The sequence below is a fragment of the Mauremys mutica genome, chromosome 1, assembly GCF_020497125.1.
Source record: "Mauremys mutica isolate MM-2020 ecotype Southern chromosome 1, ASM2049712v1, whole genome shotgun sequence".
NCBI lineage: Eukaryota > Metazoa > Chordata > Testudines > Geoemydidae > Mauremys > Mauremys mutica.
Window position 1 is genome coordinate 88,394,244 of NC_059072.1, and position 110,492 is coordinate 88,504,735.

Genomic DNA, 110,492 nt, shown 5'->3' on the forward strand with positions numbered 1-110,492 from the left:
CACCAGAACTAAACATATAATTCCAGTAATGGTCATACTAATATCTGGTCTGGGGTCCTGGACAGTAGTGAACAGCTAAACACATCACAAAAACACATCTGGCAGTCTCATCAGAGAGGTAAAGGACTCAATGGGCCATGGAGATTGACCTCCCTTTCTCTTCTCTAGATGAGGTCAAGGTTAAGACACATCAGTGAGGGGGCAGTATGTTGATGTTTGCACTGTAATCACTAGTTGCTGTATCAGTTTGGTAGAAAAATAGAAGATTTCATTCTCTAGAAACTGTCTGAAACGTTTCACCAGTGCTCAGTTCGTTCACACTTCTTTGAAAGAAGGAAAAAATATTATGAAAATAAACTTCTGTGTCTGGCAGCAACACAAACAAAATTGTCTGTGCTATTAATTACACTTCAGCTCCATTATATACAGGTGTACAATGTTAGAAGTCTTATTTTTAATCAGTGACTGTGAGATAAGGTTCTTCATGAACCAGCTCCAAGAAGAACTTAAACACTCATGTTGGACCAGCACCTTAGTCAATGGGCGGCATAATATCACAAGGAAATCATTGCTTGTTGCAAAGGTAAGTTAGACAATGTTGGGGTTTAATGCAGCCAGAGTTATTCAAGCTAAACACTGCATGAAATAGCTCTAAATGTTTTTGAATATATAGGAACAGCAGACAAAGTCTATGTCAGACGGATGTAACGTCAAAGCACCTCATTCTTCAGGAAGTTCAGAACTTCAGGGCAGAAAGGAGCAAGAGGAAATAAATCAAGGTAAATAAAAGAAAGGATGGCTTTGAGAAGGCCTTTTGGGTGTGCCTGTTAGTAATCTAAGGACAAGGGTATCTCGAATTTGAAAGCAGATCATTTAAAGTGGATAAAAGGAAGTAGTTCTTATGCAGCATGGACCTGTTCCAAAGCCTACCAGTAAAAGGAAGGGTTCCCATGAACTTCAGCTGATGTTGGATCAGGTCCCTTATAATTGAACTGTAGACCTTGGCTGACACATCATATTATTGACCTAAATTGCTCAGCAAGATTAAAAATGGGATTAGACTTTAGTATGAATGAATGTTTCAGGCATAAATTGATCACAGGCTGGAGGTGAGGAAGAAATTGCCTCTCATAGCATAGCATTGCACAATCAGGTGGAGTATGTATTTCTCTGAAGCTGAAAAATCTGGCACTGGCTCTCATTGGAGAGAGGACACTGGACTAGAAGGATCATTAATTTACTCCAATTCTTATGTTGCTAAGAAAATGTTCTTATTGGTCAGAAAATTGGAAATATTTCACCTTTCCCAGGACTGTTTCCTTTGAAGCTTGTTTTGGTAGAAATTTTGGTCCTGATTGTCCACTGTCTTGTGTAGTTACTTATACCTGTGGAAAATGAGTGGAAAACACTCTGGGAAAGGAGAGAGAGGAAAAGTGGTGGGTAGATGGGGTGTGCCAGGACTAGGACAGTTGTCAGTGCAAGGAGGAAGCAGAAATGAGTTGAAAATGGGGAGATGGTAAGAAAAAAAGAAGAAGAAGAAACAAAAAGCAGAACTTAGATGGGAGGATAGAAAGAGGTAGATTGTCCCTAGCCTCTGTTTGCCAGAAGCTGGGAATGGGTGACAGGAGATGGATAACTTAAGGATTACCTGTTCTGTTCATTCCCTCTGAAGCATCTGGCACCGGAAGACAGGATATTGGGCTAGATGGACCTTTGGTTTGACCCAGTGTGATGTTATCTGAATAAAATATGGCTATATAGATCATTGTTGCAACCACTGTTATATATTTGCAACAAATCTTGTACAAAGATTATCAAGTAAGGTGTCTATGGAAAGTTTATGACTTGCTGAATATAATTCTGCTATTTGTATGCATGTATCATTTTTGTAATTGAAGTTATGAGTATTGGCTCTATAACTGGATTTCAATTGTTTGCTTCTGGGGTAACGCCCACAAGGTAGCTAGCCAGCACATCTTGGAGGGACTATTAAATTGAGTGGCCCATCAAAAGAACATTTAACTCACAATGGAAGACGCCTACCTATCCTGAAGGGACTTTCCTGTAAACATGCTGTTTGAGGTATAGGTAATGATTTCCTACTATGTCTAAGTGGAATCATGCATGGACATGTGACTCGCCCATGTGACTCCAAACATGATCTTGTCACCTGTGATTTTCCACTAGCTGTGCTGAGGGCTTTGTTTGAAACAATGGTTTTCCCTCCACATGGCAGAAGCTATAAAAGGCGCTGAAAACACCTCCATTTTGCCTCTTTCCTGCTCCAGCCTCTGGACTATGGATTTATACTAATGGGAGCATTCTAACCAAGAGACTGAGGTCCTTCCAATTATTTGGAAGCAGCCAGAGACTTATCCAGCCAGCAGTTTATTCCATCACTGCTACAAGCCTGAACCAAGAACTTTGCAATTACTGTATGTATTTGATCCCTTTAACCAGTTTTAATTCTCACCTTTCTTTCTTTCTTTCTTTCTTTTTATGAATAAACCTTTAGATTTTAGATACTAAAGGATTGGCAACAGTGTGATTTTTGGGTAAGATCTGAGTTGTATATTGACCTGGGTGTGTGGCTGGTCCTTTGGGATCAGAAGAACCTTTTATTTGAGGAGATTGGTTTTAAAGAACCACCCATCTCTAAGTCTAGAGTTTCTGGTGGCGATACAAGGACTGGAATGCCTAAGGAAACTGCTGTCCTGACTTCTTGTTAGCCAGTGTGGTGAAACAGACATTTATTTTTGTTGCTGGTTTGGTATATCTCATGGGAGAATAACCTCCAATTTTGGGGTGTATCTGCCTTATTTCTCAGCAGTTTGTCCTGAATTTGGTATTCTCATTTGTGACCCACAGAGGCATGGTTACACCCAGTATGGCCGTTCTCATGTTCTGATGTACAGAACAGATGATGGAAAGGGGAGAAAGGGAGGGCAAAAAGGAGGAAGAGAGTGGGAGTGAGAATGGAGGGAACAAGGGAGCTGGCTGAGAAAGTGTAAGTGATGCAGCTGCCTACTTGCCCCCCACCTCCAAAAAACTCCATGGGAACTAACTGGCTTCCTGTTATTTCCACCTCTTTGACTTTAGGTTCTTTCATTTCCGCTATTATTCTTTCCTTTCTATAACATGGTTGCTGTATTGCTTGACTCTCTGAAGCATTTTGGGGTACAGTTTAAAAGAAAGAGTCTATAAAAGTAAAGTGGTGGTGTGCTGAACTTTTCACTTGTTTGGGTACCTACCAGCAGCCTTTTCTGTGTCCCTTCTCATAATATTCCTCCCGCAGGTAATCCAAGAGCCTTCTCCTCTGCAGCCGCTGCCAATGAAGCAGCCTTCGGGTATCTTTTGCCTTTGTTCACTTTCCACTCCTTTTTAAATCTTGTCTGAAAATATCTTTGCCTATACATCTCTTAATCTCTACTTCCTTTTACTACCGTATATAGAGCCTGCCTATCTTTAGTAACATTTCCCATTCTTTCTGAAAGAAGAGATCCTTTCACACAACAAGGGGAGAATTGGTTATGGAATGAGGGTTAATTTCCAAGTTACTGAATGTATTCTTAAAGGACAGGGGCCAAATCCCTGGCTGGTGTAATGTAAATCAGCACAGGTTAGCTGACTTCAAGGGAGCTATGTCTGTTTACACCAACTGGGGATCTGGCCTCTAGTTAGAGGTACATTTGAATGTAGTATTTAATTAGTTAAAAGAAAATTCTTCAAGAGCAGACTGTTTAAGATTCTTAGCCCTGGGTACTTTGAAGAGGACATCAGCAAAGCCAGATGTGTCACTGGATTGAGAATTAGGAGACCAGGATTCTAAGCTTGCCTCTGCCACTGATTTTCTATGTGACTTCAGGCAAGTAGTTTCATTTCTCTGTGCTTCTGTTTCCCCTCCTACCTTTTGTCTGTTTCACTATGTGTTTGTACAGCACCTAGCAATTCAATAGACACCCATCTCGGTTGGGACCACTAGCTGCTATTCAGTGGTGCAGTCCTACTATTTAAATTATAGGTACTCTACCCTTGCCAGTATGGCCACGCATGTACAGGGTGTGCGAGCTCACGCTGTGTGGAGGATGCTGTTTTGTTCTTTACAATGGACACCTCCATGCAGCTGCATGAGGACACCATTTTGTTTCTGTGTAAAATAGTGTCCTCCATGTGGTGTGACCTCACCCACGTACAGTGCATGCGAGGTCATGCGATGCAGAGACGCCATTTTGAGAACAAAATGGCATCCCTCCATTCAGCAAAAGTGCTGGTATGCTGTTCAGGCGTGATCCAGCCCAACTACAGCACAGCTGCTACCATAATAAAATAACACTAAAAAGGCTATACAATTGGGTATTTTTAACCGAGGGAGTAATGCTTCAGACTTATCATTAAATCCTCTCACTTCATTTTCTATATTTCTTCTAATTGTTTCCTGTCAACACACCTTTGCTATTGAGAGAGATTATAGTGAGATGTGTATGACCCTTTGAGATATAACTTAATTGATTTATTCTGGTTTACCTGGGATTCACTGTAGGCCTTATCGTATAACCTACACAAAGAACCAAACACCTAATTTACCCTGAAGGGGAAAGCTTGGCAATAAGTACCTCAACTCTGTGATCAGAACCATTAGAAAGGAAAGCTTCTATTACTGCTTAGAGCAGGAGCACAGTGAGGAGAGGAGAGCTTGTTCTGAGAGGGTGGTGCAGTGTATCAGGAACCTAGCTGCAGGTATGAAGCTGGGAAAGGAGGCAGTCTTCAGAAAGAGGGTATTACATTTCATATTTTCTAAACCTTTTTTTTTTTACTGTTACATAAAATGAACGATTGAAAGTTTGTCAGTGTTGCCAACTCTTGTGACATTTAGTTATTTTCTTAAAGCCCCAGCTGCTGGAGTCAGGTGATTACTAGAGAATCTCAGTTTCATTTAATGTGTGTTTGTGTGGCGTGTGTGTGTAAAAGTTTCCAGCCTTGAAGGTTGGGGAGAAAAAGTGTAAAGTGTTTTAGCAAAGGCACCCTAAAGGCTCAGAAATCAAAAGGCAAAGAAAAAGAGCCCAACATTTATTATTTTTAAAAATATTTGGATTTTTAAGCCCATTTCATGATTGGGAGTGGGGGGTCTGGCTCATGATTTATGAATACTTGTGTTGGTAATATGGAAATCTGCTCATTTATTCAACATGTTCTCCCCCATCACATGTATGTACCCTAGTGTATTATTATAGGGGTGATTCATGAGAGATGGCCTATCCAGACTGGGTTGTTCTGGTAGGGTGACTCTTATGCACTAGGTTGTTCACACATTGATTTGTTATCATGGGGCTGCTTAGTGTTGAGCTTCTAGAGTTCTTGAATTTAGAAGTAAAAGGGCTATTTAAATACATTTTGGGTTAGTGAGTTGGGAAACATATGAAGAGTTTGTGAACAGCTTCAAGGCTGTATCCATGGAGCTATGCTGAAGCTACGCCACCTGAGGGCCTGGCCCATAATTTACAGAAAATGTAGGCTATGAAGTTCCAGAAAATGTGGGCTAAATCCCACCCCTGCTTGTTATCCATTCCACTGACAGTGGCCTGTCACAAGAAATGGTGATTAAGTATTATCTCCCTGGTAGCAGCACAAACAGAGGAGAATATAGATTTGCTTCTCAAATGATGTCATAACTGAATTCTGTCTCTTATTGGCCACATGGCAGCAATGGCTCAGAAAATATCTAACTTTCTTTCAAGGTGGGGCGGTGATGGAGTGGTTCTAAAAGGCTCCCTCTGTCCCAGTCCGATCTGGCCAGAGGTGAAGGAAATAGTGTGAGATGCTTTGAGTGAAAACATTATGTGTCTATTGTTAAAAGTAATTTCAGATCATCTCTTTGGGATTTTAAAAACAATTTTTAATAGTAAAAGACCAAAGAATAACCTGTTACAATGTGAACATGCTGCAGTATTTCATAAGTTTTTTTAAAATATAATTTTTTCCTTGCAACATTGCCAATTCTCACAGCTTCTTCTGAAAATAAGGTTTCCAGGGGCTCTCTCATTCTCTCTTTTTTTAAAGACCAGAAGAGAAGTTGTTTTAAAATTCTTTTTATAAATCTTAAAACTCCTTAAAATGAAAGGAATAACTATAAACTTAAAAGAATCCCCCAAACCTAAGACCAACAGCAGCTGCCTCCAAACCCCTGCAAAACAGGTCTTCAGCCAGATATGGGAGCTGGCAGGGAACGTATTGATTTTGGACACCTTTGAAGGGGAAACCTAGCAATACTCTTGTGGTGGAAGGGAATGTACTAACACAAGGTTCAGAGGAGAAACTTTATCAATACCTTGATGTTCACTAGAATGTCTCTGGATGCCTTTAGAAAGAGGGAACTTTGTGGCAGAGAACAGTCCCAATGCCACAAAGCCATGTCTCAACCTGGGACAAAAATGGGAGCTCAAGGGCTACTCTAATGCTCAGTCCTCATGTTATGTTCCTAATTAAGCACACTAATGAGAGAGGCAATGACCACACTTCTTTGTGTGATCCAGAAACTGGAACCAATCAGCCTTTTTCCAGACAAATTATAAGAGATGGTCAGAATCGGAGAGATAAGGGTCATATAAATAGAGCAATTTAAGGTGAGAGAAAGCACAAGAAAACTGACATCCTTATTTAATCAAAAAAACAGAGGCTATTAATAAATGAAATACGTCAATCATATTTAAAACCTAAATAAAAATCATACCTGCACTGAGAAGATTTTGAGAAAGAGGAAGAGCTGCAAAAGGAGAGAAGGATGCAAGAAACGAGAAGCAACAGTGCATGAAAAACAAAGGTTATAGATGATATCTGCCTAACAAGTAGTCCTGTGATTGGTGGAGGGGGTTTCCTGTGACTGTGGGGCCTACTTCTGATCTTCCATCCATTCACACAACCGAGCAGAGTTCCTCTGGGCGGCGTCCACTGGCTCCCTTGACGCCTTCGAGGAGCAGTAGGCGCTGTCCGGGGTTCTCTGCTCGGTGTCCCCGTCAGGTTTCCTCCTTTTGACCCTCACACTTATCCCTGTTATTTTTCCATTGTCCCATGCAATTATTTGAGTCCCCGGCCCAGTGGATCTTCCCCAAAGATTGCGGGATGGTGCGTTAGCAGTGGGCAGGCTTGCATATGAAGTAGTCCTGTGATGTAGTTCGCCAGTTGACACACAATTTGTACTTGTAATGTGTATATATATATATATATAGTTTGACACATGCAGTGTAAACCAGGGAAAGGTAAATTTGAATGAAGCTCACCACAATGTTTAGAAAAATGACATCCTCTTTTATGAGTATCAGATAATAAAAACCATTTGCCCCTTGACTCTGAACAAAATTAAAATCCTTTCTTAATGCAAGAGAGGAAGGGAATATTCTTGCCCCGTCTCTGCACAGTTTCGAGTGTGGCTAAATGAATCACCATTCCCAGCCCAACAAGGACTAAGGCTTCCAGAGACCAAGAGATAGATCCATAAGGTTAAGTGGAACTACTCTCCTTCTGCCTACTCCCAGTTGTTCTCTTGCACCAACTTCTGAGGTCAGGTGTTCAACGTCAACACATGCATCTGCAAAGCTTGAACTGGGGAGGGGCATGAAAGGAAAATCCTTCACATTCCATGGTTGATAGGGATGGGGAGTGATGTGGGCAGGGGGAGGGCTACTGTATGCTAAATGTGAGGAAGAAGAAAGTAGGTAGGACTCCAACTTGTGCTAAACCCACAGAGTGCTAGAAGCACTCAGCTAAATCTGGCTGGTACACAGCCCATGCCTTAGGGTATGTCTACACTGCAATGTAAGCCCAGCGTTAGTGGGACTTGAGTCAGTTGCCTGTGCTAGGGAACCCTGGGCTTGAGCGGCTACATTGTATCTTTACCTTATATTAAGACTTTTCTAACCCAGGCTTGAGCATAGGGCTCTGGTGTCCACACTGCAGTGTGCAGACCGAAGTCTTAGTAACCATATCCCAGAATCCCTAGCACCTCCACCCTCTGAAATGTGGCTGCTCTAGCCCTAGGACCATGATGCACTTTGGGAGAACTTTATTGCCTACCCTGCGTGTTACCAAGAAGCAAGTCACTTTGCAAAAGGCTTGATCAGTTTGTTTTCCATTGCAAGCCCAGGAGGCTCTCTGACAGTGTGCTTGCAGATCAGTGATCAGAAGAGAATGGGTTAACACTAACCTGAGCTGCTGCTGTTTGCTATTTTTACTAGAGTGGATTGCAAATTGTTGGGATAGAGAGGATCAAGGAAGTTGTCCCATGGAATTGTGGGATACTTCCAGCTGACTCCCAGGACCGAGTCAAGCGGGGCTCCGTCTACATTGCAAAGCAATAGGGCTCGCACCTTGGGTGCCAGCTTAACTCCTCCAGCGCTGCAGGGTCCTGGAACCCTGGGTCTGAGCCCTAGGTTAGAGCAATTGCAGTGTACATGCAAGGGAGGGGGGGGGTTAGGCTTGAGCCAAGGCTCACGCACAGACCTACGTTCCAGTAGACATACCCTTAATGGGTATATGTCACTGTCAGATGACAATTGCAATGCTTCTCCATTTTCTTAACCAACAGCTGGCAGATACAAGCTATTCCTCATGTAAATATGGTACTAGGAACAGGAAGGGATTTCTACTTATAGGATATGAAAGTTTATATCACCCTGAGAGTCACTTGATTAGAATGGCAAACCCTCAGGATAGCAAAGGGGTGAGTGCTATGATAGATTTAGTTAGTGATCTCAAACATTCAGGCTGTCAGCTGTCCTTATTGGAGCAACAGAAATCTAATAACTACTCCACTAACCTGTGGATAATATAGGAAAGATGTAGTATTCCCAAGCCCTTCTGTTCTATGGCTTAGAGGTGAATTTTAGTGGCAGATTCCCTATGGAGAGCTCATGTGAGAGACTCAAGGTTCTCCTTCCTAATGAAAGGTGGATAGGTGACTCTCAGGACTCTGTTCCCTATGAATATACACAGAGCAATTGATTGCTGGCTCAGATATCATGGGACTATCATCCACATCTGTTGGACTTCACATACACATGGAAAGCTTGAGAGTATCCTGAGAGTGGGCGATGGGTTTAATTCAGAGTTAGATTTTATAGGGTCAAGGGTGGGAATACAGGATAAGACTTCAAATAGGCACATACAGACAGTATCTCAAGTGACTCAGAGCGGGGCATATGGGGTGAAAATTCATACATACAGCATCCCAGGAGTCAGGGGATACAGGTGAGACTTCACACACATGAATACTCCAGGGGGAAGACAGGATATTGTACAGAGATATTTAAACATTTCCAATAGTTTCATCAGATGAGACCTGGTGAATATTCAGGGTCCCTGATAACTTCTTGCCAAGTTAATCTGAGAAGGAATTGTTTAGAACTAGGTGAATCTCATGAAGCCACCCTGCACGTGCTCAACAGAATGTCAGCAGGTGGACGGAAGGGCCAAAAATAAGTGTCAATGGTGAAGAAGACCATTCTGGAACCTTGGAAGACACCAGTAGTGATTCTGGTGACTTAGATGATACCAAACTGTGCCAGCTCATGCAGTTCCAGATGGCTGAAAGCCTCCCATGGACAGATCACTGTAATATCTGCAAGATAGAGAGAGAGAAACTGGATAAGTTCAGTACAAGCTCAGTATACCCCATTGTTTCTTCTATCCTAGAGAGATGGGCAGGATGATTATTAAAGAAATAGTGCTAGGTGAAGGAGAAAGGAAAATGGGCCTCTATTCAAAGACTAGACAGAGGTGAGAGACAATATTTTCCCACCACATCAGTGTAAGAGTGGGCAGCCTCCTGCCACACTGAACTAGATCAATGGTTCTCATGCGGCATCTCACCACTTGCTGCACCAGAAAAAAAACCCCAACATAGTCCATGTAGTCTTGTATCTCATCACCAGCAACTGATAACTAGAGCTATGTGAACAGCTCACTTAAAAACTTTTGATTAATTTTGCTTCCCTGTTAGTTTGTTTTTATAACCAGATTGTGATTTTCTTGAATACTTTTGTTATCTAACATTATTTGCTGAATAATCTTGGCACAAAGTTCTTGGTGTGTAGATTATTGGCGTGTGTCTGATATTTGAAATCTGAGCTCTTTTGATTGGACACAGATCACATGACACATTTCTGGTCCCTGGTTGGACGAGTATAACTCTTGGAATCAGGATTCTGGTGAGAATGCTAACAATTAGCAATTTAAAATTCACTTTCTGTGATTTTCTTGCATTATTGGTGTTAAAGTAACCATTTCTGTGAACTTTCCTGCTGATGAAGTCACTTGCTAGAATATTTGCAGAAAGCAAACACAAGTGAGCCCATTCACAACCAAGTGAATCCAGACACGAATTTTTCATAGTATTTGCCTAATTCCACATCTGATAGAAGATTACAAGGAAGGGAGATTAGAACACCCACAAGGCACCTTGGCCATTTGTGCAGTGCTACATTATGGAGGGGCAGAAATGAAATGTATACCTCACTGCACTGCTATTACACTGACAGACCAGTGAGAGTTAATTTCCATCCACACACCAGCAAAGATGTCTTTGTTCTTGCAGTAGAGACCAATTCTCATCAACACGAATGCTGCATCAATTTATACCTGACCATAGCAGGCAATCATCTTAAGCCCTGAAGCATGAAGGCTGATTGTCCATCTGTCTCATATGGTTTAGACACAACAAATCCTGCATCTTGGCAGGTGGTTAGACTGGATGACCCTTGCTGTTCCTTCTAGCCCCATGATTCTATATTTTTGTAACAGAAATACTTTAAAGGCATCTGAAGAGCAATATTACATACAACTTACCTGTTCCAAGTCCCTCCATACCTGGAATGTCATCTCCAAACCTGTGAGAAAGGACAACAGAGGAAGGTGAGACTGGAACAGAACCAAAAGAGAAGGATTACCTCACACAGGGTCTTTCCTAACTGAAGGGAGATTGGATCAGCACCCGAGAAAAGGGAATAGTTTGAGGATTTTGCTAAATTACAGGGACAAAGGACATAAGATCAGCAGCAGAGGAGGGGGACAGCTCACAAGAAGTTCCACACTGCCAAGGGGACGTAGGGTTGCCAGTTTTGGTTGGATGAATTCCTGGAGATTTCATCACATGACAGAATCTTTAATTAAAGATTAATCTTTAATTACTGGATTGGCAACCCTAAAAGGGAGTGACACAAGAGTATAATACAAGTGTTTCCTGGTTTGGCCTAATGGGTTCCATGGAGAATTTGGTGCAACTCTCTTGTTGGACGCATAAGGGGGAAGTGTCACTTCTGGCATGATTTCCCCCCCTATGAGAACGTATCCTGCCTTCTCATGTTCTATTCATGCAGAGATCATCTGAAAGATCCCAGACATGAGAAGGTGTATCAGAGCACCTCACTGCCTCACCTAATGTATGTGAAGGGACATACCACTCCCTGGAGCTCTCATTAGTGCTCTTACCCTTTTACTCCTTTCTTTGGGGGCTTGCTTTTGAATTGTCTTGTCTGCCTTTGCTTGAACTTGGGAGGTCCCTTGCGTGGTGTGGTGGGACCAGCTGCTACTTCTGTGGTGTTGAGGGTATTGGCGTCGCTCATTCTTGGGTTGTTGTATACACAAGGTACTCCTCTTTCAAATCTTCCTGTCTGTAAGACAAACACAGATAATGAAATGGAAGGAGGGTGCTGAACTTATGACTTCTAGATGCCATCAGCCAGAGGAGGGAGAAAGGACTATAACTTTGACCAGAGCCTAGGGATGGGGATTCAACAGCCAGGATGGGCAGGGATGGTGTCCCCACGCCCCCTGTTTACCAGAAGCTGGGAATGGGCAACAAGGGATGAATCACTTGCTGATTACCTGTTCTGTTCATTCCCTCTGGGGCACCTGGCATTGGCCACTGTCAGAAGACAGGATACTGGGCTAGATGGACCTTTAGACTGAGCCAGTGTGAACATTCTTATGTTCTTATGTACAGTTTAAGAATCAGAACAGCATCTGCAATCACAATTGCTAGGATAAAAATGGCAAGTTCTCAGTCTACAAGTCATGGGGACACCAGCTAGGGGCAGGGAGACTTTTATTTTCTTAGCAGGATATTGCACAGTGAGCTGCAGAGAGATGGTTACACCTGCTTCTGAAGGTTAATGTTGGAGACAGGTTGCTAGACCAGATGGCCCAGTAATCTGTTCTGGTGGAGCAGGAGGACTAGTACCAATGGAGCTAGACAACTGGTTTGTCCTAGTCTGGTAAGGCCTATATTTTTATTTGCAGATTTAGTATATACCTACTGGGTGCCACATCACCATAAGAAAATGTTTATAATCATTACAGAATATCTGGGCAATATGGAATATTAGCCTCCTATGGAAATAGTTTCCCCCAAGATGCTTTAAACTGGACCAAGGCAAAGCAGTGGAGAATATATTTTAGGAAACAATTCTTCATTGACTAGGATGTGGGAGAGTGTGAATGGGTGAGAGATGACCCAATAGACAATGTCCATCTCCATTTTTGACGATTTTAAGTGTCATGAACAATGGCTTTGCATACTCCGTTGCTGCATATGGATCAGGCCACAATTCCCTATTGTAAAAAGGAAATCTAGGAACAGGGCTAACTAATTAATACTGTGTGGTTCCCAAATCTGTACATCTGCTCAGCAGATTGTAAAAGTGGCCAAGGAACCATTTGGTCACTGTCATCCCCTAGTGGATGGAAGTCTGGAAAGGATATAAATTCAATTGCTGGCACATAGAGGACATACATTTTCTTTTGTCTCAGGTGGTAGAGCTGCTGCATTGGTATCTGAGGGTCCTGCGGTTCTACACCCTACAGGACATGGATCCCTGACACCTGTGTCCCGGGGGTCACCCATCCCTTCATTAAGTCTAATGCAGCTCAGTGCACACTGGTCAAGAGCACCCACTGGTATAATGGTAAAAAAAAAAGTGGGTAAACTAGCCTACAATACATTCCATATTCTCCAAAGGAGAAGAGAGTAAAGCTTGTTTACTCATTTTACCCTCAACTCCACTCCTGTGTGCACCCATGGAAAGGGGGGGGGGGCTTCCATCTTTCTCCCTTCCTGAAGTCACATGCTTCGCTTCTCTGCATTCATCATGTAACTCCTGTCCTAAACATTTCTGTTGGTTCACTTACTGAATGTTCATGCTAACAAGTGTTGGAATTAGCTTCACAATCTCAGTACTGACGTCAAATCCCTTTATGTTACCACAGGAACTTTAGTATAATCCTCCAAATATCCTCTTTCCCTCCTCCGCCCTCTGTGACGCTGCTACAGACTGCAGAGATGAGATCTTTCTAATCACCAGCCTATAAAAGCCACCAAAGAGCTGGGAGTATTTTTAGATCATTGACAACCACGGAATGAGAGGGCTTCTTGCCCCCCATCAGTGCCTGCAATTGCTGTAATTCTTTCCTTTAAACAAAATCTAGAAAGGTCAGGGGGACAGCCTGAGGAGCAAAGAATATATTCTTAGCAATTCCATTTTAATGTGTGCATGCATGTCGATATGCCACATGCTTTGAAATAAGGGTGTTCCATACCAGGTGCTCAGATACCAAAGTGATCAACACACTATAAATACCTCAATAGCTGTATCTTTCCATATCTAATACACTAGAGACTGAACGATTAAAGCCATCCTAGGTGAAATAACAGACAGTACAGTTTGCAGTGACAGCCAGGAATAGTTTGAAATATATATACACTAGCCCTGCTGCTCACAATATATCCACAATCTTCCAAGGCACACTTGCTATACACTCAGTTTGATCACAAACCTAGTCATAGTAAATCTAGTTATGTATCTGTCTTGTTACCTATATGATCCCTGTCACCATAATATCTGAGCATCTCCCTGGAATTTATGGATTTATCCTCACAACAACCCTGCAGAGTAGGGAAACTACATTTTATAGAAGAGAAGCTGCGATATAGAGATTAAGTGATTTGTCCAAGGTCACAGAGTAAATCTGTGTCAGAACCAAGAATTATACCTAGATCTCCTGAATCTCAGTTTAGGGTCAAATTCTCTGATGAAGTAAATGGAATTGTGCTAATTTACACTAGCTGGGAGTTTGGTCCCTATTTTCTTAGCCACAAGACCATCTTTCCTTCCTGAGGATGTGTTATTTAAAGACTTGAGAAAATTTTTTAAAACCCTGCTGCTTTGCTCTAAGAAATGTAGATCATTAAGCATTGTGGTGTGCGTGGGCTATACATCCCTACACTTGTGGTTAAAGCATTGTGCACTAGTCTCAAGAATGATAATCAATGGGGTACACAGTCACAGTGATGTAGACACCCTCCTGGAGTACTAGAGGCACAGGGCAATAGAAATGTGTAATCAGTATCCAAAGAACATCTCTAACCAGCTTTGATCCACTTTGACAGACCCAGATACGGTGCTGGCTGCCTCCTATCCTGGCAACCCATGAGAGAATTAAATGTGACATGATAATAAAAATGGCTGACTGAGATTTTTAACCCTGGATACTGACATCAAGAAACCCCAGAGGCAGCTGGGCTAACATCGGTCAGTGAGATTGCTCCCTGTTTTAGCAGACACCAGGCTGGTGCTAGCACAACACTCCATCCAGATCATAACACCTTTGAGAGGCAGCTCCCTCCCCTCCCTCAAAGTCCCCTTGGCCCCAAGCTTTACTCAGGAAAAGAAGCAGATAATAGGAGGGCTCCGTCTGTGGGATTCAGAGCCTTTCCTCCACCCCACCACTATGTGAGGTTTCAGCCACCTCTACCTGGTATATGGTGGGAGAAAGCTTCAGACCAAACCATACTACATCCTATTTCTCATCTGCACTAATGTAATAGAGAGGGAGAGGAAATGGGATTCAACAGGGTTAAGGAATTACAGTTCTCTCTTCCCCACAGCACCTTCATCACTCCTGTTCTCCCTACCCATCTCCACAGCTGGATGGCACCTTGGGAAAGAGCACAGAGCTCTTGGGTAGGAAGCGCTGGGAGAGTTCATACTTCCTTCATCTCAAGCTCGGCACCAGACAGCACAAAGTCACTGTGCTGTTATTACACTGACAGGCCAGTGAGAGTTAATTTCTATCCACACACAGGCAAAGATGTCTTTGTTCTTGCAGTGGAGACCAGTTCTCATTGACACAGGAGCTGCACCAATTCTTGTGTCTCTGTGATCAGTTCCTCCGGAACCATGCAGGACTCACAGAAGTAGGAGAAACACACAGCACAGCCTTCCATTAGTGTTTTGCAACCCTGTCTATCCATTTATATAGACTTTTATGGTCCCTGTCACCCCAATACTTAGGTGCCTGACAATCTCCTACTTCACCTAGATTTGATCTTTTTCTATGGCACCTCTTTGAGTTCTCTGGCGCCTTACCTCTGAATACGTTCCAGAGTCTTTGTCACAGCTCCCCTGCCACTAATGTCACTGGCAGACAGTGAAAGATAGTCTCAGGGTGAGAGAACTGACGGAGCCAGTAGCTGTGGATTCCTGTCCTTTCCCAGTGAAGGTTGCTGGACAACTGAATGTTCCTTCACATCCTCTGCTCTCACTCACACAGTGTTATCTAATTGGCTCTGACAGGATCTTTACTTGGCCCCGGATTTAATCCATTTGCGTAATGGCCTTGCTTGCGTCTGAACACTAATTTTACCTAATACAATCTGTCCACAGTGATGTTCTTATCCCAGTGCTGGCAGATGACATCCCACTTCTGGGTTGGCTTCCAGGTTAATCTCCTTCCCCGCTACCTTCTGATTCCAATGCACTTAAGGAGGCTTGAGTACTAGTGACAAATAGCTGCTCTTTAATCCACCCCCTTCACAGCTTTAGTCTCTGATCCTCTATGGAAAATTTCCCTGACAAGCAAAATAGACATCTGACATGATCTTCTTTATAGCAGCATCAAATAGATTCCCCACGTGGGCTGTGACTTTCCTTGGGTCCGTGCCCTGAGAAGGTCAGACATGCACTACTGCATGTGTGCTGCAATCTGCAGTGCATCCACAAAAATCTGAGACACAAGGCCCAGGTGGGTTGTGATCTTCCTCGCAATGATGCTCTGGAAATACATATCGTCTCCAGGTAGAAATGCTCTCACTATTTTATTCCACGTGGTGATGTCCTCATCATCTCAGCTATGGGCCTCGTGTGCTGAAGCAGTGATCTTCCTTGCAGCAGTGCTCTAGCTAGAGAACTTTGTATCCAGTATTAGACATAACTGTGGCTGAATGGAAAGAAGTCCCATAGCTCCAGGGCCAGCTGTTTGACTTGGGGATGTAATGAATATTTCCAGCCTTGGCCACTGCTGATGCCTGTATCCTACTGCTCTGAGCTCTCAGACTCTTTTCTCTAGCAATGGTTTCAAGACCAAACAGAAACAAAAAAGGATACACTTAAAAAGAGAGTCAGCTTTTAAGCTGGTTCTAAGTAGAACTGAAGTCCTGCAGCCCACTCCTTGATGGGAATCCTAGGAAATCCCATCCCATCCTGCTAATGTGAAATGGTGAGCTTGGAAGACAGACTGTTACAGAGAGAAAAGGTTTATCATCAGACTGGGGAAGGGGGTATCTAGCTGTGTGAGCAGAACTCTTCAAATACCTCCTGGGGTTTCAGCAGTACCTTGTAAACAGCAGCTGAGTCCTGAACTCCAGTAGTGTCTTTACCACAGTGCCTTGTACACATTTTACATCAATGCCCTGCCAGTGCCAGCCATACAAAGACTCAGATGAATTCCACAACAGCCAAGCAATGGTCCAAATCAAACAGCTACCAAGAAAAACATTGAGGAAGAAGCTGCTTCCAAACTAACCAGCCTCTTATAGGTCGGCTGACTATTCATGAAAGATTTCCATTTACTTCAGTCAATGGATCCCTACACTAAGGTAAGAGACAGAGCAAAACATTACCTAAGAAATGAAAATCTGTCCCTTCCAGATACAAACTCCAAACAATTCTCCAGGGGTTTCATTAGACTTTTCTCAGCTCAATTTCTCTCTTTCTTCCCACTCTCCCTCCCCACCATCAGTCTGAGATACACAGAAGTTGTAGAGAATACTTACAGTGCTGAGAGCTCCTCTTGGAAATCATTAAATTACCTTCCTCCAGCCTGATTAGAAAAATCTCTCAAAGACGCAACTCATTCTCCAGAAATAGTCTGCCCGCAGGTGATGTCACAGACTCAAGGCACCAATCATGAGGCATTCGTTCTTGGAGGAGGGCAACCATGTCTCCAAGACCTCTAATCCTGGCTTTACTGAGGGTGCATCTAGGGGAAGGTTTAAAGAAATGTCATAAGCATGACATGCTCCTAAGGGAAGGCCCCTTTTTCTGAGTTGGGAAGGGTAGATGGGGAAAAGGAATCCTCCCTCATCTCCAACAATGTAGCAGCTTGGGGCAAAGTAGTTGAGTAGCCCAGTGCCACTACAACAGCCAATGGGCTAAGGTAACAGCTAGGTCTTCTGGGTGCCCCTGCATTGGAGTAGAGAGGTTAGGCCTGTGGATGAATGGAGTGACAGAAGAGGCAGGTAGGGGTGTGATAGAGAAGACAAGGGGAATACAACATTTTGTGAGGACATTTTACAAGGGAAGCAGATCATACATGTAGATAAATCTCTGCATTAAGCATCTTCACATAACTTTCATCTGACTTTGTATTATGCCTCTATTTTCATACAACTTTGTATCAGATCCTTATATAGAAAATTTTGTATTGAGCCTTGGTATAATGTTAAAAAAAATGTCTTTTTGCTAGAAGTAGCATAAGATCTCCTCCCCCGCCTTCCCTCGCCTTTTAATCAATTGCCCTGTTGAAGGAACCAGGTGTGAATGAGTAAGGCGTGGAAGGCAGCATCTCCAGACAGCTGCATCAGTTGGAGAGGGGATGGAAGCCAGACGGAAGAACAATGAAACTTGTCAAGTGGGCTCTCTAAAGAAGAGCAGATGTATTGACGGCCTTGGGGGTTAGCCATTATGGGCATGTCTACACCGCAATTAAAAAGCCTGCAACAGCTGACTTGGGCTTGTGGGGCTCGGGCTAAGGGGCTGCTTAATTGCAGGGTAGATGTCTGGGATTGGGCGGCAGCCTGGGCTCTAGGACCCTGCAAGTTGGGAGGGTCCCAGAGCTCAAGCTGCAGCCCAAGCTGGAATGTTTATACTGCAATTAAACTGCCCCTTGGCCTAGGGTGACCAGATGTCCCGATTTTATAGGGACTGTCCCAATTTTTGTGTCTTTTTCTTATTTAGGCTCCTATTAACCCCCACCCCCATCCCGATTTTTCACACTTGTGGTCTGGTCACCCTACCTTGGCCTGAGCCCTGTGAACCTGTGTCAATTGGCACAGGCCAGCTGCAGGTGTCTAATTGCAGTGTAGACATACCCTATGTGAGAATCTCAGCTTTCTTTAAAAAATGTCAATAAGTCCCATCTCTCATGGTTGTGGGGAAAAGCTTGAAAATGTGACCTGGGTGTAACCTAAAGGGTCTGAAACCAGAAGACAAAGAAAAAGAAGCTGAATTATATTTTTCTAATATCTTCATGATTTTTAAGCCAATCTCATGATTTTTTGAGGCTGGACTAATGATTTTGAATATTTGGGTTGGCATCTCCCCTCTCTGCAGGGACTGGCTCCTGCACACAAGCGCTCTGAGGTTAAACATGGTCAGCAGCTTCCTGCAGGCTGGAGCAGGCTTGGGGGGATATAAGCAGCTGCAGTATGTTGGCACCAGATTCTCCTCCCACACCCACTGCTCATTCCCTGTTCTCTGTCTGCCTCCAACTGGCCCAGACTTCTGTTTTCTCTCCTTGTTCCTTTCTCTTATGTTGAGAGCGTGCTGGGAAACAACTGTTTTGTTTTCCCCTGTAAAAAATGCTGATGAAAATGAAACTTTTTTTTTATTTTGTCAAAATTTTTCTTTGAAACTTTTTCAGGCTTTTGTTCTAAAAGAAAAACTAAATTATATAGGTTTTCAGCAACCAAAATTCCCAATTTTGCAGTTTAAAAAAGTCAACTTTTTTCCTGAGAAAAACCTGAAAATGTTTGACAAAATTTGATATTTTTTATGAACATTTCCATTTTGTTCAAAAAGCCCTTTCCCAGTGAAAAAGACATTTTGACAGAAAATACTCAATCACCTCCATTTATGTTCTTCTCTTGTCTCTTTCATCCCTTTCTCACCCTTTCCCACTGTTGCCTTCCCTTTTTCCACCTCTCTCACTCCATCTAGTCTCTTACCCTGCCCTTTCACTTCTCTTTCCCTCCTGAAGGTGCTGGACTCTGCTGTGTGTGTGTGTGTGTGTGCGCGTGCACGCTTAGATGCTCCCTTTTCATGGCATTAACAGACATGCAGGAGTGACTCTGTTGTAATTTTAAGGTGCATCCCGGCTGGATGAGGGAATTTGCTGGGCATGATGGCTTGACCAGGAGTCAAGTTCGATCAGTTCCCCCTGTATGTCCATGGCTATGGCCTCCCACATTGCTGCTTCATGCTCTGGCTTCCATCCCCTCTCGTGATTGACTAACACAGTGAGAAACTGAGTTTACTCCTTTTTTTCAGCTCCCGTGTGACACAGTTTAGACCTGGACAGGACCAGAAACTGGGGTCTAACAATAATCCTGTCTCTATGGCCCAGGAAGGGAGAACCACCACTCTCAATGCTGCTGTAGGCCAGATTTTTCCCCACTTCCATTCTGAGAAATCTTTTGCAACCCCTCCCACAAGATCTCAAACCTTATGGTAACCATAACTATACCAGAAATAACAACTAATTTGGCAAACGTTAATGATACATGAAACACACAATTTAAAATACACTCACAATTCCGTGAATGAGTTTGTCTTGCTGTGAAAATATATCTGACCTGAGGCTGAAATATAGTGGGCCAGACCTTGATTGGTGGTTCTACTGGAATCAATGGATCTGTATTCATTAATTTACACCAGCTGAGGATCTAAAACGGCTAATATAAAACATGTACGGTATTTGTTATTTGAACTAACTTGTCCTTTCCACAAACCCCTCTGTCCTTCTAAATCCCACCTAGGCCAGAAATGAACTCCAACAAATAATAAAAATACTTACACCCTGATTCTGATCTCACTTATATTCTAGAGTCATAGAAATGCAGGGCTGGAAGGGACTCCTCAAAAAGTCATCAAGTCAAAGTAAACCAAGACCATCCCTGATAGATATTTGTCCAATCTGTTCTTTAAAACCTCCAGTGATGGGGATTCCACAGTCTCCCTTGCTAACCTATTCCAGTGCTTAACCACCCTTAGAGTTAGAAATTTTTTCCTAATATCTAACCTGAATGTCTCTTGCAGCAGATCAAGCCCATTACTTCTTGTCCTCCCTTCAGGGGACATGGACAACAGTCGATCACTGTCCTCTTTATAACGGTCCTTAACAGCTTTGAAGATTTTGTCGGGTCGCCTCACAATCTTCTTTTCTCAAGACTAAAGATGCCCAGTTGTGTCAACCTTTCCTCATAGGTCAGGTTTTCTAAACCTTTTATCATTTTTGTTGCTCAAGACTCTCTCCAGTTTGTCCACATCGTTCCTAAAGTATGACACCCAGAATTGGACACAGTACTCCAGCTGAGGCCTCATCAGTGCCCAGTAGAGTGGGACAGTTACCTATGCACCACAGTAACTGTTAGCCTCCCTTGCCTTCTGGTACAGCTTTTGCATGGCACTGCTCCGGGTCCCTTTTGTAGCCACTTCTCCCCACAAATGCAGGAGATCCACCACCTCCTGTGTGCTCCGGGCAGGAGTGTGTCTGCAGCGTGGAGCTGGCATGGTTAGCGAGGCAGTCACTGGGTGAGCTCTCCACACCGAACAAACAGGAAATGGAATTTCAAAAATTCATGGGACTTTTGAGGGGAGAGGCGTGTACCTGTGTACCTGGCCACCAGGCAGTGGAGTTCAAAACGGTGACCAAAGCAGTCATGCTGGGGCATTTATGGCCACTAAAGTCAATGTAAGTAATGCAGTGTCTACACTGACACTGCGTTGACCTAACTACATCGAGCTAAGTGCTACGCCTCTCATGGAGGTGGCGTTATTAAGTCAGCATAGCAGGCGAGTTACATCAGCAGGAGCAACATTTTAGTGTAGACGCTTACAAAGTTAGTTCGACATAAGCTGCCTTGCGTTGACCTAACTCTGTAGTGTAGACCAGGCCTGAGACATTCACTTGCTCTTCTCTACTTTGCACCTAGGGGGACCTGTAGAATCCTTCTTTCCCTATCAGAAACCTATCTCCTTTCCTGTATTCACCCTCTTCTTTAGGGTTGCCACCTTTCTAATGGCTGGTAACTGGACCCACAAGGCCCTGCCCCTGCTCCACCTCTTCCCTTGAGGCCCTTCCCCATTCTCCACCTCTTCCACAGGCCCTGAGCCTGCTCTGCCTCTTCCCCATAGATTATAAAAATAACCAAAAACAAACGGACATCAGAGCTTGTCACACAAGCCAAAACCCAGACTGTCTAGGTGAAAACCGGACGGGTGGCAACCCTACTTTTCTAGCTCCATCTGCCAGTTAGAGTGCCTTCTCCCTTCCTGGATCTCCCTTTCAGGATATGTCTACATTGCAAAAAGAGGTGCGCTCTTAACTCTGGTCAGCTAACTCATGTTAGCAAACCAGGTTAAAGTAGTAGTGATGACATGCCAAGTTGGCATAACTCAGGTTAGCAGCTCATGACAAGCCCAGGCTCCCCTAAAGTATGTCTACACTGCAGCTCAGAGTGAGCCTCCCAGCCCAGGTAGACAGACTTGTCTTGTGGGGCTTGTGCCTGAATGCTAACAACAGCAGTGTAGATGTCCAGGCTCGGGCTGGGGGGGTTGGGTCTGTTTGAGAGCCTGAGCTTCCGCCTGTACTGGAACACCCACACTGCTATTTCTAGCGTGCTAGCTCGAGCCCCACTAGCACAAGTCTATCTCTCTGGGGTGGGGGGCTTGCTCCCAGCTGTACCCTTATAGGCTTGAGCTCCAGTTGCTAACCTGCACTAAAAGCTGAGCTGTTGTGTCTTCACTGCCATTTGAACCTGAGCTAGCTAACCTGCATTAAGAGCACACCCTTTTTGCAGTGTAGACACACCTGCAGTCTTTGACCCCTCTTTCCTTTACCAGATTGTTTTTCTCTTCCTCTGGCTCACTCCACTCTGCCCCCCCTCTGTGTCCCCACCCAGCTCCGTCCCCCAACTTTCTACCTTCCAGCCTTTCTCTTTGCCTGAACCACCCTCTCATTTCACCAACACCCTCTCCCCCAGCCTTGCCCCCTCTGTGTGTTTGATAGGTGGGAGACGCAGCAGCAGTTGCCCAGGGTTCCTGTATTTTCCTTCCTCACCTTTGAGCTGGGGACTGGAGTTATAGGATTAGCGCTTTAGCTGGCCTAAAAGCTGCTTAATTAGGTGTTAAGTCTCCAATCTTCTCCCTGTGCCTCAGGCAAATCTCTCCTTGAAATGCCTGGGAACATGAAGGAGAGATGGAGCACTCCATCACGTTCCCCTGGGCTCAGGTTCCCACCTGACCGACTCTGTGTCACCCAACCTGGAAAACACCAGCAGCCTCATCCCTCTGAATGAATTTCAGGAATCTGCTTCCAGAAGGAAACCTTCTACAGTAATATGGGTCAGGAATTACGGAAACCCATGAAGGCCCCTGCTGTGTGCTGTGCGTCCGGATCATTTCATGTGTGTCCCCTCCCATCTTTGCGAAACACATGCTCTGTGAACTTCAGCCTACCACATGCAGTGCTGAGGCATGTTAAACACACTCTCATTCCTATCTATACACAGGCCCTCACACTGTGCACATCTGCGCCCATATCAAGGCATGTATTCACATCTCTGTCACTTTCACTTGCCACATAAACTAGTGTACTAGTAGAATGAAGTAGTGTAACAATGGGGAAAATATATTGTAAGTTCCTGTGAGTAGCAATAACTTCAACAGGATTTATACTTTTAAAATGATTCCTCAGACAGGCTGGGGACTTGTACAAGCATAGCATATATGCATTTATATAATTTCACTTACTGGGCCAAATTCTCCTTTCAATCCCACTGAAGATGCTCTACATTTATTTTGCACTTTCTTCCCACAGAATTCCAAAGTATGTCACTAGCTTACCATAGAGACACTGTCCAAGAGATACTGTGTATTTCATTGGGGCAGGGGGGATTTCTGCATTTAGAAGGGATGCTTCCTACTCTAACCTGGGAGCCTAATATAGTCAAATTTCATTGTGTGGGCAAGTCAGTATTGGAAAGGTCAGGGAGGTAGCTGTTTCATAAAAATCTACAGAATCATCATTTCAGTGGTGTCACCCTTGGTAATGTCACAGGAGAGACTCACTGTCCTTGGCTCCCAACTCCTGAGCCTCTGGCTGGTGGAAATTTTGATAATATAATGTCATCGGAAGTGGGGCAAGTTGGGTATCATTCGAGAGCCCTTCTCCCCGCCCCCCAAACTCAGTAGTACCAAACACGGCAAACCTAGAACAATTATGTAGATATATATTAGAGAAAATGTTTAAAAGTCAGTGTTGTGTTAATTACATTTTAACACCAGGATGCATTGCTTACATAAAAAAGACTTAAAACATTCATTCATCCAAGTCATCAGTGTTGTCTCTGTCTAGGGCACCACTGCTAGATGCATTGTCACACTAATCCTCATCTGTTCCGCACTCACACATCTATGTGGCAGGCTGCTGGCCAAACATTTGCAGGGCAGTGAGCATCTGGTCTTTGCACATGACCATTCGATTAGCTGAAGAATTGATTCCAGAGAGTGTGGTATTCCTAACATAACTGGTGTGATCAGTCCATCCTCCAAGATCCATCTATGTCCAATAGGGGAGAGTAGTTTTGGATGCACTTAATCAACCTGAAGCCATTCCATTGCCTGGTAATTTGCTTTCCTGATAGCAGATGTAAATGCATCCTTTGTCAGTGGCAATTTTTCTCTGTTTGTCTCCTTCTTGGAAAACATCCACCCATGTAGCTCAGCAAGTGTCCCAATGATGGTCTTCAAATACTAAACTTGGCATATGAATATCTCCAGCTGTTCCAGGTACCTTCAAAGTGAGGAAGGAGTCTTTGGTGGCTGAATTAAATGCCTTCCAGTAAGATAATTTGATGTTTCCAGCCAACTGTCCAGTAATGTCACATTCGGAAACGGCATGGAAATCTTTCAGGATGGCATCTTTTAATGGTTCAAATGTTAGGAACACATCTCTGATGCATATAGAGCAATTCTGTTCCCCAGCAGGAGGCACAGAGAGCACTAGGACATCTGCGTCTTGTGCAAATATCCAAAGTTTAGTAGCATTTGTGGCATTGTTGGCATGCAAGATAATATTAGTGTCAGCCTCCTCATGGGAACTACAAAGAAACTCCACTGAATAGTGTGAGGCAACAGCTTGATTATGCCATGTGACAACTAAATTCTTCAAGCAATTCTTCACATGTTTTTCCTGCAAGGTATGCATTTAACTTATCCTTTTTGTGAGTATGAGATAATAGCTACTTCATCGCGACACTGAGATGTTCATGGAGTCAATGAATTTGTATTAGACAGGTGCAATAGCATGGAGGCTCTTCTTTCTGGTAATATTTTAAATTGATTTTTCTGCATACATGTCAAATACTAGGTGGACTTCATCATAGGTCCAGTATTTTCTCTGTGACCTCATAATGAAGTATTCGGCCCAATCTTGGCAGGGGTTAACAGGTTCTGGTTTGCTGAGAACTTGTACCTGAGTCATACCATTCCATAGCATTCAAACATCAATTATGATACCTTGGAGAACTCAGACTTTCGCAAAGTCTCATGTAGATCAACATCATGCTGAGATCTGGGCATGATCAGGAGATGAGCAACCACGGAGTCGGCGCCTATGTAACCAGGTATCATGTTCTGAACATTATCCGGTAACACAGTACTGTCAACTGAGGGCTACAATGTAACTTGGTGAGGGCTGCATGTTTGACATGCTTGTGTTAAAGAATAATTTTTAAAAGTTGATTTTTCAGTATTTTCTTGAATAGTTATCTATGTAAGTGTTCTAGGCTTGTCATGTTTGGTACCATTGCGTTTGTGAGAGAAAGGGCCTGTGAATGATGCCCATTTTTTGATGACACTGTATTATCAAAATTTCCACCAACCCGAGGACTTCAAGCTGGGAGCCTGGGGAGGGAGGCAGTGAGTCCCCCCTGCCACACTGCAGAGCGTAACACCATTGAAATTAAGATTCTGTAGATTTTTATGAATAAATGACAACTGTCTTATCTTTCTGGGGAAGCCTCGGGGTGAGACTTACAACTACTTTGCATCAGCTCTACTGGCGTAAGGTTGCTGCAACACAACTGTGAATTCCTCCCAGAAAAGATCAGAAAATTGTACAGCTGGCACAGCTAATGATATAGGTGCAGGATCAGAGGAAATTATACAGAGTAGTGTGAAGTCTAATTAAATAATAATACTTACAAAGCTCTATACAAGTGCACATTTATGCCCCTCACCAAAACATCTCTACATGAACCGTTGTTTGCACTAGGAAAAACATAGGCTTTATATCTTCTCATCACTAAAAAATGCTGGAATCTCTGCTCAAACTTCAATCACCTTATGTCAGAGCCCATAACTGGAAAATTTCAGCCTCAAAGATGAATGTTTTCTAAACTTACGAGCATGTGAAAACAAAAGGTTATGACAGAAATTGGTTTGCAGTGTCAACTACTTCTGGTGGTCACTAGTTGCAACTGGCAGAATATAAAGATCACTTTATCCCTTGCTGTAATGCAGCTACCTCTGGGGTGGAACATACCGAAGGCATTACACAGCATACAACAACATTCTTCAAAATTTGAGACACAAAATGAAGAGGAGTGTGACGTTATTGATATAAATGGGGACCATATAGAACATGGGTTGCAACCAAGGTCCTGTAGTGGCACCAAACCTTGGGTAAAGGGGGTCATCTAAGGTGTCTAAGACCAGGTTCTGGGTTGCTGGTTATGATTATGCTGTCTGTATGTCTGCGTATCATTTTGTAGTTGAAGTTATAAGTATTGGCTCTGTAATGTCTGTATTCTGTATTATGCTCTGCCTCTGGGAAGTGTCCCAGACAAAGCTGATGTTAGCCCGGCATAGCTGGCTTGATGGCCCATTAAAGGGCCATCGGCTACACAATTGACCCATGGAGAGAAGGCAGACACGCCTTGTGACTCAGCAAAGTATGCAGGGACTGGCCCATGTGACTCCAGGCTCCATTTTGCTGTAAATTTCCACAGTGAAGACAAAGGGATTCTTACACCTGGAAAAGTCTATATAAGGCTAATGCCTCATCTCCATCTGGTCTTCAATCCTGCTTCTGACCTCTGGAGGGACTTTGCTACAAACTGAAGCTTTACACAAGGGACTGAGGACCCATCCCAGTGGGGGATGTATTCCAGAGACTTAATCTGAACCTGCAGTTTACTCCAGCACTGCTGCAAGCCTGAACTAAGAACTTTGCCATTACTGTATGTAATTGATTCCATTTAACCAATTCTACCTCTCATCTCTACCTTTTTCCCTTTGTAAATAAACCTTTAGATTTTAGATTCTAAAGGATTGGCAACAGTGTGATTTGTGGGTAAGATCTGATGTGTATATTGACTTGGGTCTGGGGCTTGGTCCTTTGGGATCGAGGGAACCTTTTTCTTTTATTGGGGTGTTGGTTTTCATAACCAATCATCCCCAGGACGAGTGCACTGGTGGTGATGCTGGGAGACTGGAGTGTCTAAGGAAATTGCTTGTGTGACTTGTGGTTAGCCAGTGGGGTGAGACCAAAGTCCTTTTTGTCTGGCTGGTTTGGTTTGCCTTAGAGGTGGAAAAACCCCAGCCTAGGGCTGTGACTGCCCAGTTTAAGCAATTGGTCCTGATTTGGCACTCTCAGTTGGGTCCTGCCAGAATCGCTCCGTCACAAGGAGATTATATCCAACTGAACTCAGGACAGCAGAATGTAGTTACCTACAATATGTTGTCAATTGCCTATTGATTAGAAGTGAATACACTGATTCAGAAAATTAAGAACTCCAGAAACAAACCCTGAATATAAACCACCACACCACCTGGATTCTCTCTCTCTCTCTCTTTTTTTCCCCCTTTTTTTTCTTTTGAGATTCTGAAATGTATTGATAAGGATTTAGCCTTCCTGGTTTCGGTGGGAGAAATAACCCTGTGGTCATTGGTAGATCTAATCATCATAGGACCCTACACCCTCCATTACAGTCACAGAAATCTCTTCCTCCAAAGGGTATGGCTACACTTACAAATCTGCAGCGCTGGTAGTTGCAGCGCTGGTCGTCCAGCTGTGCAGGGCCAGCACTGGTGTGTGGCCACAGTCACAGCTACCAGCGCTGCAGTGTGGCTACATTTGCAGCGCTGTTGGGAGTGATGAATTATGGGCAGCTATCCCAGCATTCAAGTGGCAGCAACGTGCTTTTCAAAAGAGGGGGGGGGCAGTGTGACAGGGACCGGGGGGGGGGGGGAAGAGAGAGTGGATTTTTGGAACTGACACTGTGCAAAATCAGAAAAATTTCCCACCCCCTTACTGTTAACTGCAAACAGCCTGCATCCAACATACTCTCTTTCCCCCCTCTGCCCCCTCCCCCCGTTTCTCTCAAGCAAAGCAAACACTCAACCCCTGTGAATGACTCCTTTTCTCGCTGCTGGTCAAGCAAAATGCAAACACTCAACCCCTGTGAATCACGCAGGGAGGAGGATCTCATTTGATTGTTCACAGATTGATCACAGCAAACAGGAGCTGATAAGCAGCTCCCGTAGCAATGGAGCTCTGGAGGTTCACAACAAAACAAAGAGAGGCTGCATAACAAAACAAAGGGAGTAATTTAGTTAAAAGCATTCTGGGATACACCTTTATACCCTGGAGGCCAATAACAGCGCTGGTGTGTGGTCACTTGATCACCAGCGCTGCAGCACCAGCGCTGCAATCCTTATTCCCCATGCTGAGTGAGGTGTACAGCCAGCGCTGCAGCCAGGGAGTTGCAGCGCTGGAAGTGCCCTGCAGGTGTGGCCACTTACTAATTGCAGCGCTGGAAAGCCTCCACCAGCGCTGCAACTCGCAAGTGTAGCCAGAGGGCTAGTCAATCCTTAATTATGTTCTAGGTTCTCTCTTAATATGATGAGTGGTGTACTGGGGAGAGTTTGATTGACCTTTTACCCCTCCTGCCCTCCTCCACAATTTTAGAGAACAGGGATAGTTGCATCATTTGTGTACTTTGGGGATGAGACAGCTTTGCATGCACTGAAAGGCTAATGTGCAGCTTCAGTGAGATTCAAATGAGTGTTTGCAATCCTGCAGCTAACTAAAGGGGTGGGTAGGGAGGCTGCCGCCCCCCAAAAGATAAAGCAGGATGATGTTAGGAGTGCATGTGTTTACTTCCCAGTTCTTCCAAACATCATGAAAGCCTCCTGAAGATGTTAAAAGTGTGTGAGATGCTCAGAAGTTCACCCTGATCCGCTGGAAAAAAAAACCTCAAATAGGGGGAAGCCCAGAACTGTAGGAGGTTTGGAAGAGCAGTGTTGCTGATTCTCCTGCTTTTATCACAATATTAGGGTTTTATTTCCCCCCTTAAGCTCCTGGATTCCTGTGGCGATGTGAGAACCTCAGCATTTTTCTTAATTACTGAAAACATGAACCCTAAAGGCTCCAGTACCAGATGACAACTAGAAAGAACCCCATGTTTATTTATTTTTTTTAAAAAAACTTATGATTTTTAGCCCAATCTCATGATTTTTGCTGCTTGACTCATGATTTTAGAACACTTGAGGCTGGTTTTAGGGGGCAAAGGTCGCATGGTTTAGGGAGTTACCTTTAAAGATTTAGCTAAACTAGTAAGAAACTGTCAAACTTCTGGATACTTCTCTGAACCAAACTCAGACTCTGACATGTTGAAGTTTGACCACCCCCTCTTGCTGACGTGTTTAGTATTTCAGTGCTTCTTTATAGTCAAGACAAGTGAGGCAGTGAGTGTGTGCATTCAATGCTGGGAATACCGTCAGACATGACATGCCTCATTTGCTATTTCAAACCTGGTCGCTTGACTCTTGGCCCTTGGCCAAAGATAACTAGTGCGAAAACCTTTAACTTTTTAAGTTAAGCATCAAACCTAATTACGATACCTAAACTGACTAACTAAACTACTAAACCAACAACTAAAGGCTCTGTCTAAAGAGGTTTGGGATCTTCTTTCCAGATCTGTTCTGGTCTGTTGCAGCTGGCGGTTGGAAGGAACTTGTAAGGTGATGAGTCACTCCTGTGCTAGGCTCCAGCCAATCCACAAGCTGGGAACTGGTCATGTGACTCCCAGACCAGGTATATAAGCCTCACAAAGCGCAATAGCCGCTCAGTCTGCTCAGTGTCACTGTAGGGCTTGGAACTCATGCTTGACTGACAGTGGCAAGATTCTGCAAGCCTTAGCCTGCTCTTGCTCCAGCCATGCTCTCACTCTAACTCTATCCTGGACTCTTGAGTCTGACTCTGACCACTAGGCATGACCATCCCCATCACAGTTTCTGTCAGAACTGAGTTGATCCGGGTGTGGCACACTCTAGAATGTTCAAGAACAGATGAGGGAAGGGTGGGTGTGTGGGCGCTGCTAGGTAGGTTCCATTGTCTGATCTGCACATGGCTGCTGCATCCCAAAGGATCTACAAAGGAGCTAAGATTTATCATCTCCCATTTTACAGTTGGAGAAACTGAGGCACAGAAAGGTGACGAGACTGTCCCAAAGTCACAGGTCATTTCACCTCTCTCTGCCTCTACAGGTCAGCTGAATCCCATTTCAGTATTCTATCCAATAGGCCACATCATACATACTCCTACATCCATGGCTATACACATGCATTCTTGCATATACAATATCATATCTACATTATACACACATACCTATAAAACACACAGCTACACGCATCCCTTCCTGCATGCACCTGTGCACACTTCTATAGCTATATACACACATGTACATCGTGATACCTACACACACTCGCACACTTAAATACACAAACATGCATAGATACACAGATTTGTATGTTTCCCTACCACCCACCAAAAAAAATCAACAACAAAACTCTATTCCCTTAAAGTTGCTCAGGCACATCTCCTATCCACACAATAATTAAAAATCAAGGAAATCTCCACCTGTCACATTTGCTTTCACAACAGCCTCAACTCACATGCTTTCGCATTATCTGCTTATTCACAAGTCCTAATTCTGTTCTGCTGCTCCCATGTCAATCTGGAGTAAATCCATCAAAATCAGTGGATTTACTCCAGATTTACACCAGTGTAACTGAGAGAAGAATTTGGCCCTCAGATTGTGGTTCTACAACAAACATGCTTTCAGTTCCAACACACAGAATCACACAACGCACGCATCCAAATCTTCACAATCACACTCAGACAGAAACAATAACTCTAATCTCATCTGAATGGACTATAAAACCTACCTAGCGGTGCCCACACACCCACCCCTCCCCCATCAGTTCTTGAGCATTCTAAGGTGTGTGCCTGTAAACATACCTGGAGGGGTTACGTCTGTAATGTGTTACTGTATTTGTATCTGGAAAAGTATGAGGTCAGAGGAAAGTTTGGCATCTCAATGTGAGGCATTAGATGTGCACTTGGTGAGGATGTTCTGGGTTGGAATAGAAAGATAGAATCTCTATTGACATTTCAAAGAGGAAATGGTTTAAAAACTGCTACATGTCTGAAAAGCAGGCTCTAAAGAGTGTGACAAGCACCTAGAAAATCAAAGTTTCTCCTTCTTGAGGTTGTTCATGTTTGAGGATAATTGATTCCTGTGAGTGACCATGCTTAATTTAGGGATTCACACCCTGCTTTAAGTGGAAAACTAAACACATCCTTAGGTTTGGGGAAGACGGGGGTGCCTCTGTAATGCACACCCATATCTACACATCCTCACACACCAGGAATAACCCTGTTGAAATCAATGGAGTACACCAGTGGAAAACTAATGTGAGGGAAGAATCAGGACTGCAGTACATGATCCCACATATGAACACAAATGCATGCACAAATATATTCCGATATCCACACAGAGTTACCCAGAGGTACACAGTAATATACAAAACACCCATCTTCAAATACATACAAGCACACAATGACATGCACGCACGCACACACACACACACACACACACAGGCTGTTTGTGGGAAAGGATGCTGCTCAGACCCAGTTGATGAAGATGTAGGAGGATCCAGATAAAGTGAGCACTGCAGCATGAGCAGTGACTCTGCAGCTAGCTCAGGGCTTCCTCTTGAAGTGTGGGCGCTTTTTTTTTTCTTCAACTTCCTTCCTGCTCTAACTGCCAAAGCTCAAAACTGAACGCAGAGAGCAGAGAGGGACCCCGGACGCAGACGCCAGGCAGTGAGTATAAATGCAGATAACTCGGGGGAGATGGAAAAGAGCCTTCTCACTGTGCTACCACAGTTTGAGCCTGTTCCCTGTGGCAGAGAGGGGGATTGATTTGCACAGCTTTACAATAGGAAAGGGTCTGAAGTGCAAAGAGGATGGTCCTGGCTGCACCAGAAAGGGAAGTTAGACAGCAGTGAGGAGAAAGGGGAGATGGCTGTGCACTGCGCTGTCAGTGAGCCTGGCAAATGCTTGTGAAGGATTGGAGGGGGATGGGAGTTGTCTCCTGCCCAGGCTCCTGGGTAAATAATGCTTTGCTTTGCTTTGCTTTCCCGAGGGGCCTGCTCAGGCAATGGGGTATTTTACCTTTCATCCCTGGAGGGTGGGGCTGGGAGAGGAAGTAGTTTACCCTGCATCATGGAAAATTCCAATGCATTCCCTCTGCCAAATCCTCATTCTTGCGTAGATAAGCCCTATGTTTGGGGGTTACGTTTTACGTGAGTTTGATGCTCTTAAGAAGCACTAGTTAAATGGCTGATGCCCCCTATTTATGCCCAGGGCAGATACCATACAGCACAGGGAGCGGCAGTAAGGTCTTTCTCTGCCTGCTGCCTCCTGTCAGCATGGCTCCCTCTGACCTACAGTGAGCACTTCTGAAGCTTCAACCTCCCCTGCCCGTTCAACCCTGGGACTCTGCCAAAGTGGGTGGCTGGTACCAATGATTATGGTGTTTTTGCTCTTTGCCTTTTGAAGCTGTCACTTTCTGGCAGGGGCTCCCTAGCTTGTTGTGTGTGTCTCCCCCATGGCCAGAGACAAGCCCCGGGTCCTCACAGACACAATTTGAAATCTAGTGCGTGAAAAGAGGGAGGTGACAAGGGGCAGGGCAGGGCAGAGGCACAGGGAAGGCCGAAGAATCTGTGGGAGTGGGTTGGGGCCAGAGAAAGTGTTCTTGGTCGGAAACAAATCTTTAATTTCTTTCCAAAAGTGTTTTAAGGGTTAATTTTATTTTTTCATTGTAAAAGTGGCCACTCGGTGTATAGACAATATATCCGAAGAGCCACAGGGGCATCACTCTTCCTGCTGGGCCAGTGAGGCAAACCACACCCGTGTGCACTAACAAACAAGGTGGAGGAAGCTGAGGTGTCCAGAAGACGCTCTGATATGTTCCATTTTGTAGATGACTGTAGTGAGTGAGCACGCATGTGCATAGAAGGCCCTTCCTTTCCTACTGAAATTAATGGGAGTTTTGCAGAGAGCTGACTGGGACCTTGAACCCTAGAAATAAAACTCAGGCATGGGCCTGAGCTACTCCACATAGTAGGGAGCAGCAGCGCAAGCATATGAATGAGCCAGGACAGTATCCATACCAGGGGGGACTAGCCAGAGCCCTATCCCTTTGGTTCACTAGGTAATTGGGTAGTCTGCCATTCCAGCCTGCCCAATGGGTTGCTAAGATCTCTGGGAGGTTTAGGGCACCCAGAGGAATTCCTGAGAAGGGGAGCCCTCTGCACTAGTTCTGATGGAAAGTTCCTCAGCCCTGGGCAAAGCAGGAGGAAGATCTGAGGGAGTAACCAAGGGAGTAACCAGACATTTCAGGACAAAATTCTGTTTGCCACCTCCCTCCCTTTCCCTCTATCAGTGTCTTTTTCTCCTTCTCCCTCTGTGTCTCCCTCTATGATAAATCATAAAGACCCTCATGGAGGGAGTGAGGAGTGGGGAGGTCAGGCGGACAAGATGGTGGGGGGAATGATCAAAAGTTTCAGGGCTTCATCATGCATTCTTCATGTTGAAGCTGCGGGATCAATCAGATTTTTCCCCATAGGATCCTGGAACAGGCCTGGATTTCCTCTTCTATGAGGACAATCTCGGGTTCTTTCGTCATGGAATGCAGACTCCCAGAACCAATTTTTCAGTTGGTGTAAATCAGGGCAGTTGCAATGAAGTCACCAATGGGAAGATTTGACCTCTCTCCTCATCTGTAGGGCTGTCTCAGATTTCCTTTTCTCCCCACTGGCTTCTCAACATTAGCGCCAGACTCACTCAAAGGTTTAATTGTAATGCAGTCTCATAGAATATGTATTATCCATTGGAAGGCATGACCAAATCTGTCTGTTCCTTGGCTCTTTAGTCAGTCTATTATCTATCACCTTTACGCCACCAAAGGCATCTGCCAACATGCTTCTCCTGGAGTTTTTCCTTCAGTCTCACCAGGGGTACGTCTTCACTACCGGCCGGATCGGCGGGTAGCAATCGATTTCTCGGGGATCGATATATCGTGTCTCATCTAGATGTGATATATCGATCCCCGAACGCGCTCCTGTCGACTCCGGAACTCCACCAACGCAAACGGCGGTAGCAGAGTCGACATGGGGAGCCGTGGACATCGATCCCGCGCCGTGAGGACGGTAAGTAATTCGATCTAAGGTACTTCGACTTCAGCTACGCTATTCACGTAGCTGAAGTTGCGTATCTTAGATCGATTCCCCCCCCAGTGTAGACCTGCCCCAGGACTGGGATAATGTCTGAAGCTGCCAACCTGAGTGTGACTCAGCCTTGCACAGTTCTATTCACAAACTCATCCCAGGAGAGTCATTTTAATTTAATTTTTTTTTTTGATGAGTGAGTGAAATATGTCATTATCATCAACATACCCATTGAGTGAGTGGGCAAACACTAGGTTACCTACCTAGAGAGAAGAATTAGAGGGAAATTAATAGAGACATTTAAAATAACTAAGGGTAAAGTGGAAGTGTATCAATTCCCCCTTTCATATTATCCCATGACACAAGAATGAATGGTCAGTCACTAAAATGAATGACCACCATACATAGAGTCAAGTATCAGAGGGGTAGCCGTGTTAGTCTGGATCTGTAAAAGCAGCAAAGAGTCCTGTGGCACCTTGTAAACTAACAAACGTATTGGAGCATGAGCTTTCGTGGGTGAATACCCACTTCGTTGGATGCATGTAACCAGATCAGCCACACCATCACCGGTTCATTTGCCTGCACATCCACCAACGTAATATACGCCATCATATGCCAGCAATGCCCCGCTGCTATGTACATCGGCCAAACTGGACAGTCCCTACGGAAAAGGATAAATGGACACAAATCAGATATTAGGAATGGCAATATACAAAAACCTGTAGGAGAACACTTCAATCTCCCTGGACACACAATAGCAGATCTAAAGGTAGCCATCCTGCAGCAAAAAAACTTCAGGACCAGACTTCAAAGAGAAACTGCTGAGCTTCAGTTCATCTGCAAATTTGACACCATCAGCTCAGGATTAAACAAAGACTGTGAATGGCTTGCCAACTACAAAGCAGTTTCTCCTCCCTTGGTTTTCACACCTCAACTACTAGAAGAGGGCCTCATCCTCCCTGATTGAACTAACCTCGTTATCTCTAGCCTGCTTCTTGCTTGTATATATATACCTGCCCCTAGAAATTTCCACTACATGCATCTGACGAAGTGGGTATTCACCCACGAAAGCTCATGCTCCAATACGTCTGTTAGTCTATAAGGTGCCACAGGACTCTTTGCTGCTTTTACACTATACATAGAACAAATCAAACTAAATTGTCACACAGCAAAGAATGATTTGGTCGATGTGCAGTATCTACTGTTGCCTATGGGACTGTGGCTGGGTTTTTTTAAACCTTTCTCAGAAGCATCAAAAATTGGCCACTACCATATACCAGACTAGATGGACCAGTCATCTGATTCATTAAGGCAGAACCTACAGTCCTATCTACTCAACCGCTCAACCTTTCCTTCCTTATTCCGGCCATTCATCCCCTACTCTACCTCATTCTCTCCTTTTGGCCATCCATTCTCCATCCATCCACCTATCTCCTCATCCTCGCTCCACTTTTTCTGTCTCTCTTTACCTCTTTCTGTGCAGCCACCAGAGCAGGTTCATTCTTCAAACTGGTGACTTCAGTGCAGCTGCACTGATTTATACCAACTGAAGAAGTGACTCTGGAAGTCTGGGATAATCCCAGGATTCCATGGGGAAAGAACCTGCCATTGTCCTCATGGAAGAGGAAATCCAGTGAGCAGCTCCTGTCTAAGCCTGGGCTGAGACAACTGCTCACTGACTTTAGTTCTCACTTCCTCTTGCCCCTGCGATGTCTTTATGGTTGAAATGCTACTGCTCAGAGCAGATCTGCAGCTGGGGCAAGTGTTGTCATAGGAACAGACCGCACATTTCCTTCCTGCACAGGAAGTGGATCCCGTCATTGCACGAAGTGAGCTATTTTCAAGAGTGTGCAGCAGAGAAAGTCTGGGGCATGTGCAGCTGGATTTATTTTCTTGAGCAAAGAGGGTTTATTTAATCAGTTCAGTTAAGAGAGTCATTATCAGGTATTTTATCTCCTTGTACATTCTGTGTTTCTAAGTGTTATTTATAACCCATTAGAAGCAGGAAAATTAAACCTTTTCCTTAATGACCTTTATTTCCTTCCATGCTTCTGTATATGACAGTGGCTTTAATGTGAAGTCATTGATCAGTGCTGGGGCTGCTTTTCCTAGTTATTGTAGGGGTGTGCTGGGATTGCACAAAGTGGCTTGTTGCAAAATGTCATTGTTTCCATCTAAGTTGTTTTCTCACTCCTGGAGGCCCCACAAAAGGTGGGAGACAAGAAAGAAAGACAAGGGGGGAGAAGCATATCTAACTGAAAATGCAGAAACAGCAACAACAGACTAATTCAACCCTTGAGCAATAGATTTCTGAGCATTTTGCTTTGGCATTAGGTTACGACATTGAATGTGGTGCTGGTGCAAGTAGAGTGACCAGATGTCCCGATTTTATAGGGACAGTCCCGATTTTGGGGTCTTTTTCTTATATAGGCTCCTATTACCCCCCATCTCCTGTCCTGGTTTTTCACAGTTGCTGTCTGGTCACCCTAGGTGCAAGGCAGTAGTGCTGGGACAATTTGTATAGTGAGGGTGCTGAGAGCCATGGAACCAAACTGTAAACCCTGTATATGATAGAAACCACTGCAAGCCAGTGGGAGCTGCAGGACCGTGAGCACCCCTAGTTCCAGCACCTATGGTGCCAGGTGTCTGACTGACAACCCTGGAGACTAAGTTGCTTTCTCCAGAGAACAAATACCCCCTAGGCTGTACCCACCTGCTTTGTCCTGCCAATGACTGGCTGTATTGCTCTCCTCAGGCCAAGAGACCATGACTGAGAAAACCCCAGACCTACATGTAGAGGAAGAGGATGATGACGTGGACGGCAAACTCAACTATAAGCCCCCACCCCAGAAATCGCTTCAGGAGCTCCAGGAGCTAGACAAGGATGATGAAAGCCTTGCTAAGTACAAGAAATCCCTGCTGGGGGATGGGCCTGTGGTGGCAGGTATGGATCTCTGATGGAAAAGGCTTATAGAGAAATACAGTGTGTGTCCAATCCTGGTTGTGGGAGGACACTATGGTGGCATGCATTGCGGGGAAGTATTGAATTGTCCCCAATGGGGAGGGGCCAGTAGATATTTGCATTGCTTTTGCTGCAGTATAGGAGCAAGCTACCAGATATATGCCTGACTGGGGTGGGTGGACTCAAATGGAGATAGGGTCTATAGTGTCAGGTCTGTGGCTAGGGGTGTCTGGGATGGGGCCAAGGCTTGTGGAGGCATGTATGCCTGCCTGAGAGAGTTCCTACTGAGAAAGAGTTTTGTGGTCTCAGGTATGTGTCCAAGGGGGAATTCTGCTTGGAGGGACCCAAGGTGGCAGCTATGCCTGGGGTAGTTCTTGCTAGGGCAGCATCATGTGGTGGAAGGTATGTTCCTGACAGTCTCTTCTAGAGGGGTAGTGGGATGTGGTTTATGGAATGTTTCCCATTGGGCGAGGTGCATGGTTCTGTCTTCCTAAGAGGGCCCAGTCATTATTCCACGTTGGATGACAGAGCAATCTTTAAACAGGGAGATGAGGAAGGGACCCTTAATGCCTCTCCCTCCCTCCACTTGGATTTTGCAACCCAATTGGCCTCCTCTTTCCAATCCTACAGACCCAACAGCTCCCAACGTGGTAGTCACACGGCTCACCCTGGTATGTGATTCTGCTCCAGCACCAATCACCATGGACCTTACTGGTAGGTGAAGGCTCCTTCCTTTGTCACATATGGGAATGATCAGAGGTCCAGCCCAAATTTCAAGTCTAGGGATAATTCCAGAGACCTGTTTCCTTTTTGAAGTTGGTCCTGTGTAAAGTGAGGTAAACCCTAGGGGAATATTCCCTATGGAGATCTTGGGCCTAGTTTCTTATTTAAAGTACAATTATAGTAAAAAGAAGATTAGAAGTAATAAAAAACATGTCTGTGGTCAGGGCCGGTGCAAGGACGTTTCGCGCCCTAGGCGAAACTTCCACCTTGCGCCCTCCCCTATCCCAGAGCCCCCGCCCTGAGGCCACCCCCGTGGCAGCTCCTCCCCTCCGCCCTGAGGCGCCCCCCCAGCTCACTCCTGCTCCGCCTCCACCCCGAGCACGCCATCGCTGCTTCACTTCTCCCGCCTCCCAGGCTTGCGGCACCTAAGCTGATTGGCACTGCAAGCCTGGGAGGTGGGAGAAGTGAAGCAGCTCACTCCTGCCCCGCCTCCTCCCCGAGCACGCTGTGGCTTCTTCACTTCTCCCATCTCCCAGGCTTGCAGCGCCAATCAGCTTAGGCACCGCAAGCCTGGGAGGCGGGAGAAATGAAGCAGCCACAGCATGCTCGGGGAGGAGGCAGAGCAGGGGTGAGCTGGGGTGGGGAGTTCCCCAGTGTGCCCCCCACCCTTACTTGCTGCAGGTGGCCCTCCCCGCGCCCCCTTGCCCCAGCTCCCTCCGCCTAAATGCTGGGAGCGACTAGGGCGGCCGAAGATCTGGCCGCCGTGGTCGCTGCCGAAGAAAATGCCACCCCCCAAATCCTAGTGCCCTAGGCGACTACCTAGGTCACCTAATAGGTTGCACCGGCCCTGTCTGTGGTCTCCATCTTCAACTCCTCTGCAGAAGATCTTGGAAATCTCTAAGAATTGCAGGTCTTAGAGTTCCCTGTACAAAGGGAAAGGCACATGCTCTGATTTCTACCTAGCTAGCTCCTACCAGCACAAGATATAGGTACATGTTAGAGTAACAGGACATTTTGAAACTGCAGTGTCAAGCAACCTTGCACTTCCGGCTTCAGGGGACATGGTGAGAGAGTCATGCTTCACCATATATGGGCTTCTTATCAGAGAGAGGAAGTCAGGACTGGCAAGGCATTGATACTTCCTGTTCAACTGAAATCCCCAGCATGCACGTACAGCATTGCAAAGCCATTTATCTTCACACACTGTGCAGCCCAACTGAGATTCCAGCCGAGACATGCCCAGCCTCCACTCCCTCTCACTGGAACCAGAGACTCCACATGAGTGAAACAGTTAACATGCGCATAGCGGGCCATGCTACACACCTGGTTCGCTGGAGTAACAGGAAGGCAAAACACGTCTGCACACACACGTGTGCCTCTCATTAGTGTATCTGCACACACACACATGCCTCTTGAGAATGCATGTGCGCACACACACACAAGTGTGCACATGAATGTATATACACAAGCATCCTCTGTTTTTGTGTATGAAGAGGAGCATGTATGTGTATGCATGCACATACCTGTGTACACACACGGACATGCACGCACCTGTATGTATGCATGCACCTGTATATATTATGCACATTCATAAAGAAGCTTGCATATACACACCTGCATACACATTTCACAGGTGTGCTATAGAAAAAGATGATGGAAGGGCACATCCATTCCCTGGAAGAGAGTCTGGTTTCTTCTCTTTGTGGCAATACTATCTGTTTGATTCTCTCTCTACAGGGGATGTTGCGGCACTGAAGAAAGAGACATTTGTACTAAAGGAAGGAGTTGAATACAGAGTTAAGATCCACTTCAAAGTGAGTCACTTTCCTTTTGGTTGCTTCCCATAGGTTGTTCAGTGCTCGCTCCAGTTACCAGCCAGTCATCACAGATAACTAGAGCTGAGCAAAATGTTGGAAATGATGCTCTGAACCATGTAAAACTTAACTGATTTTGGGTATTGTTACAAATCACCTTGGACCACGTGCACCTAAAGTTTGCTAACCTTTGTAAGCCTGTTGTGTGAACCTGATGAAGCAGGTGGTGAACTGGAGGTTGCAGTGAAAATTCATGCTTGGAAATGGTTCATACATGTCATTATGTGAAACTCAGTAGCTGTGACAGAGTTTTGCTGTCTGTTTTTGGGACTCAAAGCAAAATTTGATTCCACACAAACCAAAACTGGGAAAAAAAGCTTCCCATGAAGCCCTGTGAAGCTAATCTGCTGAGTGTTGCTGGGCTTCCCAAACACCTAGTGGTGGGTAAAATAGTTGCAGCAAAAGACAAAACTACACAGAATCTGAGATTTTATGCATTGTGTTATGCTCTCCCAAATGGCTTCACATTGCCAAAAATTTCAACAGCATTTCATGCCATTTCCACCTGTTTCCTGTTGAAAATGGGGTGCATTTGAAGAGCAAGGTGGCATGCAAAGCAGACACGTTCATCTTTACAAGTTTTTGTTACAAAATTAGCTGCATTTTGCAGAAAAGCAAAATTTGAGAGATGTTCAATCACCTGAACTGAAAGAGTGAAAATGTTAATGTGGGCAAATTTTCCACCATTTTCACACAGCTCTACTGCACACAGGCCTAGAGATAAAAGCACCCCCAGAGTGACACCCAAGCCTTCTTTATGCTAGGAAATGTTTTCTTAAATTTCTCACCCTTGCTGATAGGATAGGGCTATGCCCAGACTAGTTATCTTAACTCTCTCCCCAGCTCCCAGGGCTGGCCAGGATTGGGATAGGCACAGCAAACTGAGTCCTGGGATGTGAAGGAGCATGCTGTGTTGTTTTCAGATTTAATAATGCACAGTGTGTCCAGACTGTGAGAAGCAGGGGATGCAGCCAGGCTGTGACTCTCCTGGGGAATATTGAGATTACTGGGGCTGTGTCTACATTAGCTAACTAACTAGTTGAACCATCTCCCTCCATATCCTGGGAATGATCTTGCCACCCCTTCAGTGATCCCAGTCTCCTGCAGCCCTAGAGGTGAGGGAGTGAGCTCAGTTAGTCTTACCCTAGACTTGCCCCATCTCTTTGTGCAGAATGCATGACTCCAGTCAGCTGGCTCTGGGGTTTAACATGGGAATGCTCAACTGTGAACCTTGCGCGTCTCCTGCATTCAGCCTTCCCCCAATCCTCTCTGCAATGCCTCCTGAGAGACTGGTTAACCTGTGGGGCCTGGGCAAGGAGAGGAGGAGCTCTGATGCACATTAGAGAAACAGAAGTATCCAGGTTGCGTGAAAACTCATCTCTGGCTATTGAGAAATGCCAGGGCTTCCCTCAGCAATGTCTGCTCCATGTTGGGCCCTGAGGCCTGTCCCATCCTGTCCAGCACAGAGAAGGAGGAGAGTAGTGGCATGGGGGAGCTGGGACAGGAACATCTGTGTGAGGTTGAGGGGAGGAGAGCAGCAAAGATTGCACTGAGACTCTCCTCATTAGACTCATCCCTGATCACTTCCTCTTGCAGGTAAATAGGGACATTGTGTCTGGATTGAAATATGTGCAGCACACCTACCGGACAGGGGTGAAGGGTGAGTAAGAGAGAGCCCCCTCTCCTCCCAAACACACTATCTCCCACGTGCACTCCCAACCCTGCACACAGATTCTCCCATCCTATAGAGAGATTCCCCCAGATCCTTCCAAAGGCTCTCATCCTACACTGAGCCTTCCACAGACACAGCGACAGTCATGGGTACGCCACTCATCACACAGGTTTCCATTATATACATAGCCTGCCCTCCCCACCCTCTCAGAATTTCCTATTCTATACAGAGGCTTCAACAGACACAGGCAAAAACAGCCTGTTCTGCACTACCCCCCAGAGCTTCCAACTGTATAAAGAGCCCTCTTCCTTTTGTACACACACAGCCCCTCTCGCGCTGTCCCGAGGGAGATCCTCATTCCACATATAGATTCTGTATATAGACCTCTTCACAAAATCTCGCATCATTTCATTCAGTGAGTCTGTCCGCTCCCTGCCTCTGCCCTCTCCCCCTCATGCCTGCCTCAGTTCCTGTGTGATCCATACTCGTGAACCCAGCTTTTCCTCTTCTTGTTTACTTCCCTCTTCATGGGCTCTTCCCTTGTGGATTGCTTACTCCTAGTGGATAAAGCTACGTTCATGGTTGGCAGCTATGGGCCACGGCCGGAGGAGTACGAATTCCTGACACCTATCGAGGAAGCACCCAAGGGCATGCTGGCTCGGGGCACCTATCACAACAAATCCTTCTTCACTGATGATGACAAGCATGACCATCTCACCTGGGAGTGGAATCTGTCCATTAAGAAGGAGTGGACAGAGTGAGGTCACGCAAGCTGCCTTCTCCCTCCTTTCCCTGCCTACTGCACTAGTCACCAGGAGTGCCACGCCCTGGACCCGCACACCATGCTGCCCCCTACTGCCACAAAGGGGTTCCAGAAACCTCCTAACCCTTGTTCCTTCCTGCCACAGGAGATTCTGTTAAAAACAGGTCTTTGCACAGGCCCACGGACAGCCTCTGCATTTCCCGCTGCTACACTGAAAATAACCCGCCCAGAGTTGTCGTGACACATGAGGGGTTAAATTGGGAAAAATCCCTCTCTCTGCTGGTCCCTCTTTTGCTCCAAATCAGGTCTCTGAAGTGCCTTTTTGAGGGAACACAATCATCTTGCCAGCTCTACAACTCTCATGGCAGGGTGAATTGCCCCCCTGAATGGTCCTCCGCGGTGTTATTTCTGCCTTGTGCTCCCTGTAAATGGCTGATCCCATTATGGTCCTCTTGTCCTGGTCTGGTGTCCAAATCATAGTCCTGCCTTTAAAGGCAAAACCAGTCAAGGAGATTCAGTTAGCTGCCATGACTTGTAAAGACGTCAGTGTCCCAAGAATAAAGTCAGTTTCTTTCTTCCCTTCCGAGTGAGGCTCTCATTCTTTTGTGGAACATGTCTCCTCACTCAGCCTTTCACACATGCAAAGTATTGCAAGATGGTATGTGGCTAAACAGTATCCAGGGTTAGAGAAATGTCTGAAAAATCCCAAGTGTCTCATAAGAGCCATAACCCTCATACTTCAGCGCATACACCAGCCTCACCCTAATGGGTTTAGGGAGAAATTTTTCCTGTGGGCAAATTATATCATAGCTCCCTTATGCAGCTTCCTTCAAAGCCTCTTGTATGGGCCACTATTAGAGAAGATACCAGACTAGAAGGCCCACTGGTCTGATCCAGTCTAGAATTTGTATATTCCTATGTTATGTGGCTAGTCTCTTTTAATGTGGCCTCCATGGCATTTTTAGGCATCAGCTCTTCATCTCCCATAGCAGAGACATGGGTCTCTCATGCCACCCATACAACTAGCTGTCCCAGGAGTGGTCCATGCTGGGGCCAGACTGTCTGATTGGCCCTGGTGCAGTGGGAGGAGGAGACCCCCGGGGACTTAGTGCACAGAAAAGGGAAATAGATTCCCTGGTATAAGCAGGGAGCAGTCTCATTAAGTTGGGGTGCAGAGTACTGAGGAGGAGTGCCTAGGGCAAGAAGAAAGGAAAGGGGCATCTGGAGCTGCTCCCTGGTGCCAGCCTGGGGTACTCTCACCAGCCTGTGCCCCTCCAGAGCATGCAGCATGGAAATGTCTCTGTGAGAGCAGCAGGGGTCGCTGCTCTCTCCAGGTGGTCTCAGTGCAGAGGTGTCAGGGACAGATTGTTCGGTATCAGCCCCATGACCTGTGCAGAACAGTGAGGCACTGGGACCCAGTCTTTCTGCCAGACGTTTATCTCCGAAGTTGAAGGTTTCACCAGTGCCAGGTGCTCAGTTCCCACACTGTGGGGAGAACCACGCCTGACCAAGAAACCACTGACGTGTCACCTTTCCAGGCAGAGTCCAAAGCAGAGCCCAAAGCAAGGAGAGGAAACGTCAGGACAATGGCCATTTCTGCCTTGTGGTGTCTCTTTTTTCCCCTCCTCACTTGGGGCTGCCCATCAGGATGTGTTGAGGAGAGCCCTGTGCACCACGGTAAGAAAATGACTCTGCAGACAGGCCAGAAAACGAATGGGGTAGGTGAGAGAAATCCAAGGCTCTCTAAGGGTGAGAGAGCCACTGGGGTCAGCTTGTACAGTGGATGAAGGGGTGTGAGCTGCGAGTCTCCTCACAGAGGTCTGTCAGTATCCAGAGGGGGAAGAGATCTGCTGAGATCAGCATGCACAGAGGCAGGAAGGTGGGGTGTGCGTGTGGGTGGTGGTGGTGGGGTTCTTAGCTCTGGGCTGCTCTCCATGCCTGATATGATTCTGACATTTCCTCCTCATGATCTCTCCAGATGTCACTGGAGACGCAAAGAAACCTGTATTTTTGAGAGATATTGCAGCCACAACAGCCTTCATCAGTGCTGCTGAGGTGGCCGTCATTGGATTCTTCCAGGTGTGTTCAGATAATCTCTCAGTTCCCTGGTTATGTTGCTACTGATTACTTGTATTTCACCAGGGTTGGGGCCCCGTTGTGCTGGGTGCTGTACAAACACCAAGTAAAGACAGTCCCCAACTCAAACTGCTTACAATCTAAATAGAAAAGACAGACCTGGGCAGAAGGGGAGGGGTTATAACAAACAAACAGAGTGATCAGGGCGAAGGCGTAAACATCCTGTGAACTCCATAGTGGGGGATGCGGTAAGGGGGGGACATGGGGGTGTGAGCTAAGGAGTACAGGAGTATGAAGTGGAAGAAGGGAAATATTGAGGTGGAATGGAGGGAAGGATGGAGGGGAGCATAGGTCACAGAATTTAAGGCCAGAAAGGACCTTCATGGAGACTGGAAGGCAGGGGGATAATGGAGAATGGAAGGCAGGGGGCTCAAGACTGCAGTGGAGGGACCCTCTGCAGGACCCTCACTGCACTGATGAAATTCAATAAAGACAAGTGAAAAGTACTTCACTTAAGAAGAGAAAGTCAAATGCACAACTATAAAATGGGGACTGACTGTCTAGGTGGTAGTACGCTGAGAAGGAGCTGGAGGTTATAGTGGACCACAAAGTGAATATGAGTCATCAATGTGATGCAGCTGCAAAAAAAGGCTAATATGATTCTGGGGTGTATTAACAAGAGTGTTGTATGTAAGACACAGGAGGTAATTGTCCCTCTCTACTTGGCACTGGTGAGGCCCCAGCTGGATTTCTGTGTCTAGTTCTGGTCCCCACAGTTTCAGAAAGATGTGGAAAAATTGGAAAAAGCCCCGAGAAGAGCAACAAAAATGATCAAAGGTTTAGAAAACCTGACCTGTGAGGAGAGGGTGAAAAAACTGGGCTTGTATAGTTTTGAGAAAAGAAGACCGAGTGCCAACCTGATAACAGTCTTCCAATATGTTAAGAGCTGTTATAAAGAGGATGGTGATCAATTGTTCTCCATGCCCACAGGCGGTAGGAGAAGAAGTAATGGGCTTAATCTGCAGCAAGGGAGATTTAGGTTTGATATTAGGAAAAGCTTTCTAACTATATAAGCTCTGAAATAGGCTTCCAAGGGAGGTCATGGAGTCCCCATCACTGGAGTGTTTAAAACAAGTTGGACAAACACCTGTCAGGGATGGTCTAGGTTTACTTGGTCCTGCCACAATGCAGGGAGCTAGACTTGATGACTTCTCAAAGTTCCTTCTAGCCCTACATATCTACGATTCTATGACAGTGAGGGAGGAGACTTAAGCAAGCAACTAATCAGCAAGAAGGACAACAAAACACCCAGAGTAAGAACAGAAGGAAGGAAAGCCCAATGACATCACTGGTGTCTAAGGTTCTAAAGGTTCCTTCTGCCAGCCCCACTGATTTGCTGTTGCTTCCTTGGCTCATGGCTTTTGTCAGGGAGGGAAACGTTGTGATCTCCAGACAGGCTGCTTCCCAGGAGTTTCTACCTCCTCTAGCCCACATGTTCCTCTGGTTGGAGGAGGAACATGATCGGTTCATTGGAAAGACTCTAATTTCAGAAATAATACATGCCCATATAACGAAAGGTGATTTACAACGGGACAGAGTTAAGGCTGGGTGTGTAAACGGAACTGATTATTTCTGCTGTTTGAGTGTCTACCACACAAGCGCTACCTTCTCAGACTATAGTGTCGCAGAATTTTCTCGGGATCTTCTCTTTTGGCACTCCTAGGACAAGGGGTGCACACACGGTGAAAGTGATTCCTGTGCGGAGGGCCAGCGGGAGGCCTAAGCACCACTTACATCTTGGCTCAGCTCTCAGAATAGTTCTTCAGTGGGGCCTAGGGCTTGCACTGACCATCTGCACAGAGGTTAATTTCACCCTGAGTGAGGCTGGGCTTCACTGCACGCAGTAAGACATATTTCTTCTCTACAAACCTTCAGTCCGGTTTTGAGCATGCAGCTGAACTAGCATCACACAAATGCAGCACACACCCTGCCTTCGTTCAGAATATTATGTTGTCCTTGGGGAAAAGAATACTATCACTGCACATGCCCTGTGAGAAATGTGATGGCCACAGACCCAAATCAAACCCAATTTTTCACTGGAACCCTCCCAAGCTATCTCTCAGTGAGGCTAGGTCCATCCTTGTTTCAGCTAGCCATTTCGATACTATATCCAGGGCCATCCCTAGAGGACTGCGGGGCCTCGGACAAATCAGCCTCCCCACTAGTCTCCTCACTGACCGCCCAGCATGCGTGGCCGCCACTCTACTCCTCACCGTCCGTCTAGCGTCCTCCCGTTCACCTGACTGCCGCTCCTCATCGTCCGCCCACTCGCCTATCGCTCACTTCCCCATTTGCCTCCTCACCCCTCTCACCCGCCCATCTCCCGCCTCACTTCCCCCCCACCTCCTCACCTGAATATCAGGACAAATGGTGTCCCGATCATACATCTGTTGGGACACAGGACAAAGAGCTAAATATCAGGACAGTCCCAATTTTATCAAAGCACGGGACCCCCAAAGCACAGGGCCCAGGGTAGTCTCCCCAATTCGCCCTACCCGAGGGGCGGCTCTGACTATATCTGTTCCAAAACAGGTCAGAAGAACAGTTTTTCTTTAAATGTGGAAAGGATTTTTATTGCTGTTCTCCTCAGACTCCCAAACAGATGAACCAACTTTGCTCAAAATTTTTCTTAATTAAAGAAAGAACAGAATCACCTTCAGGCAGAGACCAGGCCTTGAGAATTTCTGTCCAATCATCAGTGAAAGGTATTAGATGTCAGGCACTCAAAAGGCGGGGTTGGAATGGAAATGGCTGTACAAGCTTAAGTAGAGGCTATGACTGCCCCTGGTGCTCAGCAGTAAGAAGAAGAAACGGAAATCTGATTAATCCATAATTGCTCAGAAGTTGCACATTTCCAGACTTCTTCAAAATTTGGGTATTTTAACCTACACTTATTGGTCACTTTTTAGTGGAGTATGTGAAATATTTCCGTTAGGAGAAAAAAATAAAGATATTAAGTATTGCCACCCCCAAGTATTCAAAAATCGTGAGTCAGGCCTCAAAAATCATGAGATCAGCTTAAAAATAATAAAAAAAATACATTAGGGGTCTTTTAATCTACCTTGCAGTCTTTGAGCCTTTAGGGTTCACATTTCAAGATTTTCTTTGCAACCATGAGGGCTAGAAATGTTTTTTTTTTTAAAAGGAAGCTGAGATTATCACATCATCACAGGACTTCAGGAGCTGGTGTTTTGAGAAAAACACCAAATATTGCTAGAGTTGTGAAAAAACTGCAAGAGTTGGCCACACAGGCTCTGTGATTTGTTTCCTTCCAATCCTTTCGAGTTGTTGCCCGGGAAGCTTGAGGTAGGGAAAGAGGGAGACTTTCCCTACAATGTCATGGAAACAAGGGAAGGAAGGGGCTGATGAGGAGGAAGAGTATGGGGTAAAGGGGATTAGGTTGTAGGACCTGTTTTTACACTAATACACACACAGTCATATTGCTGTGCAGAGGATGGTGTCACTTCTTAACCCCCAAGCTTTCACCTTCCCCACACTGATGGAAATACCCAGGCAGGATGTGAGTGGGGTGCAGGGAGGTGGATTGGGAACACTTGTTCTGGTGGGGAGACTTGAGATGTGCCTGTTAAGGAAGCCCCTCTTCGCCGACTTGGAGGTTAGAGTGGCAGAGTGCTTACACCTGCTCTACTCTGAGTGGCCACCAGATGTCACTGTTAGCCCCTCCAAATCTCAGCTGCCGCCAAAGCAGCTTTCTGGCCAATGTCAAGAGGGAGAAGAAAACCTGGGTGAGTAACTTCAGCTGCTTCTAATATTATTTTTTCTTTCTTTACCTCTCCTCCTTTCCCCCCACCCACTGCCTTTTTTCTCTTTCCCCTTCTCTCTCCTTTTACCATGCCATTTCTCTCTCTTCTTTTCCATCTCTCCTTCCCTCCACGTCTCCGTCTTCCTTCTCCTTTTCCACTCTCTCCCACTCCTTCAGGAATTAGAGAGGCCAGAAGTTTCGAACTTCCACATTGTTGTAGGAAAAATCCAGGAGGTGCCGTTTGGACTCAGTACCAACCCTGAGGTCCTGTCTCATTATAACATCACGAGCAATACCATCTCCATCTTTCGCATGGTATGTCTGCCTCATGCCTCTGCCCCTTCTGCCCGCGTTGCTCAGGCACTGAAAATAGTCCTGTAATGGTGAGATCCAGAACTGTTCCCCCTTCATCCCTGCCTGGGTATCAGAGAACATGTTCAGGGATATATGGACAAAGGTTTCTGTTAGCATGGAGAAGGCCAGACCAAAGGAGGAGGGATGGGGGCTCCTGGAGAACAATTCATTTTTACGTTTTGAGTAGGATCCTAACTGTTCAAGGGGTGAATTAAAACAGTGGTGGAAAAACCTTCAAAGGTGATTGGCTAGTGTTGAGCCACTTTAGTTGGGGAACAGTTGGACTGTAGACACAGCCGGGAGATTTGGGTTTGAATCTCAGCTCCTTCCCTAACTCACTGTGTGGTACTGGGCAAATCACACATCTCTCTGTGCTGCTGTTTCCCTAGCCATAAAGTGGAGATAATAAGAGTTATCTAGCTACCTACCTCACAATGGACTGTGTCTACACTTGCCTATTTCCCACTATTACTAATTCCGGTGCAGTTTCATTGCAGGTAGCAATGGCAGGAGATCCAGTAAGGATATGGCACCAGCATTTTTACTATTGTATTATCTAGCCCTGGTCAGAACAAGTGTAGTAGTTGACATGGTAGTAAAAATGCAACAGTGGCAGCCACTGGAGCCTTCTGGTTCCTAGAGCTCCTGCTGTTCCTACCACTGGTGGAGCTCCACCGGGGTTAGCAGTGGAAAAAATTAGGAGAAAAGGCTAGTGGAGACAAGGCCAGGTATGCTGTGATGATAAATTAGTGAATGTTTGTACAGTGCTTTGAAAGTATAAGTTGATTAGTGTTGTGCCTAGATGTTGTCTTGGTGTCTTATAAATACCTAAGATGGATAGTGTTATTGTATAAACATTGCTCATGTTCACTAGTAAAGAATGTCCTGAGCTGAGGCATCTTTAGAAAGGCCCCGATTCTGGGGTTCCCTGCTGTCCCTGTACACCAGCTCTGCCAGTATATAGGGTCCTCAGGGCAGGCAGATTTTCTCGCTCAGGAATGCCTGTGGCATATGGGAGTTCCCTGTGGTGCCCATCCCCTTGAAGTCCCTGATGTAGGGGCATGACAGCGAAGTGGCTGGGGGAAAGAGCAAGGCATATTTGGGGCAGGCAGGAGAGTGGCCAGAGTACAGTTTGCTCTGGCTATTCTGGGCTGCTTTAATGGCCCATAGAGGGTTCTTTAAGAAGAGTATAAATTAGAGATGCCCCAGGAACTATTTCTGTCCCCATCTGGCCTCAGAATTCAGGAGGTGCAAAGATGATGTAAGCCACCTTTGTCTTCTCTGCCTGCTCTAATCACTTCCTGAGCTGAGCTCAGACGTTTTATGGATAGTCTAGTTCATATAATGTAGCTAGATCTCTCTCCCTTCTGTGTAAAAGAGAATGAGTTAATATCACATAAGACCTAGCAGTTGACACTGGATTTACTGTCAGCAGGTGCTACAAACTGAAACACTTATTTCTGCTATGAGGTCTTAGTCATAATCATTTTCTTCCAAAGATATTTAAAGATCTTTTGTTTTTGCAATGTGGGAGAAATTAAGGATAATTAAGGTGGGAGGATAGAGGAAATTGCATAACATTTGAAACAATTCACATTAAATACAATCTTCCCAATTCATGCTTCTTCCACTTTTGCAACTGAAACATCATTTAATGGAAGAAAAAACAACAACAGATCGAATCCCCAAGCCAGAATTAATTTTGACTGGCAATTTGCTTGTAAAATTTCCCCTCACAAAAATAAGTTTAAATTAGATTTTTTTTCTGAATAAGTGTGTAGGAGTAGGATCAGATCTTTCCTAAAAAAGCAATTGGAACAGGAACTTGGAATAAAATATTCAACGGAGGAAGGACTGGAAAGGCAGGCAGACAAATCAAAAGGACAGCAATTAATCAAAGACATAAAATAATGTTCTTTTATTTTTGCATAGCACGGAAACACCATAAAGGGTACCAGACTTAAACCACAATGACTATGCTCCTGGGCCAGATTCTCAGCTGGTATAAATTGGTGTTGCTTTGTTGAAGTCAGTAGAGCTATGCTGATCTTTGCCAGCTGAGGATCTGGCTTGATCAATGGAAAAAGGGCATAATTAATCGAGGTAGGGCGTGACAGAGCCATTTGGGTCTGAGCTAAACTGTTAAATGCAACACTTTTTCTTAGAGATTCCGTCTTTGCATAATCCAAGAGTATATCTGAATATGATTTCTCAGGAATGGGAATCAATAGGTTGTAATCCAAAACCCACTGAAGTAAATGGGAGCCTTTGCCTTTGGTATTGATAGACTTTGGACCAGCCCCAAGGGCCTGTTTGATTTTACTTGCACTGGTTTTGCATTGCACTAGTAGGATTTCAGTGGCATTACCCTTGATTTACATCAGTGTAAGCGAGAGAAGAATCATCCCCTATGATTTCAGGAGCAACTAGTTCACTGGCTTAAAGCAGAGTAGGGACACATTGGATCAAAGACACAGTGACAGTGACCACGGGATGGAAAAAAGGGTTGCATGCCTGCACACCTCTGGAAAAGCTAACAGACATTCAGAGGGTGAGCAGACATATTTAATAAAATATGGGACATCTATGTGGACACAAATTCCATGAGCCTAGCACAGTATGTTTGGAAAAGGCAATTAAATCCCAAAGGAATCAGTTGTACTCTACTGTACTGTAGCTCAACAGCCCAATCCCTTAACTTAGCTGTCTCCTGTAAAGTAACTGCATATGTAGCTGTTATACTTTGGGGGTTAGCTGTTGTTTGATGTTTTCCCTTTCTCCCTGTTTATGAGGAAGAGAGCAGAAGAGACTCAATAAAACAGCTTCCAGATACTGATGAGGGGGAGGAAAGGAGGGATGGGATGGGATTGTTCCCCAAAGATGGTCTTTGCAAGGCCTGATTTTATCTCAGCTGTACTGGAAAAATTCCTCTCTTTATTGGAGAGATTTCCTGCTTGCACAATGTTTCCAGGAAATCCACACAGGCCTGTGCCAGTGTTTATTACTTTTTAGAAAGACTGAAATAAGCAGATGAACTTTTTTAAAGGAGAGGGCGAGAGCGGTGGAGGGAGTTGGGTTTGTTTAATGCTGTCTCCCCAGAAGGCCCAGGAGAGATTGTCCGCTAATCCCCCCTGGCTCCAGTGGAGTTTGAGTTGACGATACAGGGATGTCTGGCACCCTTAGTGTTTCCTACTATTTCATGAGTTTGTCCTGTCATGGGGAGCCTGAGGAAGAGACTAGGAGAAAGAGCAAGATGGCAGATTTATAGGCCCAATGGTCCCCAAGAGAGTTTCAGGTGGTGAAAGGTGGGTGTGTGAAGGCATTCACAGGTGTCTATGTGCACTGGAGCATTTGTGTGTGTCTGCCCATGCCTCTGGACAGAGGGCAGGGAAGGGGTACTGAATGGAGAACAGCAGTGATTTAAGGCTTCCTTGCAACATTGTAGGTGGACGACAAACGTCAAGATTTGGAACTCACCAATGGCAAAAAAATTGATGCTGCCAAGATGAGCCGTTTCATTCAGATCAATGAGCTGCGAATGGTGACAGAGTACAACCCTGTGGTAACTAAGAATCCCCATAACCCCCTTTCCCACTCCTGCCTTCTCTTAGGCTCTGTCTAGTTGGCTGGTTTTTCATTTTGGAGGATGATAGGATCCTGACTGGCAGCGACTGTTGGTGGGCAAAGAGCACAGTGCAGCAAGGAGCCATGCAGGTGTCTGTGCACACACCTCTACCACTGCCTCTCATTCCTGATGGGCAATGCCCCCTTGTATTCACAGGAGCAAAGGGATCACCAGACTGAATCAGACCTGTGGTCCATCTAAATCGGTATGCTGTCTCCAAAAGTGGACAGTAGCAGCTGCTTCAGAGAAGGCTCAAGAAACCCTGCAGAGGATTTCCCATAGGGGAAATTTCTTCCTAATCCTGGTCCATTAGTAGTTGGCTTCTCAAACTGGGGGTTGGGACCCCTCAGGGAGTTGTGAGGTTATTACATGGGGGGTTGGGAGCTGTCAACCTGTACCCCAACCCTGCTTTGCCTCCAGCATTTATAATGGTGTTAAATATATAAAAAAGTGTTTTTAATTTATAGGGGGGGTTGTCACACTCAGAGGCTTGCTGTGTGAAAGGGGTCACCAGTACAAAAGTCTGAGAACCCCTGGCTTAAGCCCTGAAGCATGAAGGCGTCTATTCCTTGTCAAACATCCACATACAATCTAATGTAGCTGTGGATAATCTCATTATCCATATAAATGTTGAGCCCTTTTTTGAATCCTATTAAGCTCTTGGCCTCAAAGGTATCCTGTGGTGGTGAGTTCTACCAGCTAATTATCTATTATTTGAGTCCTGCCCTCCACCTCACAGCTCTGCAAAAGCACTTCAGTCCTGACCGACACCATTATTCCTTCGATTCAATCCCCAGCCCTCTTCCTGCCTCCCCCTCTCAAACTACTTAGCCCACCCATCTCAAGTCTGACTTGGAGCACCCATGTTGTTTCATTCGTTAGGCCACAGCACAGCTCTAGCTGTGCACCACAGTCTTTACCTGGCTGGCCTCCTGCTGGCCCAGTCCTGGGACCCACCCAGCTCTGCTAATATACCTGCCTTTCTTTAGTTTAATATTTATTCGAGGCTCACAAATGTTTAAATAAACTAGTTTATTTTAAGTATATTATAGGCCCCAGCAATATTAGGCCACATGGGTCAAAGCAAGCCCGGCAGAACTCCCTACCTTCCATCTTTGGACCCTCACCACTTCCCCCAGACACCTGAACCCTGGCTTGCTGCAACACCTCCTGCTTTCCCAGGCCTGTGCACTCTCAAGCAGCACTTCCAATGCACCTTAGTCCTAACTCACCTCACCTCCTGCTTCTCCAGGCCTGTCCATTTCCACAGGGTCTTCCAGCACTCCTCACTCTTGACTTGCAGCCCACTGCTATTCCAGTCCTGACCTCTCCCACCCCCAAGCCACATTATGCAGAGGTGTTACGCGGGTGGATGAAAGTCCACTAGCCATTAGGCTAAGGTGAAACTCTTGGTACTTAGGCCCTCCAGTCCCACACTACCTGAGACCTGGTGCTCCCTGACGGAAGGCTGTTACAGAAATGCACTCCCTGACCCCGTCCCCGTTAGCTGGCTCACTCTTTCCTCTCCTTCATAGAAATGCTGGCAGGCATTTCCACAGGCTGCCTCTGTGGTCTGGAGTGGCACATGGGGAGGCAGCAGGTCAGAGGCAGCCTGGCCAGACTTCTGTTTGGTTTGAGGGAGCGGCTGCGGCACTTCAGGAAGTGGGTGGGGGGAAAAGTCAGATGACAATTTGCCCACCAACTGGAGACTGTGCAAAAACACCATTGGCAGTGCCAGCCCAGAGTGTCTTCACAGAGGGCCAGTGTGTGCTGCGTGCTTTCCCCTTTCCCTGGGGGGTGGGGGTGGGGGGTTGTGTCCAACCCATTTCTTCCTGAAGAGCTGCAGATGGAGACTTAACCCTCTGCACTCCCACCTGCCCAGCTCACACGTTGCTTAGTCAACAGTTTCTATTTTAAGACGCATCCCCACGATTCACAGCTAATGTTAAAGAAAGGAAACGAGGTGCTGGAGAAGCCTTCCTGGTTAACTCCATGAACTCCCCAAGTTCCTTACGCCGATTCCAGTCGTGAGTCCCCTGCAACCCCTAGTTCCCTGTGGTCCCTGTTACCCAGGCACCTCAAGAGCTCCCAATTCCAGATTCTTGCCCCTCTGGGCTTCAGCTTGCTGTCCCCAGACTCTGTCTCCCTGCCTTCTCCATGAACATCCTGTCTTCCCTCCAAGCCTCAGACCCAGGGCCTTCAGACCCCTGGCTCGAGTGTCCTCCAAACCATGACTTTAGGAGCCTTCAGGGACCCAGCTTCAGTTCCTCCAGAGTTTGATTTCAATCTGAGAACATGGCCTGAGCTGTGATTTGTAGAGAGAGAATTCAGCTGTGCCGTTGGGATTTAGGACCCCAATAATGCAGCAGATTTACTAGTCCTAATCACCGTGTCTGTTTGTTGGTGTCACGTTTGTCTTTGGCAGACGGCAATAGGTCTGTTCAACAGTACAGTCCAGACCCACCTCCTCCTCTTCACAGACAAGACCTCCCAGGAGCATACGGAGCGAGTGCGCAGGTACCGGGAGGCAGCGGAACTCTTCCGAGGAAAGGTGAGGCCAAAAGGAGGGGAGGAGAAGCCATAAGAGAGGATTATTGGAGAGGGAAGAACAGTGACTTTCCCCAGGGGGAGGGAGGAAGACACTCCACATGCCCAGGGAGAACAGAAGCCAGGTGAGTGGGGAAGAGGAGAAGCAAGTGGAGATAGGTGATAGTCCAAGAGAAAAGGAGCCGATTTGCTCACCCCTCTCCGGTTCATGATCTAACAGGGAAGGTGCCCAATATGCGCTGCCTCTCTAAAATCTGCCCTGTGGTTTCAGCTGGATATTGTGCTCTTCTTTGCGTCTTGTCCTAAATAGCTGGCATGTTTTGTTGTGAGATGACAAACAGCTGTTGCCTTTCATCCAAGCAATGGTTACATTCCACTGGTGTGCCAAGCGATCTCTGGCTATACAGCTGGAACTCCCTTTTGGATGCTGAAAAGTGCTATTGAAATGGCCAGATAGCATGAATGCCACAAGGATTCTTTAGCCCTCATTAGTTTCCAAGTAAAAAAGACCTGTGAATTTGCTGTTTGAAGGGATTTTCAGGTGGGTCCCCAGGGGGTGCAGAACAGATTTCCCCCGGTGGGGACTCCATAGACAGATTTTCCCCACCTCCCCACTGCCAACGGCCCTCCCTGACTGCAGACAAGCACTCCCCAAACACCCACCCTCCCAGGATTGGTTCTCAGCTCACAGTTGGGCTGAACACGAGCACACGGGGATGGAACTAGTTAGTAGGCAGACCTGGCAGCAATAGAGAGTTCTGGGCATGACACACGAGTTGGGGGAAGAAACCAACAGTGGAGAAGGCGGTTGAGCTGAAGCCCTTTGGAAGGGGTTTTTGTGGGAGGGTCTGGAAGCTGGTAAGAATTGGGGCTGTTGTGTTAGAGCACAGGGATGGATCAGCTGCTGGCAGAGGGCTGAAGCACCTATTAGTGGGGGAGAGGGCGGGTTGAAGAGCAAATATATTAATCCTCAATGTTTTAAGGGTTAAGCTCTAGTCATAAAGGCATCCCTTGCAGTTACTTTACATAGATCTCAAACAACTCCCCCCGCCCCCTAACTTGTTTTCCATTGAATCCCCTCCTGTATGTCTACATTTGTTTAGCAGTGAGACACTCACTGAATACTACTGTGCAGTAGATGTGGTCTCACCAGTGTCCTGCAACGAGAGACTCTTTCCTCAATTATATGATGTCTCTTTATATGCAGCTCCAAAGTGCATGGCCCTAACACTGATCCCTGCAGCACCCCCCTAGAAATCTCTTCTAATTCAGTGCACTGCTCTTTACCACCATTAGCTTTGGAATAGGGTCCCACAGCCAGTTTTCCATTCATGTGACATGCCCAGCTCCAAGCTAATATGAATTCACTTTCCAAGCAAGACTTCACAAGGCACTTTTCCAAATGGTGTTCTGAGATCCAGATAGTTTATAAATTATTAGCCAGCCAAGTCCTGACATCCTCACTCAGTTTTCAGTTAGTTTTGACTCAGGCAGGACTCAGTGGGAGTTTACCTGAGTGAAAAGAGAGGGAAGATTTCAGGAGCTGACCCATTATTTATTGTTATTGTTATTTTATTTTATGTACGTAGCGCCAGAGATGTACATAATTCTGCATAACGCTAGGACTGTGCCAGACCAATACCAAGTTCCCGGCCCCAAAAGGCTAGATGGTGACTTGGCTGACATGCCCACAAAAAGGCCTGAGAGCGAGTAAGAACTGCTGCTTACATCCCTACTGGGGCTGCCTGGGCTTTGGGTCTGGACTCAAAGGAGTAAGCAGGCTACTTGCCCGCCTACTCTCTTCCCAGAGCAGATGAACAAGGAGTGGTGGTGGATTGGATGGGGGCATGAGTGGAGCCTTGGTTCCACCCCTTGCCTGTTTGCCAGAGAAGCTGAGCCAGCATGGGGGGAGTGGGGTGAGGGGTGGGGGGAGATGTAAGTTATTCATTATCGCTACAGGCCAGCAGTAAATTACAAGCCCTGAGTAGCAAGCAGGGAGTAGGGAAGGAACTGTGACTTGGAGGGGTATCTGAAGTCACCATGGACCCCTAAGAACACAAGCTGGAACAAAACAAAACAAACAGAACAATCTCAGAGAAATAAAACAGCAGAACACAGACCAAACCCAATTTAAGCAGAGCAGTGACTGGCTCCCTCAAGGGTGTGGGAGCTTTGGATATGTTAGCTGGGAAGCTGTTCCAGACATATGGGTGGGACAAAAAATGGCAGAAAATGCTCCTTCTTCTAACAATTTTAAATGAAGCTCAGGAGAAAGAGAGGGAGGAAAAAGGGGTGGTGGTAATATAGGCAGGGGCTGAAGGGGAAGAGGAAAAACATAACTTTGATGTGGAAGTAAACAGGAATCCAAGAAAGGGTATCAAGAAGAGAGATATGATACAAATGTTGTTCCGCTGGCAGCATTTTGAATGGATTGAAGCAGGAAGAGATGGGAGGTCAGACAGAAGGAGGTTGCAGTAATCCATGAGAGCAATAACTAGGGCATAGGTGATTGTCTTGTCAGTTTGGGAAAGAGGAAGGGAGGAATTTTAGCTGGCTGCACAAGAAGTCATGGCAAGTTTTGATGAGATCCTGGCTCAGAGGAGAGAGAAGAGTCTGTCCAGTCTATTGATCTCATTATCTACCACTTTCTAACATGTCCCATCACTATGATACTGGACTGCTGATGGGGAATGAAGATGACTCCAAGGCTGTGAGCCTTGATAATGGGAAGGCTTCTGCTGATGTCAACAGTATTAAAGAAGAGAGATGGAGGAGAAAGCTTGGGAGGGAGGCCAGATGATCTACCTTGCACCTGGTGTAGTTATTTATGCCTGTGCAATGTCAGAGTATGATAGATAAGGAGTGGCCAATGTGGCTTCATGAATGACTGCTCAAAAGCCTTGGGTTAGATTAGTTTGGCTGGAAATGGAAAAAGAGGGAGCAAATCAAAAAAGAATACATAGTCACGTAAGGGTACTGGGGAGGAAAGGGCAGCAAAAAATCAAAAGGAGTTAATGCTAGTCAGAAGGGTTAAGAGTAAGAAGGAAGGGGTTCTACAAATATATTAGGGAAAAGTACTAGGGAGAAAGTAGGCCCATTAGGCCCTAATTCGACCAAGCATCCTTATTCAGCAAAGCACTTAAGCACATGTTTACCTTTAATCACCTGCTTAAATTCTATTGACTTTGGTGTGACTTAAACACATGCTTAAAGTTCAGCCTGCATTTAAGAGCTTTACTGAACTGAGCAACCTTTCTGAAGAGAGGGATGAAGTTAATCATGACTCAGAAATTGCTGAGATACTGAACTTCCTTTTGAAAATCTGTCTTAAATAAAAATCATATAGCAGGGGTCGGCGACCTTTCAGAAGTGGTATGCCGAGTCTTCATTTATTCACTCTAATTTAAGATTTCGGGTGCCAGTAATACATTGTAACATTTTTAGAAGGTCTCTTTCTATAAGTCTATAATATATAACTAAACTATCGTTGTATATAAAGTAAACAAGGCTTTTAAAATGTTTAAGAAGCTTAATTTAAAATTAAATTAAAATGCAGAGCTCCCCAGACCGTAGGCAAGGACCTGGGCAGTGTGAGTGCCACTGAAAATCAGCTCGCATGCCGCCTTCGGCACATGTGCCATAAGTTGCCTACTCCTGTCATATAGCAAGAAGTTTGAACAATGAATATGGAAAAAAGACCCAGTCAAAATAACTTTTGATAGAGAACAGGTAATGGAATATTTGGAAGAGTGAAGATATACAATGCCATGGTGGGAGTGGAGATTTCTAGCGGGATACTGTGTTAACTCTGGCCAGATTAGCATCTTCATTCATGATCTGAAAGCGGAAATAAACAGCATATAATGAGGTTTCTGAAGGATACTAAATTGGAAGAAATTGAAAACACTAGTCAGGACAGATGGGCAGGAAACATGGGCAGAAAATAATAAAGGATTTGATCCTAGTGCATCTGAAGAAAAATAATCCATAGTAGCATTTGTGGACAATGGGAGGGAGAATTCTGGAAAGCAATAACGCTGAATGAGAAGTAGAGGTGCTAGCTGACAGCAGATTGGACATGATTTTCCAAAACGGTCAGTAGAAACCTTGGCTGCACATGCAAATACATCATATAATGAAGCAGGGAAGCCATAGTCTCTCTGCCCATTAAAGCCAATGGGACCCTTTGTGGAGTAAGGTTCTTCTGACTATAAGGGTGGCAGAACTGGCCTTATATGACTGGTGCCACCGCACCTGGAATTTGATGGTTATTTCTGGGCACCACATTACCAGAAGGAGAGAGACACTGAAGGGAATTCAGAGACAAGTAACAAAAATCAGGGATCCAGAGGAAATTATCAATGAGGAAAGATTAAAAGGGCTAACCGTGTGTAAGTCAGCTCAGAGACAACAAAGGTGGGGGAGGAATATACATTCATGATGACAGCGTACAAATATTTGCAATGTACAAACATGAGATCAGGTGAGGTACAACAGTGCTATTATCCCCATTTTACAGATGGGGAGATGAGGCACAAAGAGGCTAAAGCCCAAGTCCTCAAAAATACATAGGCACCTAACTTCTACTATCTTTGAGGATCTGGTGACTTGCCCAAGATCACAGAGGAAACCTGTGTCAGAGCTGGGAAGTGAACATGAGTGTTCAAAGTCCTAAGTCAGTACCCTAACAACTGGGCCCTCCTTCCTCTTACAACTAGGAATGTGTTAAATGAATGTTGTGTTTTATTCATCTCATAAATGGTCTGTGAATAGATTGCAAAATTCTTGGACTTATTTTTTATTGACAATTATCAGTGAATAAATCTTGGTCTGTAATTGGTGACAAAGGATTTGTTGTAAATATTCATACTTTGCCCTGTGGTGGTTAGTCACATTAGTAATTCAGTCAGAGAACCATCTCTGTTAAGGGTATCAGATTTCAGTCCCTCTATAGCACTGCATCAACACCAGTTGTCATCCACCACTGCCGACTAAGCCTGCCAGTTAAGGAAGAAAGGAGATCCTGCATTCCATTGCTAATGTCCAGACAGTCCAGGAAGAAGATCCTCCCATCAATCAGAATGACTGGAGAAGGATGAGAAGACGACCCTGGTGCTGACTGGACCTATCAGAGGCTAAAGAGGACACTGCTGCCTGGAAGAGAAGGAGCCACTCAGCCATCACTGCCAGCATGTGAGAAACATTCCTGTCATCTCCAATGTGAGGTCCTTTCTTGAGAAGAAATTCAAGCCTCATCTGAGGAACCCATTTGGAGGTTGGCTGGGTTCCCCCAGTGGAGAGGGCCTGAAGTGCCCCCCACCCAATGGAGACAGTCTGAAGCAGTACCTTGAATTGCTTTGGGCGGATACCTGATACAGCTGCTGGGTTATTGTTCCAGTACATATTTCTTTTTGCTTTAGAGTGGAATCTGAAGATTGTAAAATGCTGGAAGAGGAAGCCAGATTTTCAACCAGTGATAAGTCACCAGAGAAAAGAGAGGAGGTGTGTTACTTATCCACAAACCTGGAAAAGCACTTTTGAGTGGTGACAGAGAGCAGACAGGGCAAGGATATACCTTCTATATGAGATTTAATGGTGATTTTTACCATTAATCATGGAGAAAGCCATTAGGTGTCAACCCCATGTCAATTCAGAGAAGCACTGCCAAAACGTGAAGCAGGTGACAGTGTCAGATTTTATATCACTAAACCAAGTGAACATAAATGTCTTGGAGGCAGAATGGTTTGTTTCCATGTTAGGTGAATACCATATGCCGTTTACAGCTGGAGAACGACTGGTGAAGTTCATAAAGAAATACTGCGTGGCTGCAGATGTTCTCAAGAAGATGACACGTGGAGCGACAAAGGATATCCCCACTGCAAGGGATAAGGTTGGAGTGTGGTACCAAAGTGATGTGGTGACTGTTGGTCACAATGTCTCGTTTGGTGTGATCAGAATACAGACCTGGGACATGAGACCCTACTGGTTATCCTTGTGTGGGATTCTTGTATGAAAACAAAGGCTTCAATGTCCTTTGTTTCCTAGACATGATACACTGTACGTCAGGAACATGAACAGGCATATCTGGCTATCTAATGGGAACACTTCAGAAGTTTAGCATTCCCATCTACAACCCATAGATCCCATCAGAATCTATGGCTCTATGACTGGGAAACACAACTCTGTGTTATTCATGGCTAAAAGAAGTAAATCCAAATATTGTAAATATGGGCTGCAGATACCCTCACTTGGCAGATAGCTGCAGCAAAGCTTTTTCACTGTCTGTTGAAGAGCTGATGACTGATTTTGGTCTTGTCATTTTGCTCCATGATGAAAGAATTTGCCCTCTTTGCCAATGAAATCCCACTCATAATCATAAAACATGTTCCCAGCAGGGAGCTGAAATTCCACGAAGTAATCAGTCAAACACTGTATAAAAGGCCTGCCCTCTTTTCCTGTTTTCTTTCCTTAGAGAAAAGACCAGCAAAAGTGGAGTTGATTTCTACCTTACAGGACCATATACAACTAATCTTCGTCTTCCTCAACTATGCACTGGATCCACCTCTGCATTTAATACCAGACCTCCAAGTACCGATACCCAACCCAACTGGTGACACTGCATGGGGATATCCACAGGCTTCTTCAGCAGTATGATGGAAAACTGAAACATGCTGCTACTCGACAGCATAATGCTCTATAGGAAAATGATCGTTCAGTTTTGGATGACTAAGAACATATTTTCCCAGCAGTGATTTCAAAGTTGGACATGATGTGAAAAAGCACTTGAAAGAGAGTGAGGAGATGGATTTTTATGGACACAGACTGATGTTTTAAATGGCTGCCTTGTGCAGATGCTGAGGAATGTTTTCCTTGAGGATCACTTGTTGAAAAAATGCAAGCGCAGCTTCAGATCTAGGGGCCCTGGTAACAGATTTGGCTTGATGCCTGGGTGTCTGTAATTTCGGAAAAGGGTGTCACACCAATTATTGGATGATTTAACGGCATATCAGTTTGAGGTTATTAACAAATTCACTGGACCAGTGAGTGGATCATTTTCCTGTATGTCAGAATACTGAAGGGAACTGCTGAAGTAGCTATGTGCACCTGAAAGACTGCTTCATTTCAAAAGACATCTCATCATTTTACTTTGCCTCCTCCATTCAAATGCTGACCCTGAAAGCGGCTTCAGTATGGTTAGAGTAGTGAAAACTCAGCTTTGCCAATCCACAAAGATAGAGGTGTAAGGAGTTAAGTGTAAAAGACAAGTTCTTCCCATGCAATATAGGTTGGTCTCATTTGAACACATATTTCTGTAGTTATTGCACAAGTGGCTGGCACAGTTGCCAACTTTCACATGGTAAATAAGCACCCTGACTTTCACAATAAGCCAAAAATCTAGCTAATCCCATTTCAAAACAAGGCTAAAAGAAGCCAATTCCTAAGAGTCCCAACACTTTATGTGACTAGATCCCCCTGGCGTACAGTCTGGTACTGTGGTGGGCCCACTGTGCACCCCTGACTCTCTCCCCCCCTTGCCGATCAAAAAAAGAAGCAACAATCTACAACAAGCAACAAGCTACAAGACAAACAAGCTACAAGCCAAAAACTCGCCAACAAGCAACTCACAAGCCAATTAAACCAAAAACAAGCCCAATTTCTGTGGGTTTTTTGCAGGTTTGGCATGTCTGGTGTGTGGAAACACACTGGACGCGATTGCAGAACTGCTTCCTTTGATTCACGCAGTGAGAAAACAATCTTAAAAACACATTTTATGATGATAATAATAATAAATACGATGTGTCAGCTATGCTGCAGCACTCACCAAAACACAGCCATTACATATTTTGGCCATTTGTGTCAATAATGATAACTTGTCTCAGACATAGGCAGGTTTGAAAGTTGAGAGGTATTCAGGGAATGGAAGCATAACAATACATGAGTTATACACTATAACTAACCAGCAAAGCATTATTTTTGAGTTTTTATAATTGACTATACAGCTGGTATAAACTGGTATTGATTTCTACTGAGCTGTACTAATTTATACCAGCTGACGGTTTGGCCCGCAATTTGAAATTAGCCTTTGAGTGCCTATTTTAGCTAAAAATGCACTTTTCAAGAGTAGTCAGGCTAGTAAAGCTTGAATGCTCAAACGTTTATAGAAAGCAAACATAAAAACACCAAGGATAAAGAGGATTTATTACATGCAGTATAATAGACATTGTGACAGGTCGTGCCATAAATCTGGTTTAGAGAACAGACTTTATGCTATCACCGGGTTTGTCTTGAAGTTGTAGTGCTGCCATCAGTCCGCTCCATGCAGGGCTGGATAAAGAGGCAAGATGGTTGTTGTTTCTGTGGCAACTGGAGGAAGGCAGGATTGTAGTAGCAATCTCAAGCCCTGGAGGGGCAGGAGTGTGGCTGTAGAAGTCTAGCATCTACAGTTCGGTACAATGGTATCCTACTAAGTCTTTGTGTGATCATGTGTGTCTGCTGTCCCTCAGGGTCTCTAGTTTGCTCTCTCTCCCATGCAGATTCTTTTTGTCCTGGTGGACAGCAATGTGAAGGGTAATGAGCGTGTGATGTCTTTCTTCAACCTGAAGAAGTCCCAGCTGCCAGCTCTGGCTATATTCCACACGCCAGATGAGCAGCAGGATGTGCTGCCTCTGGGTGAGGTCACAGTGGAGCGTGTGCAAGACTTCTGCAGTAGCTTCTTAGAGAGAAAGCAAAGGGTGAGTACACAGTACGTGGGAGAACATTGCTGCTCACATGCTTCTGAGCAGCACAAACTTGGCTCTCTGCAGCCTCTGCTGTGTCATTTCTTCCACTGCTCTGGGGCATCAGATCTCAGCGATGACTGGGTTTGGAGAGCTCCTGTCTGCCCCAACTTTTACCTTTTAGCCTAGAGCATAAGGTCTCCTGTTCCCTGACTTCAGGACTGGTGTGAGAGTCTCATTTAAGGAAGCCATTTCCCTTCCTGAGAACAGTGCCTGGGGAGATGGAGAATAGGGCTGCATCAAGATGCAGGGATTAGGAGCAGGGGTGGGTGTGTTTGGACCCTGAATATAGCTATAAGGGGATCAGGGAGACAGAGGGTGGTTTTAGAATGAAAATTCACCAAGAACCTTTCAAATCAGAGGACTCAAAGTTGGGCCAAATCTACCTGAGATTAATCAGCACCCCTTTGCAGAGGGAGGGGAAAATTAACCTCCATTTTCATTGAGTCCTGAGCTTCTATTGCTTTTATAATGGCTTAGCTTGCTGTACTAAGAGCCCTTGTGTGCCAGAGGCCCCATGGCCTGTGATGCCCCCTGAAGGTAACTCAGGAGCTACTGAAATGGGATGGGGAAATTAGGCAACACAGGCTGTTGAAGCAGGAATTTAAATATTCTTCCTCCTTAATCTCTGTGCGGAAAACCATGATGGTATCAACCCAGCTTTCCTGCCCCTACTGTATTTTAGAAAGAAGATCCCAGCCCAGAGGAGAAGACGGAGCTCTGACTCCCATCTCAATCACCGGATAAAACACTGTGGCTCTTCCCAGTGCCACCTGCACTCCGTATAAGAAGAGTTCACTGTGCCCAACATCTCTGGAGGCCCTGAGACAATAGGAATATGAGGCCAAGTAAACCATGATCAACTCTTCTCCATTCCACATACATATACATGTATGCTCTTTCTCCTCTCTAGGTATCTCTCTCTCCTTCTCACTTGCCAGTTCCATCCTGTCTCATCTTAATGCTCCAGGAGCCATGGCACTGTACTGCATTGGTCCTTCTGGGCTCCCACTGCCTGTTGCCATATATGAGAGCACGAGGCAATATGATGAAACTGCAGTGTCAAAAACATGCCTTGCAGAAAGTTTATGCCCAGATTGGCAGGTCTGTTTCCCTGATGACTCTGTCTCTGCCCCCTTAATACATGGTTCCCCACCCCCCAATCTGGCACTGGTACTGTGTTGGGATTCCCTTACACATCTCTCTGGGTCTAGGAGCTTATTTGTTGCCTGAGGTCACATGACCTATAACATTACATGTTACTAAATAAAGCAGAAAGTAAATTCCTTGAATTTGTGTGACTATTTTTTCTTAATTTAAGTAATAAGCCTAAATAGCTCTAAAAGAGTAGGTCCAAGTCTCTTTTGGCTGAATTTAAATCATCTTGCTGCATCTAACTAGTCAGATTACTCAGTAAATAATGTTCCTCAACTTATATTAGGAGTGCCCTATGTTTGACTTAGATATTTCTGTTTTACTGTTAGACAGAGGGCTTCTATGTGGAGGTCCAGGGCTGGAATTGCACTTGGTACTACAGCGGTGGGATTGACGTATGTTGGCACAGCTGCCAGGGAGTGCAGAACTGGAAAAGCAAGAAGTGCTGCCAGTTTGGATTAAGGTACATAGGCAGAACTGTGTGGGAACCAAAGACTATAATGGAATGAAGTGCTTCCGGGTGGTGGGTTTCTGAGGAATGGAATAGTAAGAAGTGCTTGTGGGTCAGGTATACAACTAGTTGGAAATTTCTGAGTGAAACGTTTTATCACTGGGAAATGCTGAATTATTAAAACCGAACCGTTTTCTGGGCAAGGATCAGCTTTAGCTACATTTTTTACTTGAAAAAATGTTGGAAAAAAACTGGCAAAATGTTTTGTTTTGACAATTTTTTAAATGAAAAATTTTGTTTCTCTGGTTTGAAATGACTTTTGGTTTTGAAATTTAAACTGATTATAGTAAAATAAAAAAATAAATAAAATGGTCTAAATTGAGCTGAACCATTTTAAAATTTCATCCTAGTTTGGGACAGAAGATTGTTTTGATATCCCAAATATTTCCAAAGGATAGAAAATCACTTCCTTCCTACCTCGAGTCAGGACTGAGAAGACTGAGTTGTCAGTAGAGGAGGTTTCGGAACAAACTGGTAAATTAAACAGTAACAAGTCACCAGGACCAGATGGATATTCACCCAAGAGGTCTGAAGGAACTCAAATATGAAATTCCAGAACTACTAACTGTGGCATATGTAACCTGCTCAAATCGTCATCTGTACCAGATGACTGGATGATAGCTTATGTAACGCTGATTTTTTAAAAAGGCTCCAAAGGCAAACCTGGCAATTATAGGCCAGCAAGCCTAACTTCAGTATCTGGCAAACTGATTAAAATTATAGTAAAGAACATAATTATCAGACACATAGATGAACATGATATGTTGGGGAAAAATCAACAAGGATTTTGTAATGGGAAATCATGCCTCACCAATCTATTCGAATTTTTGAGGGTGTCAACAAGCATGTGGACAAATGTGATCCAGTGGATCTAGTGTATTTGGGCTTTCGGAAACTTTTGACAAGAACCCTCATCAAAGACTCTTAAGCAAAATAAGCAGCCATGGGAAAAGAGAGAAATTTCTCATGGATCAAAACCTGACAGGAACTGACAGGAAACAAAGGGTAGGAATAAATGCTCAGTTTTCACAGTAGAGAGAGGTAAATAGCTGGGTTCTAACAGTGAGGGGCGCCTCGGCCACAGCAGGTCCAGGGTTGAGTTGGGACCGGGAGAGGGGTGCCCCTCCCCCGGCCCCAACTCAACCCTGGACCTGCCGTGGCCAAGGCCCTCCTCCCTCAGCCTGAACCCAGGCCCGGACCAGCCATGGCTGGGGGAAAGGTGGCCCAAACCCAGCCTGAATCTGCCACAACCTGGGGAGGGGTGGCCCAAACCCAGCCCTGGCCTGGATCTGCTGTGGCTGTGGTGGGGGCGCCTCTCCTCCGGCCCCAACTCAGCCCAGAACCTGCCATGGCTGGGGTGCCTTCCCCCGGGCTGGACTTGCTGCAGCTGGGGCGCTCCTCCCCTGGCCCAAACCCAGCCCTGGACCTACAGCGGCGAGGAGAGGTGCCTTTCTCCCCCCGCCATAGACCTAGAGCACCCTCCTGCACCACAAACCCCTCATCCTTGGCCCCACCCTAGAGCCCACACCCCTAGCCAGAACCCTTTCCCATCCCATGCCCCAACCAGGGCCGGCTCCAGGCACCAGCGCAGCAAGTAGGTGCTTGAGGCAGCCAACAGCAAGGGGCGGCATGTCCGGCTCTTCGGCGGCGGGTCCCTCAGTCCCTCTCAGAGGGAAGGACCTGCCGCCAAATTGCCACCAATTGCAGCTTTTTTTTTTTTCCTGCCACTTGGGGCAGCAAAAATGCTGGAGCGAGCCCTGGCCCCAACCCTCTGCCCCAGCCCTGATCTCCACACTCCAAACCCTTCGGCTCCACCCCCACCACATGAATTTTGTTATGTGCACCTATATGAATCAATTGTCAATGATTTGAAGTGTTCTATTGCACTGCTTACTGATTTACAGCCCGTTGTCTGTCTATTTAGATTGCAGATTCCTGGGGGAAGGGACTGTGACTTCCTTTCTGTCTGTACAGGACTGAGAATACAGTTGGCACTTATAATACATAATAAATAATGATATTCCCACGGTGAATTCTTTATGCACTGCCAGATGAGTTTCCTCTGCCCTGGCTACCTGAAATTAACTGAGTCTGATTGAGTCCTGATTCAGCAAAGTACTGAAGTACAGGGCTAACTTTAAGAACAGGACTAATTCTTTCCCCAGGAATCTGTACTGGGACCAGTGCTGTTCAACATATTCATAAATGATCTGGAAAAGAGGGTGAACAGTGAAGTGGTAAAATTTGCAGCTGATACAAAATTACAGTACTCAATATAGTTAAGTCCAAAGCTTACCGCAAAAATTTACAAAGGGATCACTCCAAGTTGGGTGACTGGGCAACAAAATGGCAGGTGAAATTAAATGTTGATAAGTGCAAAGTAATGCACAGTGGAAAACATGATCCAAACTATACATACACAATGATAGGGTCTAAATTAGCTGTTACCACTCAAGAAAGAGATCGCAGGGTATGCCTACACTGCAGATTAGACAAGCATGGCTTGTCATTGCCAGCTGACTCGGGTTCTCAGAGCTTGGGCTGTTTTTTTTATGATGAAGCAGAGAAACTGCTAGCCAGCATGGCAGAGGGTAAAGGGAGCCTTTGGGCCCAGCTAGTCCTTATACCTGCACCTAATGCCAGGCCTGGAGCGGGAGGAAAAGGAGAGAGCCTGGCTCAGTTTGGGGCTGACTGGAAAAGAGGCAGGAGCTAGCTGTCTCCCTCCCTGAGGGGAAGGAGCACTAGCCTGCCAGCCAAGGCAGCCAACAGGGTGGAAGCACTGACTTCCCAGCTTCGGGAGACTGCAAAGGGGACCTAGAGCCTCCAGCACCTGAGGTAACTGAGTGAGCAAATCGCAGAAACACTGTGGGATTTGCACTCACCAAATTGCAGCTGCCTCACCTGAAGGAGCCTAGGACCCTGTCAAGATGCCACCCAAGAGAGGAACCTATAGGAGGCAAATTGCCCAGCAAATTGGAATAGAGGAGCCACATCCCAAACTGAACAGATTGGTGGGAAGTAGCCATGGGCACTAGATGTTGACTCCCTGCTGGGAGACCCCCTGCCCTGTTCAGGGGTTGATGTACAAATGGCCCTGGCCCGAGGACAGATGAAGAGGGAGGGGGAGCAGGGGGCTGAGAGCCATGTGCTCTAACCACTAGGCAGCCCAAGCCACCTCCAAGCCACCTATTGCAGTTCTATTTAATTCTGGGTTACATGTTCGGGCTTGGGATGAAGCCCCACTTCTGGGATCCTCACAAGGTCTAGAGCCCAGGCTCCAGTCCGAGCCTGAATGTCTGTACCACAATTAAACAGCCGCTTAGCCTGAGCCCTGCAAGCTCAAGTCAGCTGGCATGGGCCAGCTGCAGATTTTTAATTGCAATGTAGACAAAAAGTTAGAGTAATCATGGATAGTTCTCTGAACATATCTGCTCAATATGCAGCAATAGTCAAAAAAACTAACAGAATGTTAGGAACCATTAAGAAAGGGATACATAATAAGACAAAAAATATAAGGCCACCATATAAATCCATGGTACGCCCATATCGTGAATACAGTGTGCAGTTCTGGTTGCCCCATCTCAAAAAAGTTATATTAGAATTGGAAAAGGTACAGAGAAGGGCAACAAAAATGATTAAGGGCATGAAACAGCTTCCATATGAGGCGAGTTTAAAGACTGGGACTGTTCAGCTTAGAAAAGAGATGACTGGGTGTGGGGGGAGCGGGGATCTGATAGAGGTCTATAAAATCATGAGTGATTTCGAGAAAGTGAATAAGGAAGTGTTATTTACCCCTCCATTTGACACAGGAGCCTGGGGTCACCCCATTAAATTAATAGGTAGTAGATTTAATACTAACATAAGGAAGTACTTCTTCACACTATGCCTAGTCAACCTGTGGAACTTGTTGCCAGGGGATATTGTGAAGGCTAAAAGTATAACTGGGTTCAAAAAAGAATTATATAACTTTGTGAAGATACGTCATCAATGGCTATTAGCCAAGATGGCCAGGGATGCAACCCCGCACTCTGAGTGTCCCTGAACCACTGATTGCCAAGAGCTGGGACTGGAGGATAGGAGATGGATCATTTGATAATTGCCCTGTTCTGTTCATTGCCTTTGAAGAATCTGGCACTGGCCACTGTGGGAGGACAGAATACTGGACTAGCTGGACCATTGGTCTGACCAGGTATGGCCGTTCTTATGTTCTTAAGGTGTGCTGAGTCCCAAGACTAGAATAGCAGGGGATGCTGCAGGTGACCTATAAGGTCAGGTTAAAAAAATGGGCATCTTTAGTCTTGAGAAAAGAAGAGTGATCGGGGGCCCTAACAACAGCCTTCAAATCTGTTAAGAGCTGTTATAAAGAGGACTGTGATCAATTCTTCTCCATGTCCACTGCAGGTAGGTCAAGAAGTAATGGACTTAGTCTGCAGGAAGGGAAATTGAAGGTAGGTATTAGGAAAAGCTTTCTGACTATAAGGGTAGTTAAGCTCAGGAATAGTCTTCCAAGGGAGGCTGTGGAATTACCATCACGGGAGATTTTTAAGAACAAGTTGGACAAACACCCATCAGGGATGGTCTAGGTTTACTTGGTCCTGTCTCTGCACAGGGCTGGACTTGATGACCTTTTGAAGTCCATTCCAGCCCTACATTTCTGTGATTTTATAATCCTTCTTGCTGCTTTGCTCCTTCACATCTATGCAGCAAGCTTGCCTTGCAATTGGCTCAGCATTCTTGGCCTGAAATGCTCCTGCTCCCATCAAACAATCACTACATTATTTCTCAAGATGGGACGTGGCTTTGAAGAGAAGTGCCTAAGTACTGCAGAGCTGAGAAACCACAGACCCTCCTCAGAGATTGGCCCAGAGGGACGAACTGGAGTAGAAAGCATGGTTTGTTCTCCTTCGTGCGGTAAACACAGTTCCCCGGCTCAGAGATTGAAGCCAGCATCTTGTAAGAACACTGCGAAAGTCATGGTGCAGGGAAAGGCAGAGTAACTCACAGCAAGCAGAGAGATCCACTGCACCTCTCTTCTCTCTATTCCCCCTCTTCACATGCTGTGCTATTTTAATGATGTGCTATCTAACACTCTAGTCTCAGGTTGTCCCATGTGTGGGGACTCGTTTACTTCAATTGGGATCCGCATGGGTGCAAGGTTCTTCTGTCCATTGCAGGGGCTCATTGCAGGGCAGAGCCCATGGCAAGATCAGGGCCTTAGATTGTAAACTCTTCATGGCAGGGGCCTTGTCTTGGTATATGCTATAAATGTCACGTACACCTGTGGTACTGCATAAATAATAATAAATGGGGAAGTGGCCCAGCAAGAACACTGCAGAGGAGGCTAGACCACTGCTTTTAGTGGGGGGAGAGCAGCTGCACTGCTGTGCCTTTCACAGTGTAACGTGACTACTCCTCAGCCACACTGGCTGGAGAAAAACAAAACAGGAAGTGAGATGGAGCTGTGTTTATGGAAACATGTTCCTGAGCAGAAGCCGCCTCCCCAGTGACTGGCCCATCAGTGTACACAGCTAATTATAGGGACAATTTTTAAAGAGCCTTGTTATGTACATTGGTGAGTTTAATTCCTTCTGTGTCTTCCGGAGGGCTAAATGTAAACCTACAAATCCTTGAACCACAACGCGGGCAAGACTGCTTCTCATTCCTCCCCGATCTTGCCCTAGTCCAATACTATGACAATACAGAAAGCCACAGTATGCTGCCCGCAACAGACCCTGGACTAGGGGCATTGGGTCGTGGTGGTGCTGCTGAACGAAGGGGTCTGTCTTAGATCCTTTTCCTCAAAAGCCTCTGACATGCAGCTTTGAGGTATGGGCCCAAGGCTTCTAGCCACTGTGATTGTGACCTCATAGACATGAACAGGAGAGAGGCAGACTCACTTCTCAGGAGCTATAATACCTGGACAATAACTTCAGTTAGTGTTTAATGTCCTGCTCCCAATCTCTGGGCAGTAGCTAGAGGTTTTGGGCTCAGTCAGTCAGTAATATTGGAACAGTAGTGGAAGGTGATGGTGAGTTGAGAGGGTAAGTACCATTATGAGAGTTGAAACACAGAAGAGAATGGGCAGTAGGACATTTCTGGAGCATTGTGCCTGAGTCAGCAAAACACATAAGCACATAACTAACTTTAAGTAACTGAGTAGAACCACTGACTTCAGAAGGACTATTCCTGTTATTAAAATTAGCCGAGTGCTACAGTACCTTGCTGAATCAGGACCCAACCAGCCTCAATTCACTTCTTAGTTCAGGTAGCCAGGGCAGAGGAAACTCATCTGGGAGTGCATAAAGAATTCACTGTGGGAATATCATTATTATTTTTTATTTATTATAAGTACCAACTGTATTCTCAGTCCTGTACAGACAGAAAGGAAGTCACAGTCCCTTCCTCCAGGATCCTGCAATCTAAATAGATAAACAACGGGCTGTAAATCAGTAAGTAGAGCGATAGAACACTTCAAATCATTGACAATTGTTCCTCAGACCAACTGGAAGATGTGAAGAGTCCCACTGTACATATACCAGAGTGTGTACTAGAGAGGAAGGAGGTTCTTGTGATTAAGGTACTGGCCTGGGAGTCAAGAGATCTGGGTTTGATTCATGTAGCTGCAGCGGGAGCACTAAGCAGAAGCTTGTGCCTTCTTCATGCCTATATTTTCAGTGTCAGGTGCGGTCTTGGATAAGCCATGTCAGGTCCTCATAAATACTGCATATAAACAATTGGACTTTCAAGGCTGGATTTATAGCTCTGTTCAAAAATATAAAGTAAGCTTTGCCTCTGGATTACTCTTTTTCTCAGTAGAGTTGGACAGATGCACGTACAAACATAAAAAATCCCCATTTATAATATGAAGTGTTAAGAACATAAGAATGTCCATACTGTATCAGACCAATGGTCCATCTAGCCCAATATCCTGTCTTCTGACAGTGGCTGGTGCCAGATGCTTCAGAGGGAATGAACAGAACAGGGCAATTATTGAATGATCCATCCCCTGACTCCCAAGATCTATTTCTTAAGTGGTAACAGCTAATTTAGACCCCCATCATTTTATATGAGTAACTGGAGAACTCTCCCGCAAAACTCCCCTATTTGCTGCTCCTGTTCATTAGCTTAACAGTACTAAGCATCTGGACAATCTTAATAATAGGCAGTGCTACCAGCCACACATATAATGAATCTACAACCCCCAAAGGTGGAGCAGAGACATAGACCCAACCAGGACAATATGGAAGTTTTAAAAAAACCTGTATATGGAGCCTAGATACTATGGTAATTGGCACAATATCAATAATCTGGGTAAATGAAATAATGCTAACGTTGGCTGCTGTCTTCTTCAAGTGGTTGCGGTATGTCAATCACCTATCCAATGTCACAAGACGGTAAACCAGCTTTGGATCATTCTGCAGGCATTGGCCATTTAAGAAAATATTTAACTTGTGGATTGTGCTTGCCTTATGCAGATGAAATACACTAGAAATGGTCTTGGAAAAGCTCAGCTGCAAGCGCCATTGACTACAGTAGTCTGCCATAAGCTTCATATCATACAGGACCATGTCAATTTCTGAGAAGGACTGAGCTTGATAGCTGCAGCAGATGTCATCGGCGTAAATAAACTTGTACAAAAGTGTTGCTGGCAAGTCATTGATGTACACATTGAACCGTATTGGTGAAAGAACAGAACCTTGAGGAAGACCATTAATCTGACACATCCAGGAACTGCAACGGTCACTCGTGTGTATTCTGAACCGCTTATTTTGGGGGAAGAACTCTACTATGTTGACCACCCAATGCACAGCAACTTGAGAGAGTTTACACAGAAGGTTTCTGTGCCGAACTGTGTCATAAGCAGCTGTCAAATCCAGGAAGTTGGTTTCTGTCTTTAGATTTTGTTGAAAACCATTTAAGATAAAGGTGGTCAAGGCCAAGACTTGATCACAGGTGCTACGTCCTTTCGTGAATCCTGCCTGCTCAACCTACAAAACATCGTCCACCTCTGGAGAGATTCGCTGGAGGATCAAGCACTCAAACACCTTAAAACACACTGACAGCAAGGATATTGGGCAGTAACTCGCCATGTTGCGGGGGTCCTTGCCCAGCTTGAGAATGGCAATAATTTTTGCTTGACGTCAAAAATATGGTAGCTTCTCATTAATGACCTGTATGTCGAAATTAGTGAGGCACTGTGACACCTTTGGTTAAAGGTGCTTAAGGAATTCTGGCAAGATGTTATCATACCCTGCTGCTGTGCCTGGTTTGATGGAGGTAAGGGCCTTATCTAGCTCATTGACCGTGAATGACTCTGGTGACTCCTGCCCACATTCTGATGTTGAAGATGACACCATTCATCATATACTTTGCTTTACGTTGCTTCTCCAGCTGAACCTTGGCTGCCCTCAGTTGATGGCTTGAAACCTCACTGGGCTTAACAAGTGGGCGATTTTGGCCTTGAGGTCATTGGGCAGCAACAGCTGGCGGATCAGATTCCTGCACTTCTGGCTGGAATAAGTGAAGTCAAGTTTCTCCATAAATTCCTTTCACTGAGTGAGTCTGGCAGCATCCTGAGACTCAATCAGATGGTCTGAAATGTCCGAGTCGCCAGATAATTCAAATTTCTGGTGCAAGACTTGGTAATCAGCACTCAGGCAGGGAGTGTAAACTGGTTTACATCCTTGTGGTATAGCTGAACATGCAGCTTTGTAAGTGGCTCCTAGAAATTGGTGGTAGGCTTCATTGACTTGGATACAATGAGACAGGATGGTAACAACACTATGTTCCAGAGCATTGCAGAACTTTTCCCAATCTGCCTTATGAAAATTCCACTGACACTTGATTGAACTTCAAATGATGGGTAGCTGGAGCCCAATGTGGATGAGTAATGGTCTATGTTGTCTGTGAGGGAAGTTATCAAGTACTCTACAACTCACTGGTTGTGGGTGAGTTCACTAAATGGCCATCCAACACAGATCGGGTGAATACTCTTTTGATCATCTAGCTGAGAGAAATGTGCCACATTGTTTTGCATTGTGAATCAACACAAAGTTGTTGTTAATTGCCCTGTCCATCAACCGCTCACCATCATCATCCGAATCAGCATACCCGACCCCCCACTCAGAGTGATGACTGTTGGAATCTCCAGCAAAGATTGCTGGATGATCAAGTGTTGGGAGGATCTTCTGATCCCAGTGCACACTTGCCGGCTTATATACATTGGCAATCCTAAAGCCGCCAACCTGGATCACGTCATAAAAACTGGAGGAAGAGAGTGGAATAGCATCAGATATGTTGGAACGCATGTATGTGGCAGGGTCGTGTTTAACATCTGGGGACTGTGAGATGACGTCAAAGCCATCAATACCATAATGTCCTGCTATGCTGATAGCAATATGAGTTTCTTGCACATAGATTACGTTGATACTGTGACAAGTGGCTAAGGCATAATGACGCTGTGCTTGGCTGCTGACAGACCCTCAACATTAAGCTGAAGAATTCAAAATGCCGGTCCAATGGCTCAAAAGTAGAAGGATGGCAATACATTAGAGTCGCAGTCAGATGGCACGTGCCCAGGATTCATCGCCAAATTTGGCCCTCTGGTTGGATCATTAGCTTCCCTGGCCCAGGGCGGGTACTGATGGGAAGCGCAATGTGAACAGTGATCCCTTGCCTCCTCCACTGCAGCCCAGTTGTTAATAACTCTCACTGTTAAAAATGTACCCCTTATTTCCAGTCTGAATTTGCCCAGCCTCAGCTTCTGGCCATTGGATCATGTTTTACTTTTTCTCTGCTAGACTGAAGATCATATTATCAAATGTTTGCTCACCCCATGCAGACTGTAATCAAGTCACCCCATAACCTTTTCTTTGTTAATCTAAAAAGATTGAGTTCCTTGAGCTAATCACCATGGTACAGGTTTTCTAACCCTTTAATCATTCTCATGGGGTCTTCTCTGAACCCTCTCAAATTTATCAACATCCTTCTGGAATGTGGGCACCAGAACTAATATTGTAATAGCACCTAAAGGCCCCAACAGAGATCAGTTCTTCTTGTGTATGTGAAGTACTTAGCTCATAGTAAATGGCAATCCCTATCCTGATGGGCTTACAATCTAACCAGCCAAGACAAGAAAGGACTCACTGGAGACAGGAAGTAACACTGGAGGGGTGCTCACTTTGTTGCTTTTGAATGCTGCTCTCACCAGGGGTTCCTTGCATTCTTCTATTCTCCCTCCCAGAAGCTACCCATGTACCACCCTCCCATCCCCGTCTCTTTGCAACTCCCTCACCCATACCCTTATGCCAGAGCTCTGTGTGCCCCCCATCTCCCCTATACCAGTGGCTCCCAATCTCCCCCGCCCCCCATGCCAGAGGGGTCTGTTTGCCTCCCCATTCCTCCCATGCCACCCTATTTTTACCCGCAATGTGTGACCCCCCATTCCTCCATCCCCCATAGTAGGATCCTTCATTGTCCCCCACATAGCAAGGTCTGTGTGTCCCCCATGTCTCCCTACCCCTAGACTGGGGACTCTCATTCTTTCCCCCATGCCAGAGATATTCTTTGACCTATATTTCTCCCTTTGTCCCATGCCTGGGGCTCTGGTTGCCCCATTTCCACTTCTTCCCATCCTAGGGGTTCTATATGCCCCCATTTGCCCTCCTCCCATACCAGGGTCCGCTATTCTCCCCTCATATCAGGGGATCTGTATGTCTCACTACTCCCATATCACTGTCCCCTCTTTTCTCTCCCCATGCCAGAAGCTCTATGTGTCACTCCCCACCCTTCCTTGCCATGCCAGTACCTCTGTATGTTGTTCCCTTTGCCAGGGGTTCTATGTGCCCCACCATTATTTCTTTTCTTTCTGTTTGGGATATAAGTCTTTCAGGGTGTCAACGTGTTAAACTTTATTGGACAAAGCTGAGATGGGGGTGGGGTGGGGTATTGTTATACTGGAAGGTGTAAATGGCTGTCATCAACCAGTTCTTTGATCTATAGCCAATTACAGACATAGCCAGATGCCAGGAGCTCCATGTGTCCCCCATTTACCCCTTCCAGTTTTTCCAGTTTTCACCGAGATCAAAAGGGTTTCTGTCCACTGAAGCCTAGAACATTCCCTGAAATTTTGGAATTGCTTGGGTGTGGCATTCAAATATTATTGCATTACATCCAAACACAGAAACACCCCCAAGTTCAGTGTAGGACGTTGCTCTGCTCAGCCATCATTTTACAGCTGGCGGCCTGAGGCATAGAGAGGTTAATTGATTTGTCCAAGGCTACACAAGAAGTCTGGGGCAGAGCTGGGAATGGAAGCTAGATCTCCTGAGTGCTAGGTCAGGGCCTTAGCCACATGACCAGCCTTCCTCTTTAACCTGCAAAATCTCTGCCCTTCATTGTGCTACCACAAACCATTAGCAAAATTTTGCCCTGGATCAAATCTGCAAAAGTAATGCCTGCCTTATGGCTTGAGTATGGAGACAATCAAGTTAAACAGGCTAGCCTCACTGGACTTCACTTCTCCCTTGCCAATGGGAACATTCCTCTACAAGTAACAATTTTGTTCTCTTGAGTCCTGGAGGGGAACATATGCCTCCATCATATGACTTTCCCATTTAGGATTTCTCAGTTAATAAGTTTAGTGCTCTCCTGCGTTTCTGGGAAGCTCGGATTTCCAACCTGCCTTGTGGCAATTACTCAATCCTTCTCTAATCAGAGATTTTGGCAGGAGAGAAAATATTTTGATTGCAAATCAGGAGATAAAATCTATGGAAAGTCAAAGGAACCCAGCCATGGCTTGATACAAAAAGCCTTTGTTGAGGAAGCAGTACAGCAAAGAAGGATCTGGGGAGCACCAGTGGTTGATAAATATATAAAAGGTATGTCCACACTACAGCGGCACAGCTGTGGCACTGCAGCAACATCGCTGTAGTGTACACACTTGTTACAGCAGCCGCAGGGCTTTTTCCCCTCGCTGTACTAAACCCACTCCCTTGAGAGGCAGTAGCTAGGTTGACAGAAGAATTCTTCCATCGACCTAGCAGTATCTATACTGGTCCTCAGGTTGGCTTAACTACATCTCTCTGGGGTGTGAATTTTTCACCACTGAACGACGTAGCTAGATGGACCTACGTTTTGGGTTTAAAGTTTTAGGCCGATGACAGAGAGAGTGATTTAATAGGACAGTGATTTAACCATTTTCAAATGAATGTAACAGTCTTATTTTCACAGGTGCATCCTGTCATTTGTAAGCTTTGGTAATATCACAGCTGAAGAGTCTCAAATTCATTTCAGGCCTTGAGGTATGGTGGCACTGAACTAACGTGTTCAAGCTGAGTTAATCACAATGTGATGGTGCAACCTGGTCATGCAGTGATGCAAGGGCATGGTGCAAAGACACAAACATCCCATATAGCAGTTGCCTGGATCTGGACTCCCTAAGACTAACCTGGTCAGGGATGCCCTCAGAATATAAAAGCCGGCCCTGCCCAATTGAATCAGCAATTCAATGCTGTTGCAAAAACGGTCAATGACATGTTGGGTTGTACTAACAGATGTTAGTACCGCGAGGCACATATTATCCAACAAGTTCTTGGAATGCATTGGAGACTATTTTTTATTTAAAAAAGGTGGAGAAAGCAACTAGGAGAAAGGCTATTCTAGATTTGATTTTGACAAATAAGGAGGAACTGGTTAACAATTTGAAAGTGGAAGGCAGCTTGGGCGAAAGTGATCATGAAATGGTAGAGCTCATAATTCTAAGGAGAGGTCGAAGGGAAAACAGCAGAACAAAGATAATAGATTTCAAGAAGGCAGACTTTAGCAAACTCAGGGAGTTGGTAAGTAAGATCCCATGGGAAGCAAGTCTAAGGGGAAAAACAGTTTGAGAGTTGGCAGTTGTCCAAGGAGACATTATTAAGGGCACAAGAGCAAACTATCCCACTGCATAGGAAAGATAGGAAGTATGGCAAGAGACCACCCTGGCTTAACCAGGAGATCTTCAGTTATCTGAAGTTCAAAAGAGTCCTACAAAAAGTGGAAACTAGGTCAAATTATGAAGGATTAATATAAACAAACAGCACAAGGAAGTAGGGACAAAATTAGAAAGGCCAATTCACAAAATGAGATTAAACTAGCTAGAAAAAAAAAAGGGTAACAAGAAAATATTCCACAAATACATTAGAAGCAAGAGGAAGACCAAGGACAGGATAGACCCATTACTCAATGAGGAGGAAAAGACAATGACAGAAAATGTGGAAATGGCAGAAGTGCTAAATGACTTTTTTGTTTCAGTTTTTATCAAAAAGGTTAGTAGCGATCAGATGTCTGACATAGTGAACACCAGTGAAAAATGAGGCAGAATCTGAAGCTAAAATAGAGAAAGATCAAATTACAAAATATTTAGACAGGTTAGATCAGGGGTCTCAAACTCAAATGACCCCGAGGGCTGCATGAGGACTAGTGCATTGGCCCGAGGGCCGCATCACTGACACGCCCCCTTGCTGCCCCTGGCCCCACCCCCAATCCACCCCTTCCATGAGGCCCCGCCCCTGCCCTGTCTCTTCTCCACCTCCTCCCCTAAGCGCGCGGCTCCCCGCTCCTCCCCCCTCCCTCCTGGAAAGTGCTAAGCGCCACAACAGCTTTTTCAATGCACTCTTCCAATCCTTGAAATATGTCACGTCCCGTTGTGATACCCTTCAGTGGCATTAAGTCTAGCAATTCTTCAGTTATATTCAAATTGCAGTCCACACCTCTAATGAACACTGCACACTGTGCGGTATCTGATACATCTGTACTCTCATCAAGAGCAATTGAAAATACTTCAAAGTCTTTTGCCATTTGAATCAATTGTTTTTGCACATTATCAGCTAAATCCGTTATCCTGCAGGCAACTGTATTTGCAGACAAGCTTATGCCTTCAAAAACTTTCTTCCTATCAGGACATAAAATTTCACTGGCCTTCATAAGACATTCTTTTATGAATAAGCCTTCTGTAAAAGGTCGCGATGATTTAGCTATCATTTCACTTATCACAAAACTTGCTCTTACTGAATCTTCGCTAGACTTGTTAATCCCTGAAAATAAATTTCTTTGCTTGGCAAATGCTGCTTTAAGTTGCTGAACTTTTTCCTCTCGGATTTTTCCGGTGAATGCATCATATTTTTCACGGTGCATCGTGTCATAGTGCCGACGCACGTTATACTCCTTGGGAACAGCAATCGTTTGCTGACAAATAAGGCATTGAATTTTATCTTTTACCTCTGTGAAAAAATATAAATTCTCCCATTTGTCTTGGAAAACTCTCTTTTCTTCCATGAGTGTTCTTTTTTTTGACGAAGTCATTTCCAAGCAGTTTTAATAAATATATACACTCAGTAATGCACCTCACTCAAAGGACAAAACACGCACTTAGATTTACTGCCTAAGGCTCTGGGAGGGAGTTTGGGTGGGGGAGGGGGTCTGGAGTACAGGCTCTGTGCTCGGTGCAGGCTCCAGGCTGCGGCAGGGGGTGGGGGTGCAGGCTTTGGGACGGAGTTTGGGGATAGGAGGGGGTGCAGGGGTGAGGGCTGTGGGGCTGAGGGTGAGGTGTTTGAGGCATTGGAGAGGCTCGGGGCATTGGAGAGTCTCAGGACTAGGGGAAGGGCAGCCTGCCCTGGCCCTAGTGCAGGGGGGCGCTAGGACCCTGCGGCAGCAGGTGATGCCGGAAGCCGGCATAGCGGAGGAGGAGTGGAGTCAGCGTGAGCTCCCGGGCAGGCTACCGGGCGGTGAGGGGGCAGCAAGTGGGGGCTGGTAGACACTGGGGGGAGGCGCGTGGGGGCGGCAGGTGGGGCCAGGGGAGAGACCCGGCCCCAAACATTGGGGAGCAGCGCGCGGGGAGCTTAGGCACAGAAAATAACTCGGGGAGGGGGCGGGGGTGAGGGGAGTTTGGCGGTGACAGGAAGTAACTGGGGGAGCTCCGCGGGCCGCAGGGAAGAGCTCCGAGGGCCGCATGCGGCCCGTGGGCCGCATGTTTGAGACCCCTGGGTTAGATGTTTTCAATATGGCAGGGCCAGATGAAATACATTCTGGAATCATGGTGGTGAAGTCCATAAATGGCTATTAGCCAGGATGGTTAAGGAATGGTGTCCCTAGCCTCTGTTTGTCAGATGATGGAGATGGATGGCAGGAGAGAGATCACTTAATCATTGCCTGTTAGGTTCACACCCTCTGGGGCACCTGGCATTGGGCCACTGTCGGTAGACAGATACTGGGCTAGATGGACCTTTGGTCTGACTCAGTATGGCCGTTCTTATGTTCTTATGGAATACTCAAGGAGGTGACTGAGAAGATATCTGAGTCATTAGCGATTATCTTTGAAAACTCATGGAAGAGGGAGAGATTCCAGAGGACAGGTAGAGGCCAAATATAGTGCCAATCTATAAAAAGGGAAATAAGGTCAACCCTGAGAATTAGAGACCAGTCATCTTAACTTGAGTACCCAGAAAGATAATGGAGCAAGTAATCAAGCAATCAATTTGCAAACACCTAGAAGATAATAAGGTGATAAGTAAGTCAACATGGATTTGTCAAGAACAAATCATGTCCAACCAACCTCATATCTTTCTTTAAAAGGTAACAAGCTTTGTGGATAGGGGGCAAGCAGATATCTTCACTTTAGTAAGGCTTTTGATACTGTCTTGCATGACTTTCTCATAAACTTGGGAAATATAGCCTGGATCAGGTCTTCCCAAACTGAGGGTTGTGAGGTTATTATATAGGCTTTGTGAGCTACCAGCCCCACACATGGCAGGGCTTGGGCTGTGAGCTCTGGGTGGCGGGGGCTTGGGCTGACAGCCCAGCTCCTCTCCCAACCCCACTTTTGCCTCCAGCATTTAAAATAGTGTTAAATATAAAAAAAATGTTTTTAATTATAGGGGGGTTGCACTCAGAGGCTTGCTGTGTGAAAGGTATCACCAATACAAAAAGTTTGAGAACCACTGGCCTATATGAAGCTACCATATGGTGGTTGCATAACTTGGTTGGAAAACCATTCCCAGCAAGTAGTTATCAGTAGTTCACAGTCAAGCTGGAAGGGTATATCGAGCGGGGTGCCACAGGGATCAGTTCTTGGTCCAGTTCTGTTCAATATTTTCATAAATGATTTAGATATGGCATAGGGAGTATTCTTATAAAGTTTGTGGACAATACCAAGATGGTGGTAGGGGGTTGCAAGTCCTTTGGAGGATAGGATTAAAATTCAAAATGATCTGGACAAATTGTAGAAATGGTCAGAAGTAAATTGGATGAAAGTAAACATGGACAAATGCAAAGTACTGCACTTAAGAAGGAAGAGTCAATGGCACACATACAAAATAGGAAATGACTGCCTAGGAAGGAGTACTGTTCAAAGTGGTAATAAGGTAATAAAAAAAAAGGTAATAATTGGAGATATACCAATCTCCTAGAACTGGAAGGGACCTTGAAAGGTCATTGAGTCCAGCCCCCTGCCTTTACTAGCAGGACCAATTTTTGCCCTAGATGGTCTCCTTAAGGATTGAACTCATAATCCTGGGTTTAGCAGGCTAATGCTCAAACCACTGAGCTATCCCTCCCCACTAATTTGTGATTTGGGAGTTACAGTGGATCACAAGTTAAATATGAGTGAACAGTGTAACACTTGCAAAAAAAGCAACCATCATTCAGGGATATATTAGCAGTTTTGTAAGCAAGACATGAGAAGTAATTCTTCTGATAGGCTTCAGCTGGAGTATTGTGTTCAGTTCTGGGCCCTGCATTTCAGGAAAGAAGTGGACAAATTGGAGAAAGTCCACAGAAACAAAAAGGATTAAGTGTTTAGAAAACATGACATAAGAGGAAAGATTGAAAAAACTGGGTTTGTTTAGTCTGGAGAATAAAAGACTGAGCAGGGACATGATAACAGTTTTCAAGTACATAAAAGGTTGTTATACAGAGGAGGATAAAAAAATTGTTCTCGTTAACCTATTATAGGACAAGAAGCAATGGGCTTAAATTGCAGCAAGGGAGGTTAGGTTGGACATTAGGAAAAACTTCCTAACTGTTAGGGTCGTAAAGCACTGGGATAAATTGTCTAGGGAGGTTGTGGAATCTCCATCACTAGAGGTTTTAAGAGAAGGTTGGACAAACACCTGTCAGGAATAGTCTAGTTATTATTTAGTCCTGCCTTGAGTGCCAGGGTCTGGACTAGATGACCTATTGAAGCCCCTTCCAGTCCTGCACTTCTATGATTTTATGTATCAACTGCAAAACAAGTGAGGTAACTATTCTACTCTACTTAGTTCTGCAGGATTGAGTTTAGTTCTGCAGATCTGTAAAGGCACGGGACTCACCCCTGTGGCACCTCCTGCTGGCCGTCCAGAGAATTAGCTCTTTTCCAGCCTCCGGATCACCCTCTGCAGGCCAGTATCCCACTGTTGCTGGGCCCCCGTGTCCCATTATCTGGGGTGCTGCCCCTTGGCAGTAACCCCTTTGTCTCAGGGTCTTCCCTCACCAGGGAGCCCCCACCCACTATCCCCACCTCACCTCAGTATAAGGCTACTGACAGTCATTGTCTAGCCTCCCATACTATGGGGGCAGACTGCAGTATCAGCCTACTCATCACCAGCAAGGTTGAGTTTGGACTTGCTGCCTTTGCCTACCCCAGGCTGCCCTCTGCAACCCCCAGTATCCATTGGCCTTCTGCTAGGCCACAGCCTGGTGCTTTCCAGCCTGGGGCTCCCCAGCCCTGCTCCACTCAGGTCCCTGCAGCCAGGTCCCTCCCTCTCATAAACTAGAGGGTGTCTGTCTGTGTGCCTGGCTCAAAGCCTTTTTATAGGGCCTGCTGAGGCAACCTCCCAATCAGCCTAGTAGCTTTTCCCCTGCCACAGCCCTCTCCCAGGGCTGTCTTTAAACCCCGCAGGGCAGGAGCGGGTGACCACCCTGCTACAAGACCACATTTCAGAAAAGACAGGGAAAGAGTTGAGAGGAGGGCAATGAGAAGCAGAAAAGTTCTGGAGAATAGGATCAAAAAAGAAAACTTGAAAGAACTGGGTATGTTGAGTCAACTGTGGCAGAGGGTGGGGGGAGGCATGATAAGTCTCTGTGTCAATAGGAAGGGATGTTAGAGAGAGGACAAGGGCCAAACATTCTCGCTAGTGATCACCAAAGGAAGAACAGGAAGGTAAATAGATTTAAGCAAAATCTGCAAAATCTACTGACACGTGGCTTTGATATTTGAGTAGGGTTATTGTCAGTGGGCCCTGTCCTGTGAGCCCCAGGAAGCAGAAAAACCTAGATGCTTGACTACTCTTTTAATAATAAAAAATAATCATACTAATTAGCACTTGAAGATCGCTTTGCCAACATTAACTAAAGACACACGACACACCTTTGTTGTAGTGAAGTATTATTCTCATTCAGCAGCGGGGGAAACTGAGGCATAAAAAGAAAGACTAGACAGACATCTGGGGCTGTTTCAGTGGTTGGATCTAGACAGGGTGAGCAGTTGCACAGGATGTCTGGATGGTCTGTTTCCATGGATACTGTGTTCCTGTTCAGTACACTCACTACTCCTAGAAAATACTCTAAGGCAAACTTTGAAAGAAAATAAAACCCGGAGCAAATGAACCAGTTGTTTCGAGACCTGTGCACTGAAGGAGCCCCCCTCTTTTGCAACTCTTCCCTGGACATATATGAGTGGGTGTTTAACTTAACTTGGCTTCAGTCCATCCCTGCATGACAAATCAGGGCATCCAAAATCCAACCCCTGAAGTGGCTTGTTCTATTTCTAGTTGACTCAGCCTCCAGTTTATTTTTGTTTAATAAATTAAAATTGTCTGTAAGAATTTGTCTGCAACTGGCAAACAAGTTCCAGACCGTTTATGTTATGTTTGGGAAGGTGTGTGTGGGGGGGAGAAGGGGATTTATTTCATGATAAACACCCACCCCCAGTCCCTTCCTAAAAAGCCCCAAAGGAGCCTGGTTACTGACACAAGGTGCAAGCAGTCGCTTTGAAGCAGCAAAGGAGGTTGGGGGAGGAGGTAAGAAGAGAAACCACAGCATTGCCAACCCCCCAAAAATCACAAAGCAGACCCTCCCCCCAATCATGAAATTGATCCTCAAATCATGATTTTTTAAAAAGATTATGTTGTGTTTTTAGTCTGCCTTTTGATTTTGAAACCCATTTGCACTGTGGGGGGGAGGGGGAGGGGGAGGGGGCAGGAGGGGCAGTTTACAGTATTGCCAACTCTCCCAGATGTAGAGAGGAAGGTGATTCTGGCCCCACTGCTGGAACTCTTGCTGGCTGCCTGATAGCGTGGAGCTTCCAGCTTTCCCCAAACCCCAAATTCTAATTAATTAATTCTGTGCCCTTCTCCGCCCCACATGGGCCTGTACCCCACCTCAGTAATGAATTATGCACCCCCAAGCCTCCATCTCAATTCTCTGCCTGGCTTTTGTTGCAGCCTTGCTTGGCTGAATCTTTCTCAGGAGGCGTGAAGGCTGGGTTTAGAAATTACATGCCTGCCAGCTGAAGCTCTCCACAGCATTGTGAGACTGGCTCCAGCAGGCGCCAGAATCATGTTTCTCGTGATGAAATCGTGAGAGTTGGCAATCTTGAAAACAAGGGACATAGGGAGTGTGAGGAAGCCAAGGGAGGCTGGGATGGAAGAGGAAACCACAGCAGATTAAGGGAGAGGAAGACGCTAACATGGGGTTTTTTACAAAGTGAGTATTTTTTTGTAGTTAGATGCAGAAAACAAGGGGATGACATGCTATGGAAACTCTTCCCAGTGAACCAGTTGGGGGAGGAGCAGCAGTGGACTGATGACTGATTACATTCAGGACTCACACGCTAAGGCCTTGCATACACTTGCAGTGGCATGTAGGATAGGTGTAGCTATACTCCACAGTGAAAAGCAGGCTGTGTCCACGCTGTGGTGTGCAGCTACATGCAGCAGTGAAAGGCTCTGGCAGGGAAGAGGCAGTGGGGAAAGGTGCTGCCGGAGCCTTTCCCCATTGACTCCCCCCACCAGAACCTTTCTCTGCTGCTGGAGTCTTTCCCTGCAGTGGGGAAAGACTCTGGGGCTACGTCTACACTTACACCCAGGTGTCAAGTATATACACTATGCACCCCTCACCCCCACCTCCAGCACGGGTATAAATAGTGGTGTCGATGGCGAGGCACTGCTTAGGTGAGTAAAGACATTCCAGAACCTCTGGGAATGTGCCCCACATGGCTCTCTACATGCCCTGGCAGTGCCTCCCACGTCTGCACTGTTATTTTTGACAGTGTAGTGTCCTGCTGCCTCTCTCGTGCTCCAACCTTTCCCTGTTGCAGAGAGCTGCCATCTACAAACTATTTCTTCCTGGTGATCCCTCTTCCCTGCTTGTGAATTTTGTTTTGCTCCCTGCTGTCCACAGAACATTGGATCCTGCGTTTTTGATCAATCTAGAACACATTTAACCTTTAATCCACTCCTGTCGTGGGCGAAGGAGCCCTAATCTGGCTGCTTTAGTGTCTGCAGGGCAGTTTGAGGGGATTGGAAGGGGGGGATGGGTTAGGAAAGGTCAGATTAAGAGGCAAATACGATGGTATTTTGCTCAAGGACAGATGCCAATCCTAAATTAGATGATTTTGCTAAAATGATCAGTGGCGAAATATAGCCTGGATCAGGTCTTCTCAAACTGGGGGTTGTGAGGTTGATTTTGCTAAAATGATCAGTAGCACGGGCCGAGGGATGTGCTGGCCGCCGCTTCCTGCAGCCCCCATTGGCCTGGGACGGCAAACTGCAGCCAGTGGGAGCTGCGATCGGACAACCTGCGGACGTGGCAGGTAAACAAACTGGCCCGGCCTGCTAGGGTGCTTACCCTGGCGAGCCACGAGCCAAAGATTGCCGATCCCTGGGCTAGATCCTCAGCTAGTGTAAATCAGCATAGCTGCCTTGACTTCAGTGGGGTTATGTTGAGATATGCCAGCTTTGTCAAATGAAACGTTCAATCTGCAGAAATGGGTGAGGGCTCCAGAAGAGTGCTGGCATGGCCTACCACCAAGTAACCACTCAATCTAACCCCGGATTGGCAGGAAGAGGGGAGTGGTGTGTTAAGAGGGATGTGGCAGGGTGTGAGTGGGAGGGGCACAGTGGCTAAAGGAAGCTAACCATCAAAATAAAATATAGTCACTAAGGCGGGCTGGAAAGATTTGTTTAGCTGTGTACCAAAACAGACTGCATTTGTGAGTGGAAAGAGGTGGAGGAGGCGGGGAAAGCAATGAGCAGGGGAAGGGTCCTTGTCTCTCTTCCGTCTGACGGCAAGCCAAGACCAGCCAGCCAAAATACACATGTCAGATAGGACAGGTTGGGTTTTTGAGCCACTTCTCCTGGTGACTGCCATCTTCCAGGGTGCTGCCAAACCAGACATTCATCTTGTTTCTTATTCCATGTAAACATGAACTGGCTGCCAGCCTTCGCCTCCCTCCAGAGAGTACACAGCCAGATTAACATTATCATGGAGAATGGGCCCCCACTGCTTCCCGGTATACATCCCTCATTCCCCTGCTCTTAGCTGCTTAGGAGGGAGCAAGTCCCACTCAACCCCCTGCCCAGCTCACAAGAGGCAGTGGGTCATTGATGAATGGGACATGCAGTAATGAAGGACTCTAACATTTAGTTGATCAGGAATGTTCAAACAATACCGATGAGACAAAATAAGTATTAATGGTAACATTTGAATAGGAAACAGGAGTCGTCACCTCTGCCTGGGATAGTCATTTGGAAGAGCAGACCCACAACAACAGCACTTTTACTTCAGTGTCTTTCCCTGACACTAAGGGCTTGTCTACACATACAGCGCCGCAGCAGCACAGCTGCACCGATGCAGCGCATGTGGTGAAGACGCTCAGTCTATGCCAACGGGAGAGAGCTCTCCTGCCGGAATCATAAAACCACCTCCACCCGATGCGGTAGCTATGTGAGTGAGGGAAGGTTTCCCACCAACAGAGCGCTGTCCACCCTGGCGCTTATGTCGGTGTAACGTATGTCACTCAGGGAGTGGTTTATTTATCCGCTTGAGTCATATCAGTTATGTCGACATAAGCTGTTGTATAGACATAGCCTTAGGGTATGTCTACACTGCCCATGTTACAGCGTGGCCGTGGCCGCAGCAGCGGCAGCACGGTGACATGGGCAGTGTAGACACACTTTATAGCCGGTGGAGACCTCTCCCGGCGATAAAAAAACTGCACCCTGAACGAGGGGTAGTAGCTTTATTGCCGGCAGCGCAGTTCCTGGTGATAAAGCTCTGTCTATACTGGTGCTTTTCAGTGCTAAAACTTTTGTCACTCAGGGGTGTGTTTTTTCACATCCCTGAATGACTAAAGTTTTAGGACTGAAAGTGGCAGTGTAGACACAGCCTTAGTTGGGACCTTTAATATAGGGGTTTGAAGCTCTCTGGAATGGATCCCTTTTCTTAGCTACCTAGGAAATTAGATCTCTTGTTTTGATTGCCCCAAGCTGCCAGCCTGTCTTGAGAGCCTGTTGAATTCTCTTCCCTCCTAGTCCTGAGCAGCATAAAGCCTCTTATCTCTGCTGGGATCAATGAGAACAGCTCCATATGTTGTTGTTGCATGTCTCAGGAGAAGCAGCCAACGCCTCTATTAGGCAGTACAGGAGGAATGCTGGCTCAGCCCTGGGGCCTTCTCAGAGGCACCAACAATCACAGGGGGATCCAGGAATGAGGGTGTGCAATCAGCCAGGCAGTAGGAGATGGGAAATGGCATCAATCCCAAGGCCAGCTGGGACATGTTTGTCAGGAGCAGTTTAAAGTCAATTTCATACCCCAGGGTTGAATGTGCCAAGGAGGAGACAGAAGAATGATAAAGGTGATAATGCAAACACTGGTTTTTATTTTCAGTTAGGTGAGAAGGACCTGAAGTAGACCTCCCAGCTGTTTCTCTGTGTGAGTCACTCCCTTCTCTCTCCTAATTTTGCTGTGTCTTCTCTGAGCTTTTTGCTGCTATAGCATGGGTGCAGCTCTCAGTGCGTGCAACACTAGCGCAGACTATTTACTTAGGCTGTTTGAAAAGTCGGTGCCTGTGGATTCTTTGCCAATTCTTAGGGGCTCCCACTGCAGAGGAATCCAGTCATGACACTAGCAGAGTCTCTGGGCTCCTCCACTCACACACAAGCATCCCTCGCCCTTTTGGGGGTTGAGATGAGAGGGGACTGTGACCCCTATCCAGTACCGCCATCAAGCACATTGGTCGGGTGGTCCCTCTGGGGTAGTGCCCCAGTCCCAGCTTTGCATTTGCCCCCAGGGGTTTAGACACGATGCCCCCACCTTGCAAGGAGATGCCCTTGGGTTGCCCGTTATGTTACCTTTTTGGATCTGGAGTCGATATCAGCAAGTTCCTGCACTGGGCACCTGCCAAAAGTTGTGGCAACTAAATGACTCTCATGTAGGTCCAAACTGTGACCTCCGGGAGGGGCAGAATTCCAGTCCCCTGGTCGCCCAAAATCCAACCCCTACGTTTCACCATGAAGGTGAAAAAAACCTAACCAGCCTTGGCCAATTTGGTGGTATAGGGAAAAATTCCTTCCCAGCCCCAAAGTAGCAACTAGCACAGCAACCACGATAAGGGAGGGGTGGGGGAGGTTGACTATTGGAAACCAACAAACAGGAAGTGGCTCTGAGCACATGGGTCTTATCATAGCTCCAAATTACAGGCCAAATCTTGTGAGACCTCAAGCCTACCATGGAAGGCCTGTGGGGTCTGGAAATTTCATGGGAACAGGCCTGTCCTGTCCATTTGCCTTCTCCCATCCCGGGAGCCACCAAAACACACCCTTCACTAGGCTTGGGGCCTTAACTCAGAATAGTGTCAGTGCTTTGAAAGGGTCTCAGAGATTCCAAGTGTCACCTATACAATAACTTGAACCCAGAGCCTCTAGGCTTCCGGACAGTGTCAGTCACAGACTCTAGCCCTAAAGATCCACAGACTCCATCCTAAAGATTCAGAGAGTTCAGACATCATTACGTATACAACTCAGATACCTCATTGGAGGACCCTTGACTCTGAAACATGTTCTCCTGTTGGACCAACAGGGTCTGTTGATGTTTTAGGCAGCCTGGACTGTCTATGCTTTCCCATGAGCGGGGTAAGAGTGAGATCTAAAGGGACTGTATCCAAGGCAGACATGCTCAGTGACTGCCTGATGGGTGCCTTTTAAAAATCTAATAAATATGACTTATTTATTATTTATTGAATGCCTTGAGCAGGTTCAACAATGAACACCACAAAGAATCAGAAATGACACCCACCTTCAAGGAGTTTACAATCTAAGTGAGACAGAAAATATACCCGGCAACAAGTGGAAGATAAAAGACTCTGGGGGGGTATAGATGTGCTTTAAAAAAAAGTAGAAAAATGATATAAATATAATGAACTGATTTCTAATAAGGCCTTGTCTATACTGGGAAAATGCACTGTACTAGAAAATGTGTTAATTAACCTTGGGTTAACTATGACCAGTTAACACATTTGTAAACTCAATTTGTAGTTGTGTGCTCTAGGTGCTAATCCTGTTTAGTAGTGAGTTAGCTAACACATTTTTCTAACACAGCACACTTTCCCAGTGTAGACATGGCCTTAGGTGGTTGAAAAGTATATGTGAGAATGAGAAGATAAGTATTGCAGCCTTATGGATTCCAGACAGTCATCCATGTACCCCAAAACAAGAGAGTCCCAAGAGTGTCACCAATTTCTGCACATAGAGCAGCACCCATTCCTTCACTCTCCATGTTTATTCTTTCATGGGTTTTCTCTCCATGTCCTACCAATGGACTCCAAGCTAGAGCCGGACAGAGCTTGGTCTCCAAGATTAAAAATTTTTCCCACTACTTGAGCATCTACAAACTCTGCAGAACTGTGTGAGATAGTTTTGGGACGAGGATTATTATACACCAGGGGTTTGGAGTAAAATTAAACCATTGGTAGCCTTGTCAAACAAAATCAGGACTGTGGCATATTTAGCCTTGGGCCCCAGTCTCAAGGCAGGAGGGAGAAATAGTTCATAGCAGCATAGGGAAAACTGATCAGACCCTCATCTTTTTTCATCCTCTCTCATTTTACGAGAACAAGGAATCTCTTGATAAAAATTAACAGCTGGTAAATTTACTACAAATAATAATAATAATAATGAAAATACTTCTTCAAAGAGCATGTAGTTAGCCTATGGAATTCACTATCATCGGAGGTCATCAGGTCAAATACTTTTGCTGGAACTTAATGTTATGGGCATTAATACCATGTATAGTTATGCATATGAAGATAAGAGTAATCCAATCTCATGCTTCAGGGCATAGGGATTTTTTTCCTACTCCCCCCAGAGCATTGCACAATAGGCTGGCTATATTATGCCTCCCCTCTTCTCCCACAGCTTCCCCTGAAGGCACTGGCTGCAAACAGAGACAAAAAACAGACTTGGTCTGATTTGGTACAGCAAATCTCATTTCCTTATGAAAGAGAGGGTGAGGGCTTTTCAGAGGTAGCATAGACCTGAGTCGGTCCTGCACCTCAGATCTTGAGGGTAAAAAGGATGTATAGCGTGTATCAAGATGGTAAGCCACTGGTATTTCTATTCCAGATGGACAAAATAGGGTGTTTCTTAGAATAATAGATTCAATCCAATTTTGCATCTCATAACAACTGCAGATTTTGGATCTAAAAACCTAACTAGGTTCTTTGGTCCAAAACAACCAATATGATTCTCTTTATCCAGCAGATGAATGAGAGATGCTGGCTTTGAACAGAGTGAGGTCACAGTCGCTTTCTTATCTCTCTGCAAGTCTGGACAGGAAACTAGGCTGGATGAAACTCATCTGGCTCCAGAGAATGAGTCAGATCACGACATTGTGCAACTTGAGGGGCAGGAGGTGGGAAGGAAAGTGCAGAGGAGGGAGGAATTCTGTTTTGCCATCCCACAGCAGCTCAGCTCAGCAGCATCCTGTATTTACAGTGAGAGTCTTGATTTTGTTTTTTTTTAGCCTAATTTTTATGTGTTGCTTGATGTACAAGTTCACTCTAGTTACTCATAGGGATGCCTATGCCATAGTGTGTGAGCTCCAGCCAATTAGTAAAACAAAAATAATATTAGCAATCTTCTCTTTCTTCCTTCCTTCCCAGGCTGTAGGAGAAATAGCTTGATCAGTTTGCCTGGGTGTGTGTGTTGAAGAGCTCATTGAGGGAAAGCCAAGTATAGAGATGAAGTTTGCACTTAGTTCTGAATATAGTGAGGCCCATGGGCATTCATATCACTTTATGTAGTGAGCTCCCCAACCTAGGACCAGCTCTTGTGAAAGGTCTGTCTCCTCTGCTCACGACCCTCCCCCTCCCCCATTGGTAACAGCTTTATTGTTTCAATTTAATGAAGTTGTTGTGGGAAGTCATGGTCATAGACAGAGAGTTGATCTATCATGTAGCTAGGGCCAATCTCATGGAGAGCTTTTAATATTAGGATAAAAAGCATAAGCTGGCCTCTGTATTCAATGGAGAGATGGTTCAGCTAATGAAACAATGGTGTGATGTGTTCCTGATGACCTGTGTTACTAAACAAGGGGACTGCTGTGTTTGGTACCAACCACATGCCATTTTGGCATACAATAGCAGGGAGTAGTCCAAACGAATCCCATGGCTGCAGAACAACTTAATGAACTGAAGGCGGTTCCTCAGAGCACTTTCCTCATCCTACCAGCATCACTTGGTCTTACCCTGGTTTCAGCTTTATTCAGTTGGTCTTCACCCAGGTGCTGATTTCAGTTTGACTTCAAGGGAGATGGTGCTGTTTATGTTTCATGTAGAGGAGATGCTAGGCTGGGAGATGTCTGGGTACTTCGGTCATCCCACTAGCTGTCCTTCTTGTTTGCTTTTGATGTTGACTAACATGGGGAGTGGACTGAACATGGCAGGAGATTCTGCACCTGGAGGAACAGTTGCCCATAACCATCTATTAGGTTTGGTCAAAGAGGAAGATTTTGAGCCATCTCAGGATGTTTCATTTTACCTTCACAGCCTCTTGGAGTTGGAACAGGTGGGTTTCGAGATCTATGCCCCAAAGAGGCACCCAGCAGGATGACTATGGATGTGCTTCTCTTGTCTATGGACAGGAGGAAATCCTCCCCCATCCACTAGCACAAAAAGTGAAGTCTGTGAACTGTGCCCTGTTCTAAAGCCTGAGAGTAACACAGAAAATTGCTATCTGATAAATGGCATTGGAGAAGGTGAGGCTCTGCACCTCGATCCCTATCCCAGGGAGAAGGTGAGGCCATGCCCTCCTTCCTTCTGCCCTGGTCTGTGGAATGGGGCCAGTCACAGTGCACTGGGGTGGGGGGAGGGGAGCATATCATTCAGCCCTATTATGCAAGGAACAGCCCTAGAAGAATAAGTGGGCCAGATCCTGGGTACCAACCACATGCCACATGCTGTCTCTGTGAATAACTGCATCATTCCCTCATTCTCCAGCTCAGAAATTCTGGCCTCAAGATGCTGTGCCTTGGCTGTGAGGGCCATGAAGATGCTTGCACCAGGAACATGTGCGACAGCTGCTATCTTGGCCAACACACTGGAGGCCTCCCAAGCTAAAAGCATGAGTCGCTCACTACATCTTGAGCTAACGAGCCAGTCTTTGTAACATGGGGCTGTAACAGTCTCACCTGCTCTGTGTACTGGGCAAGGGAGACATGCAACACACACTGAGCAGTGGGTCATGCCACTTGGCTAGCCAGCAAGTAGTCATACGTTCTACAATAAACTGGGGAGCCCCCATATAAATTAATCTATTGCTGGTCCTGTAAGTCAATAGTTACCCTGCAGTTTTTATTCTGTGACTAAACTGGACTAAGTTTGATCTTTCTTTGTAAATAGGAAGCTAAGATTTTCAGTTGTTTGCTTAGTGCGTGTAATAGATTTTCTTTACTTTAATCCCACTAACAGCTCATTTAGAAGCTGCCACCCTGACAAGCTCCCACCCCGTTCCAACTTCTCTGAGCTCATTCTGTCAGTGTGGTACTTCTCACTTCATCTGAGGCATCTATTTGTTAATGGAGGAAAAAGAAAATCATTGTTGGAGGCCCCTCCAAGGCAGAGAGCTCACATCACCTGAGCTTTTCTCTCCTACTTTACTGTGCCACTAAGAAGGGACTCCAGCCAACAGTGAGGGAGGTGTGGGGGGACAGGATTAGGGAGTGGGGAGCCTCTGACCTTATCCCACAGTGCATTGCAGGTGTTCCTGCTGACCAGCTCTGCTGAGAGTGGTTCTGATTCAGTGCATGATTATTGGAAGAGTTAGTGAGGAGGAGGTAAAATCAGTCATCAAGGAAAGAGACTAGACCTCCCTTTAGGGAGCCTCTGCCCACTGCTGGTTAATGGCTTGGACCCAGATAGCTTGCTCTAGACGCGGCCTCGACCCCATTAGCCACTGGCATCCGTTCTGGCTCCCCCACTCTCTCCTGGCTCAATTTCCTGAGGTTTCTGGTTTCCTGAGTGAGGGCAGAAGGTGTTTTTGGCAGAGAAGGTGGGAGCCTGGGGGTGGAGGGTGGATCCAGCGGGGGAGACAGGAGAGGAGGAGTCACTGATCACTGATAAATAAAAAGGCCCCCTCTTCTCCAGTTAATGCTACAGGACGCTGGGAGAACTCCCCCTTAGACAAGAGCTGCAGACTGAAGAGGAAGCAAGTCCAGAGTGAGTATGCAGAGACCTCCCTGTAGTTAGTTAGTTATTAATGTCTGTGCAGTGCTTTGCAGCAGGAAAATGTTAGAGAGATGCTATGGAATGTATTATTATCTCATCCACCATGACAAGGGCCCCAGGGCTGCCTTTGCAGCGCTACCCCTTACCAAGGGACTGCAGAAATTTCCACAAAGTTTGCAGGCAGTTAATATTAGCTCTTGTTCTGTGACCACTGCACACCAGAGGATGCTGTTAGATAGCAAGGGCTGGGAGTCAGAAGCTGGGCTGGGTGTGTTCCACCGTGGGGTGTGAGCATTTTTTGGCTTCACCTGGTGAGGTAGGGGGGTGCAGCCCTCAGGGAGGATGAGGTAGGGGGGTGCAGCCCCCAGGGAGGATGAGTGTGTGTAAGTGGTGGGCAGCCAGGAGATGAGCCTCTGCAAGTGAATGCAGTTCCCACAGCAACAATGGAGGCACTCACCCTGGGACAGCACAGAAGGGTGGTTAATTTGACTTCCAATAAGGTCTGTTTGTGGATAAAAGCAAAGTGTTTGGGCGAACGGCCGTTTATGACATGCCCTCACTTCTGTGGTGGCGGTGTGTGTGATGCCACAGGCATTCTGGGAGTGCTGAGTGACTCGGGAAGAAAGCAGAGGCTGGGGCAGTGACCCTGAGGACTCAGCACTGAAGGACAGGACAGGTACATGGGGTGGGGTTGGTTATGGCATTTATCACTGTGCGACCCCATCACCAGCACCTCTCTCTGCATGTCCTTCCAGCATCTCCCTCTCTGTGTGCCAGTCACCGTCTCTCCAGGCTTACTCCTTATCCCTCTCACGTTAGCCTTCCCACAGGCTGCTGGACTGGCCATGATTTCAGCCCACACTTAGTAAAATCCCTCGAACCGCATGGAATGCAACAAATCCTTACCCAGGCCCAGAGCAGCCCACTGCTCTCAAATCCAGGAGGTGCTGGGGTGCAGGGAGAGGAAAGGGAGCTGGGGAAAAGGGATCAGCAGGGCATATCAGACCCCATTTCTGCTCTTTACCACAGAGTAACTGGGGGCTCCTCATCATCCCAGGCTGAGCACTGTATATGAGGAATCGGTGCATGGGTGTGAGCTGGAATGGGACTGGCGGTAGAAAGGGGGAAGGCGCGATGTGTGGTCATCCTCTCCTGTGCTGGGCAAAAGGAGGAAGAAAAGCACCTTATTCTCACTGGGGGCCCCTGGTTACAGGCTCTACTGATTTCAGATCTTTTTCTCCCGCTGAGGATCAGAGGATCTGGACAAGAGCTATGAGTTTGAAGTTAACTGTTTCTTGGCATTGGTAGGGTGATTGGCAAAGCCCAGAGTAATCTGGTCCTTTCACAGGTTCAAGGCTCAGCCCAGTAGGGAATCATTTGGTTCCTGGCAAAATTTTGGTGCATGATAGGGTCCCTGTTCCATGCAGGCACATGCAGAATGTGAATCCTCCAGGAGAAGATTGTACAAGTGTAACCACAATGGCAAGGAGTAACAGTAACAACTGAGCGACTGTCTCAGGGAATGAACTGAGCTGGATTTGTGCCCACTGCCCAGGCTGTGTGACAGCTCCAGACTCCTGGAAAACTGCATGCAATCCCATAGGCTGGTCTGGTGCAAGGGGGGCTACATCAGAGCTCCTCAGTGAGCTCCATTTGGCTGGAGTGACCTCTTACCACTGCCCAGCTCAGCGCCATTGCCCAGTGTGCCCTGTCCTCACACACACTGCTCTGGCTGTGGCTTCACATGTGGTTTAAGTGAAACCACTGATCCCATCTCTCTTCTCTTTGAGTTGGCAGCCGTGAGGCTACAGACGGCAGCGCACATTCCCACCAGGGCCAGCTAGCCTGGTGCTGGAAACTGGACTAGAGTTTCCCACATAGCAAGTCAGAGTACGTTTGCTGAACCACTGGAGCAGACTGTGAAGTACTTCTGGCTCCTGCTGGCCTGCAGAGCAATAGATTTGGTTTGAACTTGGGTCCCCTGTATGGCAGGGAAGAGTGTTAGCACCAAATCATGTTCCAAGAGTCAGCAGCTCAGAGTGAAGGATCGATGGGATCAGTGGTTCCCATCCCACCCAAAGAAGAGGTGGCCCCATTCTACTTAGGGACCAGTGTTTGTGTGGGACCCCAGAGAATAAATGTAGATAGGTTTCTAGGGGCTACTGCAATATACATATGAACTAACAATAATCCCAGCAGAGGACGGGGATCCCATCAGGATTTGAGTACCATGAAGGGCACAGTAGGGTGTGTAGGGGGGAAAACCACAGGATTGAACTTCTATCTTTCCCCTGGTAGATGGAGTTCAACCAGAGCAGTACTGGGGTACATTAGGGACCAGTCTGAGGGGAAGCCAAGGATGGAACATTTGAGATCAAATTTCCCCCCCTCTCCAGGAAGCAGGGGGTTGGTCCCATTCCTTCCAGCCGTGGAGCTGACAGACAGTCCAGGCTCTGTGTGTCTGGACCAAGGGTGGTGACGGCAAGGATGGGAGACCAGAGGAATAATTAGGGAAGCAAATGTGTGGTCCTCCTCGGTGTCTGGAATTACACTCATATAGTTCAACATTTCTGGACACGCAGTGTTAACAGCTCACCTCCCTTTGAACTCTGGCACCCTGCCCCTGCAGCAAGGGCAGGGAAGGGAGTGTTCCTACCCCACCACCAAAGCCTGATTAGACCTGTTTATAGAGGGTGTTTTGTAACAGTCCCATAGAAGGCGAATGCCAGCCAGGCCCTACCTTCCCCAGGCTCCTTCATCTGATTCCTCCCCTCCCAGCTGCTGCTGTCATAATAAACACTCCACTGCTAACTTTGCAGGCTGTCCAGAATTTCCCGCTGCCCTCAGTGGAAAGAGAGTAAGACAGAGAACGAGAGAGTGCAAGATAGAGTGACTCCCACACAATGCGGACCCTCATCCTCCTCACGCTCCTGTCTGTTTTGATGGTGGCAGCTTTCTGCTATGGTAGGTGACCTCTTTTATTGGAGCTTGTTTGGAGTGGCAGCCAGCCACAGACACCTCTTGGTCTGTTCAGATGTTTTGCTTTGATGTTTATCTCCCCTTATCTGCTGCTGTCCTCTTGCCCATCCACTCCCTCTACCACTGTGTCAGACCGCTCTGCCTCTACTCCAGAACTCAATCACCTAGATACTTCTGCCTCCAGTCTAGAGCCGCCTGCACTTCAGACCCTTCCTCTTTACCACAGACCATTCTGTCACCACTGCAAACTATCTCCACATCCTTGACAATCCCAATCTGTGTGGATTATAGAAAGAGGAGATGGAAGAAACCTAAATTAGTCCTTTCTTAGTCAACACAACTTGTGGATGCACTGGAGGGGAGATCCTAGGTGCTGTTTACATATCAAAGTGATGCAGGGTCTGGTAAGGGGAATTCCTTATATAGATCCCAGGCCCTATTTCCTATAAGAAGGTGACTCTCTGAACTGTCCCTGGTTTGCCATTCTGTTGCATCCTCAGCTGCCTGCCTTTCCTTTGTTAATGGTGAGCAAGATTTTTCCACCCATCTTCCCCCTCTCCTTTTGAATGTCTCTCCCATTTTCTCCAGAATACATACACTTGCATATTAAGGGACCAATCTGACCTTGCACTGAAATATGCATATTTGGTGGTGATTTGTATTTCTATAGCATTTTCTATCAAAGGGCTTTACAAATATGAATTCATTAATTAAGCAGCCTGCCCCCACTGTGAAGTAAATAGGTGTCATACCTGTTATATAGAGGGATACATAAAGGAACAGAGGATCAGTGATGCTCCCAAGGGTAACATAGTAAATCAGTGGCATAGCCATGGATGGAACCCAGTGGTTCAGTCCTCTGTTCTGACCACTAGGTTGCCTTATTCCTTTCCTTGCTTTTCCTTTTAATCAGTGAATGAGACTCCTCAGTCTCTCTTCCCTTCGGTTTATTAATGGTGAGTGAAAAATTCGGTGTTCCATACCTACAGTGCCTCACTGAATGTTTTCCTCTTCTTTCTCCAGAGTCCCACGAGAGTATGGAATCCCACGAGTTTGTCAGTAAGAGACAATTTTACTACTTTGTTTAAATTAGAGGGGAACTAAGGGACTCCCGTACTCCACTGTCTTCCCCACTCTGCTACGGGTTCAGCTGAGCCTGGCAGGCATGAGAGTGGGGGACGGGTGGAAATTAGAAAGGGGAGAATAAACCACTCCAGACAAATTGGATTTCTTTGGTGACTGAATTTCCGGATGAGTCGAAGGGGGAACAAAACAGATAAAATACAGGTTGAATCCAGGAAAGCATTTGACATAATGTCTTACAAAATCTTACCTGAAAACTAACTGGAATTAGCTTTGACCACTGACATATTCCCTGAAAAGGGTCTTAGAAAATGCTATTGCTAAATAGCAATGTACTGAGTTTAGGAAGAGCTGCCTAAGAGGTGCAGCAGAGATCAATGCCACATCTGATATTAAACCATTAATTAGATGCTGTAAGGGAACTCACCCCCCCACTTCCTTCCCCTTGTCACTACAAGGAGCAGCTAAGATTGGCAGGCATGAGAGCGTGGAGCTATTACTCATCTGGAAAAAGGAGTAAGCAGCATGTTGATTCAATTTGAAGAGGATGATAAATTTGGGGAAGGAGCAATAATAGAGAGCAACCTACGCAAGTTTAGAATATAGATGGGTAGAATTTTTATTTATTATTTTTGTAAGGGATTTAACTTGGACAAATGCAAGTTAGTACATTTGGGGAAGAATAATTCAAATTATAGATCTTCAGTGGCAGGGGGACGCGTGGAAAGCAGTAAATTACAAAGGCGATCTTAGGTTCATAGTGATCCAAAAACTGGGCATAATCCTGTAATATGAAATGGCAGCAAAAAAAAGAGAGTGCCACTATGACTTTGGGCTGTATCTATAGAGGCATCAACCTGGGCTGCAGGTCAGTGATAGGGTTTGTTTATATGGCACTGGAGAGTCCTTGGGACATGTAGTTCATCTATATACCAGAAATATTTCAATGAGTGGGAGGGAATACCTAGAAAAACAACAGAATGTTTAACATGCTAGAGACACTGAGTGATGAAGAAAGAGTAACAGAACTATATCTGGGTACCTTGGCCAAATGACAGCCAAGGGAAATAGGATAATCATGGATAAGTATTTGACAAATGTAAACCCCATAAAGGGAGATGAGAAGAACCTGTTTAGTGTGGTTCAAAGAGATGATACCAGACAATGGACAATTTAGGCTGAATTTTAAGGAAAAAGATCAAGTGATGTGATCTATTAGAGTGTGGAATAATCTCCTTAAAGAAATGAGGGAAGACTCATTGATTGGTTATTTAAAATTGATCTGGAGAGTGCACTCTAAGAAACAAGCAGCTGAGGCTGGATGAACAGGGTGATCCACTGGACTCTTTCCATCATTAATTTATGGAATAAGAGTAGCAGGTTGGTAGAGAACATGAAGTCATGAAGAATAGGAGGCTGGTGAGAATGGCAGGCTAGAGGAACATGGGGTGCTCATGACAATGAGAGGCTGGTAGTTTACAGGACTTTGGAGTACAGGAGGCTAGTGAAAATAGAAGGTTGATGGGGTCCAGGAATCCATTGTGAATGGGAGGACAGGTGAGAATGGGACGTTGGAAGAACAGGATTTGTTGTAAGTAGCTGATGATCTTCACTTCAACTATACATTAATTAAAAATAAATATTCTCTCACCTCATCAGATCCCTTCATTAACAGACGAAATGCCAACGACTTCATGAGAGCTCAGCCAAGACGAAACTTCATGGTGCAGGAGAGGTATGTTTTCATAGGGTCTTTGGACATGGATAGAGGGGGCTTGGGGAGATGAAGATCTCTCCTAAGCAAGTTTAAGTTGGTGCCATTGAGGAAGGCCAATGCTATTAGCTTGGAGACAGAATTTCCTTCTCAGCCTGGGGGTCCCATGGGGGAACCCAAAACTGATTGAAGATAGAGGGAGATTAACTTGGAGTGTTATTGAGTATGAGAACTCTTCTCAGTGCCCATAGGGCATTAACTAATCAGTTTGATGAAAGCGCTAGGAGGGTGGGGAAATCACTGGTGTAAATCCTGAGAGGAAGGATGGTCCAACAGTTAGACACCAGTTAGTTCCCTTATCTACCACAGACTTCCTTTGTGTCAAGTCAATTAGTCTCTGTGTGCTTCAGTTCCCCATAACAGCACTGCCCTACCGCTCAGGAGTGTGGCGAGGATAAACACTTTACAGATTAGGAGGTGCTCAGATACTACAGTGCTGTGCTGGGGGCCATACAAATCCCTAAAATAGACAGAAACGGGGATTGGGGATGGGGCCTGAAAGAGAAGAAGAGAGGAACCCAGAGCTGAAATGCACAGTTCTGTGTAAGAGAGACTTAAAGGCAGCTCCGATCTCTTCTTACACTGCTGATCTCTTACACTGCTGTCAACCTAGAATAACTCCACTGATTTCAGTGTAGCTACTCTGGAGCACAGTTTGTGTTGGCACCAGAAAGGGAATGGCCTCCCTGACTCTGGGTGTATCTGCCCCTGTATCGGACAGGAAGAAGGCGCCCTTGTTATGAGATTTCCATGTGGCTATGTCAAATGAATAACAGAAAGAAAGTTCACTGTAATTAGCCCTGTGAACTTACTCTTCTAAAGTGATGAGTTCACATGACCCCCTATGAGAGGGCTAGATGGTCCCTTCATGGGACGTTCCAGCTCCCTTCCCTACCCCTGGCAACATGAAAGATCTGAAGAGCTTATGGCAGCAGGTTTGAGCTACTGGGGAAGTGAGACCCACTCCTCTGGCAACATAAGCCTCTACAGGCCCCATCTGCTGTGAATGGAACTTGGGAAAGGGCTCAATGCAGGGTTATTGCATTGGCAGAGCCAAGAAAAGCTGAAAGAACTGTAAAGGCATGTGTGGGAAGGTGGGGCAGGAGGACCTGGCCACAAACAGCAAAGTTTAAAATGACAACTTGCTCTCTCCTCCCCTTCCCCTTCCTTGCATATGCAGGATCAGAGAACGCAATAAGACCCCCCAGGAACGCCAGCGAGAGATCTGCGAGGACTACAACCCCTGTGAGCGCTACGCCATGCGCCATGGCTACATCGCTGCCTATAAGCGCTACTTTGGGCAGCGGAGGGGCAAGTTCGAGTAACAAGTTCCCATCCCCGGTGCCTGGAGCCTGGGTTCTGTACCTAGAAAGAGCGATGTCTCTGAAACCTATTAAGTTGCTTGTTAACTGTATGTTATCCTGCCTGCCCTCTGCTTCACTCCCCTGTAACCAGGGATTCCTAGATTTTGTGTTAATTAGCCCAATACCGCTGTAGAGGAGGTTGGACAGGAGCCAGGATGTGGGTGTTTATTAGACAATAAACTGCTGGTTTGATACTATTTCTTTGTGACTCTTTGTGTTTCCTTGTGTTTTTCTTTGGGGATCTTCTACAGGGAGGGTTAGTTTTTCTCTCTATACTCGACAACAGTACTGTGGTAAATTTGAACATCTATGAATCAGATGTGTTTTAAAGGCTGCAACACAATCAGGACTCTGACCTCTATTCTCTAGGGCAGTGGTGGGCAACCTGTGGCCCGTCAGGGTAATCCGCTGGTGGGCCGCCAGACAGTTTGTTTACATTTGCATGGCCACCCGCAACGGCGAACCGCGACCACTGGGAGCTGCAGGTGGTCATGCAAATGTAAACAAACTGTCTGGCAGCCCGCCAGCGGATTTACCCTGATGGGCTGTATGCAGCCCATGGGCCGCAGGTTGTCCACCACTGCTCCGGGGTCTGAAATCAGCTTAAGTTTTCACAAGTGACTAGTGATTTTGGGTGCCTAACTTGAGAGGCCTGATTTTCAGTGAATGGGTTCTCCTTACTTTCTGAAAATCAAGCCCCTTCAAGGTGTCTCAAGTGGGACCCAAAGTTACTAATCACTTGTGAAAATGTAGGCAGACCTGTTAAATAACACGATGTCCATACAACTTCCTCATTTGTGATGATGCAGGTCTGTTCTGTATGCTACAGAATATTCTACAGCCCAAAGTTTATTCTCAAGCGATGGAACTTCCACCACTTCCATTGTATTTAATCATCTCATCTTTTCTCTGAAGTATAATGCAGAAATGTTCTCAGCTGATAAAATGAGAAACTATTGTATGAAACAGACCCTGTTCTTTCTTGCTCTGCTCTTCTTTCTTGCTGTGCTGGGAAATCAGACAGAGCTCACAGGGCAAAATACCATCCATATAATATATTCCTCCTTTCTCCTGCTGCCTCCTCTGGAATCTGTAGGGGACAGAAAACGACCTGAGCCTTTAAGGTGCCACAAGTACTCCTGTTCTTTTTGCGGATACAGACTAACACGGCTGCTACTCTGAAATCAGGGCACAGTGTACACATTTTGCATATATGTGCAGGTATATTGTGGTAGATGCTTAGGAGTAAACATACTGTATTCTTCACTGTATCTTTTAGGAAAGTGGTTCTCAATCAGAGGTACGCATACTCCTGGGGGTACTCAGAGGTCTTCCATGGGGTACATCAACTCATCTAGATATTTGCCTAGTTTGACAACAGGCTACATAAAAAGCACTAGCGAAGCCAGTACAAACTAAAATTTCATACAGACAATGAGTTGTTCATACTGCTCTCTATACTATACACTGAAATGTAAGTACAATATGTATATTCCAGTCAGTTTATTTTATAATTATATGGTAAAAATGAGAAAGTCAGCAATTTTCCAGTAATAGTGTGCTGAGATACTTTTGTATTATTATATCTGATTTTGTAAGCAAGTAGTTTTTAAATGGGGTGAAATTTGGGGTATGCAAGACAAATCAGACTCCTGAAAGGGTACAGTAGTCTGGAAAGGTTGAGAGCCACTGTTTTAGGGGATAGCAGCAATGTTCCCTCTAATTATTTCCATCCATGTGCAGAATGACTTTTGTTATGTGCACCAATATCGAGGTAATGTGTGGATGTTCACCACCAGTCGAAACAAAAAACCTAGATATAATGTATACTGTATTTTTTAAAAGTTACCATAGGGATAAATACTCCAGCCAGGACAGGTTAGGCATTTTAGAACTCACTACTCAAAGAATTTAAGTGTAAGAGGGAAAAAAATGAAATGCATAGACCAGTCAAAACACTAAAATAATACACTTTGAAAGAATAAAATTACAGAGGCTATATGTGCATTGCAGGAAGTACCAAGAACAATAACAACACAGATATGTATTGGGAGGTGAGTGTGAAAGAGACAGTGTGTGTGTGTGTGTCAGAGACAGAGGATGTGTTTTTGTATGTGTGTGAGACAGAGAATTGTGTGTGTGTGTGAGAGAGAGAGACAGTGTTTGTACATATGTGTGTGTAGCGGGGTGGTTACCCCTCCTGCCCTGAGGCGGCTGTGGAAGGGCAAGATGCCTGGGCTGATTGGGAGGAAGCAGGCTGAGCTGGGGCCACACCCCAATCAGGGCCCAGCTGGCCCTATAAAGGCTTGAGCCAGGAGCTCAAATAAAGAGTCTCTCTCTGTGTTCAGAGAGAGAGAAGGGCCTGGTTGCAGGGAGCTTAACCAGGTATCTGGAGTGGAGCAGAGCTGGGGAGCTCCCAGTGGTTCAGTCCTCTGTTCTGACCACTAGGTTGTCTTATTCCTTTCCTTGCTTTTCCTTTTAATCAGTTAATGAGACTTCTCAGTCTCTCTGGCCTAGGAAGGCTGCAGGCCTGGTAAGACCTATTAGGTACTGGGTTGCAGGGGTAGCCCATGGGTAGCCAGAGGCAGCAGGTCCAAACCCCTTTGCCTGTGATGAGTGACTTATACTGCAGTCTGCCCCAGTGAACAGGGGCTAGATGGAGACTGGGCAATAGCTAAGACTGAAGGGAAGTAGGGATAGTGGGTGGGGGTTCCCTGTGTGTGGGGAGACCCTGAGACTGAGGGGTTACTGACAAGGGGGCAGCACCCAAGAAAGGGGCACGAGGGACACAAGGCCAGCGGTAAGGCAGATCACTGGCTGGCAGAGGGTGCTCCTGCCTGGAAAATTAGCTAATTCCTAAGGATGACCAGCAGGAGGCACTGCAGGGGTGGGTTCACACCCTTACTCTGTGTGTGTGTGTGTGTGTGTGTGAGAGAGAGAGAGAGAGACACACACAGATGCAGTGTGTGTGTGTGTGTGTGCTGGCTGCTGGGGAAGTCTACGAGAGACTGCACTGTCTCGTTAAGCATGGTGACATTCACCAGTAGGCTCATTCAGACAGCAGCAGCCACCAGCAGCTCCGTCCTGCTCCTGTCCTCCCTCCCCTGCTCTGCAGAGATGGGGTATGTGGTGGGGGAGGGGGACACCATGACATCACCCCCCTGCTCTGCACAGCAAGCAGGAGGATCCCAAGAGCAGCTGGCCAGGGTCTCCAAGGTAGAGGGCAGGAGCAATGTGGCTACAGAGCAGCAGGGGCAGGAACATGGGCAGCAGGTAGCATAGGCAGGGGAAGGCTGTGCCTCCCCAAACAGTCTTGCATGGCCCTGCCCACACTCTGCCCCTAGACTCCCACCTGCCTGCTTCCAGTTCCCTTCCTGCTCTTCTGTGACCAAGAGGCTGGGGCAGGCAGGCTGGGGCTCGTGTGCACAAGGTCCGGGGCTGGGGCCATGTCGTGCTGCCCATCCATCAACCTGCCTGGTGCTGGGACCATGCTGCCCACCCAGTGCTCCAGAGCTGGGGATGCTCTGGCCACACCACCTGTCTGGGGCTGGGGGGTGCATGGAGGGGGCTGGGTGTGTGTGCTCTGGGCCCTGGTGGGGAAGAGGGGCAGAAGGGGAGGGGTGGGGCCTTGGGCAGAGGGGGGAGGCGCTGGGTGCTAGCCTCCCCCAACAGCTTGTTCACCTGCCGCCCATGGGGAGAAGCACCTGAACACATGTTGCGGGATATGCACGGATCTGCTAATCAAGTGCACGGCATTTGATTGGCTCTTGGGTGGCCATGCGGCTGCACAGCTTAGAGGGAACACAGGACAGCAGAGAAGGGCTTTCTGTAATGTGTGTCCTCAGAAATTATTTCAACGGTAGATATGTTCCTGGTACACCTTGCATCAGGGAGTCTGTGTATTTTTGGCTGCAAATCCATTATATAGTCTGACAAGGAGCTTGAATATTAATTTTAAGTTAAAATAATGTGTTAAGATTGAAAGTTGGTGACTGCTGGGAGAATGTCTTAAAAGAGCATGGCAGCTAAAAATAAATAAACACATCAATAACCCTAATTTTTAGAAAGCCTGGAAATTCCAAGTTAAGGTTATACTTAAAACCACCAATGTTTGGAAGTGCACAGTTAAATTCACCCAAACAGATTTAACTTTGTCCCCATCTCTGCCCACACCTCATCTGAAATCAAGATGCAACTTGATCTCTGAACACCATGCACAGACCACCCAAGGATTCACATCTCAGTCACAAGAGAAGAACACAAACATCTGAGACACTAACTTATATCAACACCAAAGAGGTGGGCAAAGCCCTTCTGACATTATCAATAGAAGCCAGTGCTGCCATACACAAGCATGTAAATACCCCCAGTCCATTAGCAACCAGAGCTGTTTGGATATCTGCAGCTATGGGGATGTTAAAACACATAAAGTCTTCTCTATCTGCTAAATATACCTTGCTTCAGTACTCAAGGCTCCAGGCCTCCTCAGAGTCGTATGCAAATACCCAAATATAGAAGTGGAAAACCACCAAGGGCTATGAAGTATAAAATGCCAATTTGTTGATATACTGTGAAATTAAGCATAGACCCTCATCTACTTTACATATTATAAACACAGATCTTCCATAAACAAGCTTGAGCCTTTGTCAAATTCACAGGCAAAGTTGGGACATACACACCACAGAAGCATTTAAAACTCTTCTATATATGAAACCTTAATCAAAACATTTGTAAGGGCACGTCCACGTTGCAATAAAAGACCTGTGGCGCAGCTGCAGCTGGTCCAAGTCAGCTGACTTGGACTCATGGGGCTTGGGCTGCAGGGCTAAAAATTGCAGTGTAGATGTTTGGGCTCAGGCTGGAGCCCAGGATCTGAGGTCTTGAGAGTGGGGAGGGGGTCAGAGTCCAGGCTTCCTGAATACCTACACCAGGGATCAGCGACTTTGGCACGTGGCTTGCCAGGGTAAGCCCCCTGGAGGGCCGGGCCGGTTTGTTTACCTGCCGCATCTGCAGGTTCGGCCAGTCACGGCTCCCACTGGCCATGGTTCGCTGTTCCAGGCCAATGGGGGCTGCGGGAAGCAGCACAGGCCAAGGGATGTTGGTCTGGAGAAGCGAACCGTGGCCAGTGGGAGCTGCGATCGGCCAAACCTGCGGATGTGACAGGTAAACAAACCAGCCTGGCCCGCCAGGGGGCTTACCCTGGCAACCCACGTGCCAAATGTTGCCGATCCCTGGCCTACACCATAATTTTTAGCCCTGTAGCCCAAGCCCAAGTCAGTTGACATGGGCTCTGAGATTTGGTACTGTGGGTTTTTTACTGCAGTGCAGAAGTAGCCCAAGATTACTAGCCAGCTCTGCCACAGTGCAGCTATGCATGATTTAGCATCCTCCTGGTCAAATGCCAATCTCAGTTTCACCGGTGTAAATCCAGAGTAGCTCCATAAACTTCAGTGGAGTTACTCTGGATTTAGCTCACTGCACATGACACCATTATTTATTTCTTAGATTATATGATAATCTCAGAGGGTGGCAAAGGGTGGAACTGATTTCATGTTGTTTGGGTGCCCTGAATTTTGCATTTATATGCTTTCAATCTTTTTTTATTTATCATTGTTCTTTGACAGCACTTTCCCCTGAAGTTATATGCGTTTTCAATCTTTGTTCAAGTTTAATGACTTTTTTTTTATTTATTAAAGTCAATGTTTCTAAGAATGGATCTGTGACAGAAACCATGGGCAGTGAATATTCCCACATCAAGCCTCTATATGAGGCATAGAAAGTCCACATGGAAATTCTGCTGCCCCTACTGCACAGACACTTCCCGTGCACTGTTTCCTGCTTCTTACAGATCTTTGAGGCTCTACATGGGCCCACTTCCTCCATCCTAACTTGTTTTCTCTCCCCACTGCCCTCAGACTCCCCCTCCTTCCCACAAATGGCTCTGGGATGCCTGTTCCCTCCAACCTCCCCTAGTATATGGAGAAGCTGTTCTGATCCAAGCTTTAGGAAGCATGAAGCTTGCAGATCAAGAGGACCATGGTCTGACAACAAAAGACCATGCAGCTACTGGAGTATCTGCATTGCATCAGGTGAGGATTACAGTGTCCAACATGCAATCACAGGAAGCTCAAACATTATCAAAACTGCATGGAATAACTGAGGGCTCAATTGTGTCTTTAGATGCTGACTGAGATGGTTAGACTTTCTAAACATTTCCTTGAACTTGGAAAACATTTCAAAAATATTACAGAAAGAGTTGTATTTTTAAACTGTTCTTTTCAACCAGTTGTAACAGCCCAGTGTTGGGGGTGCTGTGGATCTGCCCCCTGCCTGAGGGAGCGCAGACAGAGAGCACCTCTACTAGGAGTGAAGCCTACTCTCCTCCACATGCCTGGTCCCAGCTCCCTGCCTCTCTCTTTAGGGAACGCAAAGGGAGCACAGAGACTGTAATTGTACCTGGGCCTCTTGTGGCTCCTTTCATCCCTCCCTCCCTCGGCACATGTATATGACTCAGCCCCAGCCACCAAATGAACCTAAATTCTTAACTCTTCTAAACTTAGCCAAAGGAACTAATTGTTATTGAGCCCAACAGGATGAAACAAATGTAGAATTTGTAGTTCAAGTCTTTTTGAGCGATGACAAGCAAAATAAATAAATAAAAAATTAGGAAACTTTCCAGGAAGCAAAAAAAATCTAATTTCTTTAAAACATTCATCACTCCACAGTGCCTTGTATAAATTGCTTTACACTTTCACCAGCGAAAGTCTACTCTGCAATCACTTCACACATGAAGCATTTCAGATGGGTTGGTTGGTTTATTTCAGTAGGAGAGTCTCAGGTTCATAATCAGACTCTACCACAGCTCCAAAATAAAGACTTAACCCTGGGCAAGCAGCATCTGCCTCACTAAACTGCAGGGAGCACATCACTATATAGCATCAGAAGGGCTGAATTGCATGTTGTAAACAACACATGATCACTGGCCCTGGCAAAGAGTGGTTATTTTAAAGCTGCAGAAAGTTGTTTTGAGAATTCAGGAGCCTTTTGTGCCTTAAAGTAATCAATGGTCTATTGTTTCCTTAAACTTACTAACTCACACAAAAGCATGGAAATAATATAGGGAAAAATGTGCAGAGAAAGAAGGAACAAATCTTCTCGCTGTCTGTTTCAAGCAGTCAGGGAAACAAACAAAAAAATATAAACCGCATCTATAAACCACAAGTACATAAAAAATCATACAGAAAGCAAACATCCTAGAGACAGACAGATTCCCAGCTCGTGGGAAGTGGCATGGCCAAACTTTATGAACTAAAATTGATTTACATCAGTTGAGAATCTGGCCCAGCTTAGTTTAATCTTCTTGGGTTAGTTCTTCTCTCATTTACATTACTCAGGAGGACTTCTAGCCAAGTCAATGGAATTAAACCAATGTAAATTCACAGTGAGAGGAGACTCAAACCCCATGGTTCTCAGGCAAAAAGCTAATTTGGAATAAAAGAGTTAAAAGCACTGATTGGGTTGAGATACAAACTCACACAACCCCAGTCCTTCCCAGATCAAAGGGAGGAGGTGAATTAGGTTTGCTGAAAAAAGAAAGCATACACTGTAGAGAAACAATATCAGTTACGTCAGTTGGATTTACAGTTTTCTGCTACATATCCACTCACACCAATACTTTTTTTTTAATGGCTCATGTTGTGGTGACAGAAGTGCAGTTCTGACAGGGAAGAGAGAAGCAGGCATTACTAATGGTTCCTGTTCTATGGTGGCATTGTCTGTGTATGGTAGGTATGTATACTCTCATTGTCAGGACTGGGAATGAGGAGGGGTGACCATCACCAAGGATTCCTGCAATTACTGCATGCTGGTGGCTCAGCTGTCTTTAGTTTGAATTCTCTGGAGATTTATAGAAAGGCCCCATATTGAGTCTATGAGTTAACCAGGGGCAGCTCTAGGCACCAGCAAAGCAAGCACATGCTTGGGGCAGCCCATTTGTAGGGGCGGCAGCTGGCAGGGATCCAGCATGGGAGCTGAGAACCAACAGGGAGCCCTGGGAGCTGTAGTTCCTTGGTTAGCTCCCTGCCTATAGAGCCAGCTCTGGAGCAGGGAAAGAACTACATTTCCCAGTATTCCCTTGGACACTACCAACAGGAAAGGAAGGGGGAGGGAGTGAGGTAGCTGAGACCTCATGCTGCAGCCTGCTGAGAATAGAGAGCTGCACTGTGAAGGGAAGGGAACCATATGTTAACATTAAAAAAATAGGACACTCCATGGGGAGGGAGGGTAGCCCCACCCTGCCACCATCCACTCCCTCTGACTGCCCCCCACAGAAACCCCAACCCCCCAGGACCCCACCCCCTATCTAAGTGCTGCTGGTCCTTGTCCCCTGATTGCCCCCTCCCAGGACCCCTGCCCCTAACTGCTCCTTGGGACCTCACCCCCTATCTAAGCCTCCCTTCTCTTTGTCCCCAACTGCCCCCTTCTGAGACCCCACCAACTTCCCCCCAGGACCCCACCCCCTACCTGTCCCCTGACAAACCCCTGGGACTCCCATGCCTATCCAACCGCTGCCTGTCCCCTGACTGCCCCCCCCGAATCCCTGACCCATCTCACCCCTCCCTTCCCCTGACTGCCCCCCCAACCTCCGCCCCATCCAACCCCCCCACTCCATGTCCCTTGACTGCCCCCCTGGATCCCCCTACCCCTTCTCCAACCCGCCAACCCCCTTACCGTGCCACTCAGACCAACGTGTCTGGCTCCGCGCAGCGCCAGACACGCTACTGCATACATGCTGCCGTGCTCGCCCACGGAGCCACAGCGCCACCCCCACCAGCACCTGCCTTCCAGATTTGAACACCTCAAAATTCAGGAGTGCTCAAGCTCAGTTTGGGCAGCTGTTACTTCATTTCTCCCAAATCAAATATACTGATCCACTGTAACTTGCTGTAGAAAAAGTAGGATAAAATTGAGCAAGAAATGCTTCCCAGTGGTTTTTAGGACTGGAATTGCTATTTTCAACAGCCATTGCCTTTTGTTTGTTTGTTTGTTTAAAAGGAAGACAGTGATATTGCATTGGCAAATTCCCCATAGAAAGAAAGAGTGGAACAAAAGAATAATAAAGGCACCTCAACTTTTCCTCATTTATGGAGGACAGTCTTATAATATGCATCCAGATATCCTCCAATCACGCAAGCTGAAAATTGTTCCACTTTACTGCAGTTCTGTAACCATATGGGAACCAATCCTGTCTGTGTTCTGTGCACATCTAAAATTCCTGCTGAATGACCTGCCCTGGGAGTGAGTTACCAGTGACCCAGGGCTGCGGTGGAAGGAGGGTGCAGGTGTGTGTGGGGGAGAGCCCAGGGCTGGGGCAGCAGTGGGGTGTGGCAAGGAGCCCGGGGTTGGGGTGGGAGCAGCAAAAAACCTAGAGCCGGTCCTGCATATAACTTTTTCTTAACTCCTGCTCCTCAGGCCAGACCATCCTTTGAACTGTTCCCAGCAAGCTGAAATCATCTGTGGCATATGCAGTGCAGCCTGGTGAAAGTGAGCTCTTTTCAAAAGGTGAGTGAAACAGGTTTTTAGAGGTTGAAAAAATTTTAATAGTAGATTTATATTTTTTTTTAAATGGGAAGAGTTGAAATGAGCCCATAGGGAGTTCTGGTAACATCTGTGCGGGGGAAGGGGGAGTGGATGTTGCTGAGGTTTTATTGACCCTCATCTGAATTCTCCCAGGTAGTCCATGTCCTCTGAGACTGATTCTAACATTCTAAAAAGATGCTTAAAAACA

At 46.0% G+C, this 110,492-nt stretch overlaps 4 protein-coding genes across 8 annotated transcripts; 3 read left to right on the forward strand and 1 right to left on the reverse strand.

The window, feature by feature from the left end:
- Positions 1 to 6,149: 6,149 nt before the first annotated feature.
- Positions 6,150 to 35,441, reverse strand: PDE6H (phosphodiesterase 6H). Of its 4 annotated transcripts, none has more exons than XM_044982316.1 (4): positions 35,375 to 35,441; positions 11,479 to 11,660; positions 10,837 to 10,877; positions 6,150 to 9,610 (listed from the first exon to the last, which is right to left on the reverse strand). In XM_044982316.1, exons 2-4 carry the CDS (start codon positions 11,610 to 11,612, stop codon positions 9,534 to 9,536), a joined length of 252 nt encoding a protein of 83 aa, XP_044838251.1. In that variant the 5' UTR covers positions 11,613 to 11,660; positions 35,375 to 35,441; the 3' UTR covers positions 6,150 to 9,533. The 4 variants fall into 4 exon arrangements, with proteins under 4 accessions (XP_044838251.1, XP_044838243.1, XP_044838235.1 ...); XM_044982308.1 differs by lacking the exon at positions 35,375 to 35,441 and adding an exon at positions 17,135 to 17,272; XM_044982300.1 differs by lacking the exon at positions 35,375 to 35,441 and adding an exon at positions 17,099 to 17,266.
- ARHGDIB (Rho GDP dissociation inhibitor beta) lies at positions 31,346 to 42,478 on the forward strand. Of its 2 annotated transcripts, none has more exons than XM_044982269.1 (6): positions 31,346 to 31,497; positions 36,661 to 36,849; positions 37,498 to 37,581; positions 39,328 to 39,404; positions 41,061 to 41,124; positions 41,698 to 42,478. In XM_044982269.1, the coding sequence occupies exons 2-6, from the start codon at positions 36,672 to 36,674 to the stop codon at positions 41,895 to 41,897; spliced, it is 603 nt and encodes a 200-aa protein (XP_044838204.1). In that variant the 5' UTR covers positions 31,346 to 31,497; positions 36,661 to 36,671; the 3' UTR covers positions 41,898 to 42,478. The 2 variants fall into 2 exon arrangements, with proteins under 2 accessions (XP_044838204.1, XP_044838213.1); XM_044982278.1 differs by lacking the exon at positions 31,346 to 31,497 and adding an exon at positions 35,832 to 35,849.
- Positions 42,479 to 42,616: 138 nt separating this feature from the next.
- ERP27 (endoplasmic reticulum protein 27) lies at positions 42,617 to 64,363 on the forward strand. The gene is made up of 7 exons (XM_044982255.1): positions 42,617 to 43,576; positions 43,878 to 43,978; positions 47,976 to 48,113; positions 51,598 to 51,714; positions 54,203 to 54,328; positions 62,859 to 63,056; positions 63,787 to 64,363. The coding sequence occupies exons 1-7, from the start codon at positions 43,486 to 43,488 to the stop codon at positions 63,823 to 63,825; spliced, it is 810 nt and encodes a 269-aa protein (XP_044838190.1). The 5' UTR covers positions 42,617 to 43,485; the 3' UTR covers positions 63,826 to 64,363.
- Positions 64,364 to 93,424: 29,061 nt separating this feature from the next.
- On the forward strand, positions 93,425 to 100,895 carry LOC123367593 (matrix Gla protein). The gene is made up of 5 exons (XM_045011926.1): positions 93,425 to 93,496; positions 96,325 to 96,469; positions 97,508 to 97,543; positions 99,227 to 99,302; positions 100,522 to 100,895. The coding sequence occupies exons 2-5, from the start codon at positions 96,409 to 96,411 to the stop codon at positions 100,664 to 100,666; spliced, it is 318 nt and encodes a 105-aa protein (XP_044867861.1). The 5' UTR covers positions 93,425 to 93,496; positions 96,325 to 96,408; the 3' UTR covers positions 100,667 to 100,895.
- Positions 100,896 to 110,492: the final 9,597 nt, after the last annotated feature.

What these genes read in the sequence shown, in the direction of transcription:
- PDE6H (XM_044982316.1), bottom strand. Translation starts at nt 11,612, where the DNA reads ATGAGCGACGCCAATACCCTCAACACCACAGAAGTAGCAGCTGGTCCC. An exon ending in CCAAAGAAAGGAGTAAAAGG is followed by an intron (nt 10,878 to 11,478) that starts GTAAGAGCACTA and finishes CCTTTCTCACAG; the next exon opens with GTTTGGAGATGACATTCCAG. An exon ending in TATGGAGGGACTTGGAACAG is followed by an intron (nt 9,611 to 10,836) that starts GTAAGTTGTATG and finishes TCTATCTTGCAG; the next exon opens with ATATTACAGTGATCTGTCCA.
- ARHGDIB (XM_044982269.1), top strand. Translation starts at nt 36,672, where the DNA reads ATGACTGAGAAAACCCCAGACCTACATGTAGAGGAAGAGGATGATGAC. An exon ending in GGATGGGCCTGTGGTGGCAG is followed by an intron (nt 36,850 to 37,497) that starts GTATGGATCTCT and finishes CCAATCCTACAG; the next exon opens with ACCCAACAGCTCCCAACGTG. An exon ending in GAGTTAAGATCCACTTCAAA is followed by an intron (nt 39,405 to 41,060) that starts GTGAGTCACTTT and finishes TTCCTCTTGCAG; the next exon opens with GTAAATAGGGACATTGTGTC.
- ERP27 (XM_044982255.1), top strand. Translation starts at nt 43,486, where the DNA reads ATGGCCATTTCTGCCTTGTGGTGTCTCTTTTTTCCCCTCCTCACTTGG. An exon ending in CCGTCATTGGATTCTTCCAG is followed by an intron (nt 43,979 to 47,975) that starts GTGTGTTCAGAT and finishes CCACTCCTTCAG; the next exon opens with GAATTAGAGAGGCCAGAAGT. An exon ending in CGGAACTCTTCCGAGGAAAG is followed by an intron (nt 54,329 to 62,858) that starts GTGAGGCCAAAA and finishes TCTCCCATGCAG; the next exon opens with ATTCTTTTTGTCCTGGTGGA.
- LOC123367593 (XM_045011926.1), top strand. Translation starts at nt 96,409, where the DNA reads ATGCGGACCCTCATCCTCCTCACGCTCCTGTCTGTTTTGATGGTGGCA. An exon ending in GGAATCCCACGAGTTTGTCA is followed by an intron (nt 97,544 to 99,226) that starts GTAAGAGACAAT and finishes TCACCTCATCAG; the next exon opens with ATCCCTTCATTAACAGACGA. An exon ending in AACTTCATGGTGCAGGAGAG is followed by an intron (nt 99,303 to 100,521) that starts GTATGTTTTCAT and finishes TTGCATATGCAG; the next exon opens with GATCAGAGAACGCAATAAGA.